At 42.9% G+C, this 105,141-nt stretch overlaps 18 protein-coding genes and 1 long non-coding RNA gene across 30 annotated transcripts; 10 read left to right on the top strand and 9 right to left on the bottom strand.

Annotated features, from left to right (window-relative positions):
- The first annotated feature begins 11,148 nt into the window (after positions 1 to 11,148).
- Positions 11,149 to 11,847, top strand: LOC117899320. The gene is made up of 4 exons (XM_034809251.1): positions 11,149 to 11,187; positions 11,247 to 11,402; positions 11,458 to 11,625; positions 11,692 to 11,847. The coding sequence occupies exons 1-4, from the start codon at positions 11,149 to 11,151 to the stop codon at positions 11,845 to 11,847; spliced, it is 519 nt and encodes a 172-aa protein (XP_034665142.1).
- A 419-nt stretch (positions 11,848 to 12,266) lies between these two features.
- On the top strand, positions 12,267 to 12,968 carry LOC117899311. The gene is made up of 4 exons (XM_034809237.1): positions 12,267 to 12,317; positions 12,377 to 12,532; positions 12,588 to 12,755; positions 12,813 to 12,968. The coding sequence occupies exons 1-4, from the start codon at positions 12,267 to 12,269 to the stop codon at positions 12,966 to 12,968; spliced, it is 531 nt and encodes a 176-aa protein (XP_034665128.1).
- A 2,684-nt stretch (positions 12,969 to 15,652) lies between these two features.
- On the top strand, positions 15,653 to 16,360 carry LOC117899310. Its single transcript, XM_034809236.1, has 4 exons — positions 15,653 to 15,703; positions 15,763 to 15,918; positions 15,973 to 16,140; positions 16,205 to 16,360. The coding sequence occupies exons 1-4, from the start codon at positions 15,653 to 15,655 to the stop codon at positions 16,358 to 16,360; spliced, it is 531 nt and encodes a 176-aa protein (XP_034665127.1).
- Positions 16,361 to 16,613: 253 nt separating this feature from the next.
- On the top strand, positions 16,614 to 17,131 carry LOC117899299. Its single transcript, XM_034809217.1, has 3 exons — positions 16,614 to 16,673; positions 16,727 to 16,882; positions 16,949 to 17,131. The coding sequence occupies exons 1-3, from the start codon at positions 16,614 to 16,616 to the stop codon at positions 17,129 to 17,131; spliced, it is 399 nt and encodes a 132-aa protein (XP_034665108.1).
- A 476-nt stretch (positions 17,132 to 17,607) lies between these two features.
- Positions 17,608 to 18,331, top strand: LOC117899298. Its single transcript, XM_034809215.1, has 4 exons — positions 17,608 to 17,667; positions 17,730 to 17,885; positions 17,939 to 18,106; positions 18,173 to 18,331. Exons 1-4 carry the CDS (start codon positions 17,608 to 17,610, stop codon positions 18,329 to 18,331), a joined length of 543 nt encoding a protein of 180 aa, XP_034665106.1.
- A 3,411-nt stretch (positions 18,332 to 21,742) lies between these two features.
- LOC117897476 (serine/threonine-protein phosphatase 2B catalytic subunit 1) lies at positions 21,743 to 31,490 on the top strand. Of its 7 annotated transcripts, none has more exons than XM_034806332.1 (13): positions 21,743 to 21,916; positions 22,406 to 22,755; positions 24,003 to 24,334; positions 24,396 to 24,507; positions 24,733 to 24,878; positions 24,970 to 25,187; positions 25,255 to 25,348; positions 25,556 to 25,681; positions 25,742 to 25,823; positions 26,131 to 26,205; positions 26,484 to 26,568; positions 26,642 to 26,739; positions 30,878 to 31,490. In XM_034806332.1, the coding sequence occupies exons 2-13, from the start codon at positions 22,566 to 22,568 to the stop codon at positions 31,216 to 31,218; spliced, it is 1,899 nt and encodes a 632-aa protein (XP_034662223.1). In that variant the 5' UTR covers positions 21,743 to 21,916; positions 22,406 to 22,565; the 3' UTR covers positions 31,219 to 31,490. The 7 variants fall into 7 exon arrangements, 6 of the variants coding, with proteins under 6 accessions (XP_034662223.1, XP_034662226.1, XP_034662225.1 ...); XM_034806335.1 differs by having other exon boundaries at positions 21,743 to 21,894; positions 30,878 to 31,218; XM_034806334.1 differs by having other exon boundaries at positions 21,743 to 21,905; positions 30,878 to 31,218.
- On the bottom strand, positions 26,984 to 27,615 carry LOC117897477. Its single transcript, XM_034806338.1, is given in 4 exon segments — positions 26,984 to 27,139; positions 27,199 to 27,366; positions 27,423 to 27,466; positions 27,469 to 27,615. Coding segments are annotated over 4 exon segments (507 nt in total). The 5' UTR covers positions 27,608 to 27,615.
- Positions 27,783 to 28,644, bottom strand: LOC117898546. The gene is made up of 4 exons (XM_034808024.1): positions 28,615 to 28,644; positions 28,370 to 28,525; positions 28,144 to 28,311; positions 27,783 to 28,081 (listed from the first exon to the last, which is right to left on the bottom strand). The coding sequence occupies exons 1-4, from the start codon at positions 28,642 to 28,644 to the stop codon at positions 27,926 to 27,928; spliced, it is 510 nt and encodes a 169-aa protein (XP_034663915.1). The 3' UTR covers positions 27,783 to 27,925.
- LOC117898534 lies at positions 29,306 to 30,061 on the bottom strand. Its single transcript, XM_034808004.1, has 4 exons — positions 30,002 to 30,061; positions 29,787 to 29,942; positions 29,561 to 29,728; positions 29,306 to 29,500 (listed from the first exon to the last, which is right to left on the bottom strand). Exons 1-4 carry the CDS (start codon positions 30,059 to 30,061, stop codon positions 29,345 to 29,347), a joined length of 540 nt encoding a protein of 179 aa, XP_034663895.1. The 3' UTR covers positions 29,306 to 29,344.
- Positions 31,491 to 32,790: 1,300 nt separating the features above from the next.
- On the top strand, positions 32,791 to 36,390 carry LOC117896833 (alkaline phosphatase 4). The gene is made up of 3 exons (XM_034805347.1): positions 32,791 to 33,191; positions 34,627 to 34,868; positions 34,927 to 36,390. Exons 1-3 carry the CDS (start codon positions 33,005 to 33,007, stop codon positions 36,280 to 36,282), a joined length of 1,785 nt encoding a protein of 594 aa, XP_034661238.1. The 5' UTR covers positions 32,791 to 33,004; the 3' UTR covers positions 36,283 to 36,390.
- Positions 36,391 to 36,464: 74 nt separating this feature from the next.
- On the bottom strand, positions 36,465 to 37,606 carry LOC117896834 (MICOS complex subunit MIC19). Of its 2 annotated transcripts, none has more exons than XM_034805348.1 (3): positions 37,526 to 37,606; positions 37,264 to 37,438; positions 36,465 to 37,132 (listed from the first exon to the last, which is right to left on the bottom strand). In XM_034805348.1, exons 2-3 carry the CDS (start codon positions 37,388 to 37,390, stop codon positions 36,591 to 36,593), a joined length of 669 nt encoding a protein of 222 aa, XP_034661239.1. In that variant the 5' UTR covers positions 37,391 to 37,438; positions 37,526 to 37,606; the 3' UTR covers positions 36,465 to 36,590. The 2 variants fall into 2 exon arrangements, with proteins under 2 accessions (XP_034661239.1, XP_034661240.1); XM_034805349.1 differs by lacking the exon at positions 37,526 to 37,606 and adding an exon at positions 37,505 to 37,522.
- A 780-nt stretch (positions 37,607 to 38,386) lies between these two features.
- LOC117896503 (discs overgrown protein kinase) lies at positions 38,387 to 46,028 on the bottom strand. 4 transcript variants are annotated; one of them, XM_034804855.1, is made up of 4 exons: positions 45,894 to 46,028; positions 44,998 to 45,134; positions 42,268 to 42,376; positions 38,387 to 42,173 (listed from the first exon to the last, which is right to left on the bottom strand). In XM_034804855.1, exon 4 carries the CDS (start codon positions 42,097 to 42,099, stop codon positions 40,777 to 40,779), a length of 1,323 nt encoding a protein of 440 aa, XP_034660746.1. In that variant the 5' UTR covers positions 42,100 to 42,173; positions 42,268 to 42,376; positions 44,998 to 45,134; positions 45,894 to 46,028; the 3' UTR covers positions 38,387 to 40,776. The 4 variants fall into 4 exon arrangements, with proteins under 4 accessions (XP_034660746.1, XP_034660744.1, XP_034660743.1 ...); XM_034804853.1 differs by having other exon boundaries at positions 38,387 to 42,176; positions 42,281 to 42,376; XM_034804852.1 differs by having other exon boundaries at positions 42,281 to 42,376.
- A 4,147-nt stretch (positions 46,029 to 50,175) lies between these two features.
- On the top strand, positions 50,176 to 63,579 carry LOC117897904 (transcription factor Sox-9-B). Its single transcript, XM_034806983.1, has 3 exons — positions 50,176 to 50,603; positions 60,898 to 61,044; positions 61,820 to 63,579. The coding sequence occupies exons 1-3, from the start codon at positions 50,404 to 50,406 to the stop codon at positions 63,189 to 63,191; spliced, it is 1,719 nt and encodes a 572-aa protein (XP_034662874.1). The 5' UTR covers positions 50,176 to 50,403; the 3' UTR covers positions 63,192 to 63,579.
- LOC117898533 lies at positions 58,046 to 59,677 on the bottom strand. Its single transcript, XM_034808003.1, has 4 exons — positions 59,630 to 59,677; positions 58,497 to 58,652; positions 58,268 to 58,414; positions 58,046 to 58,201 (listed from the first exon to the last, which is right to left on the bottom strand). The coding sequence occupies exons 1-4, from the start codon at positions 59,675 to 59,677 to the stop codon at positions 58,046 to 58,048; spliced, it is 507 nt and encodes a 168-aa protein (XP_034663894.1).
- A 606-nt stretch (positions 63,580 to 64,185) lies between the features above and the next one.
- LOC117897907 lies at positions 64,186 to 65,836 on the top strand. The gene is made up of 4 exons (XR_004649117.1): positions 64,186 to 64,539; positions 65,007 to 65,019; positions 65,180 to 65,265; positions 65,415 to 65,836. It is a non-coding gene; the product is annotated as an uncharacterized LOC117897907 (long non-coding RNA).
- Positions 65,837 to 66,431: 595 nt separating this feature from the next.
- LOC117897906 (serine protease inhibitor 42Dd) lies at positions 66,432 to 67,829 on the bottom strand. Its single transcript, XM_034806984.1, has 4 exons — positions 67,811 to 67,829; positions 66,833 to 67,740; positions 66,632 to 66,770; positions 66,432 to 66,577 (listed from the first exon to the last, which is right to left on the bottom strand). The coding sequence occupies exons 1-4, from the start codon at positions 67,812 to 67,814 to the stop codon at positions 66,447 to 66,449; spliced, it is 1,182 nt and encodes a 393-aa protein (XP_034662875.1). The 5' UTR covers positions 67,815 to 67,829; the 3' UTR covers positions 66,432 to 66,446.
- Positions 67,830 to 72,278: 4,449 nt separating this feature from the next.
- LOC117898198 lies at positions 72,279 to 77,879 on the bottom strand. Its single transcript, XM_034807418.1, has 4 exons — positions 77,539 to 77,879; positions 73,459 to 73,920; positions 73,282 to 73,369; positions 72,279 to 73,189 (listed from the first exon to the last, which is right to left on the bottom strand). Exons 1-4 carry the CDS (start codon positions 77,651 to 77,653, stop codon positions 72,994 to 72,996), a joined length of 861 nt encoding a protein of 286 aa, XP_034663309.1. The 5' UTR covers positions 77,654 to 77,879; the 3' UTR covers positions 72,279 to 72,993.
- A 1,733-nt stretch (positions 77,880 to 79,612) lies between these two features.
- Positions 79,613 to 82,130, bottom strand: LOC117896400 (proton-coupled folate transporter). Its single transcript, XM_034804711.1, has 9 exons — positions 81,628 to 82,130; positions 81,463 to 81,572; positions 81,077 to 81,411; positions 80,591 to 81,021; positions 80,395 to 80,531; positions 80,150 to 80,339; positions 80,038 to 80,085; positions 79,876 to 79,984; positions 79,613 to 79,816 (listed from the first exon to the last, which is right to left on the bottom strand). The coding sequence occupies exons 1-9, from the start codon at positions 81,740 to 81,742 to the stop codon at positions 79,759 to 79,761; spliced, it is 1,533 nt and encodes a 510-aa protein (XP_034660602.1). The 5' UTR covers positions 81,743 to 82,130; the 3' UTR covers positions 79,613 to 79,758.
- Positions 82,131 to 96,529: 14,399 nt separating this feature from the next.
- Positions 96,530 to 99,344, top strand: LOC117897812 (adhesion G-protein coupled receptor G2). 2 transcript variants are annotated; one of them, XM_034806861.1, is made up of 2 exons: positions 96,530 to 97,948; positions 98,010 to 99,344. In XM_034806861.1, exons 1-2 carry the CDS (start codon positions 96,634 to 96,636, stop codon positions 99,203 to 99,205), a joined length of 2,511 nt encoding a protein of 836 aa, XP_034662752.1. In that variant the 5' UTR covers positions 96,530 to 96,633; the 3' UTR covers positions 99,206 to 99,344. The 2 variants fall into 2 exon arrangements, with proteins under 2 accessions (XP_034662752.1, XP_034662753.1); XM_034806862.1 differs by having other exon boundaries at positions 96,530 to 97,952; positions 98,010 to 98,190.
- Positions 99,345 to 105,141: the final 5,797 nt, after the last annotated feature.

Raw genomic sequence — 105,141 nt, 5'->3', positions numbered from 1 at the left:
ATATACACAGAGGCAGAAGGAAGCCCAAAAACCTATATTGTAGTGGATATAAATCCCTGCCACATGCCTTTATGCAAAGTTTGGATTAAGTTTTTGTCGAGCCCAAGCCCAAGAACGAGTACGGGCCTGTGCCTGTGCCTGGCCAGAACGTGAATCAGAACGGGTCTGAGGCTGAGGATGAAACCAAGAAAAGGAGAGGAGGTCGAGGCAAGGTCTTGTTGCCTGGCAAGGACCGGCTGCCTCTGCATGACTGCCCAAATTTGTAAACAATCAGAAAATGTGTCAACTTATTCTTTTTAGCCGCTTCTGTTCTGTTCCTACTACTCCTGCTCCGTGGAAGGAGGAGACATGAGAGACCCCGAACAACAATGGCAACACAATCTGATGCTTGATGCCTTAAGTAAATACATAGTTTGAAATTTGTTTTGTGTGGCTGGCCGCCTGGCTCAAACCGTTGGAAAATTCATTTAAGCCGCTTAGTGAAATTTGTGCTAACAATAATAGCGTCATAATAGGAAACGATTTTAACTTTTAAGCGTCGAGCGTTTAAATTGAACAACAAGTTGGTTCTCAGTCCACCGTTCCCAGAACATTTGCATAACACTCAAACATCGATGATGCGAGTACTGAAAGGACACACAATACCTATAGATTCCCTTAGGAAGGAAGGACAGGGGCAAATGGTTTGTCAAATTGCAATTGACAGTGCGGAAAATGAAGTCTCAATGCAGTCTCTAAAAGTCGAATGAAAGAAAAACAGGAAGACCATACATGGACTCACACTCACAGATACTCATGATGGTTCAATTGATATTGATCCTTTTAGTGGAGCAGGAGCAGGACATTGGACAATTGTCAGCAAAATAAATTGGATTTTGTATTCTTTGCCAGGCTTCTGACAGTCGATTTGTCCTTTGTCTGATTTCTTAAATATTTCATTTGGATAAATACTTGCACAGTTGCTCAAGACAAAAGCCAGCCAGCCAAAGGCTATTCCATTGTGTCGTCGATTGGCCAGTCAGACAATCAGTTAGGCAGTCGTTGAGCAAACAATTAGTAAACCAAAACCAGACACACGCCAGTCAAACAGACACGACTCAAAGGAGGCAGCCATCAATACCTCTCCTGTTTCAAAGCCCTTCAAATCAATCGATTTCTAACACTTCAAAAACCAAAACGAAGTCGAGAATCGCAAAACCATGATGGGAATTATTTAATTCCCGCCTGAACATATCGGTTCCCCACATCTGCATTCATATCTGCCGCAACAAACGCGGTTAAACAGCATCTGTCTAGGCATCGTGTTTCAAAAACCAGGCAAGTTCATGCAGAATAAAGCTAAGGTAATATTTGCATATCCAGAATAAACAGAAACTTGAAAACTACAGATGCCCATTCGATTTGATTTGTATGCCAAGTGGCTTCCAGATATCTGTGATCATTAGCGCTAAAAACACCTAATCTAACCCTTTATTATCATTGCAATTAGGCAAGCAAAATATTTGCAACTTCAACTTCCAAGTTCATGATATTGCAGGCGCATAAACCTTGACAATGGCTCCCGCAGACGCCAGATTCGGATGTAGCGCTATAAATAAATTGGAAAATGTGTAAAGTTGCGCCACTCCACAGGGCAGGGCAGCCATAGAGGTGGTGGGGGCCCGTTTTGAATATGTCTGTCATGGTTAGAAGCAGCAGCACTGCGGCAAGCGATACGACACTGTTGTAGGACCGAGAGCATCGTGAGTAGCATTGCCATGGACATCGCACGTGTGGCAGGGCCGCTCGCCGAGAAGCACCAGCAACCGCACTGACAAAATTTCCCCAGTGACTGACGAACAAATACAACATTTTGTGTCAAAATTTGGAGCAGGGGGCCACAAGGACCACAAGCAGGCAGCCACCAAAACAGCAATAACACAGAGCACACATTCAATTGCGGCAGTATGTATGTACTCGTATGTCGGGGAATGCTGCTCTCTGACAAAATATTTTTGCATATATTGGGAAACAATAAATTTTACAGTAATGCGCAGAGCTGTGTATGCGTGGGTGTCAGCAGATGACCTTCGACAGGACCCAAACTGGGGACCTGGGAAACCGATGGCGAAGCGAAGCTGAAGCCAAATCCAAAGACAAAGGGCCCCCAAATTGCTAGACTGTGACAGCTGCGTGGCAGGGATAACTTAAATGGGTTAAAAGGATACGATTTTGGCTGACTGCCGAGAGTGGGGATTGAAGCTGAATCGGGGACGACTACTCGGACTCGAACTGCATGCTATACCATACATATGTACATATATACCCATCAAGTCAACACAAAGGGAAATGGAAAACTTATTAAACGCATGAGTTGCCGAAATTGAATTTTCAACCGAGTCTCCTCTGTGGCAGAGCCAAATCCAGAATCTGGCTAGATTTGTGGCATACTCCTAATAGAAAATGTCTACTTTCGAAAACAATTTACAATTATAATGATAATCAATTTTACATTTCGCTTTTGCTCTTCCTGCCACTGTGCCCTTTTTTGCATTGCAAATTGTTGCCTTCATCAAGCAAAAAGTAATGCCAAAGTATTTTAATGCGCGAGCAAGAAAGCAAGAAAGCAAAAACCAGGAGGAAACAACATTAGTGAGTTGGCAGGAAAAAAGTTTATCCTCGACTAGCTTTCGCTTTCTATTTGGGCAATTTTTTCATTAAAAAGCCAGCCGCGAAACTTTTGAGAGAACAATTTTAATAAACATTCGCCGAAATGTTAAGGAGATATTTAATTATATGCATGGGCATTCATGATCAGAGGAAATAGAGCCATCATCCGGAAAGGCGCCAAAGCCAAAGCCAACATGGCCTGATGCAAACTCAAAGATAAGCAGGAGGCCAGAAGGAGACCTTAACCCGGCTAAGCCGAAATTTAATATTGGAAGGCAATGAGCCAGGGCGCAATAAAAGCCAAAACCCCCTAAGGAATTGGAACTGCGACTGGGGATTCGGAATGGAACTCGAACTGAGACCTGGGAGTGCGATTGCGAGGTTGGGAATAGACAGAAACGGGGGCCATCGGCCCCACTCATGCTCATGTGCCGCATGGTAATGAAGACTCCTCGTTCCGCCTCGTATACATACTTCGTTCTCGTAGCAGCCAATAAAGTATTGTTGTAGCCAGGACAGAAGTTGGAATAGTGTGCAGGTTGCTGGTTACTGGTTGCTGCCCCTGTCTCTCCATCTCCATTAGTCGACGATTCGATCGACAGGCTAGAGACGGGGGAGGAGTTGCTTGGTAAGCGTTCTCCTCTGTTCTGGGCTTTGTTACATAATAGGTGAAGTTTTATTGTCGAAAGCTATTAAACTTTTCCCATCAAAAGTGTACGATGTTGCCACATGGAAAAGGTGTAGAACATTAAAGTTGCCCCAGTCAGAAAGTAGCAGAGAAAGAGCCCTAAACTGAAGCAGTTTCCGTAGGTTAAGGAACGGCTCATGATGATGATGATGACGATGGGAGTATTCCCAGCCTTGGTGTTTCATGTGGGCTTAAAGGATTTGCCGGGCAACTTTCGAATTTAGCCAACAATCGAACCAGCAACTATTTAATTTTTGCAAGTCAATTGTGTAATTATTTTCAATATATTCAGCCGACAAAACTAATTTAAATTTAAGTTTAAAATGGATTATTGTGATTGAACTTTTAATTGGACAGCATAATTGAAATTGAAACTAATTGAAAATGGGTTTATTGATTGAGACTAGATTTTTGGGGCGGTACTAAAATTGCAAATTAAATCGCAAAATCCAGTCAGCTAAAATTATGAGATAAATAAATACTATCCTCAGACAATAGCATAGAACTTTACGCGTGGAGCAAAACACGAAAATGAGGAATCGTCCCTTCAGTGCCATGCCCTGCCCCATGACCCTATCCACACCCAAGAGACTAAAAAACAATTGACTTTTGCGTATGGCAAAGAAGAGGATGAATTTCCCCTCCCCCCGTGCATATGTTTGTTGTTTTTCGGTTTGTGCTGCCGATTGTTGGCATTCCACTCCATCTTCGATTGGGGTTTGCCGTGCAGTCGGGTCTCGGGACACGCATTGCGCATAAAATTGCTTCAATGTTTGGAGCGGGTTGGAGGGGGTGAGGGTCTGGATGAGCGGGGCCAAAGTTCCACTTCATTTGGGCCACTCACATCGAAGTCCGGGTCGGTTCCGTATCCCTGTCCGTGTCCGGGGCCAAGTGTGCGGTTGATGTCTACATTTTCAGTATGTTGGTTAAGCACTCAGCAAGTTTGCTTGTTTTCCGGTTTTCTGGTTCTACTGTTTCCGCTTTTGTTGCGCGCTGCTTTTTTCGTGGAAATTGAAAAAGTTTATGAGCAATTTTAAAAGTGAGTTCAACTCACTAATACTAGAGATCCGACCCCCAAGAACGAGATTGGGTTAATTTGGATTTTGTTTCAAATACGAGTAGTGCTAATCAATGGACTCGTTTGCACTTGCGGCCTCCGGCCCTCCACAGCTGTCAGCGCTTGAAATGCAATTAATCAGGGCTCAAAGATGGCAGGGAAAAGTTTCTGGCCAAAACGATAACAGGGCCAACCACAAAGAAACCTTGCAAGAACACACACACACACACAGACAGACACTGGCACACATATAGAACCATGTTTGACAGTTTTACGGCCCACACAGAAGCACATAAGAAAGAAAATCCTTATTTGATGGTCGAAGTTGTAGATACCCTTGAAGATTGATCATTCCCATAGGCGATGTACATATGTATAAGAGAGCTTGAAAATGTTGATTTAAGTTTTCTTTTACTGATTTCTGTCTAATATCTGATATCAACGGACAAAGAATAAATAAAGAAAATTTCAAATGCTTTGTATCTGAACAACTCGACAAAGCCTCTTAGGGTACCCACTGGGAAGAACTGGCGTGCGAAGTCGAAGAAGGAATAATGTTGATGCAATAACATGCAACTTTGACACTAGCAAGTGCAGAGGCCACCACCCACCCCAAAAGGCGGTGCCCCCAGCTGACCATGTGCGTGTGTGTGTGTGTTCGAGTGTGTTGGGAGTATTTCTACATGTGTGGTGGCGTTGTGTTTGTGTGAGTTACATGCACTTAACGTTGATTTGTGCATCGACCGTGGGATCTCATACCAGCTCGAAGAGCACTCGGGGGCACTACACTCCAACCCACTCAGCCTCGGCTCAGCTAAGTTTCATTTGCAATTTTCATCTGCAGCTGTTACACGAGTGCCCGGCAAACACAGCACAGGCACATAAAGAGTGGGGGGGAATATCTCCGAGAGGGGATATGGCAAAATGGAATTGGAAAAGCAGGATACATTTGTAATTGAAATGAAAGGCAGCTCTAATATTCTCTTCCTCAAAGTTGGCTGCTCATAAAACACACAAACGATAAGAAACGATCAAAGGAATTTGTGGAGAGAGATTAGAATTGCAGCAAGTTCTAGGGCATTCGAATATTTAAAGAAAATATGGATATTATATACAGCCCACAATGGGAAACACAGAAACATATGCTCACAACAGTAATCGAAGTATCTGTCCAGTAAGAATAAATTATTTAACCTAAAAGAATAGCAAACACAAGAAGATGCAATAATTCAGTGTACAAATGAATAGTAGTAATTCCCATGCATTCATTTAACGAAGGAGTAACCCCACAATCCCCGTCAGCCGCTGCCTCTGTCTCTGCTCCTGTAGTGGCAATTACATTTGTAAGTCGGTCCGGCGCTTCTGCGTCCATCCGTCTGCTCCCACCTGCCCAATGCAATTAAAATTAATAAATAAATATGATTTACAAACTAATAGAAGGCCAGAGACAGAGACAGGGCACAGGAGACCAGAAACTCAGCAGACAGGACGGGGATGGGGAATGAGGGAGATTGCTATTAAATTTGTCGGAACGAAACCCCAAGAACTTGAAATGAAATTAATACAACGCGATATTAAATTATTTTTAATTGGCCGATGTACCAAAGGAAAGCGGTTTGCTCTCTGCGAGGAAATTGAATCAAAATTTTGAGAATTACTCGGCACTCAGTGCCCACTCAATCTCGAAATTCCCTTGTGGCCGAGTTCCTAGGAGGCTTCAAGGAGCAACCACCCAAGGTCAGAGGTCGTAATTACCCGATATTTCAACGCTTGTGGGGGCATCGTTATGGTACATTAGGTACCGGGGTCCAAAGCCTTGACAGTTGCCAACTGTGCCACAACTCCATTTGCAGTTGTCCGAGCCGTTGAGCGATGGGGTTTTGGTAATTATGACAACCGCAAACATTACAAAACATTCCCCTTTCTGGAAGCTGCAATGAAAGCAATTCCTAATGGTTAATTAATTGATGTGTTGACAGTTCAAAAACCACAAGAATTGCCCAGGCAAATGGTTTAAGCTCAATTAATTTGTACAAAAGCGGAAACACTAAAGGCAGTTCCATTTCATGAACATCTCTCTTGCCCAGCCCAAGGCGGTTTGGCATAACTAAAAATAGAAGTAAAATTACCTGCCCCACAAGAGTCCACTTGAATCCTTTAAGGAAACATTTCTCATCAAGCTAAACCCATAGAAACCCTCTCGTCTATCGAGGACCCATTTCCGAGATGTGAAGTACTTAAGATGACGATCAAATCGACTCCAACAAACATCAGACATCAGTATAGGCCTTTGGGCTATGCCCTTTTATGATTCTTGTACCTATCGTTATGCTCATCACGTGGCCCGCATTAATTTGCACACACGATTTCCATGGGCCTGTTTGTGGGTAATGCATATTGCCGCTAGATGTGCTTTATATGAGCTGAAAATTGGTTGCTCACGTAAATGATTTTCATTTTCCAATAATAACATTACGCGTGCCTGCACTGCAAAATGCTCACCTGTCTCTCTCTCTCTCTCTCTCTCTGGGCCATGACTGAATTTGGGTCTGATTCAGGCTATTGGGTGGAAAATATTTGTGGGATTTCCCCAATTTGATTTCCCGCAGTCTTTTTTTTTTGGCTGCTGCTGATTACAATGAAGCAAATTGAATTAACATTTTGGCCGGCGGGTAGAATTATGCTTCATGTAGGATATGCCCCTGAGGCTGGCGCTTAATTTGTCTACAAATAATTTGTGGAGTGGTGAGGGTTGTGGGTGGCATTTCAATTATTTATGGCCCCATGCGCGACTTGTTTGCCTTTGTTAATGACGAGGCGAAAGTAAAAGGCACAAAGTGACGACAATTGGTGGAAACAGGAGCTGCATGAGCAGGTGGAACATGAGCGGAATCTCAGGAAAAAAGCAGAAGGATCAGGAGCAAAAAAGTTAATTAAAAGTGCAATCAAGCAGCAGCATGGACCGCAGCAGAGAGTGGAGGTACGGGTTCTGAACGATGCAGACATTTTGCCTGCAACAGAGACGACAAAAAAGTATGAGAAAAAGGAAAGCAATTCCCAGAAGGCAAAGGATAGGGATAGGAAAGGTGAAGTGGTAGCCATATGTCGTATGTTGTACATAAGTCCTAGCGCAAATACGTCCACTCGAACGGAGGTGGATGAGGTTTGCTGCCCACCTCTTCCCCTCTCACAAATTGCTGCATTTATAGACGCAATAAATTATAACAACTTAGAGGGAAAGGGAAAAAGTGAAATACCGAAGAGAGATGGTTGAAAATAAGAGGTACGGACCAAAAAGAGATGGTTTAAAAGCAGATGAAAAAAGAAATGATGAGACTTGGGGAAATGCATTTAATTGATTTTCCTGTCTGTCCTTGAAGTAAACTGATGGGCAATTTAATTTTTATGGCTTCTCTTTCACTGTCGAACAGTTATTGTTTGTCTTTGCAGGTACTTAAGGCCCCTTGATTATGATTTATGTGGTAAAATACATATCAATTTGTTCTAGAAACCAAAAATGGGTTGTGTTGGGCTGGAAAAATAAAATGAGTTTATAGTGCTTTTAAAATCGTTTGAAACACTCTGCTAATATCTAAACGTATCATGTTTTATTCGAAAAGATCAAACTCATTAAAAGTATGGTTGATAATTACTGATAACTAAATATAAACGATCCATTTCATCAAGTGAATTTGTAGTTTCCCTACGCTTGTACGGATTTGGGCATTAGAGACATACCATAAAATGTCTAAGTCGCTCATCCTACAAGTTTAATTATTTTTCTCTACTCTCCTATTTTTTTGCTTTATGAACATTTCGTTGTACTGGCTTTTGTCTGTAAAATGAGAGGGTATTCAACAATTCCCACAAACATTCTTACTGAAAATCTGATTTTAAATGATAGTATGAGCTCATTATTGTTCCATTATTTAGAATATTTGCCATTTGTTGTCTCCCAAACATCATCGGCTTTCAGTTTTCAAAGGCTTATCGGCATTTCAAGATGTACCCTGGCAGAAACACTCTTATATGGCTCATTGTGAACCTATGTTTGGTAACAGAAGTATTCTTAATCTCATATATCATACAACAGCACATCATTGATGTGATACATTTTCAGTTTACGTGCGTGTTTGTGCTCACAAAAGTCGATTGTTCTTCGCTGGATAGGACTTTCTGTGAAATTACATGCTCAATAAAGGCAGTAAACCGGACACACAAAAATGTATTTGGAAAAATTGAAATATACAAAGTTCCAGTTACCAAAATCAAGGCATGTAGACACCATTCAATACTTACTATATACATAGACTATAAATATTCCGATCAGGTTAATATGGCTCTTTTCAAGCGAAACCATGATTCGAAGGCAATCCTCTATAATCTTACCTTCGATGGCTGCAAAATCCTGGACAAATCCACCAGAAATCCTGTGTCTTTTTTCTTCATAGAAATGTTATCTAGCTACTCCAACTTGAACCATTCATGTCCCTACAATGTGAGAGAAAATTTTGACTCTTAATTTGGTACTGGTTTTAATGGCAAACTCTTTTTAGCATGATATAATCATGGTGCTTCCATATGACTTTCTCGAACCTCGTTTGTCGAAACTTCTGCCGTTTCCTAATGGTGACTACCTTGTCGAAATGCATTGGCTTCGATTTGGAAATCGGAGCGCCACGGCCAAATTATACTTCTCCTTACAATAATTTTATTTTTCTTCTTAGTTGATTAGAAAAATAAAGTGATTGCTGAACAACTAGATCTAAAATATGTAAATTCATCTGACTTCATAAAGAAAAATGCGATTTATAATTATACATTAGAGGCCATAAGAAGCCGTTAATTAAACAGATTTGGTAATCATTAGTGATTCTATTTTCTTATGCGGGTTCTCATTAAACAAATAATCTTAATTGGTTCATCGACAGTATAGGATGGATGATGCGAGAATTTGTTTGATTCATTTTAGTGTAAACATTTCTTTAGGTACGTATTGCAGTAGACTTTCTTTAATGGAAAATGATATACAAAATGCCTCTCACAGATCCATTCGCAGTTTCAGTTTTCAGACATAAACGGCTTGCAGAAATCGGTCAATCGGACAAATCATTGTATATTCGAGTAAAAACAAAATAAATGGTTATCAAGGTTCAGTAACTGCTGTTAAGCTATGTAGCTATGCCATTTCAATCCACAATAATACTACATATCAATTATTCTAGAGGCACATGGGCTTCGTTCGGTCATTATGACTGGAAAAAAAAGAGCGGGACTCTGCTCTACCGCGACATTACTTTTTTTACAACGTACTCAGTCACTAATAACATTTTTGTGAGTCTATTGTTTTAGAAAAAATTGTATTTGTTTCCTTCCAGAACCTTGTCTTTTTTGGGAGAGAAACATTAAAATAGACTTGGAACAGAGTGGTAAGTATCACAGGAGTCTGTATCCAGGATTTTAGTTGCTCTCGCAAACAAAAAGAAACGTCATACAGACATGACTATAACGATTCGGCTATAGATGCTGATGAAGAACACATGAGTATCTACTTTTTGGTGTCGTAACTTTCTCTTTGTAGTAGTCCACCACGAATCAAATATATCCCAAAACTCTTGGATTACCAGGTATAACTAATCGCTGCCAAACTGAGTTGGCATGGTTATTGAATTCATATTGGATAATGAGACCATAAACGATGTGGGTGCCTATGTTTGTATAATTAGCCATATCCACACAGTAATTAAATCCATTTTGAAGTACTCAAATGATGTCAGTTTTTAGATTCTAGAATTAGTCTTCGTTGCACCATTGGAATTACAGGATGGGCTCCAAATCGAACTATCAGTTCAAACTAATAGTGTTCCTTCATTTAATTATGGAAGTATGTATTCGAAGTACTGAAATATAATTTAAATGTACTGATCCTAATAATACAAAACTCTAGATATATTCCCGGATAGAATTTACGAACGTCAACTGCACTACAATGGATAAGCAATTCGGAGAGTTTGACTACTGCTACCTTAAGTCCATAAATCGCAGCTACAAATATTTTTCTGGAAGATTTAAAATTTATCAGCTTCCAATAAAAGCTATAAGGGTTTGTTAAGATAGAAAATATATACACACAAATTATTATACTCTTTAGCGCAGGTAAATATTTCATTGTGGAAGCGATTCAATGGTTACAAGCCTTTTCTCTACAATGTCACCTTTGATGCCTGCAAGTTCCTTGGTAATGTCAATTCCAATGCTGTGATCAAGTTCTTTCATGAATCGTTTACGTCCTTCTCCAATGTAAACCACACATGTCCCTACAATGTTAGTGGATACTGAAGTCTCATGAACAAAAACTTACCTTGATCCCTGCAGCATGATATTATTATGGAAAAGCTTCCCATTGACTTTGTCAATCATCGGGTGTCGAAAGTTCTTCCATTTCCTGAAGGTGATTATCTCGTTGAATTACGTTGGATTCGTGCCGAAACTTTTTATGCAATTTTCAAAATATATGGAACTCTTTCTTGAATGAAGGACGTAATAAAAAAAAAAACAATATTTTTTAATATTATTGATTTTTTAATGTAATTTTAATCGATTTGACATCCCAATAGCAATTCAAAACATTCAGCTATTTAATATGTTTTAAATTGTTGTATGATCGGTTATGTATTTAAAGTCTTACAAAAATGTCCATGAATCATATTCACAGTGTTTTTGGAAGCGTTGACACCACAGGATGGCCCATAGGATGAGTTCTCTGCTTCTGTTCGCTAGCATCCTGCACTTGGTGATTAAGGTATGGACACTAATATTTAAATCTCATATACGAATGATAGACACTTCCAGATAAATTCCCGGTTCGAGTTTACGAACGTCGAGTGCACTTCGCTGAGTAAGAAATTCGGGGAGTTTGAGTACTGCTATCTGAAGTCGGTAAATCGGACCTTTAAATATTGGTCCGCGAAACTCAAACTTTATCAAAAGCCGATCAAAGCTCTCGAAGTAAGTAAATCGTAACAATGATACCATTAGATTCTCAGTGCAAGACAAATTTTAGGTAAATCTTGCGCTGATGAAAAGATTCAACGGATATAAGCCTTTCCTGTATAACATAACTGTCAATGCCTGTAAATTGTTTGTCAATCCCAAGTCAAGTCCGGTGGCGAAGTTCTTCTATGATTCGATACAGACCTTCACCAATATGAACCACTCCTGTCCCTACAATGTGAGTAAAGAGTGAATCCATAAGGTTTGAACTATAACTAACACGTAGCCGCTTAACTCTTTGCAGCATGACATTTTATTGGATAAGCTCCCAATCGAATTTGTAAATCACCGACTTACTAAGATTCTGCCCTTTCCCGAGGGAAATTATCTCATTCAGACCCATTGGTCAAGCTCGGGATCTCCTTGCGCTTTGATAAAAGTATATGGCACCCTTTCTTAAATACAATCCAGGGAAGAAGTTAATAATGAATGTCATAAATAATAAATAAAACCTTTAACCAATGTTATATTGCCCTTTTATTGCCATTTGTTTTTCAAACGACAGACAACGATTTCATACATGAGACAAACAAACCAGTTGGTATTATTAGCAAAGTATTTAAATCTGTTTTAAAGTGTTGAACAAGTTAAACAAATGAACAAGTAAAAGCAACAACAAAAAACAAAAATTTAATAACACACTTTTTGATTTGTTTTAATTGATTTTTAATGATTTTACACCTAATGAAAAGGCCAATGGAATATTTTCAGCATTTTAATCTATTTTAAAATTTTTTATGTGCGGTGATGCCTATAAAGTCTTACAACAATTTTCGCGGAACATATCAAAAGTGTACTTTGGAGTGTCGACAATGCAGAATGGCCTATAGGATGAATTCTCTGATTGTAATCGTTGTGATCCTGCACTTGGTGATGAAAGTAAGCACACTTATTTTGAAATATCATACACGACTGATGGCCACTTCTAGATCCATTCCCGGTTTGAGTTCACAAACGTCGAGTGCACATCGCTGGATAAGAAATTCGGGGAGTTTGAGTACTGCTATCTTAAGTCGGTAAACCGGACCTTTAAGTATTGGTCCGGGAAATTTAAACTTTATCAAAAGCCGGTTAAAGCTCTCGAAGTATGTAAATCGCAGCAATAATTACATTTATTTCTCAATGCAAAGCCTATTTTAGGTAAATTTCGCGCTGATGAAAAGATTAAACGGATATAAGCCTTTCCTGTACAACATTACCGTCAATGCGTGCAAATTTTTGGTCAATCCCAAGTCCAGTCCAGTGACGAAATTCTTCTATGATTCAATTCTGACCTTCACTAACATGAACCACTCCTGCCCGTACAATGTAAACATTGTCCTTCAGATTTTTATGATTAACACGTAACCACTAAACTTTTTGCAGCACGACTTTATTTTGGACAAGCTCCCAATCGACTATGTCAACCATCGATTTACAAAGGTTCTTCCCTTTCCCGAGGGCAATTATCTTATTGAAGCCCGTTGGTCAACCTTGGGATCTCCTTTCGCTGTGGTAAAATTATATGGCACCCTGTCTTAAATACAATCACAGGACTAAACAAACCAAAATGTTCATTAATAATAGATAAAAACTGTAGTTCATTTTCTAGAATGGATTAGGTTTTAATTGCCAAACGTTTTTCTAAATGGTTTTATACATCATTAACAAATTTATTTATTTTAATCTATTCTAAAGTGTTTTAATGAGAAACGCAATTAGTTACATGACAAAACGAATTAATTTATATTAACAGAGTAAATGAATTAAACATTGAATCCAAATTTAAATGGATCATGCAGTCCATTTCGGAGCGTTGTCACTTCGGGATGGCATATAAGAAGAGTCCTCTGGTTCGGATCGTTGTGATCTTACATTTGATTATTGAAGGATGGTATAATAACAGTACTTCTAACAACAAATAACAACAAAGCTTCTTGATCCATTCCCGTATGCAATTTACTAACGCCAACTGCACTGCTTCACCACTGCTACTTGAAATCCGTGAATCGCACTTACAAATATTTCTCCGGAATATTTTTCTTCCTACTTTTTCGGACAGGTCAATCTATCATTGTGGAAGCGATTCCGTGGTTATACAATTGTAACGGATAACCCATGTATAGGCAAGATGGTATTCCTAGCTCTTGGACGGCACGCTTATATGTGTTCCGGCTGCTGGCTCCAAGCTAGGGTCCACCTTATTATTACTTTAAAATTTAAAGTTTAAATAAAAATGAAACGTGCATACACAAAAAAAACCATAAACCGGACGGAAGAGTACAACGCCTAAAACGGAAGTCAATAACTATAGGTGTAATACGGACAACGGAGAGCATACCTCAGATGTTTGCGAGGCACATTTACGCCCACCCTAACTTTGTCTTGAATTCGCCAACATTAAATATACTAATTTCAAGACCCCTTTGTCTCCGAGGGGCCTACAGGGCTTGCTGTAGTAGATCAGACACTATTACTCTACTCAATCATTATAACTATTTATTTAACACTAATAAACATTAATTCTAAATTTCCCATAACGATTCCCGTAACGATTTTGATATCAATAGAATACAGCGAAGCAAAAGGAAATATAATTAAATGCACAATAAATGCACATGGGAGAGGGGAAACTAAAGAAGGGTGAAGGCATGGGAAAAAATGTGGAGACAAACAAAAACAGCTGGACCTGCACTTGCATATAGATACCCTCTATTTTTTTTTGGGAAGGGTATATGTGTTTAGGGGCTTAGGCTGTCTGTTTTTTTTTTCTCTTATTCTCTTACACTATTTGCCTTTACTAATGGACCAAACAAGAAATAGTTTAAATTGTACATATATAGTTACTTACAGTCGTGACCTCCATCGATGAAGCGCTTCCGATTTCGGCCGCTGAAAAGAAACACCCAAAAAAAACCAGAACAACAAAAAAAGAACACTCAGCCGCACCACACACAATCATGCACAGACAAAATCCGTCTTGCGGTTAATCAGTGCAATTAACTTTGTGTCTTTCTTTTCCACTTTTGCATGTCTCAAATTTTCTTCTTTCTATGCCATCTGTTCATGTAACGGCGATCGCTTTTAAACTTTTAGGGGAAGGTAGAAAGAGATAGAATAGAAATAGAAAACTAAAAGTACCGAACCATTTAAATAAAGATTTTTAGACTCCTTCTCTCTTTTTTCCATAACATTGTTTTCACTTGTTGAGTGGGTTTGGCTGTAATTTTGATTTAAATAATTGTTTTATTTCCCTCCCTTCCCGCGCGGGGTTTAAATTTCTCCGCGTAAGCAACGCTTGGCGCTGTTTTAAGTGGCCGCCGTCTGCCTGGGACTGTTCGCCTCTTCCCTCTCGCTTGCTTGCTTAGCGGCGGCAAAAGCTCCGTCGAAACTCTCTGTCGCTCCAGCTGACAAATTTAAAGGGCCGAGCCTCCTCTTTGGCTTACTTATGTTCCGGTTTTATTGTCGTACTGGTACCAGCTGGTACTTATAGCGGGCGAGCCTCCTCTAATGCTTATCTAGTCGTACATACATATGCATAAAGGTGGGCAAATGTTCAGTATCAGTATTCCCCCGCTTCCCTTACCTAGTCGCTGCCTTGCGGCTCTCGCAGGCTGGTTATCTAGTAGATCGATGGTGGTCCAATTTGGCGGTGTAAATTTAACTTTTACTGCATTTATTCACTTGGAAAAAACTTTCTTGGCCTCTGAAACTGTTTTAATTGATAGAGATACAGATCGAAAATGCCTAATGGCGTCCTGCCGACCTCTATTTAAAGCCTATCTCTATTCGAAATTTGCCTTCGAACTCGCTCTCCTTTTAATTAGCTTGTCTCTGCATTCTCTGCTCTCCAAATCTATGCTAATTCGCTTCCTCCGCTACTTTCTTAAGACAACTATGCTCGTATTTGAACTCCTGGCAGTGCCTATTTTTCGGCGGATCCCAAAACAAAACTTACTTAGAAAGCAGCTACACGCCTCACCGTACACAATGTTACCTTTGATGCCTGCCAATTCCTGCAATCTTAAATGATGATTAGAAAAAAATAATCAATTTGTTTCCGAAATTAGTTGCATTGTTAATTTTTTTTTTTAATGTAAGACTAATAAATAAATTCGAAATTGTAATCTATTTTGAATTGTTGCTTGTGCGGGGAGTATTAAATGCCTGACATCGATTTCCATGGAACATATACACAGTGCTCTTTGAAGCGTTGACAATACAGGATGGCCCATAGGATGAGTTATCGGATGCTGATCTTTGTGATCCTGCTCTTGGTTATAAAAGTAAGCATACTTAATCTGAAATCAAATATACAAATGATGTCCACTTCTAGATCCAGTGCCGGTTTGAGTTCACTAACGTCAACTGCACATCGCTGAATAAGAAATTCGGGGAGTGTGAATATTTATATCTGAAGTCGGTTAATCGGACCTATAAATATTTGTCCGGGAAATTTAAACTTTATCAACTGCCGGTTAAAGCTCTGGACGTAAGTATAATGCGAAAATGTTCGCTTTAATTCTCATTGGGATAATAATTTTAGGTAAATTTTGTGTTGCTGAAGAGATTCAACGGATATAAGCCTTTCCTGTATAACGTAACCGTCAATGCCTGTAAATTGTTTGTCAACCCCAAGTCCAGTCCTGTGGCGAAATTCTTCTATGATTCGTTTCTGACCTTCTCTAATATGAACCACTCCTGTCCATACAATGTAAGTGATGGGTATATCCTTCAGAATTGTACTACTTACCACTTAACCAATTAACTCTTTGCAGCATGACATTATTATCGATAAGCTCCCCGCTGACTTTATCAATCACCGACTAACACAACTTCTACCCTTTCCCCATGGCGATTATCTCGTCGAGGCCTATTGGTCTCGCTCGGGATCTCTGTTCGCCATGGTCAGAGTATATGGCAGCCTTTCATAAATGCAAGCCAGGGAGTAAATGATTAATGATAATAATAAATAATAGATGCAAACTTTAACTACTCTGCTCAACTTATTTCCATTTTATTGCCAAATGTGTTTCTAAACGATTTCAAATATTACGAGAAAGCTATTTTAATCAATTTTAAAGCGTTTAAATGCAATTAGAATTTAATATACAGAGAACAGGTACTAAAAGTCAAATACAAATTTCAATAGACCTGCAGTTTTCTTTGGAGCATCGACACTTTAGGATGGCCCACAAGATGAGTCCTCTGGTGCGGATCGTTGTGATCGTACACCTAATTATGGAAGTATGATGTAACTACATTAATATTAAAGTATCATATAAAAACTAATCTCCTAGATCCATTCACGGTTTGAGTTCACTAACGTCAACTGCACTCAGGTGGATAAGAAATTCGGGGAGTTTGACTACTGCTACCTGAAGTCCGTGAATCGCACCTATAAATACATGTCCATAAAACTTAAAGTTTATGATCTTCCTATTAAAGCCATGCAAGTATGTAGAAGTGTCCAGCTAACCGCAACGCATTTATTTTTAAAAACATTCATATATATTTTACAGATAAACATGGAGTTGTCAAAGCGATTCAATGGATACAAGCCCTTTCTGTATAATATTACATTCGATGCCTGCAAATTTTTTGTGAATCCAAATTCAAGTCCTGTGGCCATGTTCTTCTATGAGTCATTTATGACGTACTCCAGCGTGAATCACTCATGCCCCTTTCTTGAATATATTATGTAAATATTTGATTGAAAGAGAAATGCATTAAAGGGTCTACTAGCTATTGTTGACCTCATTTGGCTGAATGTATATATCATAAAACATATGCATGATTTTCAGAATTTTAAGCTATTTTAAATTGGCCATCAACTAATTAATGATGGGACATTGCAAATTTTTTGTGAATCCAAATTCAAGTCCTGTGGCCATGTTCTTCTATGAGTCATTTATGACGTACTCCAGCGTGAATCACTCATGCCCCTTTCTTGAATATATTATGTAAATATTTGATTGAAAGAGAAATGCATTAAAGGGTCTACTAGCTATTGTTGACCTCATTTGGCTGAATGTATATATCATAAAACATATGCATGATTTTCAGAATTTTAAGCTATTTTAAATTGGCCATCAACTAATTAATGATGGGACATTAGCTGGGTTTTAAATAAAAGCTACAAACTTTATGTCAGTCATTCTCGGTTCATTGACGTTTCGAGATGGAAGCTAAGCTGACTCTTCTGGTTCAGCTCATGGTGATCCTCTGTTCAGCATGGGAAGTATGAATCGAGTATGCGATATACATATTGGATATACATCATTTATGGTAGAATCCTTTCAGATCACTTCCAAATTTGAGTTCACCAACGTCAACTGCACTTCACTAGACGAAAACTTCACCGAAATCGAATACTGCTATCTGAAGTCGATTAATCGGACCTACAAATATTTTTCAGCTAGAGTGACACTATTCCAAGTTCCCGTCACCAATATCAAGGTATGTGATATGGCCAAAGGTTCAAGTTTTTGGTAGATTCTATTAATTTACAGGTAAATCTGGCGTTGCTCAAACGACTCAATGGATACAAGCCCTTTCTCTACAATTATACTGTGGATGCCTGTCGATTTCTAAAGAATCCCAAGTCTAAGCCGGTCATTAATTACTTTTATGAGTTCTTTAGGCCCTGGTCCAATATGAATCATTCGTGTCCTTTCAATGTGCGTATTTTATCATGCATAATGAATGAACGGTTTTATTTACAAAATATTTTGAATTTTGCTTAGCACGATCTTGTAGTGGACAAGCTGACTGCCAGCTTTATCAATCATCAGTTTACAAATATTCTGGCCTTTCCCGAGGGAGATTATCTATTGGAGACCAACTGGTTTGCTTATGGTATCAAACGAGCCGTGGTTAAAGTGTATGGCACTCTTCGGGAATGAATTCACCCATACACAGTTACGAGTGTCTTTCATATAATAAATATATTTTTAAATACATTTTGAATATACATATGATCAAGGAAGTGTTTTCCTATTTTAACCAACCGCCGATGTGCTCCGGTCAAAGTCCGGTAGTACTCATCGATTAATATTACACTTCTGAGTTCAATGAGGCGATTGATAATACAACTGGACAAATTTTACATTTACCTCGACTTCAACGGAGTATCCTTGTTCTCCTCTTCAATTAACAAGTTTTTTATAGCCCCGCTTTAACCCGACACAAAGTTAAACACAAAACTGGACCCAAACAAGCAGCAAAATAGGCAAAGGAAAAAGAGTATGGGAAAATTGTATAAATGAAAACTAAATATTTATTTTGGGCCGTCAATGAACGTCTGAGGAAAACAAAGGAAATTGGGGAAAAAAGGTTACTATGAGCGTTATCTATGAGCGTTGAGTGCCTAAATAAGTAAGTCAATAAATCAATTCAATAAAAATTGGTGCTGCCTTTTTCGGGCTTTTTTCTATATATATTTGAAGTTTTGGCTTTTGCTTTTTGTGTGCTCCTTCTGTTTTTGGCAAATCCCAAGCAAACAAATTTGAAGAAAGCAATCCAACAAAAAACTTTGCCTCGGAAAATGTTTGGCAACGAGAGAGAAACAAGTCAAGAGTATGGGTGGGATTCAGAGGTTAAAAGAGGGTCCAGAGGGCTGATGGCCAGGGCCAAAAAAGATACATAAACAATGATAACTGCAAAGTTTATCAATTTGTAAAATGGCAGCCGCAGACATGAACAATAAGGGATGCAGAGGCGAGTATGCTGGGTATTAAAGATGACATTTACGACTAGAAGATACCCGCTGGTCGAGGAGTAAGAATCTCAGACACATGCGTTGAAAATATATGGCGGTACATCTAAAGAACTAGTTTTCTACATGCTGTGATTATCCGATGAAACTTATTTTTTTTCGGATCTCCTCTGCGAAAACAGGGTATAAAGAGAAAGAGATTGCTCAGCATTGCAAAATGCAAAGCTGTTTAGCAGTGGGTGGGTGGCTGTACCTGCTGAGCTTTTAAAGCCTAAGCTTTCAGTATATCCGGTGGATAAGATAATGGAGGAATATTTGTTGGCATCATAAAAAATAAGTATATTAAACTTACTTAATGAAAGGAAGTGCCCGATAATAAATTGAATATCTTATTAGCCAACAAATCGACCATCTCTCAGCTATAGCACCCATACATTATTCAAATGAATTGTTTAGACAAGGGCCACAAGGAGAACCCAAAACAACCGCAGATCGGAAAAGCAAAAAATTTGTTCAAACAATGAATGAAATGTTTTTGTTACGTGTCAATATTATTTCTTCAATACGTTTTGTTTATAAGAACTGAATCAGCGTCCGTCTGAGCATAAAAAACATTGTTTTAAAAATACTCGACCATTACGCGTGGTCTTCAGATGTTTTTGGGTAAAAGTATTTGGCTATTTTCGCACTTTCAAAAATATACACAAAACAGATAGAAGACTTGTGACATGCCAACATGACGAAACGAGTGTTCAAAGTGTCAGCGTTGATATGCCAACAACTTGACTCAACCTGACTGGCGAATTATTCAAGCAAATCTCTTCGGGAGGAGGAGCAGGAGGAGGAGACATGGCATACCATGTGCACACCCCAATGAGCACGACACAGAAATAATTATGTATTGTAGATGCAATTCAATTGAATGTGTTTAGTCTAGAGGCACTAGTACGACGAGTTTATGGCACTATCAATTCCGAGTGTCTCTCGATTAATCTCCTGCAGATGCAATTCCTTTCTGCCTCTTAATTGCACTTAAAATACTCGTACTCGTTCGCTGCCAGCGATATTTTCGGCCATACAACTAAGCACATATCAAAAGATGTTTATATATAGCCACCGTCGACTGAAGAATCGGAGCAGAGCGGCAGGACAGGGGTCTGGACTGTGCCGAGCTGTCAGCGCATTTGCCAAAAAGTCGCGACGAGAATGCAAATCGCTACCAGCGCCCCTCATCATCTGGTTAGCACCAGAAAGTGCTTCTTTCTAGTCGTGTGACTGGCCTTTGTCTCTCTCTCTCTCTCTCTCTCTTTCGTCCCTGTGTGGGCGTCGAAGTAAAAAAATTCGACCACTCTCTGCCAAATCGGTTGCTCCGAGTGCGATGATTTCTTGTAGTATAATCGTATCGATGCGCATTTCGCCAGCTTCGGCTGCACTGGCATTGATCGAGATTGATTCCACATCGGACGACATCCTTCCAAGCACTGAGTGTTCCCCCACTATCCCCCAATATGCATATATCGTTTCAGACCGCAAGTCAACATATGTATGTACATATGTATGTACATTCATACATATTTACATATCAATTGACCATCACGACAAAAAACATTGACAAGACAGACACAAAAACCGCACGGTCATGAATGTGTTGGTATACACAGATTGTTATTAAAATATTGCCACGCTCCGCATAAAAGATGCATGAAATTGGTTCCACCAGTGGATTTGAATGTCATGCAGAAGTGGGAATACCCTAATGAAAGGAAATTAACTCATCCAAAATACAAATTTCTTAAAATGTGATTACAAGTATGAAAATTGAAAGTGACAAATAAATCTATAAGAAAAGAAAGTGAGTGACCCAAGTACTTTCCTCTGTGATACTCAACCAAGTCCCAATCCCAGAACACTGCAGATATACCCGGCTGATGGCAGAACGCATACATATTTTTGCACGAGGCGCGCACAAAGTCAAGACTATAATTATAGCGACACCCACCTATTGGCGCCCAATTTCTAGCAAACAGAAACACATACAAATGTACACCCATAGAATACACCCCTACGCACACAATCAATATCACGGACAAGCGGACAACGATGCGTCTCACGGTCAAGTTGAAAAGCATTGAGAGCGGATGTGAAAACGGGAATGGGATGGAGATGAGAATGTGAATGGGGGAGCAAAGGCAGATGTGTAAATTTCTATGAAGGTCAGTGGAACCGCAGAGGGAGCAACAATCGAAGAAGGGCAACACTATTCTCTCCCTCTCACGCTCTCTCTCCCCCTCTGTCTTTTTACGAGTGCGTGTGTGACATTAACCCAATAAAAATAGTTGAACATACAAACGCTCTGGCAGCCAGAGCGGAGACAAGAACCCTACGCAGCAATTACGAGCGATCACGAACGATCATGAATGATCACGAACGATCAAAGCAGAGAGGGAGAGAGAGAGAGGTTTATTTTTAGAGAGAGAAAGAGCGCGCCAAGGGCGTAGCTTGGGGGCCAGTGAGAGGCTGAGAGAGCTTCCGATTTCGGCCGATCGTCTTCGGGAATTTCAATCTGTGTCTTTGATTTGGTTTCGCGAAAAATTTCACTCAGTTTCGAGGAAAATTGCGGCGCGCCAACTTGGGAAATGAGTTGCGTGATGCCCTAGTCGCAGTCCCGTTCCGAGCAGCAGCATCCACCATACACCGTGCACCATACACAACTAAGGCCAACAAAGCCCCCAAGGATTAGGCTGCAACGAAGTGTGACCAAAGTGTGATCTATGTGTGTCGTCGCTCCTCCATCTTCGTTGATTCTTTGATTCTACGATTATTTTTAATTCTATTTCCATTCTCGTGTGGCTATTTCGGTGCGCGTTTGTTTTTGTGGGTAATTAGCACAAAGTGTCGAGCAATTTTACGTCTCAATTGAGCTCAAGTGCTGCCCTTCTGCCAAGAGCAATGTGATGACTAGCCGAAAAGTTAATACGTAGCTGAATAATTGCCCGAAATTGAAATATTAATTGTTCTACATTTATTATGTGTGCGTGAAATACAAGATACTAGTTGTCTCTATAGATATTCCCTGGCTAAAAATATACATACATATGCATATGAAAGTCCACATCCATACAATATAACAACAAATTTTATTTATTGCCTAAATATATTTGTGTTTTCTTGTGCGGGTGTGTCCGTCGTCAGTGTCCCGTCGTCCATAAAGCGACGCTGGCCCAACGATTTGGCGTATACTATTCGAAAATTCTTTTGCTAGTAACACTTTCAGCTCCCCCCAACAAAAACTCAACTCGTAAAAATTTATATCAAGCAAAAAGATTGCAAAAAAGAATCAACAGCAAAAGTAGAAGTGAAAACACATAAAGAATTAATAAAAGACTAAAAAACAAAACGGAAAATAAATAAATTCAACAATCATGTCCGCCTCTACGCGAAGTTCGGTGACGAGAAAATCATCGCTGAGCAAAAGTTCCACAGCGGAAAAATCTACAAAGTCCTCGACAAGCTCCTCAAAGACCACATCGACAGCAGCAGCAGAAGCCCCACCAAATGGAGGAAGCAAACAGAAAATGCAGTACACAAAAACCAGGGAGCGCATGGTTGATGGTAAATTTATATTTCAATTGGTTCTAATAATTGAGGGACAGTTCTGGCAAGCGGATATTTGTCCGAATTTTAGGAATTGGAATATGCATTGGGAGAAAGTTCGCCCATTCATTTCTGATAGATTATTATCTCCCTTGGTGGTACTGAAATACTTCTACCGTGTGTGTCCCCCCAAGAGACCAAGCCAAAGATTATGTTATTTATTAGTTAGTTATTATATATACCACAAACTAATAGTATTTATTGGATTATTCGAACCTTTCGTGGGCTTTATGGAGAACCCTTTCCTTGAGCGGACATCTGTTTCGGAAATTGATGAAGATGTTTTCTCAACTGCTACTATCTGTATGTCTGTATACAAAAAGACAAGTCTCAATCAAACATTCGACGAAACATACATATGTACATACATATATCTCTCTCATGATGATATCTATACGGACATTAGATCACGCTTCAATAGAATTCTGATGTATTGAACACATTAATTAAAATCGAATTAAATTATTTTCTATTCGTTTCGAAGCAATGAAAACCCGAAGTTGTACTGTAACGGTTGGAATACGGTCTTAGAGTCAAGTCGTGAATACTTTTTACTGGAACTTAATATGTTTCTTTAAAATCTCGTTCTCCACATTTCCGCACACTTTTTCGGCAGTTAATTTAATATTTTTTAAATAAAATTTTTGCTATTTCCATTTCCGGAAAAGCTTAAATGCAAAGGCGGCTCCCTGTTGTTCTGGTTTTATGGGTGATATAAGAATAATTTTAATCATCCTTGAGCACCCATAAGAAACAACAACTGCAACGCATTGGCATTTTATTGGCCATCAAAATTTCAACATTTTCCCCAAATTATGACAATTAAAAATGGCGTGTGCAATGGTGTGCGCGTGTGTGTGTCTGTGTGGTGTTTTTGTGTGTTCTTTGTTTTTGTGTGTGCCAATCAATGTTCGACTTTTATATTCACTCATTCAAAATTTTGTAATTAGCGTATGAAATTCATGTGCCTGCCGATTTGCCGGGCTGCCTGCATCTATTTTTTTGGCGGGGCCCATAAATCCGGAAAGCAAAAGAAAAGCGGCCAAAACCAAAATATTGGCGATAAGTTGCAGCGGCTCGTTAACCCACATCGACATCAGACAGCTCTGTTCTGTTCTGTTCTGTTCTTTTCTGTTCTGTCCGACTAGACCAGACCAGTGCAATGTTTATTACAAAACTATCAATGCATTCGCATACTCCCCCAGATGTCCCGTTGCCGCCCACACACAAGCTTACCATGTCCAAGGTCTACGACGACGAGAAGACGGGCAAACCAAATTTTGATGTACTGCGCAAGCATTTCCTGCTCGAGGGCCGCGTCGAGGAGTCGGTGGCCCTGCGCATCATCAACGAGGGCGCCAACCTGCTGCGCGAGGAGAAGAACATGATCGACGTCGAGGCCCCCATCACCGTCTGTGGCGACATTCACGGACAGTTCTTCGATTTGGTCAAACTTTTCGAGGTTGGCGGACCCCCAGCCACCACAAGATATCTCTTCCTAGGCGACTACGTGGACAGGGGATACTTCAGCATAGAGGTGCGTTGAGTTATACCTTTTCAAATGAGTCGGAAATGAGTTTCTATTCCACATTTTTCAGTGCGTTCTGTACCTGTGGTCCCTGAAGATAACCTACCCCACCACACTGTCGCTGCTGCGAGGCAATCACGAGTGCAGACACCTCACGGAATACTTCACCTTCAAGCAGGAATGTAAGTATACCTTTTTCATAAGGTATATATGATGCACAAGACTTGGAAGATATATTTATTGTATTCTCTTGCATCACAAACAGTTTCTACGGTTCTGTAATCTGTGGATATCATAATATAGATTTTCTTGATGTTGTTGTCTTTGGCATTTAATGTGTTTTTAAAAGCTACAACAAGTGCATAAATCTTTCTGTATTTGTGACTCTTTCATTATTCTGTTTGAAGGCATCATCAAATATTCGGATAGTATTTACGAGGCCTGCATGGAAGCGTTCGACTGCCTCCCCCTGGCCGCCCTGCTCAACCAGCAGTTTCTGTGCATCCACGGCGGTCTGTCGCCAGAGATTTTCACACTCGACGATATCAAGACGGTAATGCTCGTAAATTAGAAACCTGCTGAAATCTTTAATGCATTTATAAAGCTCTACGCTCTGTGCTCTGTGCTTGTGTGTGGGTTTCTAGCTAAATCGATTCAGAGAACCACCGGCATATGGACCCATGTGCGATCTGCTGTGGTCCGATCCCCTGGAGGACTTTGGCAACGAGAAGACGAACGAGTTTTTCTCCCACAACTCTGTCCGAGGCTGTTCCTACTTCTTCAGCTATTCGGCCTGCTGTGAGTTCCTGCAGAAGAACAATCTGTTGTCCATAGTGAGAGCACACGAAGCCCAGGATGCGGGGTACGATCTAATTTCCCCTCGGCTTGTGGCATCTTTTAATATTTTTGTATATTCCCATTGCATATAGCTACCGCATGTACCGGAAGAATCAGGTAACTGGCTTCCCCTCACTCATCACCATCTTCTCCGCCCCCAACTATTTGGATGTTTACAACAACAAGGTATGATCTCTCTTCCAACTTAAATTGTTTATTCCGTTTAGTTGTTAGTTTTATTGTTGCTATTTTTAAATAACGAAATCTCTTTTGGCTGCATTGCGAGCTGGTGCGATTTTCATTCGCGCCGCGTTCGTAATACCTCCTCTATATTCTTCTGCTCGGATCGCTCTCATTTTGTCAACCAACCCCAATGATCGCATTTGACAAAAGGCAGCTGTGCTCAAGTACGAGAACAACGTGATGAACATTAGGCAGTTCAACTGCTCCCCCCATCCCTACTGGCTGCCCAACTTCATGGATGTCTTCACATGGTCTTTGCCCTTCGTGGGCGAGAAGGTGAGTTCCAAATCCATTACAACATGGTTTACGAAACTTACAAAACTTCTCTATCAATAGGTAACCGAGATGCTGGTGAATATCCTCAACATTTGCTCGGATGACGAGCTGGTATCCGGACCCGATGACGAGCTGGAGGAAGGTGAGTGGGCAGGGCTTGTAGCTTCGGAACTAATATCCATAGAAGGTGTCCTAAATGTCGTAGTGCTTTAGTTGTGTTTGGGGGCGACAAGAACATAAATACACTGGAATTACAAACTAATCTTCTATTAAAAATATTTTCAAAAATCCCAAAACAAAATGCGACAACTGCAATCTACTACTCGAACCTTCCCTAATACGTATACTATATAAATGTAAATGTTGTGTGTACACCAAACAACAAACCGACTTCCACTCAAAAACACCACCTCCAACAACAACAAAAAAACACCTCCTCGATTATAAAGAGCTGCGCAAGAAAATTGTACTGGTGCCGGCGAACGCGAATAATACCAATAACAATAATCCGCCCAGTAAGCCAGGTAAGCTCCGTGCCAAGCGCAGGCCAATGCCAAAGCCAAAGACAGCAGCACTGCCAATGCCATTGCCAACGCTTAAGCCAGGGGTAGAGCCCGAGGCACCGCCAGCGGCGCAGCCACAGCAGCATCAGCAGCAACAGCAGCCGAAAGATAGAAAAGCTTAGTGAGAGCTTTGCACTGCTTTGATCAGCTTTAGCGCAAGCTTTAACGCTGCTTCGCTTCCCATTACATTCCCCACAAGAGCAAGAGAGTTTCAGACTAATTGAGCCCTCAATTCGCAGCTTCCATGTCAGCGCTGCGCAAAGAGATAATACGGAATAAAATACGGGCCATTGGCAAGATGTCGCGCGTCTTCTCGATTCTCAGGTACGAGCACACACTTACCCTCTTAGATATGTATGATTATGCCCAAATAATTGTCACTCTAATAACTTTGCAGAGAGGAATCCGAGAGCGTGCTTCAACTGAAGGGTCTGACGCCTACCGGCGCCTTGCCAGTGGGTGCGTTGTCTGGTGGAAAGGATTCCCTGAAGGAGGGTAAGTTTCTAAGTAGCTTGTGGGAAGACCAACCTCAGGTACTAATACCTTGTGCTTTACTAATGTTGCTAATCATAATTAAAGTTCGGTCAATTATAGCAATTAATCTTACTTTAAAACAGCTCTAAAGGTCATTTAGCGTGCAAAATCACAAATAATTATCAAATTTAATATCAGTGTCGAAATTTTTATGAAATTTCGAATATATTTCGAGAGAAACCAAGCAAGCAAATTTGAAACTTCGTTAAGAAAGAGTACCATACACTTTTATCACGGCTCGGTTTACATTGTAGGCATACCAGTGTGTCTCGAAGAGGTAACTGCCCTCAGGAAAAGGCAAAATATCTGTTACGTGGCTGTTGACAAAGTTGATGGAAAGCTTATCCACAATAACGTCATGCTGCACCCCAAGAAGAGATGAATATAAATTAAAAGAATACGAATATAATTCTCACTTACTTCGTAGGGGCATGTATGATTCATATTCGAGTGTTCCCTGAACAGCTCGTACAAGTAAGTGGCCACAGGATTGGATTTTGTGTTTTTCAAGAACTTGCAAGCATCGAGTGTGATGTTGTAAAGGAATGGCTTATATCCATTTAAACGCTTGTATAAAGCGGCATTAACCTTGAATATCGGAATATAATTACAGAAATAGAATTTGTTTTTGATATTCGAATTACCTTGATTTTGGTAATGAGTGTCTTTAGCAATTTAACTTTAACTTAATATAGCAATATTCGATATCGTCACAAGCCTTATCCAACGAAGTGCATTGGATGTTCGTAAACTCAAAATTTGAACGTACTTCCACGGCTACATATTGGATCATAATTAATTGAACTACAAGGGTACTCGTGGCGCACATCTTAGCACGCTAATGAACCAATCGAAACTGATCATTTTCATTGCGTTTTATGAGATTCTAAAATATTTCGATAATTGCCAGAATAAAATCGAACTATTATGGCCCCTAATTGAGCATTCATCTAAATGGCGCACTTTAAATTTGTGATTAACATCAACTTTTGTGAGAATGGGAATTTATTAAATGCTGGATACCCTAGAAAAAACTAGACAATATGTGCAACAAACCTAAATGGTTTTGATAGCAAACAAAGCACTAATGAACAATGAGCTTAGTTTAATAACATCTTCATTTCCAAACTTATAGCAATGATTTCACTTATGAAATAGTTCCATAGACTTTAACCACAGCTCGATTGATATCGTAGGCAAACCAATTGGTTTCTAAAAGATAGTCCCCCTCTGGAAAAGGTAAAACTTTTGTAACCTGTTGATTAACAAAGTCAATGGAAAGCCTTTCGAATAGCAGATCGTGCTGAACAAAAAGAGCAAAAATCGTGAATTATGAGAGTCAAATTAGCTAAGAAATCCACTTACATCGTAGGGGCATGTATGGTTCATATTGGAGACCTTCTTAAAAAAATTAAAAAGGTATCCGGCGACAGGGTTGGACGCTGTATCCTTCAGGAATCTACAGGCATCTATAGTCACATTGTACATGAACGGTCTGTAGCCGCTGAATCTCTTGAACAGGGCTCCATTAACCTGAAATCTCACCATCAAACATAGTCAGATATTGTCTTAAACAACACTTCAAACATACCTTGATTTTGGTAATGGGAGTTTTAAATAAATTCACCTTCAGGGACATATATTTGTAGGTTCGATTGACCGATTTCAAAAAGCAGTATTCGAAATCGGCAAAATTCGTATCCAAAGAAGTGCACTTGATGTTTGTGAACTCAAATTTTGATGAAATCTTAAACGAGAATCAATGGCAATGAAAATCTCTTGATATATGGAGGGAGGTCTAGATACCTCAGCGATGAAATATAGTAGCACAAAAACCCAAAGCAGAGAGTCAAGCTTGGTGGACATCCTTTTATATTGAGGGACTGACGGGAACTGAGCTCGCTGTATGCAAGTATCAATGGGACATTCACGCAAAATTTGTTTAAAAGTCAATCAACGAGAATTAGTATTTTGGTACCTAATGTGCCATTTCATTCAATGCATTTTGTATGGTTGGAATCATCACTCTGTAACTATCAGCTGTAGCCATCGAAATCGTTCAATAATCGTTATATTCTTATTTATTACGTATTGTTTGATGCGCTTAGGGATTGGGAGAGAGGAAAGAGTAGAATATAGGTGAATTTTTTATTTAAAAAACAGATGCAAAGCTAATTCATGCCAAAGCCGAAAAGCGGATGAGAATAAATCAATCGAAATATCTGTATTAAGAGTATCTACCTATTTCATAGGGACATGACTGATTCAAATTCGTGTAGGTTCTATATGGTCAAAAAAAGTATTTAGCAACTGCACTTACGTGAGGATTTTTCAAGAACTTGCAACCATTCACGGTTTAATTATTATGGAATGGCTTACAGCCACTCAAAGGTTGATGCATAGCGGCATTTACCTCTATATAATATTCGAATATAAAGAATCTTTAAACCTAGAATATATGGGCAATTAACCCTTTTTACTCCTCCGGAAATACCACAAAACACACATGATCAATGAGTTGGGTTTTTATTACAAACTCATTTCGAAACTTATAGCAGAGATTCACTTATGAAATAGTTCCATAGACTTTTACCACAGCTCGATTAATATCGTAGGCAATCCAATTCGATTCTAAAAGATAGTCCCCTTCTGGAAAAGGTAAAACTTTTGTGGCCTGTTGATTAACAAAGTCGATGGGAAGCTTTTCGAGGACCAGATCGTTCTGTACAAAAGTAGGAAAATCGTAAAATAAAACGTCTAAACATTAAAGAAATCCACTCACATCGTAGGGGCATGTATGGTTCATATTGGAGTACTTCTTAAATAAATTAAAAAGGTATCCGGCGACAGGGTTGGACGCTGTATCCTTCAGAAATCTACAGGCATCTACAGTCACATTGTACATGAACGGTCTGTAGCCGCTGAATCTCTTGAACAGGGCTCCATTAACCTGAAATCTCACCATCAAACATAGTCAGATATTGTCTTAAACAACACTTCAAACATACCTTGATTTTGGTAATGGGAGTTTTAAATAAATTCACCTTCAGGGACATATATTTGTAGGTTCGATTGACCGATTTCAAAAAGCAGTATTCGAAATCGGCAAAATTCGTATCCAAAGAAGTGCACTTGATGTTTGTGAACTCAAATTTTGATGAAATCTTAAACGAGAATCAATGGCAATGAAAATCTCTTGATATATGGAGGGAGGTCTAGATACCTCAGCGATGGAATACAGTAGCACAAAAACCCAAAGCAGAGAGTCAAGCTTGGTGGACATCCTTTTATATTGAGGGACTGACGGGAAATGAGTTCGCTGTATGCAAGTTTCAATGGAATATTAACGCGAAATTTGTTGAAAAATCAATCAACGAGAATTAAAATTCTGGTACCTAATGTGCCATTTCATTAAATTTATATTTCACCAAATGTTTGATGCGTTTAACGATTGGATTGCTCTTGATCCTCTATTTGTAAATATAGTATATGTTTCAAACTAGTTCCGTACCATTGGGCGAATAATTGAATTCGCTATCTGAAAATGGTCATCAAAAATTTAGCCCCGAAAACAGCTTAGTATTATTTCAGTCGATTGGACTTTATACTGGCCTAAAACCGCCTAAATTTTGAAAATTAAATTGTGCACACACACCTTTATGAATTTAGAAATATTTGGAAATATAGAACTTACGACAGAGTTCCATAAACTTAAATCACAACACAAGGAAGTGCATTGGATGTTCGTAAACTCAAACTTTGTGTAAATATGAATTTTATTACCACCGCACCGACCAGATAAAAAAGCACAAAAAATTGAACTTGCCAGTGCATTTCGAAAGCAGATGTGAAATGAGTTAGTTTTATGTTTGAATGGGTTTCAATTGAACAGAAAATGTTTATAAATCTTGATTTTGATGGTTATGGGACTGTCCATATTCTGCAACGGACTAATGACTACCTTTATGTGTAATTGCGTTTCCGATTGAATTTCAGGTTTTCCAAAAGTTGAGATTTATTATCTATCTATCTATGTTTATTGACTATTACGACTTTTATTATCATTTATTCATTGAACTTTCCTCCCATTTCTATGCAGCTCTTCAAGGACTGACCGTTGCCTCGCACATCCACTCGTTCGCCGAGGCCAAGGGCCTAGATGCGGTCAATGAACGTATGCCGCCACGTCGCCCACTGCTGATGAGTGCCAGCAGCAGCAGCATAACGACAGTCAGCAGTACCAGCACCAGCAACAACAACCACACTAATAATAACAGTAATAATAATATTAATACAACGACAAAGAACAGCAACAGCAGTAGCAGTAATGCCACCACAACCGTGACCAAGACGAGCAGCAGCAGCAGCAGCAGGAGCACCGTAAAATCGGCCACAACCAGCAATGTGCGGGCCGGATTCACCTCCAAGAAATTCTCATAATGCAGAGAGATTATTGATCCACCTCCGCCTTCTCCTACTCTCCTCAAATGATTATGATTTCTGTTAATGTTTGATTTTCTGTTATCTAGATCTACTTTTGTTAGCTACCAATTTTATACAAGAATTTTGTGCTGCAGCTAGTCATCTGAGGGAGGCCTTATGCGTACGAGTAGAATCTCTCCCTACCATAAAACTGAAACTGCAATATTAGCAAAAATTTATACGTGACATGACAAAATATAGTTCAATAAAAATGGCAGCAAATAGCTCAACAAAATTATTATTTGTTTGCCATCCAAAGGTCTCTGGGCCCTCAAAGGGGGCAGTGCAAGCGCAGCTGTGCCTGCCATCAGTCCCACACTGCCACACTGCCACACTGCTACACTTGTCCCACTGCTCTAGTCAGGCGTAACAGATCATCACGAGGCCCAAGAGAACACTGTAATAATAATCAACGAAATGCAAACAGTAGTAGAACAGAATCATTCACCGCCGGGCGTCATTTGCCGTGGAAGATTCCCCCCGTCTTTTATTTCGATTTCGGGCTGGCAATGTCATTTGGCAACGTGCGCAAGCAGACAGCGGCAGATATTCATACGGATAAAGATAAAGGTAGATTAGAGGCTAGATAAAGATTTACAATGGAATAAGATCCGATTATGAGAGTTGTTCGGGTTGGGCTAATGTCAATGCTAAAGCTGGGACAGCCCTCAAATCGCATATAAAAGTATCCTGGAGATCTTTGGAATCTGGAATCTTTGTTGTCTGTGCCTCGCCAATTCTGAAGATCTCAGACAGATCTACAACAAGTGTAACTAGAGCAGCGCCCAAATAGCAGCACAACCCAACAACACAAATCAATGACAATAGGCTGGCCCCAGCTCTAGATTGGATCCCATTGTATTCCCGCGAGATCATGTAATAGTAGACACCGAAATATAGTGTAGTGGGAGAGATCACGTCAAGTGGGTGATACGCAAGTGGCATTGAGAGGTCGGAGAAGATAAACTCTTTCGAATGTTGGCCAAATGGCAGGGCAGCCCGAAAACATAAACAGAAATGCAAACAGCACGCATACGCATTGTGTTCCGATGCTACGAGATACGAGTTCGTAGTAAATGGAAGAGAAGGCCCAACAACTCGACTGTTTTATCACTTCTGATTAACGACAAACAACGGCATCACAGAATTCATCTGCAGCCCCACGATCAGAGATAAGATTGGCACCCGAAAGAGCCGCACGATCCACGGCAGCCGCTTCACGTGCAGAATCAACTGTAAATCAGCGCATTGACACATGTGTCTCACGGGGGGAAATGTCGAAAGAAGTCTCCGAGCAAACAGTGATCGTTTAAACGTCTATACTTAAACTTTATGGTGTGGCGGGGGCCCTGGGCTTTGCTTTGCTTTGCACGTTTTTATGGATTTATCTTCGTAGAGCTGTAATTTTAATAGAGCCAAAGCCAAACGTTTCGGCATCTCCGACGAATGATGGGGCTTCGGGTTCTGGCTGCTCGGATCGGGCGGACCGGATCGTTTGCCATATAACGGCGATGGGGGCTTTGTGCGGTGTTAGTCGCTAATTGTGATCCACACGAGACGCGGGCTCTGGGCCACACACACAAATCCACAGTTTCGCGCACTCCGATTCATTTCCATTCCGATGGCCTTTTGAACAAATCTGCGCCTCAAGCTGAGCTGTGATATAAATAGGAATCGGAACAATACATTCCCAACAAGATCTTCTAAATTGCTTGCGTAGTTTTTTAATCTGCGTCTTGTGCAAATGCATTGCCTTCAGTTCGTTGCTTTTGTCGCGTGGTGCGGTGGCCTGATCCCAGGAAGCTGGACGGCCACTCTCCAGCCACCGCCACTGATCCAGACCCTCAGCGCCGGCAGTGACATTGGGCCAGAGTTCAGCCTGGGCCAGCAGCAGCCTCAGGCACCACCGCAGGAGAAAGGGGAGCCGGAAGGTAAGTCCCCCCAATATTTCCTATTACGACGAACCCTTCAATTGGACATTCCCCAACTGCCCGCACGTGCAGAACCAGCACTAAAGAAGCCAGGCGCTGCTTTTAGTACGTGAAATAATTCCCATTATTTGAACTTGAACCGTTCCCTCAGTTCAATTATGCAACAAGTACTTTAACAAAGCACAGCACTTGGATTTATTTTAGGAACGTTCAAACAGTTGAAACATTGTCTTTCAATAAGTAGTTATCCACACACAACAACAAAATGTGTATTAAAATTGCCTCGTAATGTAACAATATAATCAGGTGGAACAACGACCATTACTAATTCTGTTATGTAAACTATCACTTAGTTTTATGGGACAAAAAAACGCTTAAAAGCCTCCAAGCCACAGTTAGCAACAAAACTCTAATCCAGCTGTTAGTTTCGCCTCTCAATTGCTCTTAATAAAATAGAGTTAAAATAGATCAAACGACTTTTCCAAAAAAAAAAAACCATCATGAACTTTTAATTTCATTGCCAACTCGAATTAGTAGTCAAGTTATGCAGTTTAACTGTAACCTGCCTCAAAGTCGAGGTCGCAATTACTACCTCAATTGAATTTTAATTAACGCAAAATTATAATCGATAATCATGATCCGAACTGAATCAGCTAATGTGCGATCCATAATGTGCAAAGGAAATGCAATTGATTTACGAGTATCACAAAGTGATTTGTATTCAAGGCACTAGAACTTTTGTTTCCCTTTCTTTTTGGGTGATTGATTCATCAAAAATTGTGGATAAATTCATAAAAATTGCGCAAATTTGGCTACTATTTTGCAACGGAGTAGGTTGCTTTGAAAAAGGGTTTGAGATTCTCTGGAATTCTTGATTCTTGTACCATTCTTAGAATCTAACCCACTTGCAATTTCTTAGAATGCTAACAACTGAAGCACTTGTATCTGCGTTAGGTAACAGAATGAAAATCAATATTTACCGAGTGGCAGTCCATCAATATGTCTGGATGGGGAAAGTACACTGCGCAGTGCATTGAAGTAGAAAAATTCACAATTCTATAATTATAGTAAATATGGAAAGCAAATACTTATGAGAGTATAATTTAAGACCTAAACCTGTCGTATTGCCAATTAAAAATAAAACCGAAACAAATGGAATTGCCATTACGGATAACCCAACTAATTCCGAGCTACGAGATATAGAATATAAATAGAGTGCATAAATTAGAATAAAGGGGATCTACAAACCGACTTTAAGATGCATTTCAGACACAAAGTAAATCTAAATAATTAGCCGTACGAGAATATAGTGTAGGAAGTGTAACTAGACGGAGCAATTAAGAGGCGACGTGTCCACGAGAATACGTGACAGCGTTGTGGCTTACCCAACGATTCGGATTCCCATTTCAATTTACATTTAAATTCCCGCTTACAGATGCAATCTTCTGGCGGAATGTTGGATTGAAACAGCTGAAGAAGACCATCGATCAGGCCAAGCGGGCCGATGAGCATTCGTACACGAAGAAGGCCCGGAATATCATCATCTTCATTGGGGATGGCATGGGAGTGTCGACGATCAGTGCGGGACGCATCTACAAGGGCCAGTACCTGAAGCACGGCTATGGCGAGGAGGAGACGCTCTCCTTTGATAACTTTCCCAATACTGGAATGGCCAAGGTACGAGTTTTCAACGGGATTTATCAATTTCATTTCAATCTTCACCTTTCATCGACAGACTTACAACGTGGACAAACAGGTTCCAGACTCGGCCGGCACGGCCACGGCACTGTTCACCGGAATAAAGACGCACTACGGAGCCATTGGCGTGGATGCCACTCGCTCCAAGGTGGATGCCAAGCTGGGGCGCATTGAGAACATCATGGAATGGGCCCAGAAGGAGGGCAAGCGCACGGGTGTGGTGACCACAACGAGAATAACCCATGCAACGCCTGCGGCCACCTACGCGCACATCTACGATCGCGACTGGGAGTGTGAAACGGAGGTGCCGCCTGAGTCGGTGGGCATCCATGCGGACATTGCCCGGCAGCTGGTGGAAAATGCTCCTGGCAACCGATTCAATGTGATCCTGGGCGGTGGCATGTCGCCCATGGGCATCCTGAACGCCACCGAGGTAAAGCGGACCAAATTCGAGGGCCCCACCGAAACGATCTGCAGTCGAAGGGATAGGCGCAACCTTCCCGCCGAGTGGCTGGCACACCATTCCAAGGACAAAGTGCGACCAGCACTTGTGCACAATCGGGATGATTTGCTGGCTGTCAATGCGAAGAAGCTGGATCACTTGATGGGCCTGTTCCGGAACAATCACATCACCTACTCGATTGCCCGGGAGGAGGGCGAACCGTCGCTTCAAGAGATGACGGAAACGGCTCTAAAGGTGCTTGAACGGGGCGACGATTCTCCTGGGTTTGTGCTCCTCGTCGAGGGCGGGCGCATCGATCAGGGCCATCACATGAACTACGCTCGGGCCGCTCTGCATGAGGTATACGAGTTCGATCTGGCTATCCAGGCGGCCCTCAACATGACCGATTCCGACGAGACGCTCATTCTGGTCACGGCGGATCACTCGCATGCCGTCACCTTCAACGGCTATGCGCTGCGCGGCAACGACATCCTCGGCGCCTCGAACCTGCACGAGAAGGCTGACCCCATGGTCTTCGAGACCATCTCCTATGCCAACGGTCCCGGCTACTACGATCACCTGGCGAACGATTCGCGGCCTGCGAACAGCTCCAACATGTGGATGCCGCTCAAGCTGTACACCGAGGAGGAGCGCAGGGCACCCACCTACCGACACCTGGCGTCCGTGCCGCGCAAAGACGAGACTCACGGCGGCGAGGATGTGGCCGTGTTCGCCTCCGGTCCCGGCTCCAGCCTGGTGCGCGGCGTCTTTGAGCAAAACTATGTGGCGTACGTGATGAGCTATTCTGGCTGCTTGGGTCCTGCCAAGGACTTTGACGACTCCTGTGAGGATCACAAAGAGAAGAAGCCGATCAAGAGCGGCGCTGGCTCTTTGCAAGCGGCAGTTCTTCCCATTTTGGCTGCCGCCTTCCTGCGTGGGCGCCTGCTGTAATGTTGTTGTTTTTTTAAATTAGTTTTTATGGATTGTGTAGTTAACTGTAGTACAAGCGGAAGAGACGATGCGAAAAGGTGTGCAAATTACCAAATATTAAACACTTAAACATAAACAATTGCGTTTCAATTAGTAACCAAAATTGCGCTGAAGCGAACATTTTTGCTTTCGAAATATTTCTGTTAAATTACTTTACTTATTTATTCTTCACAATTACACTTTCTCGCACAAGTCTTTGCCGTTTACAAAAAGTCTCGCAAGGCCGCCAACAAATAATCAACTCAACATAAGAATTGGAACCATCGTTTCTATCCCGCTTTGGCGGCGGGCACTGCAGCCTTGCTGGCAGCTGGCGCTGTAGGTGCTACGGACTCCTCGTCCAGCTTCTTGATGCGATGCAGGTCGACGCATTGCCGGAACTGGGCCACCTCCTCCATGCACTGTAGGGTCTCGCCGGGATGGGCGCGGTAGCAGGCCAGCAGCTGGGACTTCAAGTCCTGGCAGGGTGGCACCTTGTGTGCTGCTGCGGTGCTGACGAAGCGCTTGTGCACGTTCTCCACGGCATTGGCGTACTCCGACTCGAGGATGGTGTTGGTCTTCTTCAGGTTCTCCTCCAGCTTGACGAGGCGCTGGCGCCAGAGCTCGTCGTTCTGCTGCAGCTCCTGGTTCATCTGGCGCTGCACATCCGCGGCACTGATTGTTTGTCCGCCGCCCTGCACATAAATGGAAGTGGGGGCCTGGTAGGAGGGAGTCTTCACAGCGGACGCAGGCGCTGACAGTGCTGCTGAGGGCGCAGCGGGTGCTTTGGCTGCCGGTTGGGACTCCTCCGCGACTGCGGCGTGCTGTCGAGCTGCAAGACAATTCGATTAGGGTAAAATCATATTTTACTCGAAGAAATTCCCATTTCAACTATTGTTGCATAACAGTCGGGGGACATATTCGCAATTGCGTTGGGAGTGCCTTGGGAGCCTTGTACATTACCCTGCTGTGAGATGCCCGCCTTGAGGCGCTTGACCACATCATCGGATATGTCGATGACGCCCGCAGGAGTTGGGTTCTCCATCGAAACAGAACGTGGTTCTCGCGACTGTGATTGCCTAGCTCCCATCTTGAGGATTTGTGTTCTGGCTGTGTTTGGTCTCTAACGCAACAAAACCTGCAAGAATTATAGATTAGGCGTAAGTACAGTACGTAATAGCCATTGAATCAGCTCCCAAATTACTTATTTAAATAGTTTTTTAACCTTTTTCGTTGAAAAACACTAAGCGGTGCCTAGTGTGACCGTTCAGACCTTACAATCAGCTGTTGGCAGTGTGACCGCGGATTGGTCAATAAAATATACCTCAATAAAATACAGTTAATATACCGAGTATAAAAGCGAACTTAACCCACTTAACACTTGCTTGTCAACCCGCATTTTGTTTTCTGCTTTTAAATTAAAAAAACCTGCGTATGGGTGCGTTGATACCCTATGTTCACTTGTTTTCCCGTCAACAGCTTAATAAAGGATCCAAAATAAATTAATATAAATTTAGTTTTAATTTTTGTTGAAAATCGTATGATTTTATTTAGGTTTTAGCTTTGTTTGTCTTTCGTTTGTGGATTTCTTTCAATTACATACACTTAAATGGCATTTTATTGGTGTGTCTGTTCTTCTGGTATCTCTGATGATTTGCAATTGCATTTCCATTGATTTTCATTGCCTGACTTATTGTTTATTTTACGATTACCCTTCAGTTATTAATTATTTCTGGTTTATGGTTTTAGTCTGGAGTGCTGCCGCATCGCAAGTGGTGTTTTGCTTTAAAATGTCATTGCTTATCACTTGTGCGTGTTGTTATCGATTAAAAATCGCGTTCGAATCATTTGCTGTCGATAAACTTTATATGTTTTTCGTAAGTTAAGCTTTAGTTTAATTGTTGCTGTGACTGGATTTGCCGCTTTTACTCTGCTCAGACATACATAATCATGGTTTAGTTTTTGTTAATTTATAATTTCAAATACTTGCTAATTACATAAATGTGGCGTGCACTTATCGATAAATCTATCGACTCCCATATTAACGAATCCGTTTATTAAGTTTTCATGTGTTTCTTGTGGTTATTTTTGTATTTCATATCACTGTTGGTGGTTTGTTAATGTTCAATTACTCGCGTTCTTTGTGTGTCGACTCGATTTCGATTTAAGTTTAATTATTTTTTATTTTATTTATTAGTTCAAAAGTACTATTCTCAATTCAATATACACATACATTTTAATTATACAAAATCCTGAAAATGACTTTTGCCTCTTTGCATTTTCGGTAATTTATCTTCAATTTGTTAGTTTCTCTATGGACTCTTCGTACACGATCTTCATATTCGCATGTATAGTTTTTCATAATTATTATGAATCAGTTTTTGCTTTCAGTTTTGAATCTTCATCTTCACTATGTCCCCCCGATAAAATGCTAATTGTTTAGTATTCTTTTGTATGCTAGGAGGAAAATCACACATAAGTATATAATTATTTATAAGGATATTTATGGATATTTCATATGTACACTGAATAAGTTTCGGGTTGTATACCAACTGGAGAATCTATCTAGGGGAAAGGTGATCTGATCTCTCGTGTATAATAGTTGGTCGAGTTGTTGGAATAATCATGAGGGGTGAGACTGGGGCCGAATGCTGAACGAAAACGAACGAAAAACCGAAAATATAAAAACAATTTATAAGAAATATCACGTAATGCATTTTTATTTAAGTTTCTTGCTGTCTGATATCTGATTTCTATATGGTTTTGCTGTTCGATTCGTGTTTGTTGGTGTGGTTGTGGTGTGTTCTTTATACTTTATAGAGGCTGTCTGTCGTCTGTCGTTCCATCGTCTGTCGTCTGTGGAGTTTTACATTTGTTTTACGTGTTCTCATAAGATATAGTTCGTATAGTTATCATATATTTATATATATTGTATAGTATATATAATTTTTACCCATTTTCTCTTGGCGCATTTAGAAATTAAGATACATTTTTTTTGCATTTTTGTTTTATTTTTTATGGTTTGGTATTACTTATAGACAAATTTCATATTATAGCTAATTTATTAGCTAGCGTTATATAATTTTAGTGCCCGTCGACGACTGACGGGTTCCACTCGAAATGTTAATGCAAATGTTTTTGTTTGTTTGTTTTTTTTTTTGTATCTCTATCGCTAGGTTTTTTTTATATCTTCTCTATGTTAGTTACATCCCTTGGGGCATCCCTGTCGATAGGGGGGATCCCTTCTACTCGAGAAATGCGCGCAGTTGAACAGTTTTCAATGGAGAAATATATGAACACATCCAGCGAAAGCGCAGACCATAAAAGTATATAATGGTACATATATAGCATGATATACATATATATATATATGTTTGTAGCAGATATATGGTAACATATTGTGGGTGTGTGGGGGCATTACAAATCAGAGTGATGCTTAAAGCTAAAGAACCCTCTCATCGATATATCGTACTGTGGTTCATCTTCGACATGACAGTGCCCCGATAAAATTATCTGTAACTGGGGGGAGCGCTTAACCTAGGATTTGTTGGGGTTGCTTGCATCGGGTTTCGCTATCGCTAGATCTCTAGACTAAGGTTAGGGACACCCCGACGAGTGGAGTGTCCTTTGTTTCTTTTACACAAATATTACACCTACATTCAAATCTGGTTTTAATGATCGGGCTAATGCTATCGTTTCTATATATTCATCATTGAATATAAATCAGCGTTTGCTTGATGGTTTGTTCAGTGTTCAGTGGGGGGGCGGGGTCTGAGTGGAAACAATAAAAAAAAGTAACAAACAAAAATGTTGAGCAAAGAGGAAGTTTTGGGCACAAATGCACTCTTTCAAGCGTGTGTCGCTTAGGGTCTTGTTGTTGTGTTGCACAGTGTAAACAGTACAGTACTGTAGGTAAATGCTAGCTCTTTGCTCCTTCTCTCTTTCTCTTTCTCCTGCCGCTCACCCCCTTTACAGGGCTCCTCCGAAGTGTTTGTTTTTTGTGGAAGATGTTGGCGTTCCTTTCTGTCTTGCAGCCAATTGTTGCATTCGTTTTATCCACTAAAATTATAATTTAAATTAATCGTAATCTAGGTAATTAATTAATAAGCTTTGCCACGCCCTATCTCGATCCTCCGGGAGCGGAAGTCCATGTCAAAGCCGCAACAAAACGAAAATGTACAAAATTTAAGAAAAGCGCTCGCTCCGCTCCGCTCCTCTCCTCTCCTACATATCATCTCCACCATCGCTTTCTCCCCCATTCCTCTCTCGATGTGTGTGTGTGTATGTGTGATTGTGGGGCAGGGACCAGGTCCTCCTGCATGGTACCGCATATATAAAGCATGTGTGTGGGGGTGTAGGTATGTGTGTGTGTGTCGGTGTATATATATAGGGCATATATAACTATGTATTCTACACGTATAGTTGCTGAGTTTTTTGTCTACTGTGTGTCCAGCGCTGCATCTAGACCATAAAATATTATTTAGCGTTCCGCACGTCGCCCACCACACCGCCGCTCTGGATGCTGCCGACTCCGCCACCACCACCGCCGCCACCCTGGCGCATCCGTATCGATGGACGGCGCTCCGGTGTGTCGTAGGGCGGCCTTGAAGAATTGGTGGCCGCCATAGAGTCGTCCATGTTGAGGCCTCCGTTGCCGCCAATCAGCTGGCTGCCTCCATTTCCACCGCCGCCCAGCATTGCCAGCGCCTGACCGCCCTGGGAGCTGGTGCCGAGGAGCTGCTGCGTGCTGCCGCCCGCTGTGGCCAGCGCCGTGTTCACCTTATGCTGCTGTTGGTGCGAAGAGGCGGCGGCAGCCGCGGCCACAGCTGCCGCCGCGGCGACTGCGTCATGGCCCACCTGGCCATCGGTGCCATCCTGGCCCTGCTGGATTGCCTGGGGATTGCGAGGCCCGCCGAACTTCAGCAGATTCCAGTCGAACACATAATCGTACGTGAAGCCCAGCCGGTGGAACAGGTTGCGGAAGAGCTTGCGCAAGTGGCAGTAGTCGGGGCGCTGGTCAAAGTGCATCTGCCGGCAGAAGTTCAAGTAGTTGACGAACTCGCTCGGGAAGCCCTTGCAGAGCACCACTATCGATGTGGAGAGCTTCTTCTCCGAGATGCGCTCGTACTTCTGGCGCTTGTTGGCCGCCTTGAGGCCCTGCCAGGGCAAAGCGCCCAGGTTGAAGTACATGAGGACGTAGCCCAAGGATTCAAGATCGTCGCGGCGCGACTGTTCGATTCCCAGGTGTGTGTTGATCGAGGCGTAGCGGGCGGTGCCCGTCAGGTTCTTGTTTTCCCGATAGGGGATGTGCTTCAGGGAGCGGGCGTCGCGGAATTTCTTGGCCAGGCCAAAGTCGATGATGTACACCAAATTGCCCTTCTTGCCGAGGCCCATGAGGAAGTTGTCCGGCTTGATGTCGCGGTGGATGAAGTCGCGCGAGTGTATATAGTCGATGCGCGAAATCATCTGATCCGCCAGCAGCAGTACCGTCTTAAGTGAGAAGCGGCGCGAGCAAAAGTTGAATAGATCCTCCAACGAGGGGCCGAGCAACTCCATCACCATGACATTGTAGTCACCCTCGCTGCCACACCAGATGATCCGCGGTATACCGATCCCGCCCTGCATTGTCTTGTAGAACTTCGATTCGATGTGCAGTTGGGGATGCTTTGTGCGGATGCACTCCAGCTTGATCGCCACCTCCTCGCCAGTGTTGATTGTGGTTCCTAGGTAAATATCTCCGAAGGATCCCGATCCGATCTTCCTGCCCAAACGGTACTTGTTGCCCACGCGCAGCTCCATTTTGTCTGTGATTTTGTGTGTGTGTAGAAGAACTTTTCCTCTTGAGAGTGTTTTGCGTGGATTTGCGTTTCCTGCTGCTGGGGGGAGGGGGAAGACAAAAGGGAAGATTAGTTGAGTCTCATCATGGCTCTACACAACATTAAAAGCTCGCTGTAAACTTCACTGCACTTTTTCCACAAACCTTGCGCACTGTCCTTTCGTCTGAGCTCCGCTTGCTGTTTGTTTGCTTTTCTACTTTTATAACTTTCCAGGCAGTCGCTTCAGGGCTTCTTCGTTTCTGAAATAAAAGAGAAGACATTTTGTCGATGAGTATCGGTTTGCAGTCTCCATTCTACACTCTGTTTGTCATTGCCGTTATAGCGGTAAATGAGCGACGTGCCCGCCACAGGGCCAGCAATGAACACTGACTCTCAAAAAACAAACGTACATTTCTGTGTCTCCAAAAACCAAGTGCAGCGTCAGTTCTTTTCAATTTTGTCGCTGATAAGAATTATTGCTTGCACAGCCACCAGCTGCGGCGGGGTGGCAATCGAAGTGAAATGAGACAATGCGAATCGCGAGAGGCAGATAACACAATGAGAAGAAGCTGTCGATGTGACAGTTAGATAAGAGCACGGGAATCGTCTAAGCTGCTCTCACGTTGACAAAAACACAAGAATGGGAGAGATGAGAACGAACACACAAAAGCAAAGCCAATTACAGTTTCGCATATGTCAAAGCCAGAGCAAGGTGCATTAAGTTAGGATGAACCCTAGTTGTCTTTGGGAATTTGGTTATGTAAATGAGAAAAACTTTAAAAACATCCTAAATTGTGTTGCTTTTTTAACAATTGAATTTTCCAACAGGAAAATTATGTTCAGCAATGTTCCACCTCATATTCATACCCTTTGGGAAGCCGCTACCAATCTCTGAAAATGCAAAACAAAGCACGAGATAAGGTCACATCCAAACCCGAACCTCGCACAAAAATAGAGTTTATTCCTCAGAATCAGTCACTCCGTACCCCGATATGTGCGTCACGGGCAATTGAAAGTATAGATTGTATGATTGAATGTATGATTAGACAACTGTTACACGGTATGTTTTATCCTGATGTAATAAATTTCTTCGAAACGGAAACGCACGCTTATTGGCGTTAAAATACAATATTGTAGCAATGCAACTTTGCTACGAAAAATAGTACAATATGTGACTAACTCTAATTTGATCTAGAAAACAAAACAAAATGATGATGAAACGATAACAGACGCATTTAAGTTTGATAGTGTAATTCCCTGCTTTTAAAACAGCCCATCACTCCATTCTAGTCCATGAATCAGCTCGACATATGCAAGAAAAACACGAGAGGATGGCTAGTTCTTAGACCGAAGCTTTTAATACCCTTTCGGATCGATCTTTGAGTTGGTAGCTGTGGGATATGGTGATCACACAGACATTGGTATAAGATCTCTTTAAATAACTATACCCCCTGCAAGAGTATAAAAGACAAAAGGCAACCGACAAAAGAATAAACAACAAAGATATACATACATATGTATGAATGTATGTAGATAAAAGATATGGACGTGTGGATGAGACGAGAGGAGTAAACCATTAGAGACAGATAGGAGACAGAAAACCAGGTGACAAAGGGGAGAGGCAAAATCAAATAGCGACTGTTAAAAAATGCCATTTAGATGACACTTTCCGAAGGTGAAAAGCACAAACAAACATGAAATTTAGTTGCGGAAGAGTAAACACAGAAAGAAGCAGATGAGTTTTCACCGGAATAAGTGACAAAAATTAAATTTCATTGTTGTTATTTCTACATTTGCTTGTTGGGCGCCATTATGATTGCACTCTCACACACACATTTGTACATTTGCCTTTTCTAGCACCTCTCTTTGCAGTCGCTTTCTTTGACCACTCACGCAGCGAACTCTCTCTCCCGCTCTGACCTACGCCGCAGAGTTGGGGGCCGCTGCCACCACTCAATTCTAACCTCAAAAACGGGTCTATGCACAGGTATGTTGTTGTTGTCTTTGGCTTTCTTTTGGCTTTTTTTCTTTTGATTTATTTAACACTTTTCTGGCTGCGTGTCCCTCTCTATCGCTCACTCCCTCCCACCCACAGAGTTGGCTTCTTGTTCAACGAAAGTACCGTTTGACGCTGCGTTTAATACGAGTTCTATTTGCTGAGCCCGACAGTCAGGTGAGCAAGCGAGATAGCCGCAATGTCTATGCACGGGTACGTTGTTTGTGTATTCTGTCTGCATGGGTGGGTGGAGGCGGCAGCGAGTGTACATATGCAAGTGTGCGTGACATAGACCCGAAAAGCAGGAAACAGCTGATCGAATGTTTTATTTTTGGAATATATTTATGTATAGTATGTTTCCCACAAACGACTTATTGGATTTATTTAAAAACTGTTCAGAGGCTAATTGGAAGCTCTCTAGCATTTGGAACATTTTATTTATATTTTAATTATTGCAGTGGGTACACGGTAACTATTGGTCGTATGCTGTTTTTCACAAAAACAGCTGCACGTTGCGTTGGCGGGTGCCGAAAAAGCTTCCGCCTGCCCACCAACACAGAAACCCAAGAACAAAGAGGAATCAGAGAGGCAAAAACAGTGGCGGAGGAGGGGGGAACGGAACAGAACAGTTGTTTAAACAGAAAGACAGCGGGACGCCATAAAAAACGCAAACACAATTGCAATGTATTGCTTGTAAAACATTGTTCTATGATTTTTGTTTTAAGTAATTAATTTTATGAGTTGCTGACGTCGGCGTCGCAGTCAATGGCCTCGCTGAAGCTCGAGGACGAGTCGCAAAACTAACGGCAAAACAAATGCACTGACAAACAACGAAACGACTATGAAAAGGAGGGAGGGAATTGTACAGGGGTTATTGGCGCCTACCTTGGCTATCCCGTCCGTCCCGCTTCTACTTGCACTTGCACTTCCACTGCTGCTGCTGCTGCTGCCTCCTCTGCTGGCGTCCTTGTGTGCTGCACTCTCTGCTTCTTCTCCTTCTTCTTTACTTTCGCTCAATTCGACTGAAAACATAGAATTGTTTTTTCAAATCGTTTAATTGGATTGATTCACAGTTTTCTTTGTTTTTTTACACAAGACTTGTTTTCGGACTGGCGCCCCGCGCTGCACCTCATCCACAAAGGCACACTCATGCACAGGCACACAAACACACTCACATTTTTGGGGCCACACGCAAGCGCAACATATTTACGCAATGGTGTTAATAACTATAATGCATTTCTGCATTTGTTAAAGCCATTTGTCTGAGCAATGGTTAATCATGCGATAAAATAACTATTTTTAATATTTCGTCTTTTTTTTCACGTTGGCAGGGGCGGAACAAACACACACGCACGCGGCGCGGAAAAACATAAATTAACGCAAAAGCAAAGACACAATTAAGTGCATTAAACGTTAAGAAAATAATGTCGAAAACGGAACTGCGGCGACGACGACAACGACGAAAAAAACCTAAAACTTATGTGAGAGTCGTTTGCCCTGGCACACACACATACGGCATACACGCATACGGCAGCTCATTCTTCGAACAGTGGTTGTCTCGCTTCCTCCTATGTGGTTTTTACCGGGAGCACGTTGACTGTTTCAGCATTTTCACACCAACACAACGAGACACACACCAACACACGCAACGAGCCATACGACACACAAAAGGAGCCTGCTGCTGGCCGAGAAATCTCTTATGGGCACCTTTTCTCACTCGCATTTAACACTGCAGTCTCGGTCGCACTAAATTTTGGGTACTACTTGGACGAAACACTTACGTATTGCAGCAGTAGCGCGCTTTTCTTTTACAATTTTCTATACAATTTTTCGATTTTACAAATCTTTAAACGCCATCTTGATCAGTGTGACCGTGGATCAGTGTGACCGCGGAATTATCGATAAATATACCGTCAGCCCCTCAAAAATATACCAAGATATACCATCTCAATTTCAAAATATGCAGTAAAATACCGTTGTCTTATTTAATATTCCTAAATGTTAATGTTCTATTTGATTTTACTAACTTGCAAATACTTTTAACAGTGAAACAATAATTTAATCCGATTGAAGAATCAATTTGGCTTATAACAAACACTCATTTTTATTGGATTATAAACCTTGAGACCTTATATTTTACAATTTTGCATTTGAATTTTTTATTTGATGGTCAGGGAAATTCTCTCCTGTGCCTAAACTGTCAGGGAAATTCTCTGATCTAAGAAAAATATCGATATATTCAACGCTCTCCGATTTATTTCTGCTTTGAGCACAAAAATACGCGCCTTTACTTGAAATAACTTCTTTCCCTTCTTCGCCTTATATTATAAAACATTACTTTCCTTTAAATTCACACTTTAAATTACTTTTTGATTCCTTTGGAAAAGCAATACTTTTTCAGGGTCACCGAATTTTTGATCCTATACATAAATTCGTATAACGTCTGTATGTCCTGGCTCTCAGAGACTTTAACTGCTAAGGCTGCCATTTTTACAAAACCACCCCACCCACCCCTTCCACAACTCTCTACAACCTGAATAGCCCGCTCAAATGGAAAATTTTTCCACCAATTTCCCCAACAAAAAAAAAGGGGGCGGCTGGTAGCAGATGCCAATTTGAAAATTCCAGAGTTACAGCGGTAACCAAATACATACCTGCGCCAGTGAGTGCCGAAATGGTTTTTTATTGCTGTCGTTTCCATAAAGCGAAACACGTGTGAATTACATTAGACTGTGTCCCGTCCCCCCGTCACTCCGCTAACCCTATCCGCCCCTCATCAAACCATCCAACGAATTTGAAACCCAAGAAAATTTGACATAAAAAATGGGAAAGCAAAAGCAACGGGCAAAAGGATAGATACAAATACACATCCACAAGTGGAGGAGAATATGGTTGGAGTGTTTCTGGAATTGATGGGGGGTAGATAAGCAATCGCTCCAAATTGATAAGGCCATTTTCGTTGGTGTGAATGTAAAAATAGAGTTCGGAATTGGAGTCATTGAAGGTAAAACAAATCAAAAATCTATAAAAAATCAAAGATGTTTCCCACTAGTACCGTAAGAGAGTATTTTCCTTGGATATTTCTTAATTGCTTTTAAGATCACTTGAGCCCGGAAGCCACGCCTCGTTCAGAGGCGCCGATTGGCTGGCAACGGGGAATGAAAAACAAAACAAATCCACGAAGCAGTGAAAGCAACAACAGTAACTCTCACACACACACACACATTCCCATGCTTTAATAGTACCAGAGATCGTGGGCGAATGGGGAATCGTCGTCAGCACGAACCTGAAACCGAGCGGCAATTAAGGTGTGAATTACAAAAACAAAGCGAAGAGCAGCGCGAAAGAGAGAGAGGCAGCGCGGCATTTGTATGTAAATGATCTCATAAAGAGAGGGGTGGCAATACACAGTGAGAAAAACTGAACAAAACGATCTGTAAATATAAACTTAAATAAGTACAAATATTCTATCTGAATTTTAGGTATTAAATGATTTGAATGTGCGGACACACGTAACGGATCGGAGTTAGGTTTTTGGAAAAGTAATCGACATAGAATAAAAGTGACTTGAAGAGAACCGAGCTTATTAGTTAATATAGAGTGTGATACACTATATAAGACTAAGAAGCTTTAATATGTGGCACTCATTTCTCACAGTGTTTTTATATTACTTTTGCACATTTCCTCCCTCTCTTTCCTCTTCGTTGTTTCCTTTTGTTGTTTATAAAATATTTCCGCAACACAAACACATGTCGCACGGCTGTCTTCCACATACTTCCTCTTCTTCTTTGCGTTCTTCCTCTCTTCCACTTCCAAAGTTCTTCATCTAACGGAACAGCCTACGAATGCGCCATTTGGTTTCGTTTAGCGCTGTCTCTGCTGCTGCGCTTTCCTCTGCTGGCGTCGCTGTCGCTGCCCCCCGTCGGCGGCGGCTCAGATCAAATAATGCGATTTAATGCCATGTCGCAAATTGTCAAGCATCCGCTGCTGATGCCCCTACTCCACCTTCCAGCACCCTGGCCAGGGAATGCATTTGCTCCAATTTGATTATGAAATCCCTTAAAAAAGTGGCAACAAAAAAAAAAACTCAAAAATGTTTGCTTTGAATATTTTTTAATTAATTCAAAATATTTTTTGCACACTTTTTTGCTCCCGCTCTGAGCATTTTTCGTTTATCAACAAGTGGATTTTCGCCGTTTGAAGTGTGCCGCCTGAAAAGAGGGGGGGTTGACAAGAGTGGAGGGGACGGACGAGGGAATTGTTAGAGGCTGGAACCATTAAATTTTTCTAGACGCGAATCAATTTTCCAGTTGCGCTGCAGTTCACCGAACTGAGAGGCCGACGTCGCCGCTGACAGAGACATAATCGTAGGTCCTACGTAGAGATGGGGCATCCAATTCGTGCGTGATTTCACTCCACTAGTAAACTCCATTTATTTATAATCTAAGATGCTAAGATCTATGATGTGTAGCTTTAAGATCACGCCGATTGTCCACCTCTAGCTCAAGCCGTTGTTTTTTTTTATAGAGTACTATATAATTTTCGTTTTGATGTCTTTTATGACACTTTCAAAAACGGGCGCTGCTTTGACGTCAGTTTGAAGTTAGTTTTGGTTTTGGTTTCCTTTCCTCATATTACTTTGGCTCGTAATAATTTCGGCTGTTAATCTCTGGGAGCGGGGGGAGAGAGGGAGAGATCTGACATGGTCTAGGTATTTATGATTCCGTTTATGCATTTTTCTGTTTTATTGCTTAATTTTTTGTTACTTTGATTTGTTTCGATCTCTTCGCATCGAAGCCATCGGCGGCGGCGTTTGAAAAAAAGTTAATTGAGTTGTAAAAATTATAAAGTTGTAAAAAATCGCCCCTCAACTAAAATATCTGCCGGGTAAAAGTTATTCGATAGATGCAGATACAGATTGTATACTTACCATAACTTCCAGTTGAAACTAGCTGGTAAACAAAAGCGTAACAAAAATACACTTATTCGAGGTTTTACGATCGTGAAATGAATAGGCTCTCGGCTCTCGGCTGTCGTCTTTCCTTTGAAGGGGTGAGGCACGTTTTTCCCATATGCCTTGCTTTCTTGAATACATTTCGAACGAAAACCGGAGCAAAGTGGATCTGGGCAGATCACCTCACCCGATCATCCATTAAATATTGTTTTACAAAACTTCTTAACTTCTTTCCAACAGTTGTCAAGTTTAAGCTCCTTCAACAATAAAAATAAAGCGACATCTGATTACAGGTTTCATTTTTGTATCAAATCTCGCTCTATAAGCATTTTACGGTCTCCTCTGAATTGATCTTTTGCATTATCAAACACTTCCCATTATTTAGATATATGTACATATTCTTGCAATGAAGTCTTATCAATTTATTTAACAAGCATGTCCCACAAAAGTAACCCCTGGGAACCCATCGATCTTCAACCCATTATTAAGATATTCCATTCACTTGTGCTAACCCTTAAATCCTTAATGATCTTATCGACTCCTCATTAGCAACCGTAATGCCCTCAACCCTTATGGCCATTCAAGTTTGTTCCAATCCCAACCCCCGACAAATACAGCTGCAACAAGTGGCAGGCAGGTCTCTAACGATCCCGAGAGTGGGTCCCAGACTGTCCACCCCCGACCCGATGTCGAGGTGTCATAAATCCACATGTGGCTGTAAAGTGTTACTAATTTCTGTTTCTGTTTCCATTTCGATTTATGTGTCTCGGCTCTTCGCTGTGCGACAGTCGTCAACCGATCCCCCCAGTCCCAGAACGTCCCAGTTCCATCCCCATCCACATACCCATCCCCACGATCTTCGATCCCGCTCCGGGGCCACCTAATTTCACATGAACATGTTAATGTTTACACGCGTACCGCGATTTTTATGTTCGCCCCCGCCGCGTATCATCAGCGGCAGTCCAGTCCCTCGCTGTTCCCTCCCCGCCACCCATTTAACGATCCAACCAACCACCGTCTTTAGCTTATCTGAGCGATCCGACGGCATTTGCCGAGCTCGTCTTGGGGGCCGCCACCACCGCCACTCGGGCCGAGCTCCAGACCCCAAAGATCAGTCGCAGTTTGCTCGTCAGCCGCGGTGCCTCGTCGTGTCTCGTACCACAGTACCGTCTCGTATTGTATTGCCTCGTTCCGATCTGTACCGAGAGTCTCAAGATCTGTGTGGGTGAAAGAGCAAAAAAACAGCGAAAGATCTGGGAGTGTGTTTATGAGTTTATGTCGCCACTTGCCGTCGGTGGTTGAATCTGAGATCTGAAGTATTTTGTTTCGGTGCGAAGATGAGCGAAAGTCCGGACCCGAATGGCGCCAAGGATCGCGCCAAGCCCGTGGAGACCCTGGTTCTGGCCAATTATGCGCTGAAGGCTGAGCAGAAGCGTGCCGCCGGACAGGGCGGCCGCAAGGAGGATGAGCGCATCACCAGCGCTGTCATGAAGGTCCTCGAGGGCTACGATTGGAATCTGGTACAAGCCTCAGCCAAGTAAGTGATTGAAGTGAAAAAAAAGGGAAAATTCTGACATTGATAGACCCTAGAAGGGTTAAATTGAGTTCATAAATTCAGCAAAGAAGTTCTTGAGGAAGAGTTAATGATTGTTATATTTCGGCCTCTAAATTATGGTCTTGAAATTTGGCAGAGACATCTCCATTCCATCTGTAAGTGTATTATTATGCAGCTGGAATGCATCGCAGTCTCAATAATCCTCAATGAACCTTCTCCGAGAAGCTTTTGCAGAAGCCATGAATGACTAACCGTTCGGCATCCGAGTAAATCTCCCACCTTCGACGATGTGGCTGATTAACACAATTTCTAGAGACAAACACGTATGTACATACGTGTGTGCATATGTATGGGTTGTATTTTATTTAACTGGATAAACAAACGTTGGCGAACCGCAAAGAAAGAGAGGTGGTAAAAAATAAAGAAAGAGAGTTGGGAACAGTAGGGAATAGGCGAACGAAACGATTGGGGAATCTGTCGGCATATGTAAATAAAGTGAATTTACACACTCACACATATTAGACAAACCAACAAATGGATGAATGTGTTGTGTGGCGTGAGGGAAGCAACAAATTGGCCAAAGGCACAAGTAATAGGAATAGGAAAAGGAAAAAGAGACAAGATACAGATATGCGATGCAGAAATACAAGCTTCAATAAATGTGTGACAGCGTTGAAAGATGCTCGAAAATGTTGAAGAAAACGACGGAGACAAATCAATTCAGGCATAAAAAGCGAATAAATATGTTTTTAGCGTAAAGATGCTAACTGCTAACAAGATGGAGACGCTGGGGTTGGTTATGGGAAGGGAATGGGGGCTCTTCTTCGATACTCCAACCACAAACAGAACGTAAACCCAATCAACTGTACCAAACCGAACGGAACTGAAGACGGAGCAGAGCAGTCTGACTGCCTGCCAGCCGTTGACACTTGACAAAAGATGACTAGACTCTGGTGACTCTGGAGACTTGGGTCGTGAGAAAGCCACAAGCAAAACAGCGGCCTGATCTCTGTGATCCTTGGGGAGTCAGATCTTGGTTAGTTCCTCCACAGAACCACGTCTTCGTCCTCTGGTGTTTGTGCAGCAATTAGCAAATTTGTGTGACTGGCAGCTTCCTCCTACTGGTCTTTTTTGATACCCTTTCAGAGACTATTACTGTGATGAGCAGAAAGCAGTTTGCCCATTAGTTTTACTATTTCTTAGGATACACTTGTAGGATCCCAATCCTTCCAAAGATACTCTTCTTAAGCTTCTATGCAATCGTTAAGCTTCAAAGATCATCCAATTAAACCTCTTCAAAACAACAAGTTTTCCTTCAAGGGTATCTGCTTCTTCGACTCCCTGCGTCCAGGTCTCTCTCCGTGTCTGTGTTTGTCAGTTGTTGCCTCGTCGCTTCTTTGTTCTCGTGTTGCTGTTTCTTATCAAGCAGCGGGGACGTAGCGCCCCATAGGGGGGCGGCACTCTGATGGCCAGGGACAAACATCCTTGGGGCGAGCATGTATTCCCCTTACAACTCTTCACTGAGGGGCAGAAGAAGTGGAAGCTGGCCCCTCATTGGAAAATGCGCAGAAAGCGCTGTCAAGAGCACGTGTGTGTTTGCACAAGGATATGGGCGCCATTTCCTGGCCTCTATCTATTCACAGTTGTGTTCTGCCATACCACACCCCACTCCCACCCCTGACAACCACCTTTTCCCCCTTCTGCCAGCCCATAATCACACTAGAACTTGTTTACTTTGCGCTTTATGAGCCTTGTTTATTTCCACTTAAAATCGCTTAAATGCACATCGTCATGTCCCTCCTGCTCCTCCTCACAATCTTTACCGAATTCCCAACCGAATTCCCCCTGTCACCTGGATGTGGATTAAATCTTGTAATTTCTAAAGAATGCTGCAAATGGAAGGAATTTAATTGCTACACCCTTTTCGAGGGCCCAGATAAAAGCTGAAAATGATTTAAAATTCCTTTTGAAACAGAAAAGGGGAGGATTACACCTTATAGGAGTGCGGACACTAAAGATCTGTGGTAAAGTTGGGAGTGTTTGAGGGTTTGGTGATTTCAGAAATTAATATATTCATCAAAAGAGCTTCCCGTTTAAGTGTCAATTTTTCTCGGAACTCTCTTCAAAGTTGCAGAAACATTTGCATAATAAAAGCCAAATTTTATAAATCTTGAAGCTGGCGCCATAAAGTAGTCGCTCAGAATAAAGCAAAGATTATAGAACACGTTGTAGAATTTGTAGAAGAATTCAAATGTATTTTTGATGGATTTTAGTCAACCATTTTCTTAGCACATTTTGGCTCTTTATCATTCCGCTTTTCCATCTTAGATCTCATCAATTATATGTGGGTGTTGTACACCAACATTCCACTTAAAATTAGAAGAGATTCCTCTGTCTCTCCCTCTGTCTCGTGGTCTGCATCAATCCATCAACCAAGTTCCCCGAATGAAGCGCATAGCAAGTGTCGCCTAAGGCTGAAAATGTGGTTTCTTTTTGCTAATTTTTTATGGGACCCCACTCTGTGGGGCGGCGTAACCGCAAGAGTCGTATCAGAATTTATATTTCTGTTTGATTTAGTTAAATGAATTTCGAGTGAATCACTTTCGGGAACGAATCCCAATAAAAATAGGAATACAAAAATGCCAAGCAGCCACTTGAGCGGTCTCGCACATACCTATAGATACGCGTACTTACAGAGATATGTAGTTATAGGAGGGTTTGTTATTAAATAATACATTTGTCACCCCATACTTTCCCGAGGGTTGCCGCATGTTGCAGCCATGTCGGAGCAGCCAGCCCCTTCCTGCCAACAGCTTTGGAGTCTTATGCGCCGTACTCTATTTGCTCGACGATAAGATATGGCGCAGGAGGAGCCGCGTCTCCGTGTAGGACTTTGGCGACGTTATAAATATTTTATTGCTTATCTGGGTGTCCGGCCCGAGGTGTTATCACGCCCCACGACCAGGTGGGGTGCCCAGCCCCGGCCCTGGCCCCATCCCCATCTCTGATATCACCGAGAAGCCCTACATAGTTATTTCCAGGGTGGTGTTCTTTCTCGGTTATGTGGCGACGAGTCAATTTACATGCGCCCCAACAAGTCATCTCGGCCAGCCTAAACCAACACCCCCATGTACCCCATGTGGGGGCGGTAGGGAGCTCTAGTAGAGCAGAGCGTAGAGTAGAGGGTCTAACCACGTGACCCCCATCAGTGCGGTTAATAGTGGGAGAACCAAAGGAAGTTGGGGTACAGTGGAACATCGAACATACAACTGAGAGATGGCACTCCGATCCTTGGACATTAATTCCGTTTCAAATCGATTTTGAACCACTGTGAGAGGCTGACATGAACGACAGATTTGTTCCTGGCTGTTGCTGCTCTACCTCCTACTGTCCTTCTCCTATCCCTTTCCTATGTTTATCCCTTCCCAAAGACCTCCTTAACATACCCAACCCATGGATACATATGCTACCTCCTGGTGACCGAGCGGCAAAAGTTTGTGCTGCAGTGGCAGCAACGAACTGAGATACACGTGCGGCTTACAAGACAAATATTGATTTTGTTGCTGTTGTTGCCGCTGGTGGTGCTGTTGCTGTTGCTGTGGTTGTTGTAGCTGCTGTAGCTGTGGCACGGTGGGTCCGTGTCGATGTTGCTGCGGTGGCCATAACCACAAATGCCAGCCAAAAAAGTTTTCAGCCTCCAGACGACGACGACTCCTCGTTTAGCATACTTTGGGGCTGCCATTTTGTTCGCTGCAGGAATCTGCAGGACCTTCTCCCTTTCGAATCCCATTCAACTTGGTGAAGCATTTCCCCCTGAGGTGTTTTTTTGTCATTTTGTAGCGTGTCCCCCTAGTGAGTGGAGGGGAGAAGATTTTATGACCAGGTGAACGAAAAGTTACCCCGCCAACCGAATGAGTCACCGCGAACCTTTCACGATGTGCCATGTGAATAAAAGCCAGTTGGGATTGAAGGACTCGTCGCATAAGTCTGCAGGGGATTTCTCATATAAATCCTGAAACTGTTTGGGGACCAAAACGCGAAAGCTGGCAGCTTAGGTGCCGAAAATGAAGTGGAACATCAAATTGATGAGCTTCAGAGTGTGTTTATCATTTTTTTACACGCTTTCAGCATTCAGGAAAGGGAAGCACAACCCAAGAGGTTCTGGGAATTACACAATTGTTGCTGATTGTAACTATTAAAAGTAATTTGATATAACTTGATGCTTTAGCTACCAAACAACGAAAGTCCCTGCGCTACGAATTGATTTAATTTCTCTAATAAATATTTTCCCATATCCCTTTAAGGGTATCCACACTTCTTCACAACTCTTTGCTCTGTGCTCTGCCCTCGTCTGCTTTTTGTGAGTGTTTTGCAAAATATTAAACAACATTTTCGCATAAAATTGAACGCATGTCTGATCCGGTCATAAGCTTTTAGCACAAGTACATCTACCAACAAATCCGTTCGATATGCCATTTGGAAAAGGGTTCAACAGTTCAGGATTGATGTCTTCTCTCTCTCTCTCTGCCCCTATCGATGGTGCTGGGAATCCTGTGGCCTGGCTGGAGTTTCGTGGGCAGAAACACCCACGAGATTATGGATGGCTCGGATGCCGCCTAACCGGATATCCATTTTCAGCAGTGCTACTCGTCGGTTGCACGGAAAATCACCAGAGGCAAATAGGTGTGGCGAGTTTCCCACATTTTGTGAGACTCGGAAAACCGCTCAGCGCTGTCTGTTACACTAGACTTCATAGGAATGCATAACATTTGAGGAAATGTTGATGCTTGATGATTACAAGGAAATATTCCATGAATTTCATTTGCATTTCGGTGAACCATTCAAATGTGCTTGCACATGGCATTTGTGTGTTCGGCAGTTGAAGGTGTGCAAACGATTTGAGATAGAAATTTGATTGTTACTTTTAGCATGAAATAACTCATTGGATACATGGAAATGTGGGCAAAAAGAGTCATTTAGCATTCAGTAAATATTCAAACTGTTTTGCAGAATCCTTTGTTGCATGGTGTGATTGTTAGCGATGTGTTTGATTCAGAGCCACTTCATGGGAATCATCAAATGTCAGGGACAAACTCGCCTAGCTGGCTGACATCCCATATAGCATTGATTGTGCGGATAGTTGGCCCAATGAAGCGTTCTTCCACCCATGCACTCATCCACCCGCACATCCACAAAACAGGAAAAACAACAGCGAAACGATGCAGCATTCTGTACTTTCCGTGGAGAACCCGCCTGGCACTTAAACTGTCGCTCTTCATTGCCTGCTCGACGTACATACGCCCCAAAGCAAGCCATGCCAGCCATGTGGCAACGTTCACGCCTATTCAGATCCTCCCATCGTGTTCCTACCAGTACCCAGGCGGTCATTGGGTGTCCTTTTCGGCTCCCGCTCTCCTTGGCACTTCGTTCAAGTGCGTCACAGTCGCTGTAAAAATAAATTGACTTGGAAATTGAAAAAAAAGAGGAGAAGTGGCAGAGGCGGCAGAGGCGGAGGCGGAGGCAGCGCCAAATGAAATGATAACAGAAAATGGTCCCTGGATGAAGTGGGCCAAGAGTCGGCTTAAATAGAAAGCGAAAGCTTAAAAGAAAACTAGGCTCTGAAGGGTTTTTCTCTTTCTTCTGCCCCCCCGGTCAGAATCCCTAACCTAACCCAAGCCAAAACCCAGATGATTATCTGCTTCCCAGAACTGTTTCAAAGTCAATGCCAATGCGGACTCATTTCCACTCGACAAACAGCAACACAAAAGCTGAACAAACTCGGATGCAACTCTCACGGTAGCACCCTTATCGCCTTATCTCGGGGACTCTGACTCTCTGACTCTCTGGCTCTGCCCCCAATGTTTGACCACCTTTTCGGACTAACTTTTTGTGAAGCAAGACCGCAAAGCAAACAGCCAGCAGGCAGTTTGTCTCTGGGCAACTGCATCCGTTGGATGCATTTCAATGTGCCTCAAATTTGTGTTTGACAAAAGTGTCGTAAAAGAAGAAACGTTCGGCCGCTACGAAACGCGACACGAAGTGCGTGGGAAAATGTGGGGCCTGCCCGCCCGTTGCCTAAGCAAACAAGCTGCCGCTGCCGCTGCTTGGCGGCTGCAATTTGTTTACACTCACTGTATCTGTTAGATACATTTCATATTTGTGAACTTGTGAAAATCGCTGAGACGTCTCCACCTACAGCACTTCACCACTCCCGCCTCTGACGCTAATTAGGCGCATTTGTCCTCACATTGACATGCGCTTACAAATTGGAAACGAAAATTAAATGAAAATGGGCATGGAAATTTTCGTGGAGCTCTGTTAAAGCTGTAAATATTTGGACACTACTGCGGGTATTCCCCCCAGCCTTTACTTATTCGAAACTTTAATAACAAAACCCACTAATGGTCCATGGCACGGCTGATAAAGAGATGCGCCACAAAAGCCAACAAAGTACTCGTATCTCTGGCATATGCAAAAAAAAGAAAAAAAATATTCGTAATGCAAGCGAAAACGAAACAAAATTCTTAGCGGTCTTTGCTCATTTCTCATATTTTGCTCGCAAGCCAATGGCCACTTGAAGATATCACTTAATGAGATTTGCGCATCTCAAAATGCAACAACAGGCGGAGAAAATGGGAAAGGAAGAGCCTGCTCTTCGAAGACGAAGCGTGGAATACACTCGATTGGCTTTTGGTTTATTATAGCTGTGATTTGTGCGTTGCAAATAACTTATCAGAGCCGCAAGACTCTTTTTTGTGAGGGTATAATAATGAAGACGTGCTTGAGTTGCCAAGTGCCTGTGGGGGATGCTGCCATTCCTCATGAGGCGGCTGCAGTTTTGTGGTAGGAGGAGGAGGCACTGCCACATCTCCCAGTACAGCTAAACGAACATCACTTGATTCTGATTAGCGTGCTGTCAAGCGTGAGAGTTGCATCCACAAACAAACACAGATACAATGGCGATGGGAAGGAGAAGATGGGATCACGACGCCGACGATACCAACGGCAGATAAGCAGAGCCTCGGGCCGACAATCCACCCCAAGCCTGGTAACCGGGCGCACTTTTAATCGCTTAATAAGCTTGGACTTAAGATGAAGACCATAATTAAGAGCAGGCGGAAAGCAGGTCTTTAAAAATGCAGAGTTTCCTAGAAGAGCTTTGCACCTAGAAATGAGCTAAAGAACCGCTGAAACGACAGCTAAAGGATTTATTCATTGCTTAAATCATCCTTTGTTCTTTCTTTTAAATTGTGTTTAAATTTTTGCGTTGATCGTCAAAGAGTTTAAACTCAGATAAAAGCATTTATCAATGTTATATGTTAAATGTTATAAAAAGAGTTTTGGTTCATTAATTCTTACAATCGGATATGTACCTCAAAGTGTATGAGCTCATGTTAAAAATACTCTCACAAAATCAGATCAATTCACGAAAGTGTGCCATAGATTTGCACCAGAGCTCGGCTAACGCCATAAGTCATCCAATTGGTTTCCATCAGATAGTCATCCCCCGGAAAGGCCAATTTTTTAGTTAATTGGTGATTTACAAAGTCGCCAGTAAGCCTGTCCACCAACAGATCGTGCTAGATACACGAATAAAAACAAAGATTAACCGAACCCAGCATACTTATTCGTGTCCCTTTACTTACATCGAATGGGCAAGAGTGGTTCAGATTCGATTGTGTGACGAAGAAACCATAAAAGTAGTTAAAAATGGGTTTCGATTTGGGATTTTTCAGGAATTGACAGACATCCACGGTCGTGTTGTACAGAAATGGCTTATACCCATTAAACCGCTTCAGCAACGAAAAGTTTACCCACATCGCCAAAAGACGACAGAGTTAAACGCAGAGAAATATGAATGGCTTCTACACTCACCGTGATTTTCGAAATAGTTTTTTTGCGCAAGTTAAATTTAATGGATAAATATTTGTAGCTCCGATTCGCCGACTTCAAATAGCAATAATCAACTCCACTGTAATCCTCATCCAATGAGCTGCATTTTATGTTTGTGAACTCGAACTTGGAAGTAATCTTGAAAATTATATCATTACACTGGGTTTCCTCTGTATTAAGGATGTAGTCTGCAACTTACTGCCAAGACCAAAGACAGCAACACAACGAGCTGAACTAGAATATTCAGTCTAAAGCACAACTTACGGCATTCGTGGGCCAAATAGAACTGAGTTTTATTTTAAATCGTACCCTCACTTATAGTATATTAATTAATTATTAATTGTTTAATAATGATAGCATTTAAATAGCAGCCAGACAACAGACAGAAGTACATACATTTGTAGCTAGAGTTTGTATATTAAAAAGTGATTTCCAAACAGCCGTCCAGTCAGTGTGAAGATAAGTTTCAACCTTTTCCTATTAACTTTCAATCAATTCCATCTCAATGATCATCGCTCGTTGAAAATATTCTTAAAGTTAAACAGCTTTTGAGCTTAGGATTCTTTGAAGAGAGTTTAACAGACCGTAACCCCTCAGGAGTCTCTTACAAATATTTTGCACACAGACCTACATTTGAATATCTGACGAAACACTTTGCAGAAATCTCTCAGTGAATGATTTTCAAGGACACAAAAATCATGCTGCATGTTGCACAAGTAAATGGTGAATGGAGCATATTTCAGACACATCTTTTTGCATGCGTGTGGATTTATATTTATGTTCAACACTTTGTGTTTTATTTGCTTCGATTTGAGTGCAGAGATTTGGAAAAAACACCTGGGAACACCTGTTTATTGATTCGCTTTGATTGAAAACGGTGTCTGTCTTCTATTTTTTGTTGATTTTTGTTTGTGCTGAACTGAGTTTTTTGTGGCCTGGCATTGGGTGCAGTGAGGCATATCAAATAAACTGCCACAGAGAGTGGGCATTAGCACTCCCCCACATAGAGACACACACACGCACAATGGCAACTCAATTGAAAGATTTACCTAACAAATCTGTTGCCCTGATCATGTTGACTTAGGATAAATAATTCAATATATGTACATACATACATGGCTCTCTGGCAGTACATGGCTCCAAAGGAGGAACATCCCTGGCATTGTACTATGTACAGCCTGACAATCCAGCCCAAACCCCGCCCCGCCAGGCACGCCTATCTCTTTGATTGAATCTGTGCGTTCATTGTTGTAGTCTTTGGTGCTACAACATGCTAAATAAAAATGAATCTATACTTGAGGATAAAGACAATGAGAGAGAGGGAATACATACTCGTTCTCTTGTGTGTGAGTGATGGAGAGAACGATAGGCGGAGTATGTGCTTCGAGTATGGAAATACATTGATGTGTGTATTGTTATGTATGGCATTGTGGCCAAGAACTTATCATACGCCTCGTCAGTTTTATTTGAATGAGCTCGGATCGTTTTGTTGGGCAAAAGGAAATAAGAAATTAGAATGAGGCCTTGAAAACAGGAGGAAGATGAAACGAATATTCATTTATTATATTTTTATTACATTTACGGAGGCAGAATAAATTTCATTTGTGTTAGTATTGAGAACAGAATAAATTCAGCAAAATAGTATAGCTCTTCCTGTCTATATCCTACATATTTGTAGCAGATAAACATCCAACTAATAAGTATTTAAAAGTCGACTATTGCTTTTCCCCTCTTGTTATATGTACATATGTATGTCTACCCCTCGGTGGAGTGTCAAGCCTTTCGGCAAACACTCAAACAATTCAAATTAAATTTAAAGCAAATAGAATGCCAAAATCGATTTTCAAACCAAAATTTCAACTTGTTTGAAGTATTCTCTCTCACTCTCTCACTCTCTCTATCTCCCTCTTTCTCTTCAATACAATGATTTTTGATGATTTTTCCGGATTTTCGTGATTGCTTTTGTTTTCACTTCACTGCCACTTCCCGCTGCGCAGCACATTCCTCAATCGCAAAAGCGAAACTATATTTTGACTGCAATTTTGAACTTTTACGGCCCCTGTGGCCTTGTTGCCTCACGTTTCACTCTATTTCGTCTACTTCTACTTCTATTTCTCTACTCTCTCTCTTTTTCACTGAATTCTATGCGCTCTTTTTTTTTTGCCTAGCCCATGGGCAAGTAAAAGTTTTAATTGCAATTTGCAGTTTGACATTATTCGTTGTTGTCCTGGAGAAATGTTCCTTCGTGGACGTTCGTTTTGCAATTAATGAAAAACTTATTTTCCTGACCAGCAAGTCACTGCGCACTTGGGTAGCCGTTAGAAATTTCCCCTGAATTTCCCCACCTCATCACTGATTTCTGATTCTTTTCAAACTCTTCCAGGGCGCCCACGGATCGCAAGAAGGAGCACATCAAGCGTCCGATGAACGCGTTCATGGTCTGGGCCCAGGCAGCTCGTCGCGTCATGTCCAAGCAGTATCCGCATCTGCAGAATTCCGAGCTGAGCAAATCGCTGGGCAAGTTGTGGAAGTAAGTACATATAGCCCCTTGCGGGGATAGTAGTGGGAGCACGGCCACGACCACTCGAGTTGGAACGCAGAGCAAGAGAAATAGAACGAGGGAGCGTGCACCACGGGGTTGCTGCACGTCTCTGACAGCGTAAACGTTGGGGCATGAACCACTTGGAAAGTGTCTTTTATAAGCTCCACTTGTCGTCTCTCCGAGTGGCGGCCAAAGATGCAACTTGTAGGGGAAATAAAAGGATGGCATAGAATAGTTGAGGGAAATCTCCTTTAAGGTTGGTTAAGGGCGCTCCCGAGACAGGGAATTGCATTAGCAGACAGTTCTCCATGGCTGGCAGCCTGCTGAATGCTCTAAAAACTAAAATTAGACAAGCTCAAGCGATACCTTACCTCACCGCAAACACACTGTTTCCTGTAGCCCAACTTTATCGCAATTTAAAGCTAGTTCTACTGTGGCTCTCCACATCTTTCATTCATCGCTGCATTAATTCAGAACTGCCAGGCCAAAGAGATTGACCCAATCTGCGCCACAGCGGCGTCGCTTCCACACATATTGTTTGTAATAAAATATTGTTCGGTTCGAAATTAAAATCTCACAGTTCAGTGCGCGGGGCGACACAGGCGATAAGAAGTTGAATCTGCCGCTGGCCGATAAGGGTGGGGCAAAGCATAAGCATCCGCATCGGCTAATTGGGAATGCGGGACTGGACCAATTTGTCCACCAATAAATAATTCAAAATTGACTGCCGCTGACACAGACTATTTCCCTTTCTGATTCGCAGAAATCTGAAGGATAGCGATAAGAAGCCGTTTATGGAATTCGCCGAGAAGCTGCGCATGACGCACAAGCAGGAGCATCCCGACTACAAGTACCAGCCGCGCCGCAAGAAGGCAAGGGTCATGCCTCAGCACCAGGGAGAGGGCATAGCCCCCACAGCAGCCACCGCGGCCAACCCTTCCACGATTTCAGTCGGTGGCAGGCAGCAGAGGAGCTCCAATTCGGGGGTCGCCACCAACGGCCAGAGGCGTGCTCCGAAGGTTAACGGATCCAATCTGTGCTCCACGGCGGGCTCCAGCTCCAGTTCTACCTCAACCTCCGCCTCCACCTCGGATGTTTTCAGCAATGAGGCCTTCATGAAGTCCCTGAACAGTGCCTGCGCCGCCAGCCTCATGGAGCAGGGCCTCAACCTGAACAGCGAACCAGGCCTGGATTCACCCTGCTCCACGGCCAGCTCCCTTTCCTCCCTGACACCACCGGCCACGCCGTACAGTGGGTCCTCCGTGAAGCCCACCGTGGGAGGAGTTTCCTTGAATAGCTCCAGCCTGCTGCTCCGGCAGCTCAGCGAGCCGAGCAGTAATGGAGGAAATTCGGATTACGGAGTGCTGTTGGATGCTGGCCGGGAGTACATAGCCCTGGGCGACGTCAACTACAGCCAGCAGCAGCAGCAGCAGCAGACGCAGGGGGGCCCTGAGATGGACTTTCTAGAGAACATCAACGGCTATGCAGGCTATACGGGCCATGGTCGAGGGGTAAATTATGCCGGCTACTCTTACACTGCCGCTGAAGGAGGAGGAGGAGTGGGCCTTGCAGTTGGCGATTTCCAAGAGCAGCAGCAAGAGCAGCATCAGCATCAGCCCCATTCGCATCCACAGGCCACAACGAGCGTCAGCGCGTCACAGGCCAGTGGAGCCTTAAATTACAAGTCAGCCACTGACATCGATCCCAAGGAAATTGACCAGTATCTCATGGATCAAATGCTGCCCATGGCGCACCATCACTCGCCGCCTTTGAACTCCTCCGCCTCGCTCTCCTCGGCCTGCTCCAGTGCCAGTGCCAGCTCCCAGGCGGTCGTCGAGTGTGCGGCCTACTATGAACAGTTGGGCTACCCCCCCGCCCACAGTCAGAGCACGAACTTTGGCCCCCACCATGCAACATATGTTTCTGGGGCCACTCCACTCACCAATCCGCATCCACACACACATCCCACTGCTCTCAGTGCGCCTGAAACGCAGCAGGAATTGCAATCCCATTCGCATCCCCAGCTAAATCAACAGCAGCAGGAGCAGCAGCAGCAGCAGCATCAGCACCAACACCAGCACCAGAATCCATCGCAGCATCATCTTTGGGGCACTTACACTTATGTCAATCCCTAAGATACTTCATTTGCACATTTGTTGTCCTGCGCTGGAGCTTCCCCTCTTTATGGGTCACTCGAATGTCTTTCGTTTATTGGTTTATTGTCTGTGCAATGTGTTTCTGTGTGTGTCTGTTTGTGTCTGTCTGTGTGAGTGTTGAGCTCGAGGGTCTTTTTGGAAGATTTTGTGCAATTTAAGCTAATCGCTGCGATTTTCCTTTATGGCTGCATTCCGTTCCCCTCATCAATATGCTATTCTGATGGGAATTTATTTTCACAAAAGAAATGCGAAAACAAATGCGAGACAATTCCATATGGAAATTACTTCGATTGCTCGTAAAATGTACCTCGAAAGTGATGCTTGAATTCATAGTTAAATGACAGAAATACAATAAATAAATATAGTTTTAGCAAACTCTAAAAATTTAAATAAAATACATATGTATATGCATAGTACTTAGTGTATACGAAAATGTATGAAAAATGTGAGCAATTAAATATGAAATAGTTGTATTAAAATATAATTGATTATGTGTAAGCCATGCCCTTTTAATTTAACAACATTTGAAACGAAAAATACAAGAGTAAGTTCAACTTTTTTTAAAGTATTTTCGACAGAGGAACCACTGACAAATCTGAGCACATCAAGAGAGTATCAATTTCAGTTAGTCAGGTATTGAAATCTACATCAATTGCCAGGATTTTTCTGGAAAACAAACTTCCAATATAAATGTTATATTTCCGTGGGCAAGGAGACCCCTCCCACAGCCGGGGCGTGGCCTGTGGCAGTTTCCCACACTCTGTTGTACGTGTATCTCTATGGAAATCTCCAATCCCCATTTGTGTATCTCCATCTTCCGATGGCCGTGTGAGCGACACCTGTAACTGCTGTAAAATTGAAAAATAAATTCCACCGAAATTAACACCCGCCTACCAATACGAGTATTTGCAAAACCACAAACCAAGACAAAATGGAAAACATACTCATCCGCCGACTGTCGTTAGATACGAGTATTTTGTTCGCTTTTTTTTTGTGGGCTTAAATTTTGTTATTTAGCACGGCATTTATTTTATTTATTTAAATTTGTGAGAGCTTAAGTTCAATTTGCGCCTGTAACAAGTTGTTGTTAATTGAAGCGCAAACAGGAAAGGAAAACAAAAGCACAGCAAGCGCACAAAAAATACAGAAAAATCTGAAAAACGATGCGAACGATGAAAACGAACATTAGAAAACCAGAAAACCAAAAGCGTTGCCAAAATGGCCGTCAGCACAAAATGGCGAAGTACAAACAGAAATTTGTTTATGTGTGCACGCATTAATTTAGAAAGTTGGCCAACAGAAAAATTGCACACAGAGCAAAGTTTTGGTAAGTCAAATTAACACATTTACTGGACTCTTGGGTATTTTTTTCCATATTTTATGCACAATATTTATTTACCGTTTTTTTTGTCGTTTCTTTGCTCGAGAGTCGCTTTCTCACTAATTATGCAAATTACTTTTGCCGATTGCCAGTCCCAGGATTGAGTCAGATGATTTGCTTGAATTGATTATGACAGTCCGATTTAATTTGGGTAGAAAAGTTTTATTAATAATCGGGAAACAGTCCGAGGCTGAAACGGGCACGACGAGCAATCAATTTAAATCGATTTATAATAAATAATATATTCAATTTTGCAGGCCATGAATAGTGAAAGAAATTAAGCCTTCATTCGCCATGAATACTATCAGAATATTTTCCCATTTCTTTGCACTACATTTTACTAATAATTTCGTTATAAATTAAATTTTCGTTTTAATTTCGTTTGCGCTCTCTCGATAATTATGTAAAAAAAGGCCTGGATATTAGGTGAATAATTGAATTAGCTCAACCTTGGCTGGCACGTGGCAGTCGGTGAAGGGGCAACCCTCATGGGATTAACGAGCAGTTCCTGGGCACGTGGCAAATCGGAGGTAGAGTGGAGTGCATTGAAGCACTAAATGCGAATGTCATTCCTCATTAATTTCAGAGGCGGACAGGCCTAAACAAATGTTATGGCTGCCAAGGACAACGCAGCAGCCTCTTTGTGTGGCTTTGCGGCTCTGTGGGCCTTTTGTTGGTTTGTTTAAATGTTATTAAAACTAATGACGTTTGCAACAAACTTTGCCTTTCCTCCTTTCATATGGCTGGTCATGCAACGAGTCGTATGCGTCATGAAATTTTGTTGCTTGGTGCTCTCCGTGTAACTCAATTAATGGCCCAAGGAGACGAGGGGCAGGGTAAAAACTTTGGCGATGCGGTCTCACTTTAAATTCACTTAGAAGTTGAGCTTGTTCCTCTGCTGATCCGTTTTTGCAGAGGGGAACTCTCATTAGACCAGAGGCTTAGCACCTGAATGCTTGTCCGAACTGAAATGGTGTCCACACTAGATCTGCCTAATGGTCGTTGAAAACTTTTGACCCGCAAATACAAGGAGAGTAATCCACTGAATTGAAGAAGCGTAGCTCGTTGGAGAAGGTGGAGGTGGAGTAGAGGCAGCCTCATTCCAATAGATGGAGCAGAGGCCCAAGAATAATGGCAGCATTCCTGCTTCGTGTTTTCTCTTTCTTTCAATTTGGTTTTAACGGCAGCAAAATGTGAAAATGTCAGGCACTCAAGCATCTCCAGCACAAGCACAAAACAAAAAGAGAGAAAAAGAAAAGAAAATAATAATGTGGAACCATTTGAATAAAATATAAGGCGAGAAAAGTTAAATGTGATGCGAAAGCCACAGTCTCAGAGTCTGGCGGTGGCTCTTTCTTTCCCTCTGTGCTCTTGAAAGTAAATTTAAATTTTGCTTCGCTTTTTAATACCTTTGCAGAGTCCCTCACGCCGGGGGAGACATTTGAAATGGTGATGGGCATGTTTCAGCTATGAAGTCATAGAAATGTTGACTTTCTGAGAGGTTGCACGGGATAGGGAAGTTGATCGGAAACGTCACAGTCCCGAGTATGTAAATTTGGTGCTCCTGAGTGCAATCAAACTAAAATTAGTAGGACAAAAATATAAATCAGAAGGAAGGTAGAGCCGCATAAAGCAGTTGAAGGCCAGCTAGCACTGCTTGATAGCACTGCTTAAATGCCCAAGGCCGAAAGTATGCAACAATAGTTGAGTTTGTGCATCAATTAAAGCGTTCATTGTCGATTTCTATGGCCCGGCCTTATGCAACTGAAACAAATCATCAAGTCGAAGATAAGTTTTATTGACTGCTTACGCCAGCACTCACACTACAGGCATACACATCTGTTTATAGCTCTTTATTTTGGCTGGGTATAATGACCCAGAAAGAAGGTGTTCTGGTCGTCCTTGATGGCGAACAAAAATGGATGATCGACGATGAAGGGGTATGTCTTCCTGCGATTGGCTGAAAGAAACGCCCCTTTCACATCTGTCATGAAAATAAGTTAGTAAAGTTATCAAATCGTTGCAGAATTCGACTCACAGGTGGCGGCAGCGGCAGTGGTTCCTGCTTCGTTCAAATCAATAAAGGCCTTGTGCTTAACTTCAGAGATATGCATGTTCGTTTGCTGGACAAGGCTTTTAAAATTGGCATTTTCACTGAACATCTGCTTTAGCCCCAGCTGAAAGAAATATCAATAGGTTAATGCACAGCCGTGCAGCTTCCCCTCCATGGCATAGTCACCTGCTCCAGCACAGGATTAAGGGAGACATCAAACTCCATCTTAAATTTGGGCAGCTGCAGCCGCACGTGCTCTGTTTTCAATTGGGAACATATCTCGTTTAGCTCCACTCCACTAAGCTTCTCCTCCAGTTCAGCCAGTCCCTGCTCCTCCAGAGGCAGAATTATTAGGAACACAATGTCAGTGCCTTTGTAAGGCATTTCCAGTGCCTTGGCCTTCAGAGACGGCAATTCGGCGTACTTAAAAAACTCCGTCTGAAACATGGTGCTCACCCTCACCGTTTTCTTCTCGCTGGACACAAAAGGATGCAAGATCGTCGTAAATAGGGAGAAAGGATTTACCCAGTTGGCTTTGAAGTAAATCGCATTGATCAGAAGGGCTACAGTGTATGAGTCGAGGGTGCTGGAGCTGATAAGATCTTTGATTTGATGATGGGTCTTCTCTTCCACCCATGAATTGATTTCCTGTGCCACTTTCGCACTCTCTTCGAAGTTCACTTTCTCGGCAGGTGCGTTAAAGTATTTACCGACCAGTTCTTGATAGGATTGAACAAGCCCGAACCTCTTGGCCACGTAGATCCGGTTGGCATAGCTGAACTGAGCGCCTTGCGGATTTTGTCCCTTGGCCAAAAGTTGAGCGAATCCTTTTGCCACCTCGTTCTTATCGGCTCCTTCCAATGAGAGGGTCTGCTTGAGCTCATTCTCAGTGGTGCCTTCGGAGCCCAGGTAGGCCAAAACAAGCGATGTCCTGATTGACGACGGTGAGAAAACGATATTCTTAAGAGAATTATTTTTGGCCAGCGCTCCGAACAGTTTCAAGGCAAACTTGGTGTCGCCTGCGGATCCATCCGACTGGACCATCGAGAGGATAGACCCCAAGAGGAGCAAAAGGAAGAGCGCAGTCATGGATGCTAGGGAAAGAGGCAGAACAGAGGAATAGTTAGTGGCATTGCAAGAGAGCTTTGCTGGTGTGTCTCCTACCCATCGCGATGGAGCTGAATGAATGGTCTAAGCCGTGCAACGTATTCTCCTTTTATACCCGTAGAATTATAATTTAATCGCAATCTGTGACGAGAGGAGTTTCAAGAGTGCATCGGGCTTGTAGATACCTCTCTGAATCTGAAACTGTACAATAATGTGTACACTTTTGACGGGAATTTCCAATGCAGAGAAAGATTCCGCACTTAGCCTGTCTTTTTTCCATCTTATTCGGAAGTGTAAACTATAAACAAAACCTTCGCATCCCTGCATACAGTTTTCTCACCTCACATGGTCCGGCCCGCAGACCATTATTCAACCAAATCTAATCAGCAAATTCAGCTGCCTTGGCCTTGACTCCGGATGATATTTAGTTATTGTTTAAGCAAGCAGAAGCCTGAAAAACGGGGCACACAATTTGTTAGCTCACTTATTTAATGAGTACAACAGGTTGCAAATCAATCAAAGAGTTTTTCAGAGTGGGAAAGCGATTGTTTGATGTTAAAGTGAGGGGTTCTCCACCCACACAGGAAGCTGGAGTGAGGCAAAATTCACTTTTGGACTGACGCCCGCGCAAATCTGTCATCAATCAGCGTCAGGCAAATGCTTCTTATCATATTGCCAGTAGACGAAAAACGCTTGCCACTGCATCAAGTTGATATTTGTCCATACTTTTTTACTTTTGCTGCTACACCTCTTCCTCCTCTTCCTGTTGATACTCCTGGAGCAGCTGGTGTGGATGCTCCGGATATTGTTGATGCTGCTGCCGCTGTGATAAATGTCATCTGACATGACAAAATATGCTCTCTCTGCGGCTGCACAGAGACGTGACAAGTGTTGGCAGGGAGCCTGAAAGTGGTGGAAAATTACCTATACATAAATGTTCGAATAAATTGAATTGAAAATTCGCATGGCGAGAGAGTTCTTAAACTAAACTAATGTTTTCTTTTCTTTACATACTCGTAGTAAGAGCATCCCCAAAATAAAGAGCGTTGCATTTCCAGCATTTAGAATGTGTGGAGTTTATCCATCTAAAAGGCCCCTCCCCTCCCATAGAGGTAGTCAGGCAGGTGTTCTCCCTTCGGTGCTCCCTTAAGTAAATCAAATATTTGTCAATATTCTATCTCCGTTGAGCTGTGCTCACAGTTAATATTTGCTTTGCTGAAGACCCAATTCCATCCAAAGCGCAACTATCAACGAAGCTGAAGGACAACTTTCATGTACACAGCTTTGCCATTAAGAGAGGCTCCTCTGAGCCTGGATTCTGGAGCTTTGGAGTGTAGATACTAAACTATGTACTGAGAGGGGAGAAATCGGGCTGGGCTCTTGAGCCACTTGCAGTTGCTACTTTGTCAGCATCATTGCCGCGATACGAAGTCTACGATTCTACGGGCATGGGAATCTGCCAGCTTGTTTTCAATTTTCAGACACTACAGTTAGATACACACGAGGATATACACACCACACACCCATACCTAGGTGGACTTGTATGTGGGAACGCACACTGAGGAAACTTTTTATGAACACGTCTGCATTTTACATTAATGGATGAAAAGAGAAAGGTGGATGGAAAGGGGGGTCTTTGTCTCTCTGATGCATACATATATGCTACATATAACTAAGGATCTCCCTCACTCACTCACATGGCTGATTAGCAATGACACAATTAACCCCCTGAGGCCTACACATGTGTGGAAGGAAATTGAAATTACCTTTTTACCCTTCACTCCACTCCACTTCACTCTTTTCTTTCGGTATGGAACAATGACTTGGCAAGTTTTAATTAACCCATTGTGCCGTTCTTCCTGACTCGTGGCAACAATTATCACATATCACATACATAAGTATTGTACGAGTAAACCCAATATGCTCGACAAAACGTTGCTGACAGTCAGCAGTTTTTAATTAACTTTACGAGGCGTTGGGGCGTTGCAATGGCAACATAAATTAGAGACTAAAAATAGCCGCGATTTGTGGAAATCTTTGTGGTTTGCCTTTGATTTTAGACAAGAGCCTTTGTAATTGCATAGGCAGCGGTTGACTGAGCTTCGTGGAAAGTCTACCTTAGCTATGTGACTGAGTTGGTAATTAGAGAGTTGTCTACTTAATAAAAGTCTATAGGTTCTTCTCTCTTCTGCTCCAATTTCTGGGAATTTTCAACATTTAATGAGTGAGAAAGTTTTCGTTCGTCTATCCTTTATAGTTTCCCTAACAAATTTGTATTTTTTTTGCTTTACAAAGTTTTTTTTTAATGTGTGAAATTTGGTGCCTGCCACAATTCTCTTTCTTGTTGTCGCTTGTGGCGCCTCGAAAGTCTTTTGTCTGCGGTTTCTTGCAATGTGTGTGTGTGGGGTGTGGTTTGGGGGCGGCGTGTGAAAGCTGCTTGGAGCGTCCTAATTAGCTAATGGCTGCCTTGCTACTCGTCCTTGCAAGGCACGAAAAGAGCTTAGACTGCTTTTCAGCTCAAACTCAATTTGCCACGTAACAAATTGCCTTGATTGGCATGCAAAAAAAAAAAAACTGTGGCTGCCAACCAGTGACGCCTTCACCTTCGCGTTTGCCACCTTTTCTATGCATTTTGGAGTAATAATGCAGGCGGGCAGGCAGATAGCGCTTCCGTTTCTTTTGTCAGGCCTTAATGCACTTTCAGGAGATTTGACCAGAATGACATTTTAATACTTCTCAGACTCTCTAATCAATTCAATTTAATTTGTGCCATGTCCAAGTTCTGGATCATGTCGTTGTCCATTTCCCTTACCTAGGATCAGGGGAAACATCTGCTAAAGTAGATTTAATGCTTTATGTAAATTCGAGCTCTCGACTGGACCCTGGAAGCGACTTTTAATATGTAGCCACATAAACATTTCGCTGCTCTGTCGTTTTTGTCTATGCGTATATCTGTTGGCTTTTATGTAAATGGCTGGCTGGCCAACAGTGCGTATGATGTATACATAAAATGTTTACGAGTGCCGTAATAAAATCAAATCAAAATTTAATGCTTATACAAGACAGGAGTGGAGTGGCGCCGTATGGAGTGAAGTGCAGGGCTCTGTTGGTCAGCCAGAGGACAGTCTTTTATGCCTTTGCATCCATCAAAATGTCAAATGAGCACAAACACAAGAAGCATACAACATACACAGGGTTTGCTGACCATATGGATATATCCTGACCAAGCATCCCTCAAACATTACGTTGTTTTGTTTGCATACCAAACCCGCCCCGCCCCGTCTTTTGATTTCACAGGAGCATCAATCAGGCTGCAGTCGGGAAATGGGGAAATGAATGCCAGTCCAGGATTTACGCCTGGCGCCTGGGAAACGTTTTTCCTAATCCATTTTACGTGCCTGCTATGAATATCCCAAGGCCACGTCTCGACTTCACTTCATTTACCGCTCTGGTCGAGCATAAGAAATGAATTTACTTATCTGTAAGGGAAAATTCGTGTTTGCTGTCCCGACTGTCCACCCTCCCACTTTTCCCGCATCCATTTTCCGATGGTAATTTCCCCTTCCGGCAAAAGTCATCATCAAAAATCCCAAAAATATACAATTCTCTTTCACTTAATCTATGTAAATGGAAGAGGGCTTAGGAGGTTTGTTTCAAGCTATAGCTCGACTCAATTATCACACACAATTTAAATATACAACAAAAAACCTATTAAACTGACCTGATGAAAAGCCTCTAAAATTGCCAAATATTTATTAAATGCTGTCGCTTTGCTTGAAATGGCTTAGGAGATGAAATAATTAATTGAATGTTTTAAGTCTTAAAAGTGACTAGAGATTTTTCTTTGTGAAATGGCTAAACCAATGAGAATCATTTGTTTTTGTTTCCCTTTTCTTTAACATCAAAATGTTCCTATACAGAACTTATTAGAGAAGCAGAGTAAGTAACTTTAAATATTATTCAACACTTACTGATAACTGAAAGCCGATCAGTCAAGCTCTGGTGCCAAAATATCAAAGGAGTGGGAAGGCAAAATTTTCTCAAATTTCATACAAGAATGGCGACCAGCATCGGCAATTATTTGTCGCAAGTATAGAGTTTATCCAAAGCTGTTTCAAGGTTAATGTTGAACTTTTGCGGCGGAAATAATTTAGCAGATGACCCTGAGGTCGGGCGCAAAACTTTTTCGCTCTTGAAGATTTCAGCCCACGAGCCGCCTATCCGCTCATTCGCTCATCGCCAAGTCAATCAAGTTTTAATGATGCCACAATAAACCCGCCCGCTGAATAATTTAAGAAATGTCCACGGGGCATTATTCTCGGGGTGTTGTATTTGTCCGTCTTACACTCTCCGTGTTTGTGTGTGTATGCGCATGGGTGGGGAAGATTGCTGCATACCTATGGGCGCGGCCAGCGAAATCTGAAATTTTAATTGCGAGCCATTTTGTTTAAGTGTCTGGCAATCATTTGTAATAATTCATGCGATTCTTAATGAGAGAAACGAGATTGCAGAAATGTTTTCGTTTTTGATTTCGATTTACACAGTTTTATTTATTGAAAAATACGTTTTCGGTTTCATTTCTTTGTCGTAAATAGGTTTGCATTTCGGGAGTTTCGGGAAAGGGGTTTAGACATATGCATTTTATGATATGATTTCCATTTATGGACTTTCGTATTCGACTAGCTCGTTATAGTTGTACACACACAAAGATACATATACCCATTATACATACATATGTATTTATATTTAATTTTATGTACTATAACTTGGTTTTTAGACCCTGTCTAAGGGTCTCGTAGTTGAACTCTAAAAATACAATATGCTCTCTTGTGAGTTTGCTTCAATGTTTGGGTTTTTCATTTAGCGACAACACAGTCTAAAAGTAATTTTTTGTTTGTTTTTTTGGTTTTTTGCCAACATCTCTCATTGTTTCGCCAGATTGAGGCTTAATTCATTTTCATTAGGGCGACAAGCGGTCCGCCCCAGCGTCAATCTTCATTATCCAACAGGGCCAGAGGCAGAGGCAGAGCCAGAGCCAGCCGATTGTCATTCCATTCGGGTGGCGCCACTGGACGCCACCGGTAAGCCTCTCCGCCTACATAGCATTGGGGCCCGGCCCCATTCGGAGGAGACTAATTCAAATTTAGTTTACCTCTGTCAATGCCACTGTCCGCCCTCCTGCCACCATCACCACCATCACAGTCGCCTCAGGGGCTTGGCTGCTTTTCCAGAGGCACGCCCTACAAGAGCCTCTCCAGATCCTCGCTCTCCGCATCGCTGATGAAGGAGTCGGTGTCCGTGAAGTAATCATCGTCACATCGATTGCGTCGACAGCAGACGCGTCGCCCCATCTCCTCATCGCTCCAGTGCTCGAACTCCTCTTTGTGGTGCTCCAGCAGCATTAGCGAGGGAAACAAACTGTCGCAGCCACTGCAACTGTGGAGGAGATACAAAGCCATGGAAAACGAGAGAAGGAAAAGTGAAAAGTGAGAGCGTCAGCTGGCTTAATTAAGTGCAGTTCTCTTTACCCAAAGTGACGTTTCTTCTGCTGGTGCGATGCAAGTTGACGATGACAATGGAAAGCCCTGTCGCACACGTTGCAGGTAAGCGACTCATCTGCAAATGGAAGGAATTGACTTGACTCTCTGTGTGCACTCCAACCGGCTCATCAGTTGGCCATTATGGCACACGGACAGAGCACTCACCGTAGTCATCATCGTCGTCAGCCATGGCCAGGGCATGCAGTCGACTTATTGTGTTTTCGTTAATCTCCTTCGATGTGGATGTGACCCCAGAAGCCAGCTCCTTTGATGTCTTGCCTTTGGCCTGACACAACCCCAGCTCGCACAGGGCACTCTCTACCACAAAGTTGCCCTGACAGTCGGCATCCGTGCAGGCTAAAAGTGACAGGCTGCCATTTCCATTCCCGTTCCCATTGCCATGCCCATTTGCGTTGACATTGACGTTGGCATTGGCTTCACCTGGTGGCTCCCCATTGCCATTGTTGGCATGGCTGCTGCAGCCAGCGCTGGAGTTCGCTCCAAGCATTTCAAAGTCGTCTAGCTCATCGAATGGATCATCGATTTTGTGGCCCAGTGACACGACATCGTCAGCCTCGGCACTGAGTCGTCCGTATGCCTTTCGTGGGGGGCGCTTCACATATTTGTCTGCCATAAAATAAAGGGAGAAAATTCATGACTGAAGGCTATTGATAAAACTTGCCGTGTCTCCTTTTAAATGGTCTACTTTTTTCACCACTTTCTTTGTCTTTGCCACAGATTGGGAATTGGGAAATGCTCCTCAATGCAGCAGACAATTTATGGAGGCTTTTGTGTCGCTTTCGATTGTCTCTGAGACAAAATGTTACTCTTTTCCCACATTCATTCTCTGCCTGCCTGTTCTCAAAAGCCGTGAAGTGATAAAATGGGATTTATTGAGGGTGTTCTGTGTGTGTGTGTGATTGGAGGGTAAAGCACCGCAAATAGTTTCCTGGCCATGGAATACTATAAACCTTTTTATTTACGGCCCAAAAATTAATGGCACGAGTGCGTTGGAATTTTTATGGCCAGTTGGTCATTCGAGGTCTCATTAGCAGCTCATTATGTGGGCTTGACTCTCTGCTGCTTGGAATTGCAAACCGATCCAACAATGCGTATACGTGACGACACGAAATTCCCATTTCTGGCTTAAAGGCACTTAAATGCTCAAGCAAACAAAAGTGCAAGTGTTTAAATAGTTGTAGAAAACCGGAATCGACTTTTAGAATACTTTCAAATGAGAAACCAAACGATTCCTCTCTAGATAAATACAATTTCGTTTAGTGGTTCTCTTGTTGTCCGTTCCAGTTGTGGTTGCTCCGACCAAAAAGAGAACACGAATATGAAAAGTGTGACCAGTAAAAACCCAAACACCAAGTGCATATATGGGGAGCAGATGGACGTGGTGAGAGAGGGCGCTGAGTGAAACTCAATTTTATCACCAAATTGTGCACCACCACCACCACCACCATCTGAGACACACCAGAGTTGGGGTGCCAAAACGTATGCTGCAGACCTTAAAAGCAATGTTTACCGCGCTGACTAGTCTGGGACGGAGTGGACTACCAGACGCAGTGTGTATTTGCGATGAAAATTTATGACACAAAATGCGAGTGAACGGAACGGAAAAGAACGCCTTAAAGTTTTGGAAGACTGTAATCTCGGCGAGATAAAAGTTTCTCTCTTGATTCTACTTTAGAATTACAGCACAAATTATTACAAATGATGCCGCCCGCCGGCAACAAAATATAAATCATGGCCCAAACAACAGACAACAGACTGGGGCCAGCGTTATTAATACGCCAGATAAATGCCTAATAATTCTTCGCCTGCTGAGACCCAAGATACATATTTCCAAAGAACGAGAAAATGCCAACCATAATTTATGATATGTTGCTGTTGTTATTGTTGCTATCATTTCGCTTGTCTGGGAGAGGAGAACCCAGACCTAATGATGCCTTCAGCCAAAGAGAGAGCCAATAAACAAGAAAAGCAGCCAACACAGCGAGAACTTCAAGTTCCGTAGGTTTAGATACCCTTAGAGATATTTTATTCCTATGGTGTATTCTTATATGATATAGTGATGTATTTCTGTCGGCTACTCCTTTCCTCTCTTCTTTGCAAAAATCTGTTCAAAATCGTGGCACCCTCTGCAAGGGTATTAAATTACAAAAAACAAAGTAAATATTTCGCTTGGAACCTCAGCTAATTGGCTACACATACATAGATACGCAAAAACACACAAACAGATACTAATTGCCGTTGCTTGTTTTACAATTTCGCTCGCTTCTCCTTGTCCTCTTCCCTCTCAACAGTTTTTACAAATTGAATGCACAAACGCATTATTATCAATGACAAATGGCTGTCATAATTATCGGTTAATGCTGCTGCCATATGTTGCCCCAGCATTTGCATAACAGATATAAATCCCTCTCTTTCATTCACCCATCAACACACTCTGTCCGCCACTGCTCATGTTGAGCATGTGTGAGGACAACGTACATATGTTGACAAAAGCTTAAGGGCGCGCCTGCCGCCGTACATGTTGTTGGCATTTGTTCAACTTGGTAAATGTAATTTTTTCTGATTAAATTTCACGTTTGCCGAAAGCGTTCGGAAAAAAGAAACCATTTTTCCATTGCAATTAATGTCGCGAAATGTTTACAAATTTGTAAAGTGAATAATGCCAATTTGTAACGTGCGCGTGTGGAGAGGTTAACAATTATTGCAAACGAAGTTGTTAATAATACATTAATTAAATAGGAAATCCGTAAATTTCTGTAATGGAGGAAATGGGTTCAGGCAAAGTAATCAACTTAATCCCCTGCCATGCCCTAAAAATATGGTAAGGGATTCTACATTGTGAGGTTCCAGGCGTGCTCGTAAAATCCTTGAAGGGAGAGCTTTGAGCATATGTCTTTGAAGAGAATTTTGACAAGCTGTCAGCAGACTTGCGAATGGATTTAACAACAACTCATCTAATCCTTTTTTTTTTGTCTAAACTAATGAACAAATGAACCAAAACAAATGGAATCAAGCACAAATTGACATAGCTAAAAGGGTGGAAAACAGATTGCCTGCCATGAACAATGATAGCTAGTGAAACTAATTTAAATTGTGGCCAAAATTGTAGTTGGCATTTGGCCGTGTTTGCTTGTAATTTGTTCCACGTGAACTAATTAATATGCACATACGAGTTTGTGTATTTGCCGGATATAGAATCGAGAGATTTCTGGGGTCTATAACACCGGCGGTTTTATGTTTGATCGGACGCTGTGCAGACAATGCAGGAAAAATCGAACAAACCAACAAAAATCAACGAAAAATTTCGATGACTTGCCTCTGGGATGCCTCTTCCAATCCCTTTTGTCTCCCTATTTCCTGTGTGCGTGAGAGATTTAGCGCCTAGACAAAAGCATCTGGGGACCGAAAGCCTAAAGTGTTTTATTTTCCGACAGTCACATCCGTGCCACGTTTAGGTCCTGACACGTGCGGAGGCTCATTATTGCGTAGGTTTCTAGGGGTCTCAATGTTATTTACTTTACTTTGTGCTACCCCCTCTTTTTGTGTTACCCCAAGATAGTCTCTGGTGAAGTACCATACGCCAGAGCTAAAGGAAAACAATATCTGCACGAGTGCGAGTGCCATATACTCCTACATATATTCCACAAGTCATTTGGAGAATTTTAATTAACTTGTTCTGATAACGAGTCTGAGTTGGGCTTATGAATGGAAGCCAGGACTTAACTGAAACATGAGTCTCATTTAAAGCAAATATCTCCAAGGAAATTTAGCTTTGTTCAATAATTTGGAGCGAGGTAAATCTGAGCTGCAAGTAGATGATGATATATTAAAAACGTAAGTTGCAGGAAGTTAAGTGTGGGTGAAATTTGATGGAATTCTTTGCCTTCTATTCTATGTCTTCTATTTAAATCGGAGCTGAGTCATTGTTAATCAACTTATTCATTGACTTGATTCCTTTTATTTCAACTCTAGATCTGTTACTTTTTTCGTATATTTCCTCTAGGGAACTCCCTTAATACACCACTTCGAAGTTATCGAAGTTGTTGCATTCCAGAACTTGCATTCTATTGATGTTCATATTTTATTCCGTTTTATCCATAGCTTTCGCTCGCAAGAGTATGACCCGCAATTATATTAATTACAGATAAAACCAATAATTGATTAATCAGCCTAATTAATTGCGGACTCCTGCAATAAATTAATTGCTGTCCATCAGCGACTTACCTTGTGTGCTGTTGCTGTGGTTACCTGCGCCAGAATTGTTCTTGGAGAAGCTACAGTTGTTGTTGAGGGAGTTGAAGAAATTGGCGGCACCCGTGCGGCGTAGAATCCAAAACATTTTCAATATTTTTACTGTTTTCTTTGATATGTGGCAACACGGAGAAGTATGCTATGGATAATGCCGCACCGACGGCATTTCCACGCCACGCAACGGACGCTGATAAGCGAAATATAGAGACTGTAGTAACTCGGGCACGATAAGCGACAACGACGACGACGATGAGGACGACGAGGACTCACGAGCAGCGAATGCCGAGAACTGCTGGCGACCGTGTTGTGTCGATGTCTTCAGCCAACTGACGGGAGCCCGCCTCGGGACTCGCATTTTATAGCTCACTCGCTCTCTCTGTATTTTTGCTACAGAGGAACTGAGTTTTTAAAGAGAGAGTGAGAGTATTCTGTTGTGTGCTCTCCCCGTAACGTAAGGCTTTACGTCGTGGACTGCTCACTTAATATCCCGTCCGCCACTTGGGGCTGGGTAAACGCTAAACTTGACCTTCGTCAACAGTTGCATGTTGCGGGGTCCGTGTACGCTGGCAGCTCATAATTTGTTTTGTTTAATAAATGATTACGTATGCGTCCTGTTGACACAACCCCCGTCTCCGAGATACGGCCGATTGAAGCCAGCTGTCAGTGTGTGCTGGAGCCACTAAAATGCCTATCAATCATGCAAAACCGGAACCGGATACAACTTTGTTGTCCCTCCTTTGGCAGGCAGACAGTGTTTAAAGTTTTATATTCATCTTATCGGGCTGCGCTGCTCAATTAGACGGCGACGCCGACGACAAAGACTTGTGCCCTGTGAGTCTGTGGAAGCGGAAATGCCGCACGACAACCACCCAAATGCCATTCAACTTAACTGCTGGCAACACATGCATCCGCAGCAAAGTTTCCACTTTATGGTTAACGCTTTCCTACGAAAACAAAGCAGGAGTGAAGGGTGCTGTTGATAATCCGACTCGACGATACCTTGTACTCGGAATTGGTGTTTGGTAAGCGCACGTCCCAGACAGACAGCACTGAATGTCACCAGCACTTGTTAACCTTTAAATCTACCTTTAACAGTGCTTATGACTTCCTTTCTTCTTTTACTTGTGCGTTGTAACCTTGTTGGGCGATATTAAGGGGTATCCACCTACCTACTCTCGCACCATTAGCATTCAAGTGCAAGTGCAGGAGGCTGAGCGCAACAACAGTTCATTCCCTGCGAAGTGTCGCCTCGCATTTGGCTTCGTCTCAATGCGTTTATTTGTTGCACGCGCAGTGTGTTCTTAAAGCGCCCTCAACTTTAATGCCGCTCAACAAATGTCTGGCCACACGCCACAGCACTAGGACCAGGACAAGAACAAGACCAGCCATAGCCATCAGCAGTGATTTGATGAGTCAGTTTCGGGTCAGCGCTTTTGTTCTTTGGCTTTATTCAGGGAAACACGATACTGATACGGTAGTGGCAAACAGAGCACACACAGAGAGTGCCCCTTTATAATGGTATGTAAGGAATACGAATATGTTGTCCCCCTTAGGAGGGAGAGGCTACCTTAGTGCGCATTATATATTTCCAATGAATTATTTAATCGGAGAGTTGACGTTCAACAATTCAAATTGCCACAAATTGTGCCCTGAACTTTTGGCACTACCACCAGCATTACAAATTCATTTGCTACGTGCCAAAGTCACAACAAATGAATCCAAATGGATCCAAATGATTTGGCGTTTGAACTTTTGGATACTCGTATGTTGCGCAAACTTTTGCCACATAAATTATGCACTATTAAGCGCTCATGGGTTATGCATGTCCTTACCGAAAATCATTGAAAACAACAAACAGCCGGACCACTCTGACAGCAATTAGATACATTTCCATTCCGAATTCATGTAACAGGATACTTCTGTCGGGCAAATAATGCAAACTGATGTCAAAGCAAACACTTGAACCATACTATTTAGTTTTCATTTTGGAATTTGACTCTTCCACATGATGTGTTGTGATTGTCGGCTCGAATTTCCTTTTGTGCCTCAAATGAAGGGATGAAATTAACTGTTTTAATAGTTCCATTTATTCAATGTGGTCCTTGGAAAGTTGTCAACTTGCAAGCTATGTAAACTTGACAAACTCGACCTCAATCAATATTGATAGGGGCGGCTTCCTTCGGTTTACTTTGACTACTTCAGTAGCTTGGCATAGAATGTCCTGTGCTGGAACTTAATTCTCAGCACACAGCTACAATTAATTTATGGAAAATGATTTAAGAGGCTGACAAGTTTTTCAATCACACTCACCCAATCAGAATAAACGATATTAAGTAGAGCGCAGCGCTGAGGAAGTTGAATCCGCCCGGATTGCTGGCCAGGGAGCCCTTGTAGATGGCCGTGTATAGGGGTGCGGCCACTGCAGACAAATTATGATGGATAGGGAAAACGTTTAAGCGGAAAGTCACTCACCAAATGGTGCCACCGATTGCACAATGTTGCCAATTGCAAAGAGTTTACCTGCAGTCGTTTGGAATCACGTTTTTGGAGTTTACTTGGAATAAAGATATTTTATCATACGTACCCGTATCGGAAGCTGGCACTATATTGGATACTATGGTGCGGCACATGGGTCCCTGAATAGAACGAAAGACTCCGAGAACCACCGACAAATACAAGTGCCAGGATAGGATGGCGAAACCCTTGGACAGGCTGCTGAGGATCTCCGAGACGAGAGAGAGTAGTGCCAATGCAACCACAGATACACCAAATACCTTGAATAAGATGGCAAACTCATTATCTAGATGTTTTCCTTTGCAAAAACTGTACCTTTTTCAAAATAAGAAAGCCAAGGAGGGCTCCTAGCATGGGCACCGACTGGCTGACTGTCTCAAAGATGGTGTACTCGCGAACAGTCATGTGAAACTGTTGACGCACAAACAGATACATCACAGTCATCACGCCATCTGAAAAGGGAAGCATCGTATCAATCATTGATGTAGTCAGATGTAAAGGATACTCGTACCGCCAACAAAGATGGAGACAAAGCCAGCCAAAGTCACAAGCCAAATGATGGTATGGGCATTATTCTCTCTCCTCTTAAAGCAAGTACTGAACAAATCTTTGACGTGTTTCAGACTGAACAACCCAGGTTCGCTCTGCTCCACTTGGCAAGTTTTCTCAGAAAGCTTTTCAGACTTCTCAGGTACGTTCAGCTGCTGGTCAGAGATAGTGATGCTCACAACCGCATCCTTTTGTTTATCTGGGATATCCTCATCATCCTGCAGCATGCCCAAGCTCTCGGGAAGATAGAAAACTATGAAGAGTGTGGCCAAGACAATCATTAAACAGGAGAGACTCTGCACGAAGGCCGCACTGGTGGCTGCGTAGAGAAAGCTGGAGAGGAGTGAACCACTTGTGAGGGCCACAAAGACTATCACCTCTATAAACATCATTCTGTAGACAGGAATGAGAACCAATTATAAACCCTCTTAGCTATTGTACTGTTCACCTGTAAGGCCTTGTTTTAATGTCCGTTGTGTCCGAAATGAAGCAGGAGGCGGCAACATAGAACACGCACATACCTCCAAGCAAGGAGTGGGGCACCGCAGCCAGAGTGTACCACCAAGGATTGACCATATAGTAGCTGGACATCCAGCAAATAACCGATGTAACCAGGGAAGAGGCAGAAAAGCCAATCATGGATACCACCAGCAGGGGCTTGCGTCCATAGCGATCCGACCAGGAGCCTATAAAGAGCCCACAGATGGCCGGTACAATGCTCTCGAAGAGCGTGCGGATTAGGAACATGTTGGCCACATACGCTTGCAGCTCTGTTTCGATGGCCTGCAAGAATGGTGAATCTCAAAACAATTCGAAGCATTTTATTTCACTCACTTGTATCTCTGTGGAGGTGTTTTTGCTATCTAAGAGTTTACAGTCTGATTCGTTGTACTGAAATATCACTGTACAGGTCTGGTAGATGAGCTGATTGCGCATGATTGTACCTGTAAGGGTCGATTATCGTACAAGATAGTTTGGGCACAGAACAATTTAGCTCACCTGTCAACACGTGCGAGAAGATCAGCATACATACAACCGGTTCTATATAGAACATATTGAAGAGACGTCCCCATTTTAGACTCTTGAGTTGCGACAACGAGGCCTTCTCCACCATTTTCGCAAAGTTTAAATTTAGTGGAAATGGTCAGATTCACCAGTTCTAATTCACTTTTATTGCCTAACCCAAACTGCTGAGTGGCAGTCTGATAAATCTTTATGTAATTTGTTATTCAACCTTCACCAAATATTTATCCACTCGTTTATTCAGATCACAGCCGATTATTAATTATTGAGTTGGACTCCTCGCTTCGCTGGTTACACAGTTCGCTCAGGCGGCACGGAAGCAGCATCAGCATCCGCAACGGCAACGCGACAGCTTGTGGTTCGATTTCGGTGGGTTTTCAAACATGAAATGACCAGCCGTCCCCCCATTCGCACGTTTATATAGCTTCGCGAATCTGTTAGAATTTAGGTGATTTTTATGGGGTTTTTTGTGATGTAATTGCAGTCTTTCTCTACAATTTGCAAACTTGTATCTACTGTTATGTTTGCTGTTATTCATTTAGTTTGTTGCTAGTAGCTGACATGTGATATGTGAGATTTGCCAAAATAAGCTATGTGAAATCCAAGTACATAACTTTCACAATTTTAAATACAGGGCTCTGCACTTAACCCTTTTATGATGAGGAAACTTTGCTGGTGCCACGGGGCACACGCCCACACGCAAAATTGAGCAAAAGTGTTTTGTAGTCAGGAGGCGCCCAAACGAGAGCAACTTTGCTTGGGTAAATTACAGGCCGACACTTCTGTGAACTCGTTTCTCCCTCCGTGGCTCGTTTCGCGCTTTTTCCACTATTTTCCCCTTTATTGCACACCACGAAATATGCATAAAGATTTTAAGCTTAAAAAAAAAAGGGGAGCCGTGCCGCCAAGAGCCTCGACACACAGATACTCGGCAATACAAAACTTTCTGAAATTAGATTCTATTAAAACAACAAAAAATGCTAAAGTCTTTTCCCCGACTTAAAGTGACGGGAAGGCTGTCTGCCTTGGTTCTTAATGAATACCAAGCCGACTTCCAACACCATACTGTGTCTGCCTTTATATACATACTTTGCCGAGACGGAAACGCTGTTGCATACATTTACACAAGCACAATATACCCTTGAACCGTACCCTAGTACTGTGTATAAAAACGGAGAACAGTTTACCAAAATAATTTCATAATTATTTTTGAAGCTTGGTTTCTTTCAGCATAAAGTGGTGCTCGTTTGCTGGTTTTTATTAACTCCCTGGCGTGGTTGCAATGTTCAACAACAAAAGATAGTCAGATAGAGTTGGAGATGCAGAGGCACTGCAGCTTTGTTCTCTTTTTGGAGCACATCACGCATACACCGAGTATGCCGGGCCATTGTTAACAAGCTAATTGTAAACTCTTCCGCTTGGCGTTTCGTTTTATTGTTGTGTTCCCGGACTCAAACAGAACAAAGGAACAATATTAAAGTCCCAGACTAGCAGACTGACTGCCAGATGCGAATGCCCCAAAAGAGGCTGAGTTCACTCGGCACATGCTAAGTTCATGCAACTATTGTCTTAGATGGCATTGCGCAACATGCTACTGGAATACTGGAATGGGGCAACTGTTGGCGATGTGTGCGGTGTGCTGTTTTGTGCTGTTGACACACAGAACCCACGACAACGGCAACTTGTGCAAACTCGGGCGAATATTAAAAAAAAAACAAAGTGAGAGACAAAGCAGCAGGGAAAAGGAGGGTAAGGGAACCACCAGCCAAAAACATAAAAGGCCAGAAAAGTTGAGCAGACGAAAAGCAATTTCTTGAACGCAGCACGTGCACAAATTCATTGCTTTTTGGCTTAATTATTCCAAGATGAAATGGCAAAAGGGACACAAGTACACAAAAATCTTCGACCCTTGGTCCGAAAATTTTGTGAAGCTGTTGTTTCACGAAACCTTTTCACCCGACACTTTTACAGGAGTGTGCGAAAGGGAAAAATGAACCTTCTCGTGGTCTTACGGGATCCAACATTGCTACCGAGCGTTCTATGATTGGATTAACTTATGAAATCTGGTGGAATTGTTTAAAAAGTGCGTCGGTGGAATAGTTGTCGTGTAACAGCTGCTCTAATTGTACTTTTAGCTTTTCTTCTGGTTTCAATTTTGCCAGGCACCTGCTTGACTGATGATTTATGAAGGTTCTGCTTAGTACTCGCACTCTTCTCGACACGAAACTCACGACCTTATTGGTAGAACAGCTTGTGACCAGTTTCAGCGCAATATCTAGGGATGCTAAGGCACACATAAGATCAGAAGAAGAAAAAAAGATAAGAGGCGGCTGCAGCTGCTTTCAATGGTGCTTATCATTTGTTGACTGAGAGATTAACAATTTAATTAAATTATTTGCAGTGCTTATTTGAGCTTTAACAAGGTTTATGTACGTCGTACATAAACAATAGTTTCAGCCCTTTGAAATTATAAATTTTCCATCAGCTCATTATCCCCTTTAATATTTTTTCAAGCCTGTTGCCGACAATTTACATTTGCCTTTTTGCCAATTAAAATATTAAAAAATATTCCTTTGATGCTGCAACCTTTATTATATCAAGTGTCCTTTACAATTAGGCCTGCAGGGGCTTAGCGGGCTCAAAGTTTTAAAAACTTTTTAAACCACCACAGCTGCTGGCCATTCGGTTGATAATAGATTTTCATTCGTTCGATGCTCGTTGCTGGATTGTCGATGGTTTTTAATTTGCCGCCATGATGGGGCTGGTCTTTTCATGCCACTTCTTTCCGCTGATTTTGGCACATTGTTAAATATTTCAAGTGCGAGCTTTGCGGCTGGTTTACAGCCATAAAACTGGCAGCTCCATTTTGTGGTGGCGTTAGTTTTTGGCAGTTTTAATTGCCTGGTCAGGGCCCGGCCTTTGGCAACTGTTACGATGCTCTGGTTTTTGCGCTGCAATTCTGTATTTAGTTCGCAGCCGCTATGTATCCGCCATTACTCAACTATGAACACCAAATTATTGTTGGGTAAATGCCAAAACAAATTAGAACATTCACTGTTTAATCTCTTAATCAAATCTGGATCTAATCTATGTACTCTCTTTCAATCCAGAGATTTTCAATGAAATATAGTTCCCCACACAAGTGCGGCAGGGAAATGTTTGTTTTTGTGCGAAATGTTTTTGACAAATTTCCGATCATCAAACAAATTTGTTATGAGCGTTTTCACAATTTTTGGAACATTACACACTCGCCACACAGGCCGCAGCCAGCTCCCAACATCGCGACGCAACGCAACACATCTCATGGCCCACTGTAGCCCATTAGTCACAGCCAATGTAGTAGAAACATATGGGTTTCCCCTCTCCGTACGAGAGGCAGTGCATTATTTGGGGCCAAATTAATGAACTCATGATGTAGACATGTCTCACTTGGATTACACACATCCTTCATGGCGCTAAAGGGGAGTTGGAGCTCTGGAGGAGTAGGAGTAGAGAGAGTCAAGGCACATGATTCTTTGTTTCCTATTTGCATGTCTCGCTGCAATTTGCAGTTCCTCCGCTTGACTGGCGTGGGATTTGCGATAAATATTTGATAAAGAACTTTTATGCATCTCTTTGGTTCACTGACTCCACGGAGCGTCGCAAATTACGTTGAATTTCTCGCATTTATTTTCCATTTATGTGCTGAAAAAACTTCCATAATCATAACTCTGCCCTGGCTTTCCATTGTTGCTACTGCTGCTCCTCGCTGCCTCCACGAGTTTTCAAGAGTTTTCTATACTCTTGCGAGCTACGAATGGAAAATCAATACATATTTATGAGTTCATGTTGTGGGTGCACGTACGAAATATCAGGCAGGGCAACACTTACGGCTATGGGGGATACCTAAGCAACACTCGTGGCTGGCTGGATGGCTGGTTGGCCATTTGCACGTATCGATTCATAAAATATCACCAGCACACTCGTAGGAATGTCGGAAGAGAATAATTTCTAATAGTTGCACATGTCCTTCCCAGTTATCCTTTCGGGTGTGCTTGGGAATGGACAAAAAATGAAAATTCCAAAGGTGGAATTCCAGTGGAAGCCAGAAAATTGACAAAAAAAAGAAACAAGATATGTGAGTTCTTAAATAGAATTTTTTTAAAAAATAAAGCACTTAATTAATTAATAAATAACGTGGTTGGACTGTAACATAACATTGCGTCCAATGGCTCCCTCTCTTCCCTCTCATTCACTGCCTAAGCGACATAACTTCATTAATCGACTAATCAAACAATTCATTATTTATCTACAATCAGTATACATATGCTACATTAATGGGGCTTACAGATGGCACATCCCGTAGTTCCTCTGAACGGTGGCTCCCCGGTGGTTGACGGTAAGCTGCTTAAGAGCTCCCACTTGTGAGTGCAATTTGCTGCAGCAAATGAATTTGCAATGGCCACCACACAGCACTTGCCACTAAGCCCGATCACGACGACAGCCAATGGCATTAGGAAGAACTAATTTATAATGTAATTTTGAAAAGGATGAAAAGCGGAAAAGCCATTTCTAAGGCGCAAAGACTTTGATGGAAAACTTTCAGGGCAATGGCCAGATCCCAATTGAGCGCATTCCTTCAATTCACTTCATTCCACTCCACATCATTTCATTTAGTCTTCTAGTGAATGAAACCGAAATCAAAGCAAACACTCCTCGGATGCCTTTAGTTTTCTTAAATTTTCAACACTTACTAGGTGCCCAGAAGTGCCTGCCAGTCGCTCCGGAATCAATGTCAGTGAAGTTTAGGAATGAATGAATGAATGCACTGTAGAAGCCTTGCAATGGCAAATCAAATTGCACTTTTGCACCGCCCAGGTCCCAGCTACCAAATCCCAGGTCCTGGCTTCTGTTTCTGTTTCTGTTTCTGGTTCAGCTTTCACTTTCATTGTCTCTGTATTTGAATGCTAACGAGTTTTCCATGCTTTCACATTTCTGATTGATTGCAATTGATATATGTGTGTATGTGTGCATCTGTGAACAGGAGAGTGTTCAATGTGCTGAGGATAGAGAAAGTGAGTGGAAAAGTCTGCTTTGAAATGGTTAGTCTTGGGTTTCTGTTTCTTAGCTAAATGCTCTTATGTATTTATACACCTGACACACACAGGGATATATCAATACATAAAGAAGTCTGGTTTACGGATAGAATAACAATTTAATTAATGTCAGAGATGCATATACCTTGAACTTAAGACGGTTGACTTTAATGTCATCAGTAGACAATTATTTTAGTTATTGTTTAGATACGTGAATGAATTTTGAATCATCCTGTTCTAATACTGATCTTAATTGCTACCCAGCCAAATCATTGAGAATGTCAATGCACACTCTTAAATATATATGACGTTGTGTGCCCTTGGAAATCGCTATGTCGTATGAGGGTATAGGCCCGCCCATTGATAAGAGGCCGGGTCGTCTGTCAAATCCAACGCAAGGCAATTTGATTTAGGGCTTTCTCTGCAGGCTAATGCGGATTGAGGTTGCCTACAAAATGCCTATGAAGGACAGTGAATCGGCATTAGGGCCAGTGTGGGTGTGGCAATTTGGAGTTTCCTTTGAGATGCGGTGAGGATTTCAAATGTAGAAACACAATGCCGGCGAGCGAGTTAAATATGTTTTTGTGGTATTGTTCGAGTCGTAAATAAACCGGCCTTTAAGCCATTTTGGGAACGGGACCCTCTGCATTTGCATACGCCATTAAATATGCACAGCACACTGATTCCCCGGCCAATCCTCTCCACACAAAACGGACGACAATAAAATGACAATAAAATATATATATGTATTTATCTCCGGTTGTCAGCAACAAAAGGAGCCTCACTAAATGGCAACATCAAACCGAACAAAAGGCCCCCTGGCAGTGGGTGGCATATTTACTGGCTTTTCTTATCGCCAGGTAAAAGCAGCCAAGTCAGCGCCTTTTGTTTTTGATAAATTACTGCCATTTGCGGCGCAGGCTCGGCCAAGCCCAGCCCCGGCCCATGCAAATCTATTCCGCAATAGACATTTGTCACGACTTCGATTCAGGAGCACAACACGGCACTCGATATAATTGAAATTGTGTGCAATAAATGGAAATGACTTTGTCATTATTTGATGAACATGCGAACCTGACCTTGCGGACTTAATCGCCCTTCCATTTGCCTAATTGGACTGCATTGTCCGGCGTGGTCTGGACCCAGTCCTGCGGCTATCAGTGCCTTTGTAGGCCTTCAGTCCAGACATGAAGCCCAGACTCCATGCAGTTGCTTCCCTTTCAAATTGTCTGTCATTTCCACTCATTTCCATTTTGCCGCTCATCCATGTCCTGTTAATCAATACTGTTTAGAGCCAGATCTGTTTATTGAAATGTCATCGGGGTGGCGTTGGTGCTTCAGTTGACAGTTTAGGGGCCGCCTAATGGCAGCCTGTGGAATGTGTCCTGTCAGCGCTGTAGAGGTAATGACATTGGGTCCTGTGTGGCTGCCTGATGATGATTCGCCGGGACTCAACGCAAATACTCAGATCATCATTGCTGTGTTTTCTTGGTTAATTATCCCGAGTACTCGAACATTTGCATATTAATTGAAATTTCTGCTATTTGAGGAGCAACCAATTGTTGGTTTATTTATAAGCGAAAGCCAACACTGCCGCAGGATTGCGGAATAAAAAGAGATGGTCTCCATTTGCAGGAGTTTCCGTGGCAAATTAAAAGTCAATCTTTCTTTGGCGTGAAAAAAGAAAATTGTACCCCCCCGCGCATCCTGAATTATTTATGCTTTACGGCTTTGGGCTGCGGTTGAGTGAGTGCTCCGCAAACGTCGTGCTCTGCTCTTCTCCGCTGTGATGCTGTCAAAGTGGAAACCGACAGTACAGTTGATTTTCCTTGTATTCCATTCATTTCAGCTTTTGCGCGCTTTTCACGCAACATTAAGTGCTTTGCCACACTCTCACTTTGTCGCTCCCCCAATTTCCTTTCCATTTGAATCACAATGAGACAGCAGAGTTCGAGGATGTCTGTCGGCAGGTGACAGATTCAGAGTTTAACCTTTGGGCATCCAATTTATTTCCGTCTGTGCGCCGGCAGCTGCTGCAACGTGGGACCCATAATAGAGTATTAACAAAAAACTGCCGAGCCATGTGTCGTGACCTGCGGCAGTTCCAGCTCAGTATTTTGTATAAAAATAGCTCCCCCGATGCTCTCCCAACAAAAATATATTTATCCATATCGTAAAAGTATATATGTACCTTTTATGGCTGGTGGGTGGGGGCGGCACGCCTACGTCATAAAGTGTTGACGGGCAATTAGAACTTGGCCGGTCAGTCCCGTGGACAGCTCAGTCCTAGCTTAGACCAACTTGCAGGACAAATTGAAATGCTATTGGGGCATCGGAGCAACCACATATCCAGAGCCGCAAATCCGAGCTCAGCTTTTGAATCGAGTGCAATCAGGTTAAGTGTCCAACGCTTCCGTTTGCGATTCTGTTTCCTTGTAACACACTGGCAGCACAGTGTTACCAGTTTGAAACAATTTTAGATGTGAGGAAAGAGACTTCGTGGGTAAGTCTGTACATCCATTTCAAACCAAAGTCGCAAGGTAAAATGTGTGAAACACCCATCAATGTCACTCTCAATGTTCGATGACTTTGCACCACTGTGCCCACTGGTCACCTGCATTGTATTCGTGTTGCGCATTCTGTATGCCGTCTTTTGTGTCGTGTTCCGCATTGTGCATTGTGTTTGCATTCCCACTGTCACTGGCATTGTCAGCACTGGGATCAGGATCAGACTATCAGAGCCTCAGCAACAGGAGCGACGCAGCACCACCAAGGCAGAGTTCAATTGTGCGGAGCCCTGAATGTGTGTGTGGAGTGCAAGTGACGCCGAGGACAAATGGAAACGAATTGGTTTTACAATGCACACTTTCGCATCCAGCAAATCCTATTTGGCTTTGGCTTTTTCAGGGCTTTGGTGTGGGCTCTGGCCCAGAGACCTGCAGGATTTATTTGTGCCACTAATTTCTGGTTTCGACGCAGACTCCCACTGCCGCGCCCAGTCTCGCCTTTGCTTTTCCATTCCTGCCTCTCCATCAATCCACTATTCATGTCCACTCACATGGCAGCCAGACCCCAACAATTCAAACAACTTTTCATTTGAGTCTCTGGCTTTTCCAAGCTGATTTCCCGCTGTTGCAGACATGTCGGAAAAAAATCAATATTTGCATGCGGCTGCTGCTCTGTGGCTTGCAGTTAAATGGACAAACAACTGAACCAAACTGAATCTCCCCAGAAAACACGATATGCGAAACACGAAACAGACAACCACAACCCAAGGCAGTACATAACGAAATAGCTGAGTGCATCAAGAGCACAAAAGATACTTATTCCTTTGGCATTTTCCCTACCATTTTCCAGAGGGAATATGGACTTAGATCTGATTTGTGTAAGCTAAAGAAACTATAAGATCTATAAGAGCTTCGAATCCGACACTATGCATTTTTGTTGGCTTTTTTGATGTCGTTCCCTTTGGGCAGAGGAAAAAAGTCTCCATTGGGCTTGGCAGACTTGTCGTATTCGTAGCGTGAGCAAATTAAGTTGGCAAGAAAACATAAACCAGACTGAAATTGAGTCGAGTCGAGTAGAGTGCGACTGAATAAAAGTGGTTAAGCCAAAGTATGTTCTGATTTTCTGGCTTTTTGTCCCAGACAGATTCGCATTTCCATTGACATTGTCATGTGACCGAGTCAAAGGGCGTAAAAGTGCTTAGAAATTAATGAAGCAAATGCTTTAACAATTTCAAAGTATGTATAAAAAGGGTTGACATTGTAAAAGTGCTACCTGTCACAAGGCGAGTGCCAGTCCACCGATGTCGCTCGGTCTGACTCTCACTCTGGCATTAGCATTTTGTTTTTTCCCCCAGACAAAATAACCATATGTTATGTCTGACATATACAGAAGAAGGAATTCAAGTGGATCTGTGCATTTGCATACGAGTATGTTGTGGAATTATTCTGGGGCTGGGTTGTGCTTTAGCTAAGAAAAAGTATGTGCTTTAGTCATTCAAATGTAAAAAGATGGATATCATAGAGGCAGCTGGCTAATTTATGCAAATTTGTGTACACCAACATATGCGCTGAAAGTACTCGTACAAATATTATTTATAAAGGTTCCTAAAAAAGGAAAAGGTGGAAAAACATACAATAAAATGTATCTGAAAGCTTGTAAATCTTTTAGCATTCTCTCGCGTGCAATGCGCACTCAATTATTCAATATTTTCAATGTAAACATGAAATTTAGTTATCTGTGAAGTGAAATTTCGAATGAAATTTATCAGCGCTTTCATTTAATCTATTGTGTTCCAAAACAGTAATCAACTCTGACTGCAGTGGAGGGTCTGGTCTGCATAATGCGGATGCGCCAAAAAGTTTGCTTCCTCCACACAGGACACGGACCGTGGAGCACATAAATTCCATTTTCGCAGTTCAAATATGGAAAAGTTTTGCATTCCCCATCCCTCCTTTCTGTTTGGTGTGTGTTTGTGTGTCTGTCTGTTTGCGTGCCGTTTTGAACTCTGAACTCTCCCTCTCTCTCGCTGGAGAGTTATAAATTTGCAATATTTCACCATATTAAGTAATAGTTTGCCAGTTTGTCTGCTTGGCATTCATAAGCTCCTCGGTCTGTCTGTCCATCTGTCTGTATATGTACGAGTGTGTACGTATGCGGCAATAAAGGCGGCCACTTGGGCATAATGAGTTTCATGCCGGAATTGTGCAAATAACGTTCATTGCATTACTTTGTCGAGTGGCACAGAGGGGCACTCCCTTCTGGCATACACTCTGTATGGCACTTGCTCGCTACTGTGAGTAGCTACTGTGTCGTGTCTGTCTAATTAGCCAGCATCACGCGGGAAATGGGAAATGGAAAATGTCTGCTTAGCCTTTGGCACGGCAGGGGCAGTGGCACGGACCGTGATGCAGCACGACACTGTGGCATGCAACAGCTGTCCGCTTAGCGTTGTTCTCATTGTATTTAAATGCTCGTAAAATGCAAAGCAAACAAGTGATAAAAGTTGCACAAACACACACACACACACGCACACGCAATGCAGCCTGGAAGAGTGCCCCGTAATGTGGCAACATAAAAAATGCATCAACCGCTTGTAAATGCTGCTGCAGGGCACTCGAAATGGGGCAAGTCAGGAGCCCTCACTACCCTGACTCAGCACTCTGATGGGGCTGTAAATTAATTTCTCCAGCCATGCTGCATAATCGCAAAGGGTTTTGTCCCGAGAAACTGCTGAAATTTCGAATTGTAATGGATGTATCTCCTACCCATGGCATGTTCCTGCCGTGAGTTTACGCAGGGCTTTATGCCTGCTGTTTTCCATTAACGAAACTTTTTATTTCCATGCCCGGTGAAGAGGGTACTCTCGGGTACTTCCTGCCATGCACAAACCAAATACGCGGGCAATTAACCCTTTTTTCCGGCAATTAAGTCCGTTCTTTATGCCGCATTTTTCCCATTTTCCTGTACGTGTTTTCCCACTCCTCTCCTCTCATCTCTGCGCCTGCTACGCTGTCGCTTTTGATGTTTGTTTTACGGTTGTCAAGGACTCAGGATGATATTAAATTTATATTAAAATCGAGCAAACGGAGGTCAAATGGAATATAATTGGAGTTCAATTTACCCTGGGGTGCAATCAAAGTAGGCTCTTAATTGTTTCATATGGGTCACAAAAGTCGAATCACACATACCACATGTTGGTCGAATGGAAAAGCATTCGCCAGGCAGTGTCTGGGCATCAAATTAAGTATCGACTTCAAGCGCAGTCCCACGTAGGCCCATAAATCTTTACAGCAAACCCCAGCGCAGGAGTGAACTTTGTGAGTTATCAAACTTGTTTCATGTTACAGAAAGCTTATCTTGTCTCAGCCCATGTCCATGTGCAGATGTAGGCGCATCAAATTGAAAATCTCTTTACGTGACCTCGCTGCGAGGCATGTCCTTGCCTGTTTTGGCATCGTTAAGCATGCTACAAAATGCATGTGCAGCCGGCGAAACTTTTCTTCGAGTCAGTCTGAAAGCTGAGTTACGAACGTTTATTCTGACATTAGAAAACAGATGGGAACTTGTAGTCGAGTGGAGGCGGAGCCGCATCTCTAAGTGGACTTCTTTGTCTCCGCCAGAGTGGTTTTTCATTAGATACATTCGCCTGGCATTGTGCATGTCTCCTCTTCCCTTCTCAAGCACTTCATTTTGTCGCATCTCCGGCAAAACTTTTCACTCACATCTCTCCGAAACGAATGAGTAATTGAAAACTTGCTCCAGTTTTTCCACAGAAAAAACTCACACATACAAAAGATGCTACTGCTCGCATGTGAATGGATGCTTTGAAGGCTTCTTTTTGATGGAGAGATTGGGTTAATTTAATCAAGTAAAGGCCATTCAACCCATTCCATTTCCTAGACAATTTCCGGTCGAAAATGGAACGGAATTTCCAATCAATCGCTGGCGGACTTGCTCTCAAAATACAAATAATCTCTCCCACCCCACTGCAGCTCGGTTCAAGGGTAGCTTATGCAAATGCCGAGGCCTGCAGGGATTGCAGCCAGAACCAGGACAACAAGAGTGGCATGTGTGCCACCGGGCCTAATCCTGTTAGAACTTGGAGCCAAACATCGTGCATCGTGTGTCAGGGTTTATGGGGCAACTGTTGCCTGGCGTGGCCCTCAGCTCAAAATGAAATTAGATGATGCTGGAACAGCGCAAGCAGCAGCAGCCGTGCCGCCAGACGTTGTAATTAAATTAAATTGCTTCAGAGTTGGTATAAAACATACAAACGGTCCTCGGGGAGAGGGAGGGTGGGCAACATGTGTGCCGTGTCAAAGTTCGCGCGGCATCTGCATACTCGCATGTTTGTTGCCTTGCCAATTGTGTAAAATGAAGGCAGTTAAAAATGGTAGCCATAATCCGACTATGCCTGGCAGGGTCTGGTCTGAGTGTGCCCCATTCCCTGCTGCATGATTTAAGGATCACCCTGTATGGCAGCAAACATTCAGCGTAGCTGTCTAATTTCATTAAATCCCCGCAACCTGTTGTCTGAGCCCCAGAAACGAGACAAACTGAACGAGTTCTGGGTACAAAAAAATTCAATTTAACTTTGCCCGCAAGCCAAAATGAATTTCTTCTGGCTGCAATTGACATGGCCAAAACGGCGAGATGGGGATGTGGTATTTGGTTGGTTTGGTTTGTGCGGTGCGTTCTTGTTCTTTTTTTGGGTACTTTTTAGTGTTGGCCCACAAACAAGAATGAAGAATGGCGGCGCGTAATGAGCATAATGGATCCCATCTGCAGCGAAGGAGCAACGTTTAAGTGCCGCCCCATATGCATATTAGGTTTATCGTGGATCTGGGGACCATCTTCCGAATTCCTTTTAACATTTCAGCAACCAGTTTTGGCTCAGCGTCAACGAGGCATTCAAGTGCTTAAAAGCCAAAGCAAAGTTTTTCCAATTTTTTATTGAACGAAACGAATATAATGTGTGCTCAATATTAACGGGGCGTGCGAGCGGGCTTTGGAGAGTCGTTAAAAGTGCGTAAATGTTGCCACGGCTCATTGCCCGCCAGCTCAATTTAAGCCATCGCTCGGTCTTCTCCTTGAAGCAGCTTTTCTCCTCAAAATCGACCCTAATCACATTTGAGCCCCCCAGCCATGTCGGAGTTCTCGTTCCCCTCGTAACCTTGTCAACCAGCCAGATAGGAAGAGTCTGGGAGAGAGAGAGAGCCCGGCAGGCAGTCAAGTACGACCACCAACAAGTGCAACAATGCTGATGCAGTTGAGCTTGGCATTGGGAAAATTTATTACCATGGTTGGCGGTCACGAGACCGCAGATCTGGGCTCTGGGAGCTCTGTTGAATGATTTCCTGTCTGCCACAACGTGGACTTGTTTAACCCAGTCACTTGTTGCCCCCCAAGGAAGTTTGCTTTGAGGGCTTCTTCCGCTATTCCGTCGGTGTCTCTTCTAATTGGATTTTCGGTTGGGCATAACAACTCAAGAACTGCGCAATCCTAATATCGCAGACAGAGAGTGGAAGAACACCAATATTTCAATTGGTATTTGCACGTTCTTCATATTCCAGAGACGAGCCAGCCTCTGCTGGTGCCTTTGCTGCCAATAAAGGAAGAGTGAACAGTGTCAGGATGTGACACATTTGATTGAATGCCTGCAGTCCAATCAATTTTTGGGCCCGATGATGTGTATAGAATGTGGTATACGTATGCCATATTCTGGCTAGTATTTGAATTCGTCAGCGGCATTTGACTGATAATTGAAAACGTGTCAACAAGCTAACAATTTCCGCAGCACACACGGAGATCCCCACAAGCAGAGCCCACGCAGCTCTTCGGATACGTGCCATGGAAGTTGGTTATAAAAATTACATTTTGGCACCCAAAAACTGGCTTACAATGAAGTCGGTGTCAGTGCCTAAACTTCCAAGGTGGATTAAGCTGTCGTACGAGTATCCTCGTATCTCTTCACTTACTGTTGATGATAATCGTCGGAATCAAGGAACGAAGAGGGAGAGAACGTTGATGGCTGGCAAAATAGATTGAGTTGCGCTGAAGCCTTCCTTGATAGTTATTTCTCTTGCGGTTATCTTTCTCAGGAAACTTAATTTCCTGTGTCTTGCGGGTGGTCAGTGACTTACATTAACCGTTCGTCTCGTCACGCAATTTGTGTCACTTGTCCCTGACCGCTGCTTAATCTCAAGTCATAATCTAAATATGATTCAATCAATTCATTCCAAGTTCTCTGCGAGACTGACTCATGAGGTGCTACTCAAGTTGGGTTCATTAGACCCCCGGACAAGACTTTGTCACGTTGCGGCGTTCGATTCAAATTAAAATGTCACACGGCTAGACGCGCAAATTAAATGTTTTTACCAAAAACATGTTTTTTTTGTCTCAATGTAAAACATGATCCATAGCACTAAAATATGAATGATTACAAGGCATACTGTCGTCGCGTGACCGATGAGCTTTATGCTCCCTCATGAGTAAAGTAATATCAGCAGTCTTAGGGACAATATGTCTAAAAAGTGCAAAACATGCCTCAGAAGGGGTTTGCCAGAAGTAAGAGGTTTTCGCTGCTTTCCAAGTAAAACCAATAAAATTCTTATCGCAGAGTGGTTGAAGCTAACTTCTCAATGAATCAGCCCAGGTACTCGTACTCGTACTTGTAGTTTGTGTATAGGTGAGCAAAAAGGCGTGAAATTGTGGTTTGCTCAAACACAATCCACTCTGTGGCGACGTCACAGAGTCCAGATTTATATTATCGCTCAATTGCCAAGGCCCTGCTAATGGCAATGTAAATATCAGCGAACAGAGCTAGACCGTACGTTCTGCCTTATCGATCAGATAGTGGCACGAAAAGTAGAAAGAGAGCGAGATCAGAAGTAGATAATATTAACTGAACGATCGATAGGTCACTCGCTCTCTTATTGAGAAAATGAAGTCCACCAATTATTACTCTTATTTACAGCCATATAATATTCAAATTGCATGATAAATCGTCTCTGGGCCACAGGGCAATAAAGAAGTGATTACAGTTTGACATTGACCTTTACTGTATCTTTCTCAACATTGTTAATTATACTTAAACATTGTAAAAAGGTATTTATTGGCTGAACAAGTAAGTTTGAGTTCAGGTGAGCGGCGAGTACGTGCTCGGACAGAGGCAACAAATTCTCCGATAAACGATCGTGGTGTCGATTGATAACGCACACCAGACCACTGTCTGTGGTGAGGTATGTTCTGGCCCGGGAAATGCTGAGCGGACGAAAAGTTTAGTGTTCAGTGCAGAGAGTTTCTCCGTTGGAGTCGGACGTCTTATATAGTACGGGTATATGTCGGATCGGAGAAGTGAGCAAAGATAAAAGCGACTCATGCGACTGAGTCATGCAAAATGAATTCGCTGTGGTGCGTCGTACTCGTTCTGACCTTGACCCTCCCATGGGAGTTGGAGGCTCTCATAAGAGACTATCCGTTATCAGAGCTCCGTGCACACCTAAATTCGCGGATAAAACGTGATGACTCTGATTCAACAACCGATGAAATCCCATATGAACAATGTCCGAAGGAACGGAGGCTTTGTCGATTGGAGAACGGCAGACAGAAGTACTACGACTGCGATCAGCAGAAGCAATTTGGTGAACTCGATTTGTTGTACTGTGATGCCACAAGCTGCCAACCGGAAGAGTTCCAGCACGACTACATCGTACGAAACCACGACCAGACACCGCACGTGAACCAATGGAAGCGAGCCAGAGTCGGAGAGAATGCCACTCTGCACGATGTGTGCATCCTCAGGAACGGAATGCCGGTCACAAGGAGGTGTGAGAAAGTCGGCTACAGGGCCAAGTGGGAAGTAATTGATAAATGGCAGCCTGTCGTGTGTCTGCGACGCTTTAGGGAACGTACGATCAGCGTACAGCTGAACAGTCTGCACGACGATATCCTCGAGGGAAGGCGACGAGCCAACGATACCCAGGGTCGACAACAGATGGCGGCCACGATGAGGGACTTGTTTAGACAGCCCGACAAGAGTGTCCTGCCCGCCGATGTGCATATGACGGGGCAGGTCCTCGGTGCCCTGATGGAGCAGGAAAAGGATGCAGCGGTCAGCGCGGACCTGGTCAGTGTTTACAAAGAGATCATGTCCACCGACAGGGAGGTGCTGCGACTCTCCGCTCAGCTGAATGCCACCAACTCACTGCTCACACAATTTGAGAACTATATGGACGGCCTAGCCACGCAGATGGTGTCCAGAGAGAGGTGTGGCAAGGTCGTAACCCAGGCTCAGGCAGCCAGCGATGCCGCCGAAGTGGCAGCCAGAGGTGTGGAAACTGTCAACTTCTCTGACATCGGAGTCCAGGCCCTGCTGAGCAGCAACCTCAGTGTGTTCTTCGTCAGTCCGGAGTGCGACAAAATCACAGGCATTGCCATCTACTCCGCCAACTCCGTGGGTAGAAAATCCAGCAGCGATTTCTGGTACCGATTCCTGCGCTCCAGCGATAGTTTAGACAGCCTGAAGCGAGAGTCCGACCTTGAGGTGGCCACCTTCCTGCCCAAACAACTGTGGGAAAAGGTGAATAAGCTCGGAGCCACTTACTTGGTCTTCAAGATCTATGCCCACGACGCTCTCTTTGTGGAAATGTCGCTGACACGCAGTCGCAGACCTCGCAGCAAGGTGATATCCATCTCCATACCAGAAATACGGGGTGAGTAATCTTCCACTATTAAACGAAAGTTGGCTTCAGGGTTATCCTATCTATGTTTCAGATCGTACCCTCCCCGAGAGCCTGCCCTTCCTGCTGCGCAATGAGAACATCCGTGAGCCGGACGCGAGGTCCATCAGCACGGGCAGCGGTTGCGGCTACTGGGATTATTCGACCTGGTTGGTGAACGGCGTCACCACCACCAGCAGTAGCAGTTCGGACCTGCTCCGTGATCCGATCATCGTTTGCCACACCAATCACCTCACCCAGTTCTCATACCTCATCGGCGGCAGCTACCGCACCAATGACCTGGGCGAGGAAGTTCTCATCACGCCCCTCAACGAGCGTGTGCTGGACATCCTCTCCATTGTGGGCTGCAGCCTGTCGCTGATGGGACTGATTGGGATCTTCCTCACCGCCGCTCTCTTCAAAAGTTGGCGCAGCCAGGCCTCCACCAAGGTGCTGCTGCATTTGTGCCTCGCCATGACCCTCCAAATGGTTCTCTTCGTCTTCCTCAACACCGACGACATATCCGAACAGCTGGTCGTTAACGGAGACACCGCACGCTGTGTGGCCTTGGGGGCCTCCCTGCAGTACTCAATTCTCGTGCTCTTCTGCTGGATGCTCATAATCGCCTTCCTGCAGTTCCAGCGCTATGTCACGGTGATTGGCATCGAGAGGCCCAGCCACTATATTCTGAAGGCTGCCCTGGTGGCCTGGTCCCTGCCTTTGCTGCCCACGTTGTTGGTGGCCTTCATTGACCCCGACTGCTACTTGCCTTCGACCGCACAGCTGGCAACCGACACTGGCATTTGCTACCCATCGGGGCATGGTCTCATCTTTGGCCTGGTGCTGCCCGTCACTCTGGTCACTGTGGCCAACCTGGTGATCTTTGTGTATGTCTTCTACAGCATCTCGCACTCGCTCAGCCAAAGCGTTCACAAGTCCGAGCGGAAGATGGTCGTCAAACAGATCCGCCTCTCCATTCTGCTGTTCTTCCTGCTTGGACTCTCCTGGATCTTCGGTATCTTCGCCTTCATGCAGGCGGGCGTGGCCTTCTCGTATCTCTTCTGCATCACGGCCACCATGCAGGGATTCGTGCTGTTCGTCTACTTTGTGCTCTTCGATGAAGCCGCTCGACGTTCCTGGATGGGTCTCTTGTGCCCCACCAAAATGTCGATGAACGTGCAAAAGCGCTCCACCGAGCTGCAGTCGATGACCACCTCATCCACCAATTACTCGCACAGATCGCAACATTAGCGGGGGAATCACATTCAGCTATTCAGAGATATTTCCATCTCCCAGTCCCATATGTCCAGTCAGCTCTCGTCATCCACCCAACGAACAAATTGTACTCAAACAAATTGTGTATTAAATATTTATTGTATTTTTATTGAAACTTCCCCCTTAGTTTTGTACAACTACCTGAAAAGTTACGCAACGCAATGGTAAATTTAGTGCCAAGTTTTAAACTGAAAAGTGTGGCACCCTTGGCCATCAATCAATGCGATGAGCGAGGACTGTGCACAGTGGGCTAAGTCGTTCCTTGTACACGCTCAAACAATTCCATGTACTTTGAAATACTTTGCATAACATTCTTGTACTTATTTTGATTACAAACTTTACTCAAAGTAATATCGATCCACGGTGCATAAATTTGTGTTGATTGTGCGCCGAGGGTGGGTTGCGTGTGCCTGTATTTTGATGAACGGCAGGTGTGAAACATTTCAGTGCCCCAAAAGTAACGACCTGACCGCCGCGCCGTTGGTGGCTCTGTGAGGATTCCCAACGCTCGGATATTTATTGTCTAAAGGAATCTTGCGACGGTTGCCCAAGTGCTTCGAAATTAATGGCCATGGCAACTGTAGGGCAGTAAAGGGAGTTTTTAACCTGCCCCCCAGGAGGGGCTTTAAAGGCAAGTTACCTGTGCCTCTGGCATTTGCGACGCCTCCAAGGGTCGTTCAAATCGATTCAGTTGGTTTCTTAATTATGAGCTGAGCGGATGTAAATGGAAAATGCTTTCTCATTGATTAGCGGAATGATTCCACACGCTCTCCTCCCCATCGATGCTGATTGATGGTCCACGTCCATGTCAGTGGCATTGCGGTTTGGTGAGATTAATCGTTTGGTAAAGGCACTAGCAAATACCGTTGGCATTAGCTCCCGTCTGGCTGCATCGCATTTGCTGGTTTGTGGGCAAAGTTATTTCAGGTAAATGCATTAGGAATGGAATTTCAAAAGGTGCGGTTGTGACTCTGCCAGACAGCACGTGGAGAATGCAGGGAATTAATATTAAAACATGCTCGAGATGAGTTTTGAGCAAAGGAGCTCAAATCATGCGCAACTTGAAATAAATTGTTGAACATTCTCCTCTCCGGCCAACAAGCCAACAATGTCAAGGGTCGCAGCCCAGGAAAGGGACAAAGGCAATGGCAATGGCAGCGACAGAGACAGGACCAAAAAACAGAGACGGAGGGAAAATGTTAGCCAAGTCAAGCAAAAGGTTGGCAACAAGCAAAAGTAAGCAAACAATGTCTTGGATGTGTGCATTAAAAGTCAACGACTCGGCAAATGAATTGCAGGCACAAACAAATTAAATTAGCGCAGCAACTTTTGCTCGCCATTTTTTGATGGTCCTGTAGGTGACCTCTAGACCAAATTCTTCTCTCACACCAACGAAGGTAAAAGGACGGACCAAAGTCGCAAAAGGTACAGCAGGGTATTACATGGCCCCACCTCCACCTGTGCCGTCTCAAGGCATCCACGGATATGTTGGCATTAAATGTGTTTAGTGGTAATCAATAATCTCCGTGGTTCGCGTTAATTAGTCGAATCTGATGGGCATTTCTGGGTGTCTGGTGTCTTTTGAATGAACATAATTAAAGTTAATTAAGCTTTGAAACAGATTAAACATACATTCAATAAGTGTGCACAAGACCTACGTATCGATTGGAATGGAATGGCAATTATTTTACTAAATTTCTGATACATGCCAGTACGAGTATGCGGCACATGTGTCGTAAGGGAAGCGCTCAAGTTTCTGTGTGGCAATTGCAGATCCGATTTCACAGCTCAGCATCTGACATAATTGCACCTCTGACAATGGGCACAGGACCCACTAATCATAGCTTTAATATTTGGCCAAGCTAAGAGCACACGGAAGAGAGTCCGAAAAAGAGAGTGAGATTCTCTGAGCATGCGCTGCTCTTCTTTGCTTTTATGCCCCGCCTGCATTTGCTTACGTTACGTGTACTCAATTCCTCTCCCACCTTACGTACACGCGAAGGAGGCTTCTTTTGGTAGGAAGAAGCCAGAAAGGCCGTACAAGAAGAGGCCCAAGCACCAAGCACCAAGCCTCTGCCGAAGGCCAGACAACAGTGTGCGGCATTCAACGCATTTGAACGGTACTCAGGCGGAAGTGCGAGCTCCAGTGAAAGTCCACCCCGGACAATCATTTGGCGCATTATGGGACGTGTCTAGGCATCTTTCGGGCCAGCTAGCTGCCAGCGAAGGGTCCAAAGTGTTTTAGAGGCGCATTTAAGGCGCTCGCAAAATTCAAATCCATAAAAGTGTCATTAGGGTGTCGCATAAAATACAAAAGGTGTTCTCACACACACAGCACACCGCAGAGAAATTAATTAAAAAAGGCAAACTCAGGTCCGAAATAAATTGCGCATAAGATTTATGCAAAGGGTCCTCCGGCCCCAGCTACAGCTTCAGCGTTTTGGTGTTTGGCTTAGCCCCGAGTCCCTGTGAAACATCTTGAATTCTGAGGAGCGTGCTGGTGCTGTTGCTGGCCCTGCCTCAAACTTATTCAATTCATTAAGCATTAAGTACGATGGCAATAAACATGGCCTAGACACGTGCTGGTTCACAGGTTGCCAGTATTATTAGAAACACATATAGAGACATATTGGAGGGGGAATTGTAGGCGCCAGGAATAGAATATTAAATTTGCTTTCGTGCAGGTTCATGGGAAGGTCAGCGTTTTGCACGCAAAAATTAGCAAAAATAGAATTTAAATATTAACGCGAGGCATGCGAGGCATCTTGTTGTTCACTTTAACGGAGAGGGTTGCCAAAAGAGTTCCGAAAATGTATGCTTTGAGGTGTAGTCTACTGTTGTAACAGCCCTCGCTTGTGGCCAAGTGACCCTTCACTGTTGTTTGTCTTATACATATGTATGTATGTATGCATTGTTTGCCCCATAAAACAGAAACAGAAACAGAAAACACCAGGAGCACCAGCAGCACCACAGCGAACGTCAGATTCAGATTGTTCCAGGACACAGGCAAATGAAGTAATATGTAAAGCAAACAAGCAGACACACACAGAGACGGATGGGCTTTACAGACACAGATACACAGTAACTCACACACACACACAGACAGACACTCGACGAAGGACACTGCTTCTGTGGGCAATTAAGCGCTGTGCTTAAGCCTGATGAGGTTTTCAGCGCGAGATAAATATCACAGCAACGAAAGAGGGAAAGGAAGCCGGTGCCGGTGCCGGTGCCAATGCCTGTCCCCACGGGCTGCCTATATGTATTACTCGGACATGTATAGTACATATCTGTGTCTGCCCATCCGGTTGGGGCTCCGAGCCGAGTGTAATAATTGCGATAGCATATTACATCTATTTGCTGAAGTACGAGCAAGTATGAGATTAATTTGATTACCAGCGAGGATGGGCGAGTGTGCAGGGGTGGCTGAAACAGAGAGCTGATTATGCTGCCTACTTTTATAGTGAAGAAATGTAGGTTATGAACTCCCCTCTGGCGTGGCAAGTTGGAGTCCAATTTCTAACCTGTTGCACTCCCTCCGCGGCACATTGAACCTTTTTTTGCCAGAACTTTTATTGCCCGAACTTTGGCAAACACTTGCCAGACATTAAATTCTATTTGGACTAGCATTTCATTAGCAGCTAAACATGAATTAGCCTTTAAGTCGATGTAAGTGTATCGCGTATTGTCCTTTGTCTGTTGCTTTTGTTTAAAGTGCAGAGAGCGTGAAATGCTAACAAGTTAATTGAAATTCCTGTAGCGTTCCACGTGCGATTGTTTGCTCGTGGGACACAACAAGGGAAAAGTCAACTCACCCAAAGGAAAGCGTTTCTTTTAACCATTTTCTTGCTGGTTTTGCTTTTACTTTCTGCCTTTACCCTTTGCCTTTCTCTCTGCCTTTTCCTTTGCCATTGCCTTTGCCCATTTCCTTTGGGCAGTCTGCAGTCGGAGCTAAGCAAACACTTTGCTGTGGTGTGAAAAATGTAGACAAGTGCTAATTTATATTCCCCTCCGTGGGGCAGCTGGTGGGGACTAGCGCACTGAGATATGTTTATGTATCTGAGAGAGCGCAGTGTATAAGTGCCATCTTTGATGTCAGACATAAAAAATATTTAAATATAGTTGTAAGAGACTTTCGCCAACAGAAATACTGAGAGCCATTTGCATTGTATATTCAGACAATGTATCTTCTGGGCTTTACACTGTTATGCTCCACCTGTACTCCCTACATCTTGAATGTAGTTCCAGGTGTGCGCAAAGGAAACCTGCACAAACTATGAAGTTTATTGCTTGTCAGCGCACAACTTTTGCCAACTGAAATACTAAAGCAGTTCATGGCATTGGGGCTCTAGAAGTGGGATTTACACACCCCGAAAAAGTAAAAATAACCTAAACACAGATGATAAACTCTCGCCCATCTATATCTGTATTTGCATATCTGACGTATGCAAAAGCCGCAGGAGCCGCTAAAAACCACACCGCATCAGAATTGCTCCGGGGAATTGCGTCAAAATGAGAATGTGTAGCCGGTATTTGCATACAACTAAATATATCAGAGAGCCACATTGGATTCGGGCACACTGGTGCCCAAAAGTATGCGCCTCAACTTGGTTTATTTTGATCATAAAATTACAAAAGCCTATGGCAGCATGCAAAGTGGCCATAAAATGATGGAGCTCTGGACTCAACCCGGCATTTATCTTCATTTTTTTGCGCATTGTGTATGTGGCATTGGGGATTATTGCACAAAGCGCATAAACTTATTAACTATGCAGAAATTCCTTTTATTTTTGCATACTGCTGCAGAATACACAGGGAATACGGCGGGGGCCCAGTGGCGCTTTGCAGTGGTGGGGCTGCTGTCAGTCGCAAATTTGTGGCTCATTCTTGTATTATGATGAATGATTGCCAGCTGGGAGTTGTACCGTCGAAGCAGCAGCAGGAGTAAAGGCCCAGGCATAGTCAGAGTCACAGGAGACAGAAGGAAGAATGCCAAACAGCATAAATTATGTACAGGTTGAAAGGTCACAGGTAAAGCTAGCTTTCTGGCAGAGCTCCTCTCCTGCCTTATGCCTCTGGGGGATTGTGGCATCTTCATTAATGTCAAAGTAGACAACTCAAGGCAAGGCATTTTGAAATGCTCTCTGCCAGTTCTCCAATTGACTGCAGCAAAAGGCAAACTATTTTAATTAGTTTTTCGGTATCCGAAAAGTTTGTTCAACCTTTAATTACAGTAGACCCAAATAGAGACAGACAGCCATAAGAAAGTGGAATGGAATGGAATGCCGAGAATGTCGTGCCTGTGCAATATTAAATCGATGATCCATTTGGACGATCCCGATAACTGGAGGGTGATTAGGAGCGAATGGTAATGGGTCTGTCTGGACGCACCCCTCAGGATGGAAGGACACTCCCTGCTAGCGGAAAGGAGCAGGCTTAGGTAGAAATAGAGGTAGAGCAAGTCTCGAGTGCGCCAAGTCGATTGGAAAGCAATTCGCTTGCCCTTGTCATGCATAAAATATGAGCCAAGAGGGGCCATAACTCAATTTGCTGCCTGCATCCACGTTACATTTCTTATTTCACGATTTGGCATTCCTGCCTGCCTGCCTCATACGAGAATGCTGCCCTGCTCCGTATCATCATCATCGAATCGAAATCGAAATGGGAATCAGAGTGGGAATAAAAATAAAATGCCTGTCTTCGATTTAGTTTAGTTCAAAAGCCCATCAAACTCATTACGTAGCATTCAGCATTTAGTTCAGGACATTTGGGCCCAGGTTTTGTGACCCTCTAAGGACTCTTTCCCGCTGTTTTGTTATGCCCTAGAGGAGGGTATTTTGGTTTGCAGCATAATAGTTTACATATTTACTTATTTTATTATAGTTCCTCTGCTTTGCAGATTTCTTAGGATA

The sequence above is a fragment of the Drosophila subobscura genome, chromosome O (assembly GCF_008121235.1).
Source record: "Drosophila subobscura isolate 14011-0131.10 chromosome O, UCBerk_Dsub_1.0, whole genome shotgun sequence".
NCBI classification, from domain to species: Eukaryota; Metazoa; Arthropoda; class Insecta; order Diptera; family Drosophilidae; genus Drosophila; species Drosophila subobscura.
The sequence above is the reverse complement of the archived record's forward strand: the minus strand, read 5'-3'. Positions and strand labels throughout refer to the sequence as shown.

Coding starts and splice junctions, on each gene's coding strand:
- LOC117899320 (XM_034809251.1), top strand. CDS start 11,149: ATGAGTTCTCTGCTTCTGTTCGCTAGCATCCTGCACTTG. Junction 11,188..11,246: donor TCGCTAGCATCCTGCACTTG/GTGATTAAGGTA, acceptor AGACACTTCCAG/ATAAATTCCCGGTTCGAGTT. Junction 11,403..11,457: donor AGCCGATCAAAGCTCTCGAA/GTAAGTAAATCG, acceptor GACAAATTTTAG/GTAAATCTTGCGCTGATGAA.
- LOC117899311 (XM_034809237.1), top strand. CDS start 12,267: ATGGCCTATAGGATGAATTCTCTGATTGTAATCGTTGTGATCCTGCAC. Junction 12,318..12,376: donor TCGTTGTGATCCTGCACTTG/GTGATGAAAGTA, acceptor GGCCACTTCTAG/ATCCATTCCCGGTTTGAGTT. Junction 12,533..12,587: donor AGCCGGTTAAAGCTCTCGAA/GTATGTAAATCG, acceptor AGCCTATTTTAG/GTAAATTTCGCGCTGATGAA.
- LOC117899310 (XM_034809236.1), top strand. CDS start 15,653: ATGGCCCATAGGATGAGTTATCGGATGCTGATCTTTGTGATCCTGCTC. Junction 15,704..15,762: donor TCTTTGTGATCCTGCTCTTG/GTTATAAAAGTA, acceptor GTCCACTTCTAG/ATCCAGTGCCGGTTTGAGTT. Junction 15,919..15,972: donor TGCCGGTTAAAGCTCTGGAC/GTAAGTATAATG, acceptor TAATAATTTTAG/GTAAATTTTGTGTTGCTGAA.
- LOC117899299 (XM_034809217.1), top strand. CDS start 16,614: ATGGCCCACAAGATGAGTCCTCTGGTGCGGATCGTTGTGATCGTACAC. Junction 16,674..16,726: donor TCGTACACCTAATTATGGAA/GTATGATGTAAC, acceptor CTAATCTCCTAG/ATCCATTCACGGTTTGAGTT. Junction 16,883..16,948: donor TTCCTATTAAAGCCATGCAA/GTATGTAGAAGT, acceptor TATATTTTACAG/ATAAACATGGAGTTGTCAAA.
- LOC117899298 (XM_034809215.1), top strand. CDS start 17,608: ATGGAAGCTAAGCTGACTCTTCTGGTTCAGCTCATGGTGATCCTCTGT. Junction 17,668..17,729: donor TCCTCTGTTCAGCATGGGAA/GTATGAATCGAG, acceptor GAATCCTTTCAG/ATCACTTCCAAATTTGAGTT. Junction 17,886..17,938: donor TTCCCGTCACCAATATCAAG/GTATGTGATATG, acceptor ATTAATTTACAG/GTAAATCTGGCGTTGCTCAA.
- LOC117897476 (XM_034806332.1), top strand. CDS start 22,566: ATGTCCGCCTCTACGCGAAGTTCGGTGACGAGAAAATCATCGCTGAGC. Junction 22,756..24,002: donor CAGGGAGCGCATGGTTGATG/GTAAATTTATAT, acceptor ATACTCCCCCAG/ATGTCCCGTTGCCGCCCACA. Junction 25,349..25,555: donor TGGATGTTTACAACAACAAG/GTATGATCTCTC, acceptor ATTTGACAAAAG/GCAGCTGTGCTCAAGTACGA.
- LOC117898546 (XM_034808024.1), bottom strand. CDS start 28,644: ATGTCCACCAAGCTTGACTCTCTGCTTTGG. Junction 28,526..28,614: donor AGCTTGACTCTCTGCTTTGG/GTTTTTGTGCTA, acceptor TTCTCGTTTAAG/ATTTCATCAAAATTTGAGTT. Junction 28,082..28,143: donor ACCATACATGCCCCTACGAT/GTAAGTGGATTT, acceptor CTTTTTGTTCAG/CACGATCTGCTATTCGAAAG.
- LOC117898534 (XM_034808004.1), bottom strand. CDS start 30,061: ATGTCCACCAAGCTTGACTCTCTGCTTTGGGTTTTTGTGCTACTGTAT. Junction 29,729..29,786: donor CTCCCATTACCAAAATCAAG/GTATGTTTGAAG, acceptor GTGAGATTTCAG/GTTAATGGAGCCCTGTTCAA. Junction 29,501..29,560: donor ACCATACATGCCCCTACGAT/GTGAGTGGATTT, acceptor ACTTTTGTACAG/AACGATCTGGTCCTCGAAAA.
- LOC117896833 (XM_034805347.1), top strand. CDS start 33,005: ATGCATTGCCTTCAGTTCGTTGCTTTTGTCGCGTGGTGCGGTGGCCTG. Junction 33,192..34,626: donor GGAGAAAGGGGAGCCGGAAG/GTAAGTCCCCCC, acceptor TCCCGCTTACAG/ATGCAATCTTCTGGCGGAAT. Junction 34,869..34,926: donor CCAATACTGGAATGGCCAAG/GTACGAGTTTTC, acceptor TTTCATCGACAG/ACTTACAACGTGGACAAACA.
- LOC117896834 (XM_034805348.1), bottom strand. CDS start 37,390: ATGGGAGCTAGGCAATCACAGTCGCGAGAACCACGTTCTGTTTCGATG. Junction 37,133..37,263: donor GGCGGGCATCTCACAGCAGG/GTAATGTACAAG, acceptor ATTGTCTTGCAG/CTCGACAGCACGCCGCAGTC.
- LOC117896503 (XM_034804855.1), bottom strand. CDS start 42,099: ATGGAGCTGCGCGTGGGCAACAAGTACCGTTTGGGCAGGAAGATCGGA.
- LOC117897904 (XM_034806983.1), top strand. CDS start 50,404: ATGAGCGAAAGTCCGGACCCGAATGGCGCCAAGGATCGCGCCAAGCCC. Junction 50,604..60,897: donor CTGGTACAAGCCTCAGCCAA/GTAAGTGATTGA, acceptor AAACTCTTCCAG/GGCGCCCACGGATCGCAAGA. Junction 61,045..61,819: donor TCGCTGGGCAAGTTGTGGAA/GTAAGTACATAT, acceptor TCTGATTCGCAG/AAATCTGAAGGATAGCGATA.
- LOC117898533 (XM_034808003.1), bottom strand. CDS start 59,677: ATGCCAGGGATGTTCCTCCTTTGGAGCCATGTACTGCCAGAGAGCCAT. Junction 58,415..58,496: donor AAACTATTTCGAAAATCACG/GTGAGTGTAGAA, acceptor TCGTTGCTGAAG/CGGTTTAATGGGTATAAGCC. Junction 58,202..58,267: donor ACCACTCTTGCCCATTCGAT/GTAAGTAAAGGG, acceptor TCGTGTATCTAG/CACGATCTGTTGGTGGACAG.
- LOC117897906 (XM_034806984.1), bottom strand. Junction 66,771..66,832: donor TTAATCCTGTGCTGGAGCAG/GTGACTATGCCA, acceptor TATTTCTTTCAG/CTGGGGCTAAAGCAGATGTT. Junction 66,578..66,631: donor CACTGCCGCTGCCGCCACCT/GTGAGTCGAATT, acceptor TTTTCATGACAG/ATGTGAAAGGGGCGTTTCTT.
- LOC117898198 (XM_034807418.1), bottom strand. CDS start 77,653: ATGTTTTGGATTCTACGCCGCACGGGTGCCGCCAATTTCTTCAACTCC. Junction 73,921..77,538: donor CCACAGCAACAGCACACAAG/GTAAGTCGCTGA, acceptor ATTTTATGGCAG/ACAAATATGTGAAGCGCCCC. Junction 73,190..73,281: donor CAGAAGAAACGTCACTTTGG/GTAAAGAGAACT, acceptor TCTCCTCCACAG/TTGCAGTGGCTGCGACAGTT.
- LOC117896400 (XM_034804711.1), bottom strand. CDS start 81,742: ATGGTGGAGAAGGCCTCGTTGTCGCAACTCAAGAGTCTAAAATGGGGA. Junction 81,022..81,076: donor ATTAAAACAAGGCCTTACAG/GTGAACAGTACA, acceptor TCCTGTCTACAG/AATGATGTTTATAGAGGTGA. Junction 79,817..79,875: donor ATATCGTTTATTCTGATTGG/GTGAGTGTGATT, acceptor AATTAATTGTAG/CTGTGTGCTGAGAATTAAGT.
- LOC117897812 (XM_034806861.1), top strand. CDS start 96,634: ATGAATTCGCTGTGGTGCGTCGTACTCGTTCTGACCTTGACCCTCCCA. Junction 97,949..98,009: donor CTCCATACCAGAAATACGGG/GTGAGTAATCTT, acceptor TCTATGTTTCAG/ATCGTACCCTCCCCGAGAGC.